This window comes from Quercus lobata, chromosome 2, assembly GCF_001633185.2.
Source record: "Quercus lobata isolate SW786 chromosome 2, ValleyOak3.0 Primary Assembly, whole genome shotgun sequence".
Taxonomy (NCBI): domain Eukaryota; kingdom Viridiplantae; phylum Streptophyta; class Magnoliopsida; order Fagales; family Fagaceae; genus Quercus; species Quercus lobata.
This window is the reverse complement of record NC_044905.1, coordinates 72,582,010-72,702,190: the sequence shown is the minus strand read 5'-3', so window position 1 is coordinate 72,702,190 and position 120,181 is coordinate 72,582,010. Positions and strand designations below refer to the sequence as shown.

Sequence of the window (120,181 nt, the reverse complement as noted above, 5' to 3'; positions counted from 1 at the left end):
ATTTTTATGCATAATTTTAGACCACAAAAACTTTAAATTTAAACATTTGATTGATAATATATCTATTGAATTATATTTTCTTTTTATATTCTTCATACTTGCAAAATTACAGAAAATAAAAAAATCAACAAATATGTTATCAATCAAATGCTTAAATTTAAAGTTTTTGTGGTCTAAAATTATGCATAAAAAATGCATTTACGGATTGAATTGTAAATGACATCCGATTAGCACAAAAATTTGACTTGGGTATTAAGATCATAAAGAACATACAATCTAATGGTTGAATTTTTAAAATATGTAGTCATGTTAATTTTTTTTTTAGTGGAAGTATTTGTTACAACTTATAATCAAGTTTGCAACTAAACTTTGACCTTAAATTTAATTGAGAACTTAAGGTAGTCACTTAAGAGTGAGTGATACTATATATAAATACTGTAAATTTTACCACTGCATAATACTTTTTTTGTGATGATTTACAAAATATTACTTAAACATATTAAGTTTAATTCTTTTAATATGATATAGTCTTAAAAATAAAATTTTAAAAAAAAATGCTGAACTAGTTTTTAAAAAATTGTGTCAAACAAAAATGTCACTGTCACCTTCAAGAATATCTCTCCCTCAGTCTAGCCTGCAGGTTCCTTGCATACTTCTCTTGACATTGATCGACACTTTACGTAGTTCAAATTGCTTATTATTTATACTATTCTTCCGTTCTGGTTGTATCTCTTTCATTTCATCCTCTCCTACAAAACCGCGCGGTGTTCTCAGTGCTACAATGGGCGATGAAGCAACTACAAATGGATATTCTAATAAAACCAGCAACGTAAGCCTCTCTCTCTCTCTCAAGTTTAGAGCTAGCAATAATGGGGTTTTGTCCACACCCAGTAGGACTTAATAGTTATAACTAGCAAATCACATGATATGGAAATAACTAGAATGTATTGGAGAGCTTGCGATCCTGTTTCTCAGTGCTTAAAATTGGGAGGATTTTCCATGAAACTCAACCATCCATACTTTAGTATGCAAAAAGAATGATGTATGTATCATGATGGAAAATTTTCTTTTCTTTCCTCTTAAAGGGTGGGGGTGGATTTTATTTTTTTTTTTTTATTTTTTTTTTTTGAGCTTTGCTTAAGAGTTGTGATCATAAATCACATGCAGGTAGATGAAAATTTGCAGAGACAGAAGGAAATCGACGAATGGCTTCCAATTACATCTTCCAGGAATGCAAAATGGTGGTACTCAGCTTTCCACAACGTCACTGCAATGGTTGGAGCCGGTGTCTTGGGTCTACCATATGCCATGGCGAGACTAGGATGGTATATATGTCTGAAACAAACCCAATATAGTTCATGAGTATCATATTTTAAAACTGCCTCACTACTTTGTATATTCTGATTATGTTACTGTTTGACCAAGTATAGTCTTAACTTACTAAAATGTTTGTAATAGAGTTTTTGTGACATAGAGCTTAAACTGAAAAGCTCTTTAATGTACCAAGTGATTATTTTAATCTCATAAGAGTACTATATTGTGTGTGATATACTGAATTAAATTCTACTTTCGAGATTAATTGTGGACACTTTTTCTTGTCGGTTTAATCTAAGAAGCACAAATGCTTCAAAATCCTTGTCAAACATGCACATGTCGAGAACACTTCTACATGTCCTCAAACAAGTAAAAAAAAATTCACTTCATTAAATCCTTTGAATTTAGGTATGCCTTTTAAGATTATGATATTTGTTATTTATTTGAAAAGGTTAAAATAAAATATGTAATATGCCCAAAAATTAAATAAATAAATATATATGAGTAAAATGCAAAATTGACCCTCTAAGTTTTTTCAGATTTCATTTCAGTCTCCTAACTTTACGTTTGTTTATTTTAGTTCCTTAACTTTGCGTTCTAATTCTTCAAGAATTATTTTGTCGTTGTGTCCCATGTTGTGTTGTATCCGAGTCCGCATTTCTTAGATTTAATCCTAATAGTTGAGTTTTTATTCAAAAATGTATGAGATCTTTATTTTTCTTTTAGCATTTTTATAAATATACTGAAGAATATCACAGCAATCAGGCGGAAATTCTATTACAGTACAATTTCTATATATGCATAGCATTTTATGAACTACTTGCAAGAGAAAATCTTGTTTAATTACGCAACCATTTTTGACAGTGTTTGAAATTAATTAACAAAGGTAGCATTTCTGCTGAGGATACTTGCAATTCAGACTATTAGAGTACTAGTTTCTCAAAAAAAAAAAAAGACTATTAGAGTACTAGTTTCTTTGCTCTGAAAGCAAGCTCTTGATCATTCCACTACCTTTTCATCTTCAATTTCAGGGGTCCTGGAGTAGCCATTCTGATACTCTCATGGGTAATCACTTTATACACTCTGTGGCAAATGATTGAGATGCATGAAATGGTTCCTGGAAAACGGTTTGATAGGTACCATGAGTTAGGTCAACAAGCCTTTGGTGAAAAGCTCGGTCTGTGGATTGTGGTACCTCAACAGCTCATTTGCGAAGTAGGTGTGGACATTTTGTATATGGTCACAGGAGGAACATCACTGAAGAATATTCATGATTTAGCTTGCAAAAAAAACTGCAAATCAATCAAAACCACCTACTTTATCATGATATTTGCTTCAGTTCATTTTGTAATCTCCCACCTCCCAAACTTCAACTCCGTCACGGGAATCTCTTTGGCTGCAGCAGTCATGTCTTTGAGGTAATCTTCAGTGCTCATAATTTAAAACAAAAGCTAGTCTCTGGAGAAATCAGAGAGTACATAAGTTGGTCAGAGGAAGAAAAGTTTGAACATAGTCATTAAAAAGAACTAAGAAAATGTAATGAGTTATATGTTAATTGGCACGCTAATGAGTAATGACTGCTAAATTAGCAATGAAAAAGTATTAACGAGTTATAAAGAGATAACAAAATGCTAAGACGTAAAAGTAAACAAAATAATAACAATAACAAAGAAAACAAACATGCATTTTGGCAGAAGAGAAGTTCTACAGGAGGGCCGTTACATTTCAAACTTACATGTGCTGTTGAAAAAACAACCAGGTTTGATATTGTGGTTGTCGTGCAGTTACTCTACTATTGCCTGGACAGCTTCTGTCCACAAGGGAGTTCAGCAGGGTGTCGATTATAGCTACCCAGACTCAACCACATCAGGAAAAGTCTTAGACTTCTTCAGTGCCTTGGGCACCATAGCTTTTGCATATGCAGGACACAATGTTGTTTTAGAGATCCAAGCAACAATTCCTTCTACACCTGAGAAACCATCTAAGGGGCCTATGTGGAAGGGAGCGGCTCTTGGCTATATTATTGTGGCCTTGTGCTACTTCCCAGTTGCTCTCATTGGATATTACGTGTTTGGCAATACTGTTGAGGGTAACATCCTCACCTCATTACAGAAACCTGCAGGGCTTATCATAGCAGCTAACGCATTTGTCGTCATCCATGTTATTGGCAGCTATCAGGTGTGCTTTCTACTAGCTCTTTTCTATTGACTAGCCACTAAATTGGTTGCTCATCAAGATTTTGCTTTTATTGTGTTAATGTAGATATATGCAATGCCAGTATTTGACATGATAGAATCAGTGTTGGTAAAGAAAATGCATTTTAGACCCACAAGAATACTTCGGTTTACTGCACGAACTGTATATGTTGGTAAGTAAAAACCCCTCCTCATCAGATATTGAGTTCCTAAACATGAAAAAACATCCTCAGATTAGGTTTTATTCTCATAAGGTTTTCTGTCATTCAGCATTCACAATGTTTGTGGCCATTACCTTCCCTTTTTTTGATGGTCTTCTGGGATTCTTTGGAGGATTTGCATTTGCACCTACAACATACTTTGTAAGCCTCATTCGTCCATCTAAAAACAAAAATGAAAAATTATGAATATGAGACTCTTATTCAATGGAATGCCTTTCAATAAAGGATTCATACCAATGCTTACTCTTTCCTGTATCATTCTTCAGATCCCTTGTATCATGTGGCTTGCCATCTACAAACCAAAGATGTTTAGCTTATCTTGGTGTACCAACTGGGTATGTTCAATTCAGATAGCTCCTCCTTGTCTTTGTTGTATTTTGATTTGCTTTAAAGTTCAGAACAAGTACTTATTCAGCTTACTTAATTTTAGATCTGCATTATACTGGGCCTCCTGCTGATGATTCTAGGACCAATTGGAGGGCTAAGAACCATCATACTTGACGCCAAGACCTACAAGTTCTACTCTTAAACCAAGCTCAACACACCAAGAGAAGTCTGCTGCTGTTAAATCATATAAATTATGTCATACACCAATAGAAGTCTGCCACCATTAAATCAAATAAAGTTTGTCATATTATATTCATGTGCGTCATGTAATAACCATTCTCTATATGTTTGTTCTTAGCATCGATGGTACAGATCTATGCATTATTTGTAATATTAGTATAAATACAACAGAATACTTCCCTTGCCCTTACCTAGTGAGAGAGCAGACAATGTTTCTGTAATCACCAGCACCAAGGCAGTAGCTTGCCCAATAAAGGGATTGGGTGGGGATTAAGTAACATGCCCCTACATACGCCAAAAATTTGGACTACCTCCATTTCAATTGAAATAAAGAGGATCCTAGTTCTGCTAGCCCTTGGTCTATAATTAAAATTTAACTTCTTTTAAGTAGATGCAAGTATCTTACCAAAACAAAAAAGATTCACAATTCTAATTAGCTTATTTGTTTGGAAGTTATTCAAGTGATATCCTGATTACAATGGTGATGGGATCCAAAAGAGTTAGATACAGTTCCTTGGGTACCGTATCTAAGTTCTACCAAATTAGTAAAAATGTGAGTGCGCGTGTGTAGGCTATCCTCACGTATTCTAGGTTCATTTGGATTGGAATTTTTATTGTATTTGATGTTAGAGTTTGTTTGATTCATTGGTTTTTGCACATTTTGCTGTTACAAATAGGATGAGATTTGTGGGGGTGAATTTTTGGACTAGTATAGAGGGGACTGATAATCAGTTGTGAATATTGTTGCATGGAAATATAAGTATTGGAAGACAATAGTGTCACTATTTACTATCTTTTATTTGTTATTTCCAGATCCCGCATGGAGGGTACAAAAACCTTACTTATGTTTCAGATTTGCGGTTAACAATACTTAGATTTTGATGTCCCAAGAAAGTTAATACCTTTATATGTTAATTATAAGTCCAGATATTATTGTTGGTAGGTTTATCTCCTACAATTTAGGCAAGCTAACAAAGGAAATAGCTAAGTTAATACTATATTTTATACATTATGCATACACTCCAAATTGACACTTTCCAAACTACTTAAACCAATTGAAGCAATTTTTTTCTTTTAATAAAGTATCAACTTATGGTGTCTAATTCTGATGCCGTACTCCTTATCATCAGACTAAAAAATCAATTAGTTTTTGGTGTAGGTGGAGGGTTGAACCCAAGTCTCTTATTCAACCACAAGAGACTTTACTAGTTGAACTAACTGGAACTCGCAATTAAAACAATTATTCATTCTTCTTAACTCCTCAAAAGTCAAAGAATTCAATAAAAAAGATAAAACTTGTGAACACTTTCATTTCATCCAAAATACCACATCAAAGATACAAAACTAGATTATTGAATATTTCTAGAATCTAGTCATAAACATACATTGATACATTGCTTGAAAAGCAAAAACAAAAACTAATAATTTCCAAATTTTTATTCATTCTTTCTATGTTACTTTCTTTTCCAATTTTCCCGTTCTTTCTCTAAAAAACTCAACCCAAAGATTGAAAATCCACAAAATACTAACAGAAATAGCCATAACAACAACAACAATCCAAGACACCCAAACCCACATTGGGATCACACCGCTGGCCTCACCACTCATGTAGAACACACACATTTTGTACACCAAACACGGCCCCAACACACCCCGCACTATCGAATACAATGCATAAAAGGGAGGGGACAAGAGACCGTACAGTTTCGCGGCGAGAACGACGTCGTCCCTCCTCGCCCTGGCCAGCGTCCACGCGTTCTGGCACGCGCTGGTCAGCTCCGCGAGGACGAGCAGCGCGAGTATGGCGCACGCGCCGTGGGACACGAGGTACCGGCACGTGACGAAGACGAAGAGCGTGGCGAGGTGGTGGCCGATGAAGAGGAGGTCGCCGGGGCAGAAGGCGAGGTAGTGGAAGAGGTCCATGGTGAAGTAGGAAATGCTGAAGTCGAGGACTGAGTTCTCGGGCTCGGTGTTCGGCGCGGCGAACCCGCGGTTCGAGTCGGCGAGTATGGCGGAGGTGGCTAAGAAAACCGCCGGTGTGCCGTGAGCAAAGGAGATAAAGCAGCTGGCGGCTTCGGGTCGGATCTTGGGGCTCCAGTTCCGGAAAACGATGAAGTAGCCGATTAGATAGATCGTGAAGAACATTGGGAAGAATAGGAAGAGGTTTTCCATTTGGAATTTGAAATTACAGGGGAAATGAAAAGGAGTGAGAGAGAGTGTGTTTTTAGGGCTTTCTTTTTTTTTAAAGAGGGAGAGAGGAGAAAGGGACGGTTGGGTTAGTTAGGTTTGGCATGAATTTTTGGAAAACGATAAGAAAAAGAAATCCAAGATTGATTGGATTTTGAAAAAGATAGGAGGTAAACATTTGTCTGTGAAAACAGTTAAAAAGTGAGCGTGAATTGCTGATGATCCAAAAAGGAAATGTTCACAAGCTCAAATTTATTTACCCTGGCCTTGTGTCAGACATCCAAAAGAGACCCAGAAGTCCGTATAGCCAATAGGTAACATTTGGGCTAACCACCTTCTCTTTTTCAGAGAAAAAAAAAAATCTTTAAATATATATATATATATATATAAAAGTTATAACTTATGTTCGTTTTAGTAATGTTATTCTAGTGACGTTGTTTAAGTGTTATAGAAATATGTGTAGATAAAATAGTGTTTGTGTTATTTAAATAACGAAAATTGTTATTTAAACAATACAACCAAACACTCCCTTAAATTACGATACTTTTGACAAGTGGTGGCTTTAGAAATTTTTTCCAGTGTGTTCCTCAACAAGCATAAATTATACAATTTATTAAAAAGAAAATTTTATATATTGACAACAACAACAACAATCAAAAAACACACAAATACAAAAATTTTTATAAAATAAGGCTTGTAGAGTTCAGTTGTGGTTGTTGTTAGTGTTGTTGAACAGAAATAGACAATGATGACTGGGGAGAGTAAGTGAGTTTCTTTTTTCCTTTTAGCCTTTAGGTTTGATTTAGTTTTAGTTTAAATTATTTAATGACTTGTGAATCCGAGAGGCATTAAGGCAGTGAGGATATCTTTTTTAATATTTGTTGAATTAAAAGGTAATTGTGTTGGTGTTGGAGTAGTGATAGTCTTAGTCTGAGATGAGATTGATCTTGTACTGAGTTTTTCTATTGGCATTTGGTTTGAGTCTTGTTAGTGGTTTTATTTTTATTTTTTTTCAGATTTTCGTTCATTTTTATTTTTATTTTTTTGGTTTTTTCCATGGTTTTATAAACCAGTATAGTGAAAAAACCGGAAAATGAACTAGTTATTAGTTTTTTGGTCAGATCGAGATCCGATCGATGGTCAAACCGGTGACGTCATAAATAATATAATTAATAAAATTTTAAATTATATAAATAAAAATATAATAAGTTTATTACTAATAATATGATAGCAAAATGTAAAAACATAATATTTAGTGACACTTTTCGTGTAAATTTAATCAAATTTCCTTAGAATGGATAATCACATGTTTAATTATAATCATAAAAATAAAAAGTTATTTTATATATATAATGAATTAATTGATGTTATATAAAAATTAAGTAACTTTTTTAAGTGTATTAACTTAATTAACTAAAACTACTTTTTTTTTTCTAATCAAAATTATCGGAAAAAGAAAAAAGAAAAGTAATTGTACAATGAAAAAAACTAAATTTTCATGACTTTGACCAATTAGTTGTATAATATATATTATAATGTTTTTGAGGAAAAATAGTACAATGACAGTGTGTCAAGTAAAACAAAAACTAAAAGTAAAGCTGTAGTATAAGCTTAAAAGAATATAAAAGCATGTGATTCTTTTTGCTTGAAAGACCTTAATATATTGTTAAGTTAGTCAAATTATGGACCAAAATTTAATTTTATTGGCCTAAAAAAAATTCAGGGTGTTTCCAAATTTTTTTTAAAGGTTAGATAGATATAAAATTTTAAATTATTATGTAGTCATGGTGATTCTGGGACCACCCTGGCCATAAGGTGGCGCCCCCTGCTTTTGACCTCTATATCAAAACTTAAGTTTCTGGGCTCTTAAGTTAATCGGGTTTACCTTTGGTTGCAAAGTTCATAGTAATGTATATTTGGAATATTGTTTTGAAAAAATTGAGAAGTGATTATTGGAGTGGAAACAAATGTACTTATTGAAGGAATGTAAAATTACTCTTCTTAAATGTACTATTTGTAATTTGTCAAAGTATTTCATGTCATTATTACCTACCGCTGCAAATGTAGCTATTCATATTGAGAAATTACAACGTGATTTTCTATTGATGGGGTTAGGGGAGGAGTTGAGTTGGGAAAAAAGTGTTTGCCTTTGTCATAGTGGTGGATTGGATGTTAGGAAGATTATAGTATTTAATGATGCCTTTTTGGAGTTTGTTGACGCATAAAATCTGTCAATGCATAAAATCTGCCAACGGAGGTGGGCAAAATTTTCTCAATTTAATAAATTTGAAGTGAGTAATAGTACTGGAGTTTAGTTTTGGCTTGGATGTTTGGTGTTGTGATGCTCCTCTTGAGGAGTCACTTCTTAAATAATTTAAAATATATTTCAAAATAATAATTATCAATGTTCATTTAATTATAGTTATACTTGTAAAGTTATCCTAAAAACTCTTTTTTTTTTTTTGAACAAAAAAACTCTATATTAAAATACTATAGTATCACAAGATACTAAGCTTAGTGAAACAACATTATTTTATAGATATTATATAATTCTCTCAACTTTTTCTCGCACCCATTTTCATTATGTAATTATTAAAATCATAACTTTTCCGAACATCTATACCAAACACATCATAGTCTCTTTGTTGTTAAAACATGACAATATATTGATATTGAAATCAAGCTTTCTCGATTATTTTTTTACTTCTTATTAGTCAACAAGAGTTGAACGATATTGAGATGTTGGATGGTTATGACAGTGTAAACACTTCAACCATAATAAAAATCAAATTTTCAGAAGAAACAAAATACCCAAATGAGAAAAATTATCATTATAAATTTAATCTAGCAAAAAATTCACATTAAATAGGACTCTCTCATGGACAAAATTATCATTTCTCAAATGAAATTTAGGAAATTTGTTCAAGAAATATTAAAGTTTAATTCTCATTGGTTGAAGAGTATTCTTGAAATGAACTTGAGCTTATGGAATAAGGGTTTTTTTTTTTTTTTTTCCTTTTCTTTTTTTTGGAGAAGAAGATTAAGGGTTAATTGATTTTAATAATTACTGATGATGTCTGAAATCGTCGGTATGTTATTCGTCCAACGGAGCCAACGTCTTCTTTGGATGCCTTCAAAATAAAAAAGAGAATTTGGTGGAGAAACACCAATGGGGTGTTTTCTTAAAGCCCTCTGATGATAAAGTCATAATCAGCTCCTATATTTTGTATATAGATAGTGTTTTTGTAGTAGTTTTTGACATACCTTAGCAAGTGAGATGGATTGTCCCTTTTATAGGTGATTTGGATAGCTGTTGTGCACATAAATGTCTTCATGTACATAATTGCAGGTAATTATTTCTCTGTGTGTAACGGTCTCTGTCTTAATGGGAGTTTAAGGTCAATGAGTAATGGTCATCATTAACTAGGCTTTATTACTTTTGTAACATATCAGATGATTGGGCTCATCATCTTTAATGATCAGCGGTTACAGAACCTATGGAGGGTTCTGCTCATTTATTGTTGTTTGGACGATACATTTTCTGGTTCATCAGTTGCCCCCTTATTCCAAAATTGTTCGTCTAGAGGAGGACAATTTTATAGGAATACATTGTATTCGTCCATGTTGCTTCAGATTCCGTTCCTTTCTAGGCAATTTTGTTTACGATTGTCGCTAGGAAATTGTCTTTAGATGGCATGATCGTTGCATGTCGCTAGACGATTAATGCATCTGTTTTTTTTGGTGATTGTTGCGTGTCGCTAGGCAATCGTCTTTAGATGGCATGATCGTTGCATGTCACTAGAGGATCAATGCATCTTTCTTTTTTTTTTCTTTTTTTTTTTTTTTTTGCGATTGATGCATGTCGTTGGACAATTGTCTTTTGATGGCATGATCATTGCGTGTCATTGGATGATCAATGCATTTTTTTTTTTTTTTGTGATTGCTGTGTGTCATGGGGCAATTTGTCTTTTGATTTGCGATTGCTACGTTTTGCAAGGTAATTCATCTTTTGATTTTGCAATTGCTGCATTTTGCAGGGCAATTCATCTTTTAATTTGCGATTGTTTCATTTTTGCAGGGCAATTCATCTTTTGATTTGCGATTACTGCATTTTGCATAGCAATTCGTCTTTTGATTTGCGATTGCTATGTTTCACAAGGCAATTTGTCTTTTGATTTTGCAATTGCTGTGTTTCGCAGGGTAGTTTGTCTTTTGATTTGTGATTGCTGCATTTCGCAGGGCAATTAGTCTTTTGATGGCATGATCATTGCGTGTCGCTGGACATCAATGCATTTGTTTTGCAATTGCTGCGTGTCTCTAGGCAATCGTCTTTAGATGGCATGATCGTTGTGTGTCACTAGACGATCAATACATCTTTTGAGAGAGAAATCCTAGGATCACTTCATTTTTTGGAAGAGAAATCTCAAGATCTTGTATTCATGGTATTTTACCCAAGGGAGACCTTTATTCTGTAATGAAATACAAAAAAGGATGATAAAAAAACAGAAAAGTAGGAAAAACAGTAAAACACTTACTAGTTGTTTTTTCTTAGGTGTTCAACATTTCATGGACAAGGCAAATCTATCTCATTCGTGTTTGTTAGGCGATAACTTCCTTCTCATGTGTGGCTTTTCGTGATCTCTTTAGAGGCTAAGACATCCTCTACATTCATGTATTTTTGTGCTTTGAACAATAGGTCGGCCATGGTTGCTAGCGGGTTCTTTGTTATTGAAAACAGGAAATCCTCTGATCTTAGTCTCGCTTGGAAGGCCGTGAGCAACACCTAATCCTTTGCTCGTCCATTTGCAGGACTTCTTTGTTAAATCTTTTCACATACATTCTTAAGGATTCTCTTGCTTTTTGTCTCACATTTAACAAATGCAAAGTGGGCTGTCTATACCTTTGCCCACCAATGAAGTGACGGACGAAACCCTCACCTAGTTTATCAAAACTTCCTATTGTCGAACGGGGAATCTTACTAAACCATACCTTGGCCACTCCCTTTAGAGCAGTTGGAAAAACTTTGCACATTATTTCATTCGGAGTTTTTTGCAAGTTCATTAGACTTTTGAAGGATTCAATATGGTCAAGCGGGTCCTTCAAACCATCAAATGAGTCGAGTTGTGGGAGCCTAAACTTCTACAATAGTGACAAGTCTAGCACATCAGCTTTAAAGGGTGACGCAGTTTGTTTGATCATCCCATCTAGATTCTTCTAACCTTTTCCTTTTATTGCATTATTCAACTCGTCCATCCGTTTCTTCATGTTTTTGAATTCTTCTTCCATCCTGCTTGGACACTCAATTCCATTAGAATGATCTTTCCTTTGGTTGTTCTCGTCTTTATTGCTTTGTTGTTCCCTATTCTCTATTTTGGGTGGGGCATTGTTGCTTCTCTGCCTCAGCTCCTTATTTTGCCTGGTCAGCTCTTCTACACTTGCAACAAGGGTTCGGATTTGCTCTTCCATTTGGTTTGAAGAATCGGGATCCATTGAAAGGACGGAAATTTTTTGCAGCAAGTTAGAGCACTAGTTTTAGATATGTCCTCCCCACAGACGGTGCCAAACTGATGATGCTTGAAATCGTCAGTATGTTATTCGTCCAACGGAGCCAACATCTTCTTTGGATGCCTGCAAAATAAAAGAGAGAATTTGGTGGAGAAACACCAGTGGGGTGTTTTCTTAAAACAATTTAGAATTATCCCCTATATTTTGCATATAGATAGTGTTTTTGTAGTAGTTTTTGACGTATCTTGGCAAGTAAGACGGATTGTCCCTTTTATAGGTGATTTGAATAGCTGTTGTGCACATAAACGTCTTCATGTACATAATTGTAGGTAATTATTTTCATGTGTGTAACAGTCTCTGTTTAATAGGAGTTTAAGATCGATGAGTAACGATCATCATTAACTAGACTTTATTGCTTTTGTAACGTATTAGATGATTGGGCTCATCATCTTTAATGATCAATAGTTACAGAACCTGTTGAAGGTTTTGCTCAGTTATTGTTGTTTGGATGATACATTTTCTGGTTCATCAATTTCTAATTAACACGTGGGTTTTAATATCAAGCACGTAGACAATCATGTGATCTTTGTAAACTCCATTTCAGCTTGATGACTTGTAGAGCTGCCTCAACGAGTTCGAACTTTGAACAACTTGCGAATGACTTCAGTTTAAAAGCCATCAGGAGCTGCTTGATGTATTTGGGGACCTAAGGCGAAACTAACATTGAGGCCTTATATATATATATAACTTAAAGAAAAATTAAATATTACTTAAACTCTATTATCTTGTTTTATATACACAATTATTACTAATTAACATGAACTACATAATTTTTTTTATTTTTTAGAAAATCCATATACACAAAAAATTTGACAAAACTTTTCACACCTATTGATGTGGTAGATTAATAGCAGAAAGTAAAAGAATGATGTTAGTGGTGGATCTTAGTGAGAACTGGTAAACTTTTGTCAACTCAACTATTGTGAAAAATGTTGTGAACTTTTTTATTTTACTTTGTATTGCTCTCTTTTTTATTTTTTGAGAAGTGCTACATTCACAATATTTTTCACAACAAATTGTAGGTGTTAAATTGTTACTTATTCTAATATGAACCCACAACTAGAATTATTTTTTTGCCATCAATAACGGCCTGTAACAATTTGTTAATTAAGAATTTTTGTAAAAATGTTGTGAAAAATATTGTGGACCTAGCATTTTTCTCTCTTTTTTTCTTATCTTTCATTTGATTAAAAAAATTATTTTATTTGTTAGCTAATATTTTGGCTTAATTAATTAAAAAAAAAAAAAACCTATTAGTTAAAATTTGAAGGCATTTTTTTTACTTGGAGCCTTATGCGACAGCATCAACTACATCTATTGTAAGGCTGGCAATGAAAACCACGAGGTCTGCGACACATCATATTTGGTATTAGTCATGAGTCTCGTCACAATTACATACCACAATATAATCAATAGTTACATCATATATGGATAGATTTCAAGGGATTTGTTGCAAGATTGGAGAATGGGACTACAAGTTTTGTTGAAAGTAGAGATTATGTCAACCAAGTCAAAGAAATTTAGAGTAACCCAGCCTTTTCTTTTTCTTTTTTTGAACAAATTGTCCTATCATATATTTTATATCCAAAGGTTTATTAATTAGGCGGAATAATATTGTATCACTATCAATATAGCAAAAATCTATAGTTTTTCACTCTCCACTTCTCCCAAATTTTGCAAGTACTTGTAAATGACACAATTTTTACCATTTTTATTTAGTACAAATTACATTTTTCCATCATAAACTATTATCCTGATCAAACTTAGCTCACTAAATTATCGAAATACATAATTGATTTTCCAAACTTATAACTTTGTTTTAATGCCATCCCTACCATTTGTTTTGGTATTAAGTCTGACAAAAATTATCATTAAATGACTAATTTACTTTTCTACAAAATAGATGGCTGAGGGTAAATTGATATTTCAATACAAGATTTCGTTAAAATTAACAACAAAAAGAGGTTTTTATTTAAAATGGGGAGGGAAGGTCGATCATGTATTTCAATAGTTTAGAAGTTGAAATGTAATTAGGGTGATAGTTTAGAGTGAAAATTTGTAATTTTCCTTTTATTTATTTATTTATTTGTAAGGGTCAAATCTTATATTTCTAATAATATATTTTTGCCATCAATTTTTTTTTTTTTTTTTGTATTTTGAGCAAGTTCCATTATTACAAATCCAACTACGGAGGATTGTGGACTTTTCTTTGAGAAGTGTGCGTCAAGAGATACTCATCCCTATTTTTATTGAAATATTTTAAAACCTATATAATATATTTCACTTATATCTACACAAAAAATTAATTAAAAAGGAGGGTAAGAATTCCGTTGGAGAGAGAAGGAGAATTATTTCGAAACCTTTTGATTGTAGATGGTGCTAGATGAGATGAACTTATAACTAAATAAATCACTACTTCAAATGCTTTGTTGGAAAGGGGTGAGTTTGATACTAACATCAGATTTTGAAAGTGATATTTTCTCGTCTAAAATTTAATTTATTAATATTCATTGCAATAATGCTCGTGGATATTATAATGTAATTAATAGTTTCAAATATAAAGTGTGATCTTTTTCTAAATTAACCAAATTTTTTATTTTCTAAGATGAAATAATCAAAGAATCAATAATTTGCATCGTATTTCAGGGCGCATATATATATATATACACACAAACTAGCCTTATTACACGCGCTTTGCAGGTACAATGAGATTTATTTTATTTTTATATGTTTAGTGTCATAATTTTTCTTTAAAAAAAAATTTAGATAAATTTGTTTGAAAGACATAGATTAGTAGGAAAATGTTATATTTTGTAAGCATTTTAAGTGAAGTTAAAGATATATTTTTATTAGGTTGTCTTTAAGTTTTTTTCCCCCTTAAACCTTATATATATAATTAAGATATATATATTTTTTAAATTATAAATTTAGGGCCTAATTTTGTTTTTCTAGAACAATATAGGGTCTATCACTAAAATTCATTCACTAGCATTTCAAAAAAATGATACACGACCCTCGTACTAAATCAAACGTTTTTTTTTTTTTTTGAGCAATAATCAAACGGTTAAGATTTCGAATTACACATAATCCGTAGGATTTACATTGGGGTCCACAATCCAACGGTGGATATTGCCTTAAGGGTTTCGTAAGAAGAATGTTCGTGGGCTTCAGCAGAAAGACTAGAGACCGAAGTCTCGTACTTCCCTTTCTCAAATAAACACACACACCCGCACACACACACACACACACACCAGTCTCGAAGCTTTATTCAAATAAAAAACTCATTTTTATTTTTTCCCCAAACTATGAATCAAAATTCTTTACTTGAGCCTCTACTTCAAATCCAATCAAATTTCTAGGGCTCTCGCATAACTCTCTCTAAATTCTCAGCAAGCTTTATCATTTTCTAGGGTTTTTGCTTCTTGCTTTGTTTGGCTTACTTGTGCTTAAATTCTTTGATCTACGGCTAGTTCTGGTCCCGAATTCATCGCCGTGGTTTTGTTCGGAGCTCGTTTGGGCGAAATGTTTTGGTAATTGAGGTTGCAAGGAGTTGCGGCGAATAAAACAGCAACAACTATTCGGTAATTTGTTTTGATTAGGGTTTTGGATTTTTTTTTTTTTTTTTTGATTCCTACTGTTTTTTGTTTGTTTTGAGAAGTTGCTTGGTGCTTGAGGTTAGGGTTTTTGTTCAGTTTTGTTGTTGTAGAAAGCTTTGGAGTTGAAATTTTGAGTTTTGGAACTTAAAAAAGAGAGTAAATTTTTACCGTGTTTGCCCTCTTGTTAATTAAATTATCTTGTTTTTGGTTCTCATTAATCTCTGTGATTTGCAACGATTGTGATAAATCAAAGAAATTCATTACTTTATTGTTTATCCTCTGTTTGGTTGCTGAGAAAATGTAGAAATTTATAGAAATGCTTGTAAAATATTTTTTTTTAACAAAATGAAAATTTTGAGTAATATGAGCTGAAGTTGAGTGGAATTTTTTTTAAATGAAAATTTTTGGATCCGTTTTGGCGGGGTTTAAAGTTTTGAAGAATTTAATATATATATTTTTTTCTTACCTACTCTTATCAGCAACAAAACGATGTGTTATTGTCTGCTTGTGGAAGATGGAAGTACAGTATAAGGTTAACTGGACAACTTGAGGTGGTAATTTTACTTCCATGATTAGTATATGCAGAAGTAATTGATTGAACTGTACGTTGGCAGTCACTGTTGTAGGCTGATTGGATAGAAAGAGCAAATATTATTGGTTATTATGGTGGAGAAGAATAATAGATACCCTGGTGGGTACTATGCTAATGCGTTTGGGAGGGCGGGTGAATTAGAGGGTTCTGGTAGCTCAGGGCGAATTGACACAGAAATAACCGCTTCAGAGGATTCAAGTGCCCCAATGAGGAAATGTATTAGTTTAAATTCCAATAATTGTGATGCCTTTGGTGTCCCTACACAAGTCCTTCCCCTGTCAAATATGTTGCCATCTGAAAGAAAGGAAATAATACATAGGTTAAAAATGGAACTTCAACAGATTCGGATACTTCAGAAGAAAGTTGAATCACAAAGGACTAATGCTGTCACTGTGTCATCTTCTAGTGATATTCTTAGCTGTAGTAATGGCCAAGTTGGGCCACGGGCAGAAAGTTTGAAAAAATCATCAACATTGACTTCTGGGCCTGGAAAGAAATTGAATACGGCAAGTCAGAAACAACAAGGATTGAATCGTGGTACTTCTGGAAGGTTTGAGACCACGCCAAGCACTGCAACTGCAAGTGCAATTTTGATGAAACAGTGTGAGGCTCTGTTGAAACGATTGATGTCCCATCAGCATTCATGGGTTTTCAACACCCCTGTTGATGCAGTGAAGTTGAATATTCCGGATTATTACACTGTTATTAAGCATCCTATGGATTTTGGGACAATAAAGAATAAGTTAGCTTCAGGAGCTTACTCCAGCCCATTGGATTTTCATGCTGATGTTAGGCTTACCTTCACCAATGCGATGACCTACAATCCACCTGGAAATGATGTCCACCTCATGGCTGATACTCTTAATAAATATTTTGAAGTGAGATGGAAACCCATTGAGAAAAAACTACCCAAGACTGATGCCCAACTATTAGCAGCAAAATCTGGCCCTTGTGAAGACACGGAAACTGCTAAAAAAGTGACCCCTCCCTCAAAAAAGAGGAAAATCACTTCAATGCCCGTTGAAGTTGTGCAAAAGCCTGTTAAGCATGTAATGACAGCTGAGGAGAGGCGCAGTTTAGGTAGGGAATTGGAGTCTTTGCTTGGAGAAATACCTGTACATATCATTGATTTCTTGAGGGAGCATAGTTCCAATGGAAGGGAATGTGGAGAGGATGAAATTGAGATTGATATTGATGATCTTAGTGATGATACCTTGTTCACCCTGCGGAAGCTTTTAGATGACTATTTGCAAGAGAAACTAAAGAACCATCCAATAGCTGAACCTTGTGAAATAGAGGTATGATACTAGCCTTCCTTCTATTCCAAAGTATTTGATGTTCTTCTATGCCTTCTCTGCTGTATGTTTGACAAACGCATTTTTATATATTCTTTTAAGCAGCTGTTGAATGAATCAGGGCCAAGCAATTCATCAATGCAACCCTGCAAAGGTCACATTCTCCTTCATTTCCCTCATTTGGTTGCATATATAAAATATGATGGGGTTTGAGGGATACCTCAGTGGTTCCAGCACCTCTTATGGTGCTTGGGCACTGAGGTTCGAACCCAACTACTCCCCCCTTCCCCACCCCCGCCAAAAAAATCTATATATATAATTTTTTTTTTTGAACTTCTGAATTGCTCGTCAGTACTTTATATGACTTGTTTCTCTTCCTGTATTGTGCATTAGGGAATGACCCAGGTGATGAAGATGTTGACATTGGTGGAAATGAGCCCCCCATCTCAAGTTACCCTCCTGTGGAGATAGAAAAGGATACAGCCCATAGAAGCAGTAAATGTATCAGTGCAGGCAGCTCTGGTGGTAAGTTGAGTTTGTCTTTCTGTCATCTATCTTGGATAGGTCTTTCTCAAAATTCATCCTTCTGAGAGAGAAATCATTAGGAAATGCAATTGTAGGAGCAACAAATCATAATCCACTTCTGGTCTCATACATCTGAAATGATATTTGAGCCCCTATGTTGATTGAAGAGGACGCATTAAATTTGTTATGGTTATGGGAGACACAGAACATATCTAGAAGTCTTTGTCACAATTAAGCAGTCTTTATCTTGATGCCAAATAGGCTTTTCATTCAAAAGAAAACATCTTGTTGATTTCTCATTGGAATGACATAAACATGGAAATGTTATTAGATCTGAAGGCATTTAGTCTTTACTAAAACAAATTACTTGCCTACTTGGGGATTTTTGCTGTTTTGTTGGGCTCTAAGTAGTTTTTAATTATTTTATACAAGAAATACAATATATGAAATCCCTTGTTTTTCATTTTTGTTTTTTTTTCATGGTGGTTATTGCTGTATTTATTTATGGCTGTATCTTGTGTTGTCTGCAGATTCAGGCTCTGGCGGTTCTTCTGAAAGTGAATCTGATGGTGATAAAGCTTCAAGCCTGGCAAATAAATCAAAGGTATTTGATGGTTCAATCTGTTAATTTTTTTTTTTTTTGGGTGATCCCTATAATTATTTGAATTGGGATACCATTCATATGGGATTTTGACCCCCTGTTAACTAACTACAATGCTCTACTTGCTGCTTTGGGCTCATTTGTGGATGGATTGATGTTCAACCTGCATTCTATGTACTCTGTGTTCTTCAGGTACCAGAAATCTTGGGGTCTGGTGCTCAATTAGATGAAAAGACTAGTGTTGGTGATCCTCTTGAAGTAAATCGTGAGTATATTTTCTTGTTTCCAAAATCCATTTTCATTTTGTATGTGTAAGTTTTGTGTAAAGGAGATAAAAATTGGTACCTATTGCATGAAAAAAAAGAGCTCTTCTTTAAAAATGTAAAAATGTTCCCTACGGTAATTAAAAGAAGAAGAAGAGCAGACCATCTATGTTAAAGTGAATCCTAGGAATACTGTTACAGCTCCCACCCATAGTAGATGAAAGTTTGCAAAATGGTACATATTTTTTAGACAAAATAAAAATATTGGTATTTAAAAAAGGCTAAATTGCAAATTACACTCTCTAACTTTACCCAAAATTCAATTCAAGCCTCTAATTTAACTTGGTGTGAGATAAAGTTGTTTTCCAAAAAAATCCCATGGAAAACAATCTCTAAAAGTAAGCCATAGTTTTTCTGTTGAGCAAAGATAGTTTTCCTTTGACTCATTTTTTTTTATGTTACCAAACATTGAAAAACACGGAAAACTATCTTTACACAAGGTTTTTCATCGAAACAAATAGAGTGTTATTCAATTCAAGCATTCCATTAGTCTCTGTTAAAAAAACACCGCTAGAGGCCCTTAAAAGTACTTTTATTTTTATTTTTATTTAAGAATATGAAATGGAAATAAACAATTATTACTAAAAAGGGGTGTCATTTTGCTTATCAAACACCCTTTTAGCAAAGTTTGCATTGGGTGTGGGCTGTGAGGTCTTCACAAGGAACAACCTAAACCCAGTTGTGAAATTGAAGTGGGTATTAGGTTTGAATCTGAATGTGTGAGAAGTAGAAGGTTTAATTGTGTTTGGTTGGGCATTTGAGCAAGTGGATTTTGGTTTTGAATGGAATAATTGGGAGATCAAGGTGTTTTGGTTGTGGAGGATGGAAAAAGAGAAGAAGATGAGAAATTACGAATATCTGGGCAGCAAACATTTGGACTATAACAGCTAGAACTACAAGAGAAGTGATTTGGCAGATGACGATGATTATATTGGAGCCTGAGAAGACCTATCAGTCTTGCAGAGGAGGAAATTTTTGACATTCTTATCACTATCATGTAGTTAAGTATTACAGTCTTTATTCGTAATGAGTCTCTTAATCTTTCACCTCCTTCACGTTCTACTCTTTCTACCAACTCTATCAAATCTCAACTCTCTCAGGTTTGCCAATCCTAATCACTCTATTATTATTATTCTTTTGTTTTTCCATTTTGTTTCGTTTCTTTCCTTTTTTTTTTATTCTAAAATAATAATAATAATAATAATAATAAAGTAATTTTAAAGGTCTCTAACAATGCTTTTTAACAGAGAGTAATGGAAGGCCTAAATTGAATTAGTTGAAAAGTTAAAGGACTCAAATGAACAAAAGTGAAGTTAGAGGCTTGAATTGAATTCTAGTCAAAGTGAGGGTGTAATTTGCAATTTAGCCTTAAAAAAAAAAAATGCTCTTATGCTATATGTGCTTGGGATTACCACCCCCCCCCCCCCCCAAACCCAAAAAAAAACTCACATCTGATTCTTGATCTTGCGTGCATTTCAAGAAGATTATAATTTGACTTATCGCCAAAAAGAGATTTTTGTGTATTTACTAACTTTTTTTTTCTTTTGTAGGACAATAGCCTTTTTTTTTTTTGGGGGGGGGGGGGGGGACAGTTTAGAACATGATGTAGGCCAAATTGGGGAATTTATTTGTATGTTCTTTTGGGACTTTAGAACTTGACTTAGGACAAATTTGGGAATATATCTGTGTTTTTGTGGAGGGTTTAGGGGTAGGAGTATTTTGTGGATCTGTGGTTTTGAATGGCTGAAGAAAGGGTTATGGGGTTGTGTTAGGAATTAAAATGTGGTTTGATGGCTATTTGGTAGAAGAAAGTATGTGGTTTTGATAGGTAAAAGAATGAGCACATTTGGGGTTGCAACTTGCAAGGAAGGAGGAAAAAATAGAGTTTTATGGTGTCCAAGGGTGATGTGAATGGTACCTGTGAACAGTACCACAGGAAAGAAAAGAAGAGAAGAGAAGAGAAAGGAATAAAAGAATAATAAGGCCAATGCTCCTTGATAGATAAACTCAATCCCTTCTTTGAGCACATTGATCACAAATATATTTAAGGGGTGTTTCTTGTACTAATAATGGAAAAATTCCTAGTTTTAGTAGTTGATTAAAACTTAATAAAATACAAACTTGGACTCGAAAATAAAACCTAAGATAATAAAATACAAACTTGGACTCAAAGAAAATATAACCTAAGATAGTTAAGAGATCTCCTAGAAAATTCTAGACAAATAAATTATACACTTAATTCAAGTTGCTGACAATTTTGCCTCTAAATACAAAATAGATCATAACTTATCAAATAGAAACCCAAATTAAAAGTGTTTTAACCTTAGGAAAGATAAAACTAGAACTCTAAGGTCACACCACTTTTATTTCAATATTACTTCACATGTAAGCCCCATAAAATAATGCTTGAATAGATGAATTTGTAAAGTTGTAACAGTGATGTAGGATCTTTAAGAATTCAGCACTATATTTGATTTCTTGATGAGTTTTGGAAGGCTTTTGTTTTTTAATTTATATATATATATATATATATTTGATTAGAATTGATTTTTAAGGGTTTAGGTTACAAAAGAATTAATCTTGATGGCTGTTTAGGGCTGAAACAAGATAGAACAAAGAGAAGATAAATAAAACAATAGGCAATCACACCTAGGTCTTCCTAAGCAATGACACCCTTAGAGGGTAAAATAAGCTGTTGGAATTTAATTAGAATCAATCTCACTATGAATATTACTGACTACAATAAAGTCTTTATACAGGCTATTGTTAAATCCTTTCTTAGAAGGACTTGGACTCTAAATAACCTATTCCTGGAATGATTAGGAATACTAATAACAAACCAAAAAGGACTTAATAACATTTAAACCAAATAGGAAAATGGCTCAAAACATAAAATAAGACTCGTGGGCTTTTGGTACAGCCAAGGACAATTGCCCTTATTCTAGTAGAACTTAATTAAAACTGATCCAACCAAAAATAAACAATAAAATAAAACTTAATTGAACTTTAGAATGACTAAGCAAGGTCCCAAGAGAGCTCGTTATCATCCGAATCTTCCCAAATTAATGCTTTAGCACTAGAACCAGTTTTCCCTTGCCTCTTATAGGTATTTAAAGTGGGCTGCCACTCATGTTCCCCCTCCCACACACCCCCCAACACACGCTCACACTAATATGCATTCCATGCCCCTATGATGTTCAATCCATGTGTTGGGAGGACTGCTAAAGAGAGCTCATTATCATCTGAAACTTCCCAAATTAATGCTAGAGCACTAGAACCAGTTTTCCCTCACCTCTTATGGGTCTTTAAAGTGGGCTGCCACTTACGTTCCCCATCACACCCCTCTCCCCAAAACACACACACCCCCCCCCCCCCCCCCTCTTTTCCCCCTGCACCCCACCCCCCCACAACAGGCACTCACACATATATGCATTCCATGCCTCTATGATGTTCTATCCATGTGTCGGGAGGACTGCTAGCATTGCAAGAGAAGAAATGGGTATTGAAAGACTTCTGTTCCTATTAAAAGCATTAGAAATTATTTGTCCATTAAAAGCCACTATCAGCATTTGAACTCTTTAAATTTCTCTAAAAGCCTATGAATCGTGATGCACTTTAAGTGTTATATTCAGAACAAGTTCGGCAGAAGGTTAGCAAATGCAGTGTCTGAGGAATGGCCAGGGGGAGAAGAAACTGGCTACAGTTGCTTCCTTTGCATTTCCTGAAACATATATGTTATGTGCTGTATTACTTCTTTAAGAATAAACCTCAGCATCCAAGTCCACTGTGATCGTTTGCAGCTTTACGACTGACCGTTTATTTAATTGCTGGCCACTTTCAATTATTACTGAAACTATCTTATGCGCCCTCAAAGTTGGCATAGGATAATTTAGGTGCTCTTCAAGCTGGACTATGGCTATAAAATTTACATTACTGCTTTTTTATGGTAATACATCACTGCTGTAGTCTGCTAATGCATGGTTTCGTACAGAATCTGTTAGTGGGTTGGATCAAGTGGAACAGAGTTCCCAGCAAAAGCCAAGTTCTGTGGACTCAGATTACTGTCAAGATGGTAAGCCTAAGAGTCGGCAAGGAAACTGTCCTATTAATCCTAGAGTAGCTTCTAACTGATCATCCCTTAAACATTGTAGGGGAAAGTGCTCCAACTAAGAGGCGGCAGGTCTCCCCTCAGAAGCTTTATCGTGCTGCTCTTTTAAAGAACCGATTTGCTGATACAATCATGAAAGCTCGAGAAAAGACACTTACACAGGTTGGTTATGGATTTGGGCTGCTTGAAATTTTACAATATTTGCATCTCTCCATTTTGTGAGTATTACCCTGTCTGGATATGATCGGATACAATTTGATCTTGATCAAATCAGGGTGGGAAGTGGGATCCTGAGGAGAAATTACGACGGGAAAAAGAGGAACTGGAACTGGAACGGAAAGGTTGTGACTTTATGCTTTGAATATGTTCCATGCTTATGTTTATCTGCTTTTGTTTCTGGGGAAGATTAAACTGTGGTATAGAATTCCTCTGTTAGTAAAACATATTTTTAAATCATGGATCCAGAAAGAGCACAATTACAAGCAGAAGCCAAGGCTGCTGAAGACGCTCGAAGGCGAGCGGAAGCAGAAGCTGCTGCTGAGGCCAGACGGAAGAGGGAGCTTGAGAGAGAAGCTGCACGGCAGGCATTGTTGCAGGTAAACAAGAACATTATATCTTGCATGTGTATGTGGCACTATTTCTCCTTGGTTTTTTATTGTAATATACCCTGGTACTCTTGCAGATGGAAAAGACTGTTGAAATCAACGATAATTCTCGGTTTCTTAAAGACTTGGACATGCTTTGTACTGCCCCTGCTGAGCAACTACCAAGTTCTGCAGATGAGACAAGCCCAGATCACTCACAGGATGGCCTGGGTGGTTTCAAGTTTGGGGGCTCAAACGCCCTGGAAAAACTTGGTTTGTTCATGATAGAGGATGAAGAGGAGGAAGTGGACCCACCTAGTAATCCTGTAAATGAGGTAGAGGAGGGAGAAATTGATTAAGATGTACTGCCTTTTTGTATTAGTTAAATGAATTGAGATAAGAATAGCAATGAAGTTCGTTTGTGTTGGTGGATATGCATGCATTTCTCGCTCAATGTGAACTGTGAACCCTCTGGCAATCAACAATACTCATAGATAGTTATGTACAGAGCAACTGGATACGTCTTTTATGTGCAACTTTTATGAGCCAAAAAAGTCTTTCCCATCAGTTCCTTAACCATCTGAAAAGGGGTGGCAAACTGGCAATGACTATCGATTAGTCTTTTCTGCATTAAAATTACTTTCAAATCTTACTTATGGGTTTGGTTTTTTTGTTCATTTCGTCAGTGTACCATTGGACCATTAATACAAACTAAGACATTTCGTTCTTGATTTGGGGGGACACACTCATACGTAGCTGGACTTGGAGACAGTTTTACAGTACTCTTTGATCTTTTAAGTTATGCCAATTGATTCGAGTGACTGTTTGTATATTGCCATTTAAAAACTTCCGAAGAAATGCCTACCTCCTAATCCTCACAATCTACCAGGATGATTACACCATGTTAGCGAGTACTCACAGAATGAGGTAGGAGAGTTTGCCAACAGTGTCAATAAATGAATCCAATTTAAACAAATAATATGTAGATAAGGTCCACTGAAAAATCCTAATTAAAATATCTAACATAAGATCGACTTAAAAAAAATCTGATGGTGTCAATTTGTAAAATTTTTAAACATTGTAATATTAGATTCTGTCCAATTAACCAAGGGTTTGATTTTTTCTCCAAAAAAATAAAGGTGAAACTACAACGTTGGTCCCTTAAGTTTATCTTGTGTGCGTAATTAGTCCCTCAAGTTTCAAGCGAGCACAATTAATCTCTTAAGTTTTAAAATTGAGTTGTATTGGTCCTTTTACTAACAGCCGTTAGTGATATTACTTACGTGGCTAACGGAACAATGACTTGACATTATTTTTAATAACGTGCCTTTTTTTATTAATAAAAATTACAAAATAAATTTAACATAAGAAATTTGCACACCGGTAAAGGGAAGACTGACAGCCACCGGCAACAGCCCAAGACTAAAATCAAAATTAAAAAACTCTATAATTTCTTTTTCCCTTAAAAAGGTCATCACCTCAAAATTCACAAACCCAAAAAACAGTGACAACAAGAAGCCCCAATTCTCATTCTCTTCGTTCCTTTTGTTCTCTACGTATCTCTGTTAAAGCTTCTTCAGATTCCAGCAACTTTTTCGCCGACGATTCATTCGGCTTCTTCTCTATCATCTTCGTCAGATGCTTCTCTCTCCTCTGCGTCCCTTTGAATTTCAGCACCACCGCCATCGCTTTCACCGACAAACCCTTTGCCTCACCCATCCGTACCACTGATACCTTCGGAAAAAACAAAGCCTCCGATCTCAAAGACAACAAGCTTCCTCCTCGTACTGTGTGAGAACAACCATCGACCCCTGTCCCTGCCGCTAAACACGCCATCTTGGTCTTTGATCCTGTTTCTTTCTTATTGTTTCTGTTAAATCATTCTCTCATCCTATCATCTATAAAGAACTGGGGCTTCTTGTTGTTACTGTTTGTTGGGTTTGTGAATTTTGAGGTGATGACCTTTTTAAGGGAAAAAGAAATTATAGAGTTTTTTAATTTTGATTTTAGTCTTGGGCTGTCGCTGGTGGCTGTCAGTCTCCCCCTTTACCGCTGTGCAAATTTCTTACATTAATTTATTTTGTAATTTTTATTAATAAAAAAAAAACCACGTCATTCAAAATAATGCCAAGTCATTGTTCTGTTAACCACGTAAGTAACATCACTAACGCCAGTTAGTAAAAAGACCAATACAATTCAATTTTAAAACTTAAGGGACTAATTGTGCTCACTTGAAACTTGAGGGACCAATTGCACACACAAGGTAAACTTAAGGGACTAACGTTGTAGTTTCGCCAAAAATAAAACTAGGGGTTTGATTAACGGGTGAGACTTTTCTCTATGTAAAAAAGCGCAGGATTGAACACATAGCTGACATTTATCCATTTTAAGACGCATGTCAGTATCTTGTCGTCTCTATTGCTCAAAACCATTATAGGGAAGCCACATTCTTGGTTAACAAATGCCTCAATGCGTTAGTTATTGTAATTGATGTTTTATTTCTTTTAATCACAATTTTCAGTTAAAGAAGTATTTGTTCATTTTCTGTTGTTACTTCCTAATACAATAAGGCCCATCAATTCACTTTTAATGGATGCATTCACCCAACCGTTAAGTCACGTGACAAAAGTCATAAACTAGAAGCTTCCAATTATGAAAAACTTAAGAGTCTGTTAAGATATTGTTTATTGTTAAAAATTGAAAACATTGTAATAAAATAATTTTTAAATGTGTGAATAGTGTCATGGGACCCAGTTTTAATGAAAATTTTGCGGAAAAAAGTACTTGTTGGTCCTATGAACAGTGCACAGAACCTACCATCCAAAAATGCATAATTGGGAAATGCTCAAAACGCACTTTCCAAACGGACACTTAATAGATAGATTATAATTTAGAAAAAAATTGAGAGGCATAAAGCACACAACTTAAGCCTAACAAGTAACAACCGATCACCAATTATTGATTTGGCAACATAAGAATTTAATTATCACGAGGGAATAGTCTGGTACTTTAAAGTGTTTTGGGCACCTAAGTAATTAAAAAAAAAAAAAAGCTAAAGAATCGAGTTCTTTATCGTACAAACTATTTTTGAGTTCTTTATTGTGACCTAAGGACACTTTTTAAAAAAGGGAACGAGTTCAAGGTTTGACTAAGCATCAGTGCAGGGGACTTATGGACATAAGGTTCTTTATATCATCTCGGCATAAAGGGCCTTAATTTTCAATGCAAATCACTAGGCAAATAATTCCATCACAGGTTGCAGTTGCTCGATTGGCTAAAGATAAATTTGCAGAGGATGCAACGTGGTCCAAATATATATATAAATATGTATATATAGTAATATTTAATGTAAGGCTGATATACATTACATTACACGCATGCATGTGAACCACTTAAGGTGACACCATTAAAGCTGTTCAAATCCTCGAAAGGCGAACATATAAAACATTAGCTAAGTGGTGGAAGGAGGAGATGAGGATTCACGCAGATGACTGCCTATAAAGTTTGGACTTTGGAAAGTTGCTGCTTCAGCCCAACTGGGCCATGGGTTGACTATGCTGTGCTGGCTAGCCTCATCTATGAATTTGCATTCCTCAATGCTATTGCTAATCTCTCTCTCTCTCTCTCTCTCCGTTTGCCTCTAATGGCCGTACAAGATGCTAAAAGCCATATGGAATCCTCGAACGGGTCATTACTTAGTTAAACTACAGTGGCTAAATTTCCAAGAGATACTTCAGTAGAGAGAGGGGGTTGGGGACCGTATAGCCATTGCCTTTTTGTCTCTGGTATTCGTTTCAGGTATCGACTCGACTATATATGGTTTCTCATACCACTTTGAACCATTAAAAATAGTATGATCTCTAAATCTAAATTCACTACGATCTTCCTGCATAAAATTGAAGGGTAAATGTAATGAAATGTGTAGACATCATACAAAATAATTTGGAGATTCTATAATGTGAATAATTATTAGGTATTCTTAAAGTAAAACGTATACTCAATGCTAATAAATACATGAAAAAAAAAATTGTATTACTTGACCTACTTTTATTAGTGTGGAATGTCATGTCAGTTATACTAAGGGGTAATTAGAAATTTCCACACAACACCAATTTATTGGATCAAACTTTAATACGTTTCTTGACCTAATTCTATCTTCTTTCTTCTTTTTTCTAGAAACCAAAAATAAAATTTAGATACATAGTTATACATCCCAATAAGTGAAAATATTTGAAATATTAGGCTAGATTGAACACAAAGTATGCCCATAGTGGACCCGATCCAATCAATAATGAAAAATTGCGACTTTTCGTGTAAGGGTATGACTCTTGGTGAAGAGCCACACCTTTTGGCAAAGGATCCAATTGTTAGGAGGGTAGTGACCTTTAATGAAGGTGTGGCTTTGTATCCATAAATATGACACTACACATTGTTGATGAAGTATGAAATTAGTATGCTGTATGTTCTGTACCTGGTGACAAATTGAAGACCTAAATAAGAAAGTCCACGGTATCAGAATATATGTATCGGTGTAGTGCCGGCTAAGGACCCTCCTATGCCTAAGTCAGAATTTTTTTTAGGATCTCCATAAACTCTCAAAAGTATAAGAGTTAGAAAAGTGTTTCATGTACCTTCGATTTGGTGAAGTCTTGCCTTTATATAGAGGGTCTTGAGTGGGTCTGCTTGTTTTGTGCCACTACTCTCATGAAGACGTGTGTGTTTAGTGGGGTGAGTGGGAGTGAATTGCGAGGTACTTAATCTCACATTTTGTAACAGTGGATTTGTGTAATAAACCTAGCGAAAGTGGCTAAAAATTACTAAGTGTTGAATCTTTGATATTGTGGACGATAGCTTATATGGACGCGTCTCTCTATTCGTTTTAGATGATGGTGCGTTTTTATTCTCCATCAATTGTCAACAATCATTTATTAGAATGATAACGTAAAGAACAACGCACAAAATCTCTATCCCTTGTCATCAATCTCTGCTAATGTTTTTTGTTCTTGTAAAACGTTACCATGTGAGTTTCATCAACATTCTATCTGTGAGAGGCAATATGAGAAAATGTAGAATACTTACTGATGGGTCTAGAAAATTCATCAAGGTCATCCACCTTAATGGGCGACTTTGTGTCATTAGTAGACCATCATAGAAAAAGATGCAACTGCTCAAGTACATTTAGCATATTAATGATGATCATTACTTACCAGCCTTAAACTCCCATCAAGACAGAAACCGTTACACACAATGAAATAACCACTTGTAATTATGTAAAGGAATATATTTATGAGCAAAACGGCTATCTCGACTACCTATAAAAGGGACATTCTACCTCACTTGCTAAGGTACATCAAAAACTACTACTAAAAACTACTATCTATATATAAAAAATATGTGCTGATACTAACTAAAGTATCGGAGACTCTCCCATTGGGCACAACTCAGTGGTTTCTTTGATCAATTCTCTTTATCTTACAGGTCGTATAAGATCATCAAAAGCTTTGGAAAATTCATCAGGGTCGTCCACCTCAATGGACGCTTTATGTCATTAGTAGACCATCATGGAAAAAGATGCAACCGCTCAAGCACATTCCACACATTAACGATGATCATTACTTATCGGCCTTAAACTCTCATTAAGAAAGGAACCGTTACACACAATGAAATAACCACCTGTAATTATGTAAAGGAATACATTTATGTGCAAAACGGCTACCTAAACTACCTATAAAAGGGACATTCTACCTCACTTGCTAAGGTACATCAAAAACTACTACTACAAAACTACTATCTATATATAAAATATATGTACTGATACTAATTAAAACATCGGATGCTCTTCCACTGGGCACAACCCAGTGGTTTCTTTGATCAACTCTCTTTATCTTACAAGTCCTACAAGATCATTAAAAGCTCTGAATTGAACGAGTGATCCCACTAACGATTTTTTGTATCATCACTTACAATATCCTACTTTTTGTAGGTTTGATTAATGAAAAGGTACACTTATAATTGCATGCGACTGAAATACTCTTTTATATACGAAGATGCTTAATCTTTCTTTAACAATTAGCATAACCGAGATTATTTTGGAAAATGAGTTCTTTGAATGCAATCAACTATTCTTGAAAAGTACCTCAATCCCTGTACATTAATGAGAATAGTCAACAATATGGTTAATTGAAAATAATTATTGCCTACAAAATGACAATTAAAAATTGATTAGTTGGAAATAATTTTCATCTAAGGAGTGGTTGTCCTCAAATTGTGTGTTGAGAGGACATAAGTTGTAACTCTTCGTGAATAGGTTACAAACTTTGGAAAAAGTTGCTACTTTTAAAAGGATTGAGACCTTGGATTAACTATGCCTCTATAAATAGGACACTACATTATTGTTAGACAAACATTTAGAGTGGTGTTATAGAGAATAATTGTTTAATACATAAAGGAAATATCTCTCTCCTTTATCAATTTCTATGGGTGAATTTAGGTTGTAAATATCGTATAGTTTATTTTTATAACAAACCTTATCATCGTATGAGTCTCATCAATATTTTATTCATGAAAGACAGTATGAGACAATATAAAACACTTACAAATATCCTATTGATTAATGAAAAAGTACAAGATAAAAAGAACGTCTTTGTTTAGAGAGTTTTTTTTTTTTTTTTTGGGGGGGGGGGGGGGGTTCAATCATCAATGTTACCTTCTTCTTCTTTTTTTAAGAAATTGTTCGACGTTACCTACTTACAGCTTTTTTAACCCAAAAAGAAAAAAAAAAAATACTAATTGTTATCCTTCAGCTTTTTGGTACAGGTTCTAATTTGCAGTTGTACAATCAAGGCTAATATTTCCCAGAGATAGAGAGTTTAAAAAAAGAATTATATTCTGCAAATATATCCTATATCTTTTTACTATAAATGAAGATTTCAAATAAAAATGATATTTTTCAATTTCAAATATATAATAACAATTCGAGTTACCAACTCTTTGAAAAAAATAAAAATAAAAATAAATAATTTTTTTTTTCCGTCTAGACAGCTGGCATGGCATGATTTTGTAAGAAACCTTCTTTTTCTTTTAAAAAAATTATTATTTTGTGATTCCAAGAGGGATAAGATCGAATAAATTTTTTTTTTTCTCACTTAAGTGTTCCACTTGCTATTCCATAAACTTCAGAATATCACGTGTCACATTTTTTTTTTTTTTTCTCATTTTAAACTTTAGTTATTTTAAAGGAAATAAAAAAGATCATATAATAAGTTGTAATTGATTGGACACAAAGCAAAATGAGGGAGGATTTTCATTTGATATAAGTACGATTCAGAACCATTCCTTCTAAACCGTGCTTTAGATAACATACGATACCTGTTATGCTACATATTGTCAATATTTTTGTCACTGGATATCCAGTTTCTAATCCGCAACATCTTGAACTGCTTAGAAGTTTAACCACTCCCCATCCTTCATCTTGTTGGACATATGCCTTCTCTCACACAGACTTAGCAACTAAAAGTCGCTTTAATTGGTAAACTTTATTTTTATTGAGGCTTGCGCTTACTCCAAACCAAATCCGGGTTCACGTTTGCCGTTGGAAACAAGTCTTGATGCAATACTTACAATATGTACACTTTCTAGACTCACAGAGTCACAGTACGTGTTCAACTCTTTGACCTTTGTAGTCAAGATCACCTTGTTACATAAATCGAAATGGTTAGAGACAAATATATACGATTGGAAAACTTATAAGGAAATTATTAAAAGTACTACTACCCAACACAGAGAGGAGAGAGTGAGAAGATGAGCACAATTAAGGGATGGGGAAAAAAAAAAAAGGAAGCTTGTTAAAGCTTAAAGTAATGGCACTAAATAACAGTAGGCATTCGCAGTGGTAAGGTGTGGTTTTACGTCCAGTGTTTATTGTTCATCCAATGGGGGAGATCATTTCAATAGAATCCAACTAAAATTGTAATCTGCAGAATAAAGTGAGTCAGCAGGGGGACATTAACGGTGACTATGATACTAAGCATTTGCTTCTTTAATGTTTATATCCTCCTGCAAGAATACCTGATTGTCTACATTAACATTCCATTGTGTTAGTGGTCCATATATAGTCCATACTCTATAATATATAACATCATGTCTGAATATGCTTACAAAATTAGTCTCTATTTCTATCTATTCGATGAGTTATATGTTTATACTTTTTCTGCATACATATTCTTTTACATTATTAATTTTTTTTTCTCTCTTTCTTTGTTGTTCACTCTTGACATTCCACTCTTTCATATGACACTAGATAAAGGAGAGAGAGTGAGGAGCCAATCCCAAATAGTCGGAACATATAAGGCTTAGCTGTTTTTAGATTCCATGTTTTAAGAATACGATATTTTATAATTCAATATAACATTAATGGTCTTGTCCATATATAGGCAAGCAACAATGAATGGTTGTTAATAAAAATGTCCCCAAATACTAAAGTGATAATGGTCGGCTATGCCGAGGAAGGATTTATATTTAATTGAGAAGAATAAAATCAGTCTATTAGATCTTTTATACAGTCAATTAACTGTTCCTTTAGCACAATTTATTTAGCTTTTTGTTGATTGTTTTTTGCAATAGACACTAAGATCACAATTCTTTATATGACCAGGCAACCATGTATGTCTTGTCTCCCAAGCTTAAAATCAACTTCAAGTCTTCAACTTCAACTTGATTTTATTTTTGTTTTATTTTTATTTTTATTTTTTGATAAGTACATTTCGAACCCTAACCTGATCCATAGCTAGGACTGTAATTGAGTCGAATTAATTCAAACTCATTATCAATCTCAATTACTTTTTGAAGTTTGGTTTATTTATTCTTCAAGTAAACTTAGGTTTGTTTAGTGAATATTGCTTGTTTAACTTATTCTTCCATCATATAAAGTAACAAGTAAAACTTGACAAAATTTTTGTCTCTCTCCATCATCATCAATTTCAAAATGATCTAGTTTCTTAAACTCGCCTTTAGTTGTAGTTTTTTGGCATAATGTTTTGTACCTTTGTCCGTGAATACTTGAATTTTCATTTGCACTATCTATTAATCCAAATGCATTACTAAACCCTTAAGCTTGTTCTCTACATATATTCAAATGGACTCATGGGTACTCAAAAAAATAAAAAAAAAGTAAAATAAAATAATCCAAGGGAAATCTTTGTCGTTGAAAGACTTATATATATGTCCTTTTTATTTTTGGTTGCAAAAATAGACAATCTAGCTAATATATATACAGAAACACTCTCTTAAACTTGGCTAATTTAATTCTTCTAAAAAATAATTATGAATCAAGCCTTAAAAGTGGACTTGAGTATGATTTGTTCGCTAAACAAAATAATATAAATAAGCTTGTTCCTTAAACAAACCTAGAGTTATTTATGAACATTTTGGTTTATTTACAATCCTACAATAGTTAGGTGCCACTAAAACCTAAGGTAAAGTCCTTTTGTGAAACTTAAAAGTATTAGAGTTTAATAGGAATAATATTTAAACTTTTTGAAATTATAGTAGTAAAGTTTCACTCAGAATATATTATATTTATAATTTTAATTTACTTAAAGTGAAATACATGGTAAAAGCAGGTTGCACAACTTATAATATATTCACATTAAAAGTCAAATGGCATAAACACGATATAAAGCCAGACTTTTATTATTTTATATATAGCAGTTCTTGCCTCCTCGCTTGTTAATCTACATCCACGATCATGTAATAGTTAGGCACTTGCTGTTTCTTAAAAGTTGATTATTCTGATGAAACTATTATACTCCAGCTATCTCAGTTCAATTCTTTGTCCTGACTTTACTTAGGATATCTCAAATTTTTTCTTTACCCCTAAATCTTCACTGGATTGTCACATTATTATTGCCCAATAATAGTAAAATTTACTCCGTACATACATTTTGGTTTAGTCCTCCTTAACTTAAAAATCTTACATATGGTTCCAAGATTTCACTCCTCGCTATAAATGAGCTTCTGTATTATAGCCCTTTTTCTAAAGTTCTCAACTAGCTAAGAAGTATGAAGTAGGAAAATTACAAGAAGTTAATTACTCTTCCTACAGTTGCTTAGAAAAGGTGCACAATTCTTTCAGGAGAATCAATTAAGTTGCTAGCTTGATACTAAGCACAAATTATCTAGAGTTCAAAAGCTATATACTTGGTGATCATGCACAATGCAGATTAAATGCAACGCATTTTGTATCATTTTCTCTAAACATACGGTCTACGTACATATACCTAATTTTTTTGTGATAATTTACGTATACCTAGTTGAATTTGTACACGTAGTTCAAACAGCGATAATGGGACTTAGTTGAAGGCTTTGAAAGCTCTTTAGTAGTAGTTGTAGACTTGTAGGTATTCTCGTCACTGTTGTGTTTCGTTGTTTTTTGTTTAGTTATTGCTTTATCCACCTTCTGCCAATAAAATAACAGCTAAAGAAGATAAAGGCAAATGCTTTAAATTCTATCTAGGTAAGAGCAAAACCACACGGCTCCCACCATCATTTGTGATGCAATGTAAATGCAATCACTCTCCTTTAAACTAATATTGCTTAGTCACTCCATATATATATACTTAAAGGCATTGATTTCAAGTGTTTGGATAACTAGGATCCGACTTATACACGAACACTATGGGATAAGGACAATAATATTGTTTCAACGCTTATCCATTTTGTGCTCATTTTCTCGTAGGTGTATATATATAAATAATAATGTCACAAAGAACCATATCAATACGTAGGAAAATGCCTAAACATTAATACAAAGCAAGCAATACCTGAGATTTTTGTTTTTTCTATAATCAACGGCCCAAACTGAGGGCAGCTTCAACGTCGAGCCTCCATGCAAATCCTCCACCGTCCATTTTCCACACATCACAAGGCACTATCTGAGAGCACTTATTATCCTTCTTCTCCGTCCCACACGTGTGTTGCAGCTTAACTTGGCACGTAAATGCTTCTGCTTCGTCCAAGTACGGCAACTTCAACTTCAACTTCTCTTTCCCAACCAACCAAACCATTATCATCTTATTATTACTATTATTCTCAGCTGACTGCCTGTCATTTTGCTCCTTTCTCACCAACATCCTCTTAAATGCTCTATTCAACCACATCACCCTATCCAAACCGTCCGACACGAAGCCCGGACACGTGTCCTCCTCCAGATTTCTCATCCTCTCCTCGTCTGTGCTCCCTAGCTGACCCACACCCATGCACGTGTCCGTCACACTCTCCACCGTCACCCACGACTCCACCGCCGCCGTGTGATCCTTCTCATCACCACTACTCACAGACACAGTCACACCCTTATTATCGTCAAACTTATTCAACCACATCGGCAGTTCTGGTGGGTTCCCATTTTCCTCATCATCAAAGTTACACCAAGATCCACTCTCCGGCGATTCATTCCGTTCACTTTTCTCAGGCAAAAGTTGCAGAGTCACCACTCTCTTTTCCAACTCCAACGACCCTTCTTTCTTTTCTTCCTCACCTATCTTTCTCTCTCTCTTGTATCCACTACTGTTACTACTACTACTATTATTCTTCCGAACCCTAACGTACTTTCTCTTCGTTCTTCCTTTTGCAAAAAAAGCGTTCTTGTTATCAATCGATGACCCATCTGAACCGGACCCTCCGGCGGCCGGTTTCGGCGCAATCGGTCGGAATCTAAGCATTACCCGATTCATTATACCTCCTTATCCTACGCACCCCACAATCAACGACAACACCAACACCACCAGCCCTGTCTCTCTCTTTCTCTATCTAACTCTGTGTGTGTCTCTCTCTATCTCTCTTTTTGTTTTGAGAGCTCAGGCGATAATCATAGCGTGTGTACAGTGACCTAGCGTGAAACAACACGTGTCTAGGGCTAACGATAAACAGTGAGAGGAAGTGATTGGTTAAATTTTACAAGGTGGGTCCAGATGAAAAGTACCGGATCCAGCGTAATTGAGCGCTGCGGTCTGGTCCCACATGGGGTAAACCAATGAGAGAAGAGAGAGTGTCCAGCACTGCCGAAAGAAGGGGTACACGTGGTCTGCCTAGGGCCTATTCTGAAGTGGAAAGGCCTTTTCGGTTGGTTCGAGAAAGTGCACACGTGGTTTCCTTTTATTAGCTACGAACAACTCAAATTCGGGTTTTTGAAAATTGTTAGGAACCGTGACCTTTTTTTTTGCACTCGCTTTTGAGGTGTGTGAGATACACATTTTTATAGGACAAATTATACTAGTGTAATGGGATATAAAATATGGTACAATTTTTGTCACAACGTGTCATATAACAAATTATAAGCAGTAGAAATGTAATGGTTTATTACTTATAACTCGTCATATGATTAATTGTGATAGAAAGCATTACCCATTATACGGTCCTTATGGGATCACATCACTTGTTTTTCATTCTACTTAAAAACTCACAATTGTTTAAAATTATCAAGATAATTTAAATATTTTTCTTTAATCTTTATCATAAGTTTACCCATAAATTTTAAATAAATGAAAGTTTTTTAGAGAAAGTGTGGACTATAAAAAAAAATATTATATAGTTTTCATAGCAGATAACGTAACTTGTAGTTTATGAAAAAAAAAAAATTAAACAAAAATTGACTTAAGATTTAGACAATGGAACGTAATAACCATATAATTTCTCGAGATGTAGGTTGTTTGGGAACCAATGGAGACGCGGTGGCGGTGAGTGTGGGCTAAGGTTTATTGGTTAGCGTTGATTGGTGACTGTACAATGAGGACGCGTGGTTGGTCAGATGAGTGGTGCGGATCTGAGAAGAGATTTTATGATGTGGATTGGGGGGTTTCATAAAAAGGATTCATTGGAGCTCAGTGTCAGTGGATTGGATTGGTTTCTTACTTACCAGTAAATTGGATTGGCTCCCTTACCTACTGCCACGTGTTAGCCTTGTTATGATGGACAATGCTACAACGCAACAACTCTCTCTTTTCATAGTCGGTTGAATTAGCAATATTTTAGTGATTCTTATCTGTGTTGATTACTGTTACTGACATAAGTTTTTTTTATTAATTATTTATCCTTAAGTTTTACACGACAACCACCACCCCCATTTACACCACATTTTTATTTACTAATGATTATATATCACATTGTTACAATATTAGTAAGGGTTCGGTTAATGTGCGTCGCACACATTAAACTTTCTATTTTTGAAAATATTTTTTCGAAAATTGAAAAAACTGTCAATATTTTTTCAATTCCCAAGAAATTTTTTTCCAAAAATGGTTAATTATTGTGTGCTCTTAGAGCACACATTAGTAAAATCATATTAGTAAATGTAACAGTAACAAACAACTAATCATAATTTATCACATAGAATAATTGTGTAAGAGTATGCGTGGTATTAGCATTTCTGTATTAACTAATAATAGATAATTGAATTTAAGTTTTAGAAAAGAAATGGGAATCTTCATTTTTTTAACTAGTCAAAAATATATTGATAATGACTTTGTATGTTAAATAATCACGTAAATTATAAATTCATACATAAAAAACTAAAATTTGTATTATATAATGTAATTTGCATGTCATATATCGCTAAGTCTATACAAACGAAACAAATATATTTAAGTTTTGACCCAATGTATTTAAAAAGTTCAATAAATGTTTAATTAGCAACCAAATACCAAAATATTTATCAAAATATATGAAAAATATTTTCTAAGTTCTAAGTTCCAAGTTTGAAATCCAAAATAAGTTAGCAAATGGAAACTAGCTAATTACAATAAAGTGAACATTATCATCAATTTCATCATTTATGTAGACATTATATATTTGTATACTAGAGCTGCAAAAAACATCAAAATACAATTTTACACTCAGCTATTCAAGTTATACCACTCAACAACAATTAAAGAGCATACTCAAAAAAATCAATCAATCAATATACAAATACAAGCGATAAAATTATATATAAAAAAATATTTTAGTAATATTAGAACACAAATTAATATTTGATCAAACAAATTTAACAACGTTATAACTTAAAGGGCAAAAATGACCTCAACCAACATCAAATACTTCATTTAGAAATGATGAAGCATTCCTTTATTTTGATTACAAGTGAACTAGAAACTAAAAAACATTTGTTTAGGTTAATATAATTTTATAAAAATAAAATAAAAAGTCATATCATCACAACATGCAAAAATAAAAACCATTAAAGCTTCATCAAAACAAAAAAATTATCTCATAAAAAAAAACTAAAAATTTATGTTTTTAGTAGGATCAGTAAGATCTCATAAGATCTTATACGATTTTATCATTTTTACAATTCTAATGTAATCCTAAATATTTTGGTGAAGTGGAATCGTAAAATTGTGCGATTTTACTATCTAAATTGCAATTTTAACAGCCATGATTAAGATCTAAATTCTTTGGAATCCAATGCAGAAGTATGGTTGATTTCTTCTCCTTTTTCCGTCAATAAAGTCTATTAGGGTTTTAGTTCCAGTCTCTCCCGACACTTCAAAGATTACAATTTTTCCCTATTGGCCTGGTCAACAAAAGTAATCTAGTCTTCTTTCCAATGCATATTCAAGAACGTAGTAATCAATACTTTTCAGTTATTTGTTTTATAGTAATAGTTTTCTAAATTTTATCTTTTACTTTAAAGTTTTAAAGTTAAAAAGTACGTTACATCAACGGTCATTTGTTTAAAAAGATTCCTACAAAGGTAAACGAATCACATTTTAAGATATTCTGAAGAGGTGTTTGATATATGCATTTAAAAATTAAAAATATATGTTTGAAAGTATATGTGAAAATATGTATAGATAAAAAAGTGTATAGAAATATGTATAATATCAATATATATATATATATATATATATAAGCATAGACCTCATGCAGGAATACATGAAGTTCTGTCAAGTGGTACTCTAATTTTGTATTTAGTATTTTTTTACCTCTTTCATTAACTTTTTTTTACTATTACACAAAAGTTCACATTAACTTATTTTATTATTATCTCATTAATATCTCATTAATTGCCTAATCTTATACCACATCTTTCTCTATTCTTCATGTTTTTTAGCATGCCCACTGTTTTAGTATTTAAAAAAGGGTCATGCTAACGAGTGTCCTTAGGGCACTCATTAATAATCCATTTTAAGAAAGTTTTGATACCACTTTTATGGGAAATAAAAAAAAAGTAATTAATATTTTAACAATTTTTTTTTCATTTCCCATAAAAACTTTCTTTAAATTGATTATTAACCAGTATCCTAAAGGCACTCATTAGCATTTCCCTTTAAAAAAAAAAAAAAAAAATAAAATAAGTAAGGATCAATAGTAATATCTAACCATATAAGGCCCTAGAGAGAGATAGAATGACACAAAAGTGTCGTGGATTGTTAAATAAAATGCACTATTTCACTATATATTACCAAAGTAAAAGACGTTGAAACCACTACGAGTAATTTTTTTATTTATTTTAAAACTAGGGGCTTAAATATGATTTAGGTTTAGGTAATTTGGTTGGATAGTTTTTGTTTTGAGTAAATAAGTAGAGATAATATTTGGTCCGTAATGTAAAACCATATTCTACTATGATTTAATTTTAAATCATCTATAAGATACATGAATACACATTTGCGCATACCATATCTTAGTGTCACACTATCGATGAATGGAAGACGGTCAAAGAGTTGGGCATACATTTATTTCATAGTATGAAATATGTGAATACAACACACATTAGTTGATTTTCATGGTCCCATTACTCTTTTGCATTTATTTTTTGTTTCATGATTCTTAAAAAAATTAATATTACCTTAAGAAGGCTACAAATATACAGTGAAGCTATTAAACTAATTTTTAATATATGAAAATGAATATGTTTCTTTACTCTAATTTAGTTTACTTTTTCTTTATATTATATGTACAATATTATCCAAAACCGTCTTACATAAAATATCACAAAATTATCTATGTATCGTACAAGTAACTTACTAGTTATTTAAAAACTGAAAACGTGTTTTTGAGTGGTACCAACCATTTATAATGCTATTTCATCTGAAACGATGTTTCATAAAGTGTGTGATGAACAGTTAAAAGGAGCCCATATTGTTGTATCATTTAAAGTTTTTCACGTTTGGGAATAGTTCATTTTCTTCATTACTCTTCTGAATGTGTGTCCTATAATAATTTCTAGCACAATTATTTTCTATACTACTCTTGAAAATGTCTGTCCTATATTCTAGCACAGTTTATATGTCACACCTTTTCATGCTGGTAGCTAACCTTCAAAAAGGTTTATAAATGGTTGGTGTCTATTTGAGAATCTTTTGTGCATTTCAAAACTCACATGCATTGACATTGTTGTTTTTTTCATTCTAAAAAGAAAAAAAAGAAAAAAAAGACATTGCTGTTTGTTCACTCAATAGAAGAATAATTTTCTTGCAACCAATTTGATTTATAATGAAAAGGTGACCCATTGGAGTTTTCCTAAAACCCTTACGTGGCCTTTAAAGCAGATACCACCTAATCAATTTTTTCAACCTCAATATCACCTAATGAGGTATGTATATAACCTACCACACATTATTGTTGATGATTTTATGTAAAATTTTCTTTTTTTAGTTTAACAAATTATTCTTCCCCAGCCACAATAAAAGCAACACTAAAGTCTAAAGCCATTCCTTTTTAAACTGATCTGGATACACTCTCCTAGTTATTATTAACACTTTTGTTTTATATTCAATTCCTTTAGAAAACTACCAAGAGAAAATAGTACCTTAAGACCGAGAGAGAGATCACACTTCTCTTTTTATTTGATAATAGTATAGCTTTCTTCACATTTTCAAAGACCCAAACCGAGCGCAGCCTTGACATCTAACCTCCATGAGAACCCACCACGGTCCATTCTCCACACATCACAAGGCACCACCTTTGAACACTTCTTCTGGTTCCGCCACGTGTGCACTAGTCTCACCAACCCTGTAAACGCTTCTTCGTTATTATTATAGGGCAGCAACAGCAACTTCACTTTATTATTCACCACCAACCTCACCAGACAATCACAGTACTCCGGTGACTGACCGTCACAGTACTCCAATTCCTTCGTCACCATCCTCTTGTACGCTTCGTTGACCCACTGTACCCTGTTCAAACCGTCTGATATAAACCCCGGACACGCGTCCCTCTCCAGATTCTTCACTCTCTCTACGTCCGTACTCCCTAACCCACGTACATCCATGCACGTGTCTGCCACGCTCTCCACCGTCACCCACGACTCCACCACCCTCGTCTGACCCATCTCCACCGTCAGATCTGACCCACCACCACCACCACCCTCCACGTTATCAACCACCATCCGATCATTATCAACCTCAACCCCAACTTTCTCAGCCGTAGGATCAACCGGATCTTTCATTTCAGCTTTCTCAGGCAACAATTGCAGCGTCTTCAAAGCCCCATCTTTGCTTTCTTCCTCAGAAACCATTTTCTTATATCCATTCATACTGTTCTTCCGAACCCTAACATACTTTCTCTTCGTCCTTCCTTTCGAAACAACAGAGTTCTTCCTCTCTGTCACCATATAACTCGAACCTGAACCGTCTGTCACCGGTTTCGGTGCGATCGGCCGGAATCTTAGCATTTCTCGGCTCCCCATCATCATCTTATCTCGCTTCCCAGTACTCCCTCGCCCTAGGCTTGCCACGTGCCACTCTTCTCCACCGTCCATCACTTTCTCTCTCTCTGTGGTGTGTATCTTTGTGTCTCTCTCTCTTCTCTCTCTGTGTATTTCGGAGCTGAACTGATAATGATGGCTGCAGTACGGAGAGGGTGGGTTAGGAAACACCACGTGTCTAGGGCAACAACTGAAACAGTAAAGAACACCTGATTGGTTAATTCTATTTTAGCGGTGGGACCCAAATGAAAACAAAAGTGGCGTATCTGGGAAGAGCAATAGGGGACTGTGATTGGTGTGAGAAACTTAGATCCAATCAGAGCTGAGTGAGTGTCCAAAGCACTTTTGGGAAAGAAAGGGGGACACGTGGGCTTACCTAGGTTAAGGCATAACTTCTTTTCCAGTTTAAGTGGAAACACTTTTGGAAAAGGTTTCAGAATGCTAACACGTGGCTGATTGTTACTAGTTCTCAACAGTAAATTCGGTTCCAAACTATTGGATTTAAAATAAATTAAAAATAAAATTAAAATTCTCTCAAATTTGACCTTTGGGGCGTGAGATACACTTCCCTGATATTTGCTTTAACTGGGCTATTTTTATTGGTGGAGTTCATCACTTGTTTGTGCCTGAATGTGGACTTTGTTTCTTGAATGATTGTGTGTAGCTTAAAACTATTTGTTTTTAGATTCTTGAAGTACGAGCGAAAGGTTTTTTGTTCTTAATTTATTGTTATTTCCGGTTTTTCTTTTTGACTTTTGGTTATGCAAGTGCAGTTTTACAAGGATTCTAAACCTTATTCCTCTTATAAGATTGAAAGAATCCGACAAATGTTAGGAGAACACAAAGCTCTTGATAATAAAAGTATTTTTTCCACCATATTTTCCCATATTTTTATTCACATGTAATAGTTACTAATAATTTGTTACTTATTAAGTTATAATTGTTGTAAAACTATTGTAGGCATAACACATTTTTATTACTATAAATGAACTATTGCGAAGAGTTTTATACTTCAATAATATAATCATTTTTATTTTATTATGATAATTGGAATTCTTCTCCTCATTCCTACCTCTTAATTGAAAAACAATTTCTTTCCCCTCATTTTTATAACCATCTAACTAAAAAAAAATAAAAATAAAAACTTGTAATTCATGTAAGAATGAGACCATCTATCATAGTTTATCTTTTTGTTTGTTAATTATAAGAATACTGGGGTTAGGCTAATTGCACTTTGATTTGTTGGTATCCTTACTCTTGGGTGGGTATGTTTTCGAGATTCAAGTTCGGTGTCTGTCTTTTCTTTAGATAGTAAAAGAATAAAAAACAGAAGGGTTAGAATTTAGAAACTTATAATTGCTTAACAAGAAAAAGAAACATATAATTGAATCTCATCTTTTATTGTACTGCCAAATTTCTTTTTCCGCCATTAAGCCATTTGACTTGCCATGTCAATGTCATATGGGAAGATGATCAAGTATTCTCATATAATAGTCTCAATTTATATTATTGCAGGTCTCACAAAAAAAATTTATATTATTGCAGGATAATAGTACTTGGTTATTTTTCCATGACTTTATTATTATTTTTAATTATTTTTTTGTCCAATTAATGGAACTTAGGGCACTTGTTAATGAATCATTTAAAAAAAAAAAAATTAATATTATTTTTATAAAAAATATAAAAAGTTAAAAATTAAATTTTTTTCATAAAATTTTTTTAAAAATACTTTTTAAATCAATATCTTTAAAGTTAAAAATACTTTTTAACTTTTCTCATATTTTTAAACATTTCCTAGATTATTTTGTTGGAGTAGCACAGTTTAGGGGAGCTTGTCAATGAATATAGGAACTAGTGTCAACAATAATGCTTTGATTAACAAATCCATGCCAATTTATTGGTCATCACCATAGGAATTCAACTTTATTCGAACTTCTTTATCAATGATTTTCATTATTGTATATGTTGTGTTGTCAAGTCCAGATTGTACTACTTTCGTAACAAATAGCAACTTGTATATCTCATCTGGTCTCTACACGCAAATATGATATCATTTAATTCAATAATTATTGCAGTAGTTAAAAAATTTAATAATCAGAAAGTCTTTGTACTCTTGCACCGACGGTAAATTGTAAAAAGTTGGATTAATTAGTCTTAGATTCGGATCTTAATAAGTCAAAAGAATGAATTTAAAAAAGAAAAGAAAGAAAAGAGATTGGCCATTTGGTTATTGGAGGGGAAGGGAGACTTAGCCGAATAGAGAGAACCAAAGCATACGGAACTCACTTTTTTTCAATTTTATTTGAGAGTGATATCTGGCTTAGATTGTTTGATATGATGCATGTACCAGCTTTTTTGTTGAATGAGAGCTATCGGTATTTTCAGTTATTTAAATGGAATATTGTAAGACACTGTGGTGGCTCATATTTTCTGGAGCATCCACATCTACTCGTTTCATGCTGTGTGTCTCCATTCTTTCAATTCTGCCAATCTGATAGGCTCGCCCAGCCAAAATAATTAAATCTGATAGGCTCCTATTATTTCGAGGACACTGGGAGATGGGATAGCTTCTTTTGTCCTTTTGGGGTCCTGGCTGAAAAGTCTCTCTCTCCTGATAGGTTTTCCGCCCATTTGATGGTTTACCTAATAGAAAGGCTTATCCCAATTACCACCCATAGCTGATAGGAAATCCTTCTCATTCGTCACTTTTACGTGTTTAAGAGTTGTAAATTCGGATAATGATAAAATTTAATATTAAATTGTGGATTCTGAGTGATGACAAATCCCATTATTACTCAGATGATCCCACATCCCATGCATTCTTAAAAAAAAAATCCACATCATCGCACATCAGATCAGCCTTTCCACCATTTTTGTAAGGAAGAAAGCCCAATATGTGGACTTACTGGCCTGTATATTACGGGGCATACTTGGTCTATCGGGTTTCCAAGGCGATACCCTCAGGCCATAAACAGGGGTTTTTTCCCAGCCCTGATTTAAGGACTAGTAACAATCGCATTGGAGGAGAGATGACACAAATCCGAATTTGATAGCATTTCGAACGTATATCCTAAGGATGGCACTATTCTCATTTTTCACAGTAGCTTGATTTGCTCACCCATTACCATCCTCTCATGAAGTGCCAAAAGTGGTATCCCAATGTGAGTTCCAATTGATAAAGAGGGGTTGGTGCTATTATTAAAGACGCCAAACTCAGTGTGGAATACAGTTCCCTCCATTCAATCAAAAAAACAATATTAATGTGGAATCTCGTTCCCCTCGCATGAATCAGTCACAAATCACAATCACTGTGACTTTACAAAAGGAAATCCAAACCAAACATACTCGTTCCCGAGTGCTGAGGGCCCTCATTAGTCATTACCATAAAAATGAGACAGAACTGCACCTTTTTTTTTTCTCGGAAAGCTCCTGTTAAGTTAGAGTAATGATAATAATGGTAATGTCCCAACTCTTAAGTCTGAACCCGCATGGACAGATACATAAACCCAGCAGACATGAAATCTAAAATGTATGAATTCTTGTAAAACCAGCCAAAACTTTCAAGATTTGAAGCCAGGTATTATTTAACGTTGTAATAGCGTATGATGACCTTATCAACTGACTAAACATCAATCTAGCTAAACACCGATTCATGATGTGAAAAACAGCAGAAACATCACTTGTTTTTGAATGGGGGATATTGTCCATTGCTCCTCGCTTTTCTTATATCACTGATTGCATTGCAAAAATCCCCCAAATAAAATGACAAATTTTAACAAATTTTGAATACTACAATCCACCCTGGATAATTTGGAACTCATACAGAAACTCAAACAAAATTAACAGTCCGTAGACCACAATGGCAGATCATGTATATGGAGTAGCTTATTTTTATCTCAAACTCAAAAAAGGAAGGATCTTCAGGTCACTCCATTAGCAATTTACCAATTGGAGCCAATTTAACATGGCAAGAAAACCTAGATCTGATTAATAATTATTTTCGATTCAAGTTGCCCCCCAAAAGCAAAGGTAGAAAGGAAAACAGATGGAAGCTAATTGACAACATCAAGAACCAGCTTGCGAGACTTGAGAACAGACCACTTCATGCGACGGTAATAAGCAGCTTGTAGTAGCGCCAGTGACAGTACGAATATCCATTTAAATCCCATCTGCATTTGAACATTCAAAATGTCAACATCCAAAATAAAACATAAGTACAGATAGCCATAAACAAAATATAGTGTTTCATATCATGAAAAAACACGATTTAGCAGCACATACCAATTTCCTCTCTTCCATTTCAGGTTCTGCAGCCCATGACAAGAATGACACAACATCTTTCCCCATCTGCACCCCAGCATGAAAGAAGAGTGAGCTTTATTCTCAAGAGAACACGTGATAATGAGCACTTATAGCAAGGAGCTTCTTGTTACTCAAGGGAGATATTTTAAGAGATAGACAAACCTGAGCTTCTGTTGCAGAGGTACCATCCTCATACTCAACAGCACCATCATTAAGCATTTTAGGCATAGCAATTGCTCCCCCAGGAAAATAAGGATTATAGTGCAAGCCCTCCCGAATCTAAAATACAAATACCAGTTAAAATAGCTATGTAGTTAGAAAGTTTTACACTGCAAAAATTCCAATGGACATAAATTTTCATAAATGTTAAATGTGTAGCTAGATGACATACGTGACATATAAGACATCACTCTGCCCATAAGATGTGTATCATCTTTAGGATTAATGCAAATCAGACAACCATATACAGTGAGAAACAAAGCAAACAACCAACAGTGACCATAATCTAGAGGACACAAGGAAAGATAGTGTAAGAAACTAATTCTCCTTTCCATACTGTTACACTCAAATCTGATATGAAGAAGAGAAGCAGAAGATACATCTTGCACCAAAAGAAAGGTACTGCTAGACCACAAAAATGGATCCCTCAAAGGTAGTGCAATGAAGCCTTTTCTTTTCTTTTTGATTTTTGGTTCATTTTTTGCATCTTGCTATTCAAGAGTTCACACTGGATTTTTCAACCAAGATTACAAATATAACATTAATATTTTGTTGACTACTTCAGACACCATTTGTTCATATCTACCATAAAAAAGTGTAGAAGAGAATAAGAATTTACCGAAACACCAGCAGGGGGATCACGGTAACCAGTTAGAAGGGCAAACACATAGTTCTGACCATTGTGACGAGCCTGAAAGGACCAAAGGTAAGAGACTTATGGGATGAATAACATAGATTTTGAACAAGTATTAAGCAAAAGACAGGAGTTACTTTGGTGATAAGACTTAGATCTGGAGGATAGGCCCCTCCATTAGCAAACCTAGCCGCTTGTTCATTTGAATATGGCTGAGGAAAACGATCACTGAGTTTACCAGGGCGTGTAAACATCTCACCCTCGTCGTTAGGCCCATCAACGACTTCAATCTCGGCTGCCATAGCCTTTACCTCCTCTTCCGTATATGCGACACCCACCAAATCACGGTATGATATAAGTGACATAGAATGGCAAGATGCACAGACTTGTTGGTAAACCTGATGACCACGACGAATCCTGCTCGACCAAAATTGGCATCAAAACACAAAACATCACAGCCAGGAAAGTACATTTAATATGAAAAATTAATAACATTATGTAATTACCCACACCAAAAAGACCAAGTTTTAAAAGATTTTCCTAGGTAACTAATTACACTTGTTCCTGTCTTCTGATATGTAAACTAATAAATTGTTTGTGCATACAGAACCTTAAGAATAGCGTTTGTATAATAAATTAGGGGTCCCTGTCATCTGCTTCAAGATCAAGCAATAATATTTAATGATTCATATATTGTTTAGCCCACCAAAAAAAAAAAAAAACTAAAAACTAAACTACTTATCCAAAAAACTAAAAAACTAAAATAAATTAAACTTGCCTAGGCATGGTATGTGCTTCTTCCAAAAGCACTAGAAAAGTGTGCTAGAGGTGTGCTTCAATAAATGAGCTTTTACTTTGGCCAAGCAAAGTGCTTAGACCTTGAGGCTTTGAGCTTTAAGTGCTCGGAAGCGCACTTTTAACAACAGTGGAAAGGCTGAAAAGAATGCCAGCCAAAGTTGAGAGGAATTATCACCATCAATGGCTCACAGAATATAGAACCCTGGTTATGTATGACTAAGAGAAAAAGGTTTCTGGTCCCAAATAATCTAGATATTCATTGAGACACATTGCAAAATTAATAGCATATTGCTAGAGCTAAAAAAACAAAGCCACGGGTTCAATAAGAACTTACGAAGCATGATCATAGGAGCTGAGAATGCCCTGGTGAGGCCAGGGATAATTAGGACAGTCTAAGCCATGTTCAGCCTCATCAGCAGATGCTGCTATCGTTCCAAAACTCAAGAGCCCAGAGATGCCTGCTCCAAGGAGTGCAAGGGCTCTTAGGGACTTTGTGCTGGTAGACCCTGCCTCTTCTTTCTTTGAGATGAGAGATGACAATAAAGGAGGGGCCTGAAAATTAACGTACAGAGAAGTTTTAGCACATAATTCGTAAATTTGTTTTCAAGCATGCAGAGTTGAATTTTATAAGCTGATCATAATCTTTAAAATGCATTTGTACGATGCCACTCTACCCATACAATGTAACAAAAAGACCAAAAGAAGAAGAAATTCTCCTAAGTTATTTAAAAAAAAAAAAAGATTTCATTCTAAGAACCAGGAGATACATATCGAAGAATTAAAAATGAAACCATTTTTTATAACTTTTTGGCCCAAGGGGAGGGAGAATGAGGATTGAAAATTTGAAACTAGTGACCTCCACTTCTTAAGGAGTGGTCCCCAACTGATTGTGCTACCCTTGGGACAAAAATGAAACCTTAATACGAGTAAAAATCAAACAATAAAAAAAAATGCTAGTATTTTTGCTTAAATAGGATAACAAATAGTTTTTTTTTTTTGATAGGTAAGAGAGAGTATATTCAAGAAAATTGCTAGATGCAAATAAGCATCAGCAAAACAAAAGTACAAGAGAGAAGGAACATCAGCAAACAAAAAACAAAGAAAACATAAATTACAAAGAAAGAGAGCTAAGGAAAAGAGGAAGAGAGTCACTAGATGTGAGTCCCCAAGCCTAGCCCAATCAAAAAGGGAACCAGAAAAAAGAGCAAGCATTTGGTCCTCGGACCTATCCAAATCCTCAGGCGTCCTCCGGTTGCGTTCTCTCCAAATACACCACATCAAACATAGCGGAACTAAGTTCCAAATGTAGGATGCATTCTTCCCCAGCCAATTCCACCAACTAAATAGAAGGTCTGACACCGTACGTGAGGGAACCCATGAAATCCCAAAACTCCTAAAGACAAAGCACCACAGCCGATAAGCCTTTCCACAATGTAACAACAAATGATCCACTGTCTCACCACAGCAACAACACATAATGCACTAGTCAACGAAGTCAAAACCCCTAAGCCGCAAGTTATCTCCCGTGAGGATCCGATCCTATACAACTGTCCAAACAAAGAAAGAGACACGTCGGGGTGCCTTAACCTTCCAAATACCTTTCCAAGGAAAAATCACAGAGGAAGAGCCATGTAACTTATGATAATATGAACGGATGGTAAAGTCCCCATTTTTTGTCAACTTCCATTTCAAATGATCACCATCAGTCCCTAAAGGAACCTTGGATGCCAAGAATCAAAAGAACTTGTCCACCACATCTGCCTCCCAATCATTAGGACCCCGAATGAAACAAACATCCCAAGTTCTCCTAACCCCTGCCCCTTGACCTTTCAAAGATGACTCTACAGAAGCCTCTCTGTTTGCAGCAAAATTGTACAATATTGGAAAAGCCAATTGGAGAGGAAGATCTCCACACCACCTGTATTTCCAAAGTTTCACTCTATCACCCACCCCAGTAAAGCTTTATTGAAAGTAGTCAATTTCGTAATACCCAAACCGCCATTAGCAATAGGCATACACACCTTATCCCAACCCAATAGATGTGTCTTAGAGTCTCCCCACAGGAAGTCCCTTTGTAGCTTCTCAATTTTGTTTGCCACATGAGTAGGATAGCAAATAGTGACATTACCATGTAAGCAAAAGTGAACAGATACAGGCTGGTATGAGGGAAAATCCCCTATAATCAGGAACAATATTGAAGTTTCCTTATAAATATATAAACAACATAGTACCCACATGAAGCAAATGAAACTGAATGTAGAATTCACAAAAACCTAGATTTATAGATTTTGTCACCAACGCTAATTTGGGTAATCTGAGCTGCAACTTTAGAAGCTAAAATCAGATAATGCGTGGAGAGAGCATGGGAGGAAGGAGATCAGGGATTGAAGGAAGCTTACTTTTGATCGAGACTGAAGTTTCCTTCTCAGTAACTGGTGGAACACTCCTCCAGCCATTTCAGTCAACGCTTCTGTCAATTAATTCACCCAATAAAATAGCAAAGAGTTACAAGCGCAAAGAAATGAAAAATAAACATAAGCTTTAGATATTAAGAAGCTGCTATCATTGTCAAATTCCATGAAAGAATGAAATTTCTTTTTCTTTTTTTCTTTTTTTTTTCCATAATTGAAAACGACAGGTTATTGATATTTCTACAAGCAGTATTTTATTAAAGACTTGAAATTATTACTCAGAAAATAATAATTTATTAATTAAACAAAGGATAAGATCAATTCAAACATAATTTATTTATTTATTATAGAACAGACAGAATTTAAGTGGTCAAATTTGGGGCCCTTTCCTTGATTGGGTTTAACTGGGAGAGAAGGGGGTGGGGGGAGGGGCAGTAGCAGAAAACAAACATGCAAACCCAATAAAAGTGCAAATCGTTCACCACATTTCCTCATAAGGAGAAACAAACAAAGACAAATAATCTTACTCGAAGTGTTAACAGAAAATGGTGGTCAAAATACAAAGTAACTGAGATATCAAGTATAAGTACGATAGGTCATTGACTCCCTTGGACTAGGTGTACCAATTAATTATAAATTTGAACATATTAAAAACCCCAAAACATGTAAACACACAAACAGCTTGTAGTTTGTGTTTATCACACAACAATGACAACAAACACCAAGAACAACGACAACAGCTACAACCAAAACATGTTATAAAGTTTATCATAACTTGAGACCATGAAAACTCCAACAAGAGAAGGGGAAGAAGATGCGTATCATATATCAGCAACAAGAAAAACTTTGTAACACTCATAGTTCTTCAGCTCACCACAAGGGTATATTTAAATTGAACGCACTAACTCCATGCATTGATCAAAGAAATCATTATTATTATTTTTTTCTCAGGCCAAAGTTGTCATTCTCTCCAAATTTTCATACTTTCACCTATTTAAATACCTCCCAAGTATCGGGAAGTTCCAAGAACCAGATTTCGATCAGTAGCTAATGAAACTTATCATATCACAGGTATTTCCAGACCACGATAGATAACGAAATTATTCTGGCAAGATGAAATGCGAATTAAAATTGTACAACAATTTTCCAAATCAAACCACACCACTCTCCTTCAAGTCGAATCCGAAATGCAATCATTAGAATTACCAAAGAAACCCTCTTGGCATATAGAGCACATATAGGACGCCTAAATACCCAAAGAGCATATACTTCAATCTCTTTTTGACACATACAATTATGATACCTTTCAAAAATCTACCATGCCTAATTGAATCCAGCACCACCAACAAAAAAAAAAAAACATCATGCGTAGTGAGACTGATGCAAAAATGTAAAAACCAAACAAAATCAAAAATCAAAATATCTAACAGTCTAAAACCCTATGTCTTCCAAACATTCAAATCCGTTAAAACAAATCAAACGCGCTAACAACCCTCACAACTCATTTTCTCAACAAAAAAAAAAGTCCAAATCCAGAGTCATTTTTCACAAAGTCAATACGAAGCTGTGAAAAGTGATATATGATAGATTTGAAAAACGTGAAAAATTGAAAGAAGCGAACAGATCGAGAAATGGAGCTTAAGAGTGGAAGACGGAAAGAGAGGAGTTGAAGTGGAAGTGGAGAGGGACTCACTTGTGAGATCGGCGAGGACTAGAGGTCAAAGACGCAGGAGCTCTCTCTCTCTATGTGTGTATCTGCTTTTGGAGATCCAACCAGGCAAGGGATGACCGGATGGGATATAAACACCAACTCTAGCTGCTGCGTTTGAGGAAATGAGGGACAGCCAGCCAAACCCATCGCTACTATTCCTTCTACTATCTTCTCCCACGAGTGTGCGCTTTTTGGGCCTTGGCCCTAGCTTTTGGGGTCAGGCCCATCTTTCATAACTCATGTTATTCTTTACTCCTAATTTTAAATTATCCTTTTTTTGATTGACTAATTTTAAAATATCTATATATGTATTTTTTTTCCCTAATCATTCAAATTTATAACTCATTTGATTCACACCGTACAAATCATTTCTAATTTAATTTTTTCTAAATTACTCAAAGAAGTGAGTTATGGCATAGTTACCTACTTCCCTAGCATCTCAAGTGATTAGGTGTGGATAGGATTCGAACCTGCAATCTTTAGGTCATGAGCCTAATGAATTGACCAATTCTTCTACCCCATTTTTTCCCCTCTCTTTCTTTCACTATTTTCACCTAAGTCCCAGATTTGGTTGCTTGGCTGGGATAGAACTAGTGCTTAGTAAGCGAAGACAACATCCCCTTCTTCGGAACATTCGCAAGAGTTGTCTTATATTAATTAGATTACACATATCTAGTTCGCACCCCCCCCCCAGCCAATCCTTTTTTTTTTTCAATTTAACTTAGTTTTTTCGTAAATCTTTTAAGAAAGATATTGCAATTTTGAGCAAAATTTTCAAACCCGAACCGTTCATTGAACCATAAAAGGGAGATGTTCAAGGTTTTTGAGGTTGAACTAAGGTCAAATTAGGGTCGAACCGTGATGACGTCATAATTAATTTAATAATTAATTAAAACCTAAATATAGATATTAAATTTATAAAACTAGAAAATTGACTAATATATCTATATATGTGAGGGAAATTTAATGAATTTCAAGCATATATTTAATAATTAAATAATAAAGTTAATCAAATAAAATAATAACCATGAAAACATTAAAATTTATGATTAATTTTTGAAGTAAAGTTGAATATCTTTGAAGGATTTTAATTATAATTTTTTTTTATTCCTTGTAAGAGATGGATAATTTAATTAAGTAGAATAAAATTGTGTTAAGTTGTTTTTTTATAAAAAAAAAAAAATTGCTAAGGGGTTGGACCGCACGGTTCTTGCCACCGGTTCGTGTGGTCCAACCCCAGTTTTAGGGGTTCACAGAATTAACTAAAAATCCGGTTCTTTAGGCTTAAAAAATCGGTTTTCATCCCAGTTCCCGGTTTTTACGGTTCGACCTCCCGGTTCGGTCCGGTTTTGAAAACTATGATTTTGAGTTCTCTTCAGTGATGCCAATTGCTTTATTGTTCTTGGCTTTTCAATCGCATGAGCTCTGTTATCATCAGCAGCTCAACTCTTAGTCGCAATAGGCATCACTCGTTGCTCTCAGCCTCTTTCTGTCCATCTTTCTCTTCTCTATCATCATTTCATACTCTTTCTCTCTCACTTTATTACTCTCATCTCATTTCATTCTTGTTTCTCATTTTATCTCTCATTTGTCCCTTTTTTTTTCTTTTTTCTTTTTTTCATTTTGTTAGTAGAAGAAAATTGTAAAATTTGTCGTGTATTTTCGTTTTTTTTTTTTTTTTTTTCATGATGTCAATTTATTTAAGTTCTCTTAATAGATTTGGTACAATTTGATTTTCTTAATAACTATTCTAGAAAAAAATCCTAGAACTACCGTTGATATAATGCACTTAATTTTAAATTTAAACATTTTTAGGAGTATATAATTTAATTAAAACATATGTAAGTGTGAGATTTAATTCATAAATAATGGGTAAAATACAATTTATCCTTTTTTAAGTTAAGATTATATATCTTATTATTTTCTAATTAAACAACTAAAACGAGAACTTGAGAGTTCGATTTGGGACCCTTGATAGGGGTACTTGGGTGTTGAACTCATTAATATAATGTGTGAAGTATACCTGGAGATCCCAAGTTCAATTTACCATAGTATCAGTTCATGAGATTTTCGTAGTGTCTCGTGGATAAGAAGTGGAATAGTATGATCAAAGATTAGAGCATTACTTCCTTCCAACAACAACAACAATCCTTAAATCCAAAATTTTGGGGTTAGCTATAGACCCTCAACATATTAATTAGGACTAGTCACATGTTGGAGCACCACTTCCTTATTTTTTTTAAAATATAACAATCGATTTGGGTACGACTTCAAAATAACAAAGAATTTGTGAGAAAGAGAGTTCAAGTCATCTCCATCAACTTAAAAACAAAAACAGACATTATAAAAAAAATAAATAAAAAAGAAAAAAAATATGAAACAAATAAATCTGTCTTCTCTTCCAAAAATAAATTCTCTAAAATTGTTAATTATAATTGTAAGGACGCGTTTTGATCCACAGCCTAAGAGATTTGGACGGTGGCCCAATAAACCCAAAATAATAAATTTGTTAGAGAGTGGGCTTGTTAATGAACATTCAATGAGTTAAAGTATAGATCACAGTAGGCTAGTTGGTGTAAGAATGAATAAGACAAATAATTTGAAAAGAAAAATACTCCTCGGTCAGGTCCGAGGATGGTATGTTCTTCTATATTTCTCTCAGACTTATACAAATATTCAAGTTCTTCTGCTTGGGAGTTCATAAGGGAAGAGAATGGAATGATCATAAAAGAATGGAAAGGAATTGAATATATTTAAGTAAGGGAAAGGAATGGAAAAGAATGGAATGAAATGGAATTAAGTAACCTTGATTGAATGTTTTAAAATAAAGGAATGGAAAGGAATGAAAATGAATGGAATGTAAGTAATCTTATTTAGGAGCAACATGGAGGGAATGGAATGGAATCATTTTATAACAATATTACTATTAGACCCCTATTTTAAAATAAAGAATTGAATATACAGGGGTATTTTGGGAGTTTTAGTAAAAAAATCATTAAATCTAATTTTATTCCTTCCTATTCCTCCTAATTTCGGGGGAAATGAAAATTTGAGGTTTTAAGGGAATAGAGAGGAATGAGTGTTCCCTCCTATCCATTCTATTCCCTCCTACTTAAACTCCCAAACAAGGGAATGTGCTTTCCATTCCCTCCATTAAAACTCTCAAACAAGGGAAGGGAAGAATATTCTAAAATGATTCTTTTCATTCCTTTCCATTCCATTCCCTCCTCCCAAGCGAAGCCTTAGTTACACAGTAATTTCTTTTCTAGTTTTCTGAAGCCCCTTCTTGTAATGAAATCCTCCTCCCTTTATACCCCCTTTCCTTCTTTCATCTTAGCCGTCCACGTATAGATCAAATTGCTAATCTCTTTGATACTTGTCTCATCAACACTTTCCTGAAGTCTTTGTGGGTAGCTGTGAGGCTAAAAGTCACTGTTCAGATATCTTCTCCACATTAATGCGGCTAGTTGGTTAGGTGCAGAGTATTCAATGCAGTGGTAGCAGCTTTCTTCCCAGTTATTTCTCAATTCTCTGTTGACTCACTTCCCACTGAAGTTTATCCTCCCAAGCACGATTACCCATTGCTCAGTACTTAATGGGTGGTCGGATTTCAGGTTGTCACTCTGTTGGTCAAGGAAGGGTGGCTCCTCAGACAATGTCACCTGTTTATTATGACCAGACCTCTTCCTCAGCCCAATAACTTACTTACCTTCACTAAAACGTATATGTTTTCAGGCTCTTTGACGTCCTCGAGTACGGCTCATGGCCCAATATTCTTATTTGGGCCTTTCATCCCTACAATAATTATATATATATGTATTTTTTTTATTATAAGAATTTTATATATATATATATATATATATTTGTTGATAAAAAATTAACGAGTTTCTCATTTGATCTTTTGCACGATATTTCCTCTTCTTCCCTTTTTTTTTTTGGTGGGCTTGAAGACTTCCTCCTTCTCTACGAGGGACAATCATTAAGGTTGTCTATTTATTTTTTCAATGGCCCTAAAAATTCCTAATCCTGACCCCCACTGGTTTTTTGGTGGTCGTATCTCAACCAATAATTTCAGTGGGTATCACTGAGCCACGGTTCATTTAGGCACAGTCACTTTCAAATCTTAATAGATAATTAATTACTTTGAAAGCTCGAGTTAACAAGTCCTTAATAGTGTGTGTCTTGGTTGACAAATGCCAGCCTCATGTCATGTGTCTGCCATTTCTAAGTTAGAAATTTCTCCTTTCTCAATATATTCAATGCTCCCTTTTATTATTCTGCAAAAAATAAATAGTAAGCAGATTTATCAGAGAAACTAGTCCATTTCCAAATCTTTAATGAGGGAGAGAGAGACTGGTCCATTACATTATTAAGCTGTCTATCAAAATATACAACTATACATATGTCAACCTATAAAAAAAAAAAAACTATACATATGTCAAATCCAAATTCATCAAAAATATATATATATATATATATATATATTCATATATGCAAAGTGAATTGTATAGGACATTTGAGCTAACTAGTCTATTAAAATACATAGTTACTAATTGAGTTAATGGTAAGCCAAAAAAAAATACCATAATTTATAGAATATAAGTGACACTTATATTTTTCATGGTCTAGCCAAATACCCATTAGGCCATTAAAACTTATTATTATCTAAGAAAAATGTTGCCATTGTTTTTTTTTTTTTACTAAATTGTAATTTACACCCTTAAAATTTTGGTGATTTTGATTTAGCCTCCTAAACTTTTGACTTGATCCCCTAATGTTACTTTTTTTTTTTAATTGGGAGCCCTTCCATTCATGACTGTGCTAATGTGATTGTCGTGATACTTAAGCTTGTCATATGTATTTTGTTGATCCAATTAAATCATGTCATGTCATTTTTGTTACTCTATGTCAATTAAATAACTTAAAAATTGAAGAATTAAAATAAAATCTCTAAAAAATTGAAAATTACATAAACAAACTGCAGGGATACTTTTTGCAGCCTAAGCCCAAGATGTATAGGATCTTAGCCTAGTAAGCCCAGTACAATAAATTTGTAGAGAATGGGTCGAAAAACTAGGCCCTAATGAATTTGACAACAGCTAATATGGATTTAAAAGACGATCAAGCAAGAACAAGGAAAATAGAATTAAATGAATCCACTGTTTGAGGAGGTATTTTGTCATACAAATCAATTATAGTTGAGTGCAAGTATAATTCTGATTGCTACAGTATTCTTTCTCTATTTTTTCGATCCCCTCATCATAGGAGGTCTCTTATATTATATATCTCCCTCAGAACCATCTTGATCCTACACTTGTTGATCATTTGAGCTTTCACTTAAGTATCTGTCCTATCGGACACCCTCTTTGGCTTTCTATGAGTTGTGGTTGCCAAGATAGCACTATTTAGGGGTCTTCTCTACATAAATGTGGCTAGAAGAGTAGTTGTAGTGCATTTAATGCGATGGTAGCAGCTTTCCCTTAGATATTTTTGAGTTCTCATCATCCTTGTATGCTTATGACACACGTCCCTATCACTGGAGCTTCCTAGAAGGTCACTTTGATCATTAGGATCTATGTCTGATCTGTGTTTAGCCTATCCGAGGAGATATTCCTCCTCGGACTACCTTCCCCTTCGTATTTTGTTCATTAAGTCTTGAGTCTGAACCATTCATCACCATTCGTTTGTCTTCGGACTTCTTACGCTCTCAGCCAAGGCCCAAGGCCCAAGGCCCAATATATAATTTGGACCCTTAACCCTACAATAGCCCCTCAAAACTCCAGTTTTTTCCTCTCGCCAGAGGAGAAAATTGGGGTTTTGAATTTTTAAGAGTCAATTCTACTTAATCCTTTGATTTACATGCGTGGGAATGCTGTTTCACGCACCCCATGATTGCTACTGACGCTTCAAAGCCCATTAGGTGCCATTAATTGCTCTAGGCGGCGCTTTGTTCCTCAGATCTAACGATGAGGCGCAGATCCAACAGTTGATCTTTCTCTTGAAATTTTGAGCGGGATAACTCCCACTCATTTTCACTCTCTATATAAAGCCTTGAGAGAGATCATTTTCCCCTCATTTACGAATCTTCAAGTTCTCCAGAGATCTCAGGCACTCAAACTCACTAAACTTTCTACACTCCTAAACCTCCTTAACTCTTTTCCTTAAGAAATTTCCAAGGGATTCTTCTAAGGGTTCAGGATTTAAAACACTCACTTGTTTTCGTAAGTATTTATTTCTTCAAACTCTCTTTTACTCCTTGGCCAATCTCCTCGGCCTTCTTTCTTTTTTAGAAAACTTCCTTAGCGTCATTTATGTTTACTAAGATGGGTAGGTTCAAGCACTTAATAGACTCTCCGGTCGGTATGGAGGGTTTTAGGGCCAAATACAATATCCCACAGGGAGTAGGCCTACAATATTGTCCTCGGGACAAAATACTTACAAATAGGGAGAAGGGTGAAGTCGTCATTCTAATGATCACTTTTATAGAAGGAGGAATGACACTTCCCATAGGTAGGATAACCAGAGACTACCTGCTCAATCACAGGTTATGTCCCCACCAGTGCACTCTCAACCTGTTTAGAGTCCTAGGGAGCGTAAATGCTTTGAACGATCAGATGAACTTGGGACTCACATGGCTTGATGTCGTTTACATGTACAAGTGCCATTCCCTTGCTAGCGCGGGGTACTACCTCAAGTCCCGGTCAGATGTTGTTAGATTGATATCCTGCCTTCCTAAGTCCAACAAGGGCTTGAAGGATGACCATCTGATTGCTTCCAGGGAGTGGTATAACGGTCTTCACTGCCTAGTTATTGATCTAACCACCATTTCCTCCTCGGATGTTTTTGCAAATAAAAACCACATCGCTCTAAGATTGAGTTTGGTCAACGCACTAGGTCTCAACAAACTGCTGAGATCTGAGATATTTATAAGTGAAGATGGACAGTTAGGGGCTGCTCACTTAATTTTGGATTACGAGCCTCTGTCTCGTATATTTCAGGACGCAAGCCAGACAATAAGGGCTGGTGACCCTAGACTGAATCGTATAAACGTCTCTAGGCTGGGGTTTCTGGCTCGAAGAGACCTTCTGCCTGTTGAGCTGCCTATTCAACACGTTCCTCATGAAGTAGCCGCTCTGAGAGAAGAGATAGACTTTACACATTTATCCCTCGAGGTCGAGATAGACTAATTCTGCCTTGACGAGGAAAGTGAAGTGCTAGAAAGGCCGGTAAAGCTCTTGAACTCTAAGGCCAATTTTGATAGATTCTCCGCGGCCAATCTTCCAAGACTTGTGGTTGCCCGAATTGACTCTAGTTCAAAAGAAGAAGGAATAGCTTTAAACCTAAGGAGATGCCTGAGGGACCTTATGTCTACCAAGAATAAAGGGGCAACTTCACAAGAAGTCCCTAAGTCCTAAGTTCCTCCAACTTTTCCCCCTCATCCCCCTTCTCTCCCCACTGACCTCGGATTGCATGCAATGAGATATTTAAAGAAGAAAAGGCCAATACAGGAGATTGAGAAAGGGGAGTTGCCCTCTCAAAAGGGCGTGAAACAACAAAAGACTGGCAAGGATCCCAAGGACAAGAGGTCCTCGTCCGTGGACAGCAGAGAGGAACAGAACCTAGTCGAGGTGCATCTACAACAGCATACTTGGTCTCCTCGGCTAGAGGTGGACGGGGCCTTTATTCCTTAGAATGCCTTCATTAGGGAGTACCAAAGAGGTCACTCTGTGCATGTGGCTGAGGCCTTAGAGCAACCACTCCTTTTATCCAATGACATGGATGCTGTGAGGAAGCTGAAGCAGCATAACCTCTTCTTGTCCCTAAAAAGGGACCTTGCTATGGTAAGTTCACAGTCTCTCTCTTTTTACTTATTTTAGTACTAATAGGCTTTCTTGTCTGTTCACATGGGGTTACAATATTGTTTTTGTGTAGATTACCCAGGAGGTCTTTGTGGCCGAGGAATGGGTCAACATGGCTTGGAATGATGTCAAGAATGAGGCCCACCTCCTCATCGCAACTGAAAAGGCCTTGGGGGCCGCAAAGGAGGAGAAGAAGGAGCTGCTCTCCAAGCTGACTGCCTCGGAAAGGGATAGAAAAAGCGCTCTGGCAGGGCTAAAAAATGCTGAGACTCAAGCTGAGGACCAGCGCAAGTTGCTTTATCAATTAGAGATAAAGCTGGCTACTTCCAGGCAACTTGTGCTGGATTTAAGGGCAGAATTGCAAAAGGCCAAAAAGGCAGCTTAGTTGGACAAGGAAGCAGCAGAGGCCGAAAAACAAGCAGCCTACAACCTCGGTGTGGAAGAAACACAAGTCAGACTGACCGAGGAGCTAACCGAGGCATGCAGGGATTACTGTGATGTCACGTGGGCAGAAGCCCTCAACATTGCAGGAGTCCCTACAGACTCGGAGTGGAGACAACCGGGAAAAACATACTACCACCCTGACATTCGTGAAATCCCAGGCGGCCTCCCATTTCGCTCTACCACTACTCTTGAGTCCTTAGAGCAGCCCCTGACTACTCAAGTTTCTCTCCCTCTTCCTGTGGCTTCGAAGGGATCCAGCCAAGCTGATGATCAAGGCTAGGGGGCTGAAAGGGCCAAAGACAAGGGCAAGGGCAAGGAGGAAAAGTCCTCCTTTGAAGCTAAAGACACAGCCAAGGATAAGAAAGCTGTAGCTAAAACAAAGGAAGCAGAGGCCATGACTAAAGAAGCTGATCCTAAGGCCAAGGACGCTCCTACCTCTTAGCCAAGCCAAAAAGAAGACCCTCCTGCTCCCAAGGTCAAGGCTTAGCACTTAGGATTTTCCTGTATTTATTTATTTATTTATTTTTTTTTTTTTTGTAGTGGCATTCTATCACTGAATATAATGTATTCTTCTTATTTAATGAAAATGCTTCTTCTTCTTCTTCTTTTTATTTTTTATTTTATTTATTTATTTTTTTTTATCTCTTGCACTTTTACTTTATATGCTTTAAAGTTGATCACCATCATAAATAGCGTTGAACTGTTGCTACTTTATACTTAATAAAAACAAATAACAATACACTGCTAACAACTTAATCAATTTAACTAAGTACCAGCAATATAGGAGTTTACCACATACTCGCACTGTGAATTGACCTTTCTGCAATGAAGACTAGATCTAATGAAGATAAATAATATGCTTTGTAAAGACAAAAAGGGGCAGATATCCTTCATTCTACCCAACACTTAGATAAACAATTAAGGGCTTCAACTTGCTTAAAGCCGACCATCCAAGGAATTGGATATAGGCTTGAATCTGTTTTGACATTTAGTGAAAAGCAAATAAATGTTATCGAGTTTTAACTTCCCCCAAGTATGTGGTCCAAAGAGCCTAACTTAACTTTGGTTCTGTCCAACACTTATAAAGATGTCATAGAGTGTTAATTTCTCCAAAGCATGTGGTCCGAGGAGTCAGGCATGTCTAAGATTCTGTTTATTCCCTTGTAAATATGCCATTGAGTGTTAATTTTACCAAAGTATATGGTCCGATGGACCTGACATAACTTAGGTTCTATTTAACACTTCCAAAGATGTCATAAAATGTTAATTTCTCCAAAGCATGTGGTTCGAGGAACCTGACATAACTTAGGTTTTGTTTAACACTTATATAAGATGTTATTAAGTGTTAATTTTCCCAAAGTATCTGGTCCGAGGAGCCAGGCATGACTAAGGTTCTATTTAATCACTTATATATGATGTCATTAAGTGTTAATTTTCCTAAAGCATCTGGTCCGAGGAGTCAGGCATGACTAAAGTTCTGTTTAATCACTTATATATATGTCATCAAGTATTAATTTAGCCAAAGCATGTGGTCTGGAGAACCAGGCATGTCTAAGGTTCTGCTTAATACTTGGAAAGAATGAATAAAGGGAAGTACAATGCCTTTATACAACAAATGAACATATTGACAAAGAAAACTTTCATTAATAATAATACATTTTCAGGTTGTTTACATTCCAAGGACGCAATATTACATGTTTATCTAAGTCTTCCAAAAAATATGCTCCTATGCTACCCACCGAGGTGATGCGATATGGTCCTTCCCAATTGGGCCTTAGTTTTTCCCATGCTGGGTTCTTTGCAGTACCCAAAATTTTTCTCAACACCAAGTCACCGTGCACTAATGGTCTCAACTTTACATTGACATCATAATCTTGCTTGAGTTTGTGTTGGTAGTATGCCAATTGAACTATTGCACTTTACCTTATTTCTTCAATAAAGTCTTAGCTCTTTTTTAACAACTCATTATTACTATTCGGATTGAATGAGCTAGTCCTTAATGTTGGGAAACCAGTTTCTAAAGAAATGACAGCCTTGGCTCCATAAGTCATTGAAAAGGGGGTTTCTTCTGTTGACCTGCGAGGTGTAGTTCTATACATCCAGAGGACATGTGACAACTTTTTTACCCATTTTCCCTTCGCATCATCCAGCCTTTTTTTGAGTCTGTTCACTATGACCTTGTTTACAACCTCGACTTGTCCATTTCTTTGGGGATAAGCTGGAGTGGAATACCTGTTTGTAATTCCAAGATCACAACAGTATCTCTTGAAAGATTTGTTGTTGAATTAAAGGCCATTGTCTGAGATGAGGGTACGAGGGACCCCGAATTGTGTGACAATGTTTTTCCAAACAAATTTCTTGGCATCCACGTCTCTGATATTTGCTAAAGGCTCGGCTTCAACCCACTTGGTGAAGTAGTCCATACCGACCAGGAAATATCTCTTGTTTCTTGTCGCCTTGGATAAAGGGCCAACGTTGTCTAAGCCCCATTGAGCAAATGGCCAAGGGTTGGATAGAGGGTTAAGAACTCCTCCTAGTTGATATATATTTGGTGCATATCTTTGACATTGATCACACTTCCTCACATATTCTTGCGCTTCTTTCTTTGGCCACTAATAGCCCTGAGTGATGGTTCTGTGAGACAAAGATCTGCCTCCTGTATGGCTTCCACAAATCCCTTAATGTAATTCCTCAAGGAGTAGCTCTGATACCTCAGGGTGAATGCAGAGTAGAGATGGCCCAAAAAAAGAGCACTTGTACAATTTTTGGTCCTTGGACAGCCAGAAACAAGGCACCTTTCTCCGTACTTTATCAGCTTCTGATTTATCCTTTGGCAAGATGTCCTTTCTCAAAAATAGTATTATGGGATCCATCCAGCTAGGCCCTACTCTGACTTAGTGAACGTAGACCACCTTTCCCTTTATCTCCGTGGGTTTGCACAAGTCTTCTATAAGGATAACCCGAGGTAAACTCTACACTGAGGAAGTTGCAAGCGTGGCTAGGGAATCAACATGTGTGTTTCCATTACTAGGGACGTGCAACAGGCTAAATGATTCAAAATTTGATTGCAAATGCCTAACCTGACTTAAGTACCCTTGCATTCTCTCATCTCTTGCTTCTAACTCGCCCTTCACTTGGCTAACAACCAGTCTTGAGTCCGATAACATCTTTACTGCCTTTACCCCCCATTCTTTGAACCATGGATATTCCTTCCAGCAAATCTACATATTCAACCTCATTATTTGTAGCCGAGAAGCCCAGTCTTAGTGACTTTTCAATGGTGATTTGTTTAGGAGAAACCAGAACTAGCCCCACTTCAGAGTCCCTTTGATTTGCTGCACTATCAACGTATACCTTCCAGAATAAAGGTTCTTGTAGGGAGATTGTGCCAACCAATTTTTCATCCATGTTTTGTGTCACTGCCACTTCTTCTAATGGGGGTTTAGCGAACTCGGCCACTAGGTTCATGAGGACCTGGCCCTTGACAGAGGTACGAGGCATGTACTTGATGTCAAAAGTCCCTAGAATTGTGCCCCATTTAGCAATCCTCCCCGTGTAATCAACACTTCGAAGTATAGCCCTGAGTGGAAGCTAAGTCAGGACAACAACTATGTGTGCTTGGAAGTAATGGGGAAGCTTTCGTGTACCATGCACCACCACCAAAATGGCTTTCTCCAATGGTAGATAGCGAACCTCGGTCTCATGTAGTGGCTTGCTCATATAGTAAATTGGCCATTGTATGCCACTGTCAACTCGTATCAATACCAAACTTACAGCATGAGGGGCCACATCGATATAGGCAAACAGGACCTCATACACCACAGGAATGGACATGATAGGCGGTTGAGATAGATATTTCTTAAGTTGTTGGAAAGCCAAAGCACATTCCTCCATCCACTCAAATCCCTTCCACTTATTCATCAAGAGGAAGAAGGGTTTGTACCTATCCGCTAGCCGTGAAATAAACCGATTCAAGGCAGTAGTCATTCTGATAAGCTTCTGGACCTCTTTCGGATTCTGAGGTGGTTGTAAACTGTTAATGGCTTTGATTTGATCGAGATTGACCTCAATTCCCTTATGAGTTACCATGTAGCCCAAGAACTTGCCTGATCCTACACCAAATGAGCACTTGGAAGCGTTTAGGTGCAACTTGTGTTTCCTCAAAATTTCAAAGATGTCTTCGAGGTCTCCCACATGCTCAGACACCACATTGCTCTTCACCACCATGTTGTCTATATATATCTCAATACTCTTGCCCAACTGTGGTCAAACATTCTCGTTATCATCCTTTGATAGGTAGACCCTACGTTCTTCAAATCGAATGACATCACTTTGTAGTGGTAGTTTCCAATGGGAGTGACAAAAACTATCATTTCCTGATCGTCTAGGGCTAGTGGTATTTGATGGTATCCTTGAAAGGTGTCTAAAAAGCTCATCCGAGGGTGTCCCACTGTTGCATCCACCAACTGATCTATTCGAGGCATAGGGAAGGGATCTTTTGGGTAAGCCTTATTCAGATCTGTGAAGTCCACACACACTTGCTAGTTCCCGTTCTTCTTTTTCACCACTACAGTATTGGCTAGCCATTCTGAGTAGAAAACTTCCTTGATAGTCCCTGCCTGTTTGAGCTTTATCACCTCATCTCTAACAGCATCTGCATGTTCCTTGGATGGGCGTCGAGGTAATTGCTTTTTTGGGGTGATGGATGGGTTAACATTTAAATGATGGCAGATGAAGCTCGAGTCCACCCTCGGTTCTTCGTAAGCATTCCATGTAAACACGTCAACATTATTCCTAAGAAATTCCACTAGCTCTTCCTTTTCCTGTGGAGGTAGCTGAGTTCCGATCAGAAAGAATTTCTCTAGGTCATCACCGACCATAACTGTTTTTAAATCTTCACACTTTGCCTCCTCAACTGGTTTAGTTATAGGCAATGCCAGAGCCTTTGATTGCTATAAGCCCCTTCCAACAGAGGTTGAGGACTCAGCTTCAAGTTAATGTAAGATGGCAGCCACTAGGCATTGCCTGACTGTGGATTGACTCCCCACAATTTCTTCAACGCGACCCTCAGATGGAAATTTCACCTTTTGGTGCAGAGTGGAAAAGATGGCCTCCAGGGCATGAAGCCAGGGTCTAGCTACAATGGCCGTGTAAGGGGAATAGACATCCACTACGATGAAATTTACTTCCACCATTTATGAACTAGCTTGCATGGGTAGTCTTATCATACCCCTCGGAATGACTACTTTCCCATCAAAACTTACCAAAGGGGAATTGTAGGCCGTCAAGTCCTCGGGTCTCAAACTCAGACCCTTGTATAAGTCAGGGTACATAATTTCGGCACCACTGCCTTGATCCACCATTACTAGGGCTGTCCAACCCACCTGGCCACCCGCCCATACCCGACCGGCGTTCACCCGATCCGACTGCTCCGGCGGTCAGCTGTGGGTCCCGAGCTCCAAAACTCGATGCCAGTGGGTCGGTTTCGAGTCCCCTTATTCAAAACCCGTGAAACCTGACCCGCCCAAAGACATCAAATTCTAGCGAATTCTCTAGCGATTCCAACGAGTTTTAGCTTGATTTGGCAGACTTCAGCGACCAAAACAATCAGATCCGGCATAGATACACCAGATCCGGCGATTCTCAGCATGATTTGGGGGAAAAATCATCGGATTTGACGAAATCTTCACCGGATCGGGCTAGATCTCGTCGATTTTGGCCATTTTTCTGTGTTTTCCGTCGGGTTTTGGCCTTACCCGAAACCGATGCCACTTGCCGGCAAATCGACCCGCAAAACACGACCCTCTTAACGGGTCGGTTGCGGGTTGAGAATTTGCCCACCCGATCTCTTACGGGTCGGTTGCGGGTTGGGCACAAACCCGACCCGCCCGACCCATGGACACCCCTAACCATTACCTTCTTTACGTCAAACCCACCAATCCTGAGCGTGACCACCAAAGCATCATCATGGGGCTGTATGGTCCCAATCTTATCCTCATTTGAAAAACTTATTGCTGGTTGAATATCCATTCTAGCCCTCTTCGACTCCAGATTATCATCCTTGGCAGATAGCCGAGCCACAGACATCACTCTAGAGGGACAATAACCGGTCCTCTCGGGAGCAGTAAAAATTAGGGGTGTCAATGTTCGACTCAACCTACGAACACGGCACGAACCCGACATGGGTTTTTTCTGGTTAGGGTTGGGGCTTAATGGGTTTGGGTCATAAACGGGTCGACCCGAAAGTGACACAATAAGAAACGTGTCATAAGCGGGTCAACCTGCATAACCCGCAATAGACACATTTAACACACCAATTTATTTGTGTCAACTCGAAATGACCCACTTAATACAACCCGTTTAACTTGTATAACAAATAAATATTTACTTTATTTTAGATTTGTCAAATACCTTCTATATCCAACATATATTTTAAATTTAAAAAGAAAAGTGAGTAATTACAAAAATTTACAAGGGATATAATTGGAAATTGAAACTTTACAAACCCTAAAACTACTAAAACTTTTTTTTTTTTTTCAGCATAGAACTTGCACAAATGAAATTGGATGAACTTGTGGAAGATGTTATGAATTTGGACATCAACAAAAAATCTATGGATGATAATCGTGGTCATAGTTAGAATTAGTCTACTGTTTGCTCAAATTCATTCAATATTGATACTTAACATTTGGCGAGTTCCAAGGATATTGTATTTTTGTTGAATTATGTTATTTTATTTTTGTTAAACTTTGTGATTTTGAATTTGGTTTGAAGTGTATGCACTTCTTTTGGAGTGTAAAGAACTTATTTCTAAATAAATGTTATATTTTTGTTGAACTATATTATTTCGAATGTGGGTTGAAGACTTATAGTTTATGTACTACTTTTTGGAATGTAAAAAAAATTATTTCTAGATGGGTGTTATATTTAATATTATGAATGTTGAAATGGGTTGTGTTACATTCGTGTCAACCCAACATGACTCGTTTATTAAATGTGTCAAATGGGTTGGGTCAGGTCAACCCGCCTTATTAACAGGTCGGGTTAGAGTTGAAGAATCATGACACGATTATTAAATAGGTCGGGTTAGGGTTGAGCCATTTAGTCGAATACCCTTACCTCGACACGACATGAACCTGACACGCTAACCCAAATTGACACCCCTAGTAAAAATGACATTGATCGTTCCCAGAGGAGGTCTAGAAGAAGCATCTCTCCAGGGATCAGAACCTATCTGGCCCACCTGGCCACTAGAATGGTGCAAAAGCTGCTTCAGCTTTCCTTCTCGGACCAACTGGTCCAAATGGTCCCACAAATTTCTACAGTCCTCCGTGGTGTGTCCCTAGTCCTGATGGTATTGGCAATAAAGACTCTGGTTGTGCCTCATAGGGTTTCCAACCATCTTGTTTGGCCATTTGAAGAACGACTCATTCTTAATCTTTTCCAGAACCTGATGCACTGGTTCTCGGAACACCGCATTAACCACCTGAGTATTAGCAGGCCCTGACTACCTAGCAAAGTCTCTTCGAGGTCGGATGTTGTTGTTGTACTGGTCCGACCTGAAATCCCTCCTTTCCTGAGGGATAACCTTAGCTTTTCCTTTCCCCAGCAGCTGGTCTTCCTCAACCGTTTTGTACTTATTAATCCAGTCCATGAGTTGGTGCACACTGGTGACAAGTTTGCTAGTCAAAGACTTCCTTAAACCGTGTTCGGCTGGGAGGCCGGCCTTGAAGGTGCTGACGGCCATGTCATCAAAGTCACCATCAATCTCGTTGAACATTTTCCAGTATCTATCCGAGTACATCTTCAAAGTTTCCCCTTCTTGTATGGATAAGGACAATAGGGAATCTGTGGGTTAAGGGACCCTAGTACACGTAATAAAACGAGAGCCAAATGCCCGGGTGAGCTCCTTGAAGAAATCTATGGAACTTGCTCTTAGGTCGTCGAACCATCTCATTGCAACAGGTCATAGACTGGATGGGAACACCTTGCACATCAAGGTTTCATCCTTAGAATGTACAGCCATTCTCTGACTGAAATGGCTCACATGCTCCACTGGGTCTGTTCGTCCATTGTAGATGGTGAACGTTGGCTGATGGAAACACCGAGGAAGAGTTGCTCCTTCAATCCTACACGTGAAGGGTGACTTGGAAATTTGGTTCAACGCTTTGCTCATAGCGTCGTTTCTTAGTCCTGTGCGAGTTGGGCTTTTGTACCTGTGCTCACGATGATGTTCCTCTTCATATGAGAAAGACTCACTAGGAGGAGTCCTTGACCTACATCGATAACTACCATCCTTCTCATCATCAGAATAGGAGTCAGACCGGGAGGGAGTTCGTCTTCGTCGTGCATGGCGTAATTCCTTCTTTAGATGGTCAATTTCCCTTTGTATGGCTTTATAGTTCTGCTCCTGAGAGACGTGACTCCCAACTCGAGAGTGACTTTTACTAGTATGTGTGGTGTGTATGCTACCTTCTCGATCTCACTTGCGTTCAAGGATAAGGAAGTTATCTTGTCGTTGGGAACCCATGGATTCTTGTTGACGGGGACCTGATTCTACCATAGCTAAATGTCGCACTCACTATTACACAAGTTCTCCCCACACACGGTGCCAATTGTAAGGACATTTTTTGCAGCCCAAACCCAAGATGTATGAGATCTTGGCCTAGTGAGCCCAGTACAATAAATTTGTAGAGAGTAGGTCGAAGAACTAGACCCTAATGAATTTGACAATGACTAGTATGGATTTAAAAGATGATCAAGGAAGAACAAGGAAAATAGAACTAAATGAATTCACTGTCCAAGGAGGTATTTTTTCATACAAATCAATTACAGTTGGGTACAAGTATAATTCTGATTGCTACAATATTCTTTCTCTATTTTTTCCAATTCCCTCCTCATAGGAGGTCTCTTACATTATATATCTCCCTTAAGACCATCTTGATCCTACACTTGTTGATCATTTGAACCTTCACTTGAGTACCTGTCCCATCGGACACCTTCTTTGGCTTTTTGTGAGTTGTGGTTGCCAAGACAGCATTGTTCAAGGGTCTTCTTCACATAAATGTGGTCAGAAGAATAGCTGTAGTGCATTTAATGTAGTGGTAGCAGCTTTCCCAAAGATATTTTTGAATTCCCATCATCCTTGTACGCTTATGACGCACATCCTTATCACTGGAGCTTCCTGGAAGTTCACTTTGATCATTAGGATCTATGTCTGATCTATGTTTAGCCTATCCAAGGAGATATTCCTCCTCGGATTACCTTCCCTTTCGTATCTTGTTCATTAAGTCTTGAATCTGAACCATTCATCACCATTTGTTCGTCCTCGGACTTCTTACGCTCTTGGCCAAGACCCAAGGCCCAATATATAATTTGGGCTCTTAACCCTACACAAACATTTTCACTTTAAAATTGCGGAGGCCATAGATTATCGATGTGAGGGGGATTGGCATTGGGCTTACTCGATTTGGTTGTTCTTCAAACTTTTTTTTTAGTAATTGAATTATTTGTAATTAATGATGTGTATTCTTTAAATAGCGTCACATGATTTTAGATGTGGATTTAGTGGATTCAAAATGTCGTAATTTCGAGTGAAATTTAATTATGTTGTTTTGAGTTTATTTGATATTTAGCGGACAACTCAACATGGGCATGTAAGAAAGAGCTCTCAATCAAAACAGTAGGCAATACCGGAGGACCGAATCAAAATTTTAAATTTTAGAGTACAAAATTAAACTCATCCCTAATTTTAATGGTCAATTTTTAGTAATGTTATATCTTTTTCCCCTCGATTTTCCCTTAAAAAAAAAAAAAAAAAAACACACCGCGTGAATCCAGCAGATAAAGAAATAAATTCATTGGAAAAAACTAAACTAAACTAAAAAGGAAAAAACCATTAAAAAAAATAAAATTAAAACAGAGTGCCGCAGTAATTTTAACCACCGAAGGAAACCGAAAAACGCAAACAAAAGTCACAAAACCATTGGCGCCCAACTCTTTTTGTTCCTCAAACTTGTGTTCTTCTTCTTCTTCTCCTTATTCAGGCACCTTCTTTTCTCTTTCCCTATATATAAATGGGTTGCTTGGTTTTATGGGATTTTTATGAAAAATGGCCAGGTTTAATCATAAGTACCATTCCTCTTCCACAAAGTTAGTGTTTCTAACATCCTGTGCAGGTCTTTTAGGAGCGGCCCTCATTGCAGATTTTCTTTGGACTTCGTCTTACTCGTCTGCTGGTTCTGCTTACTTGTCTGTTGCATCGAACTGGGCACTCGAGAAATCTGGGATTATAGCTGTACCAAATGCCACTGCCAAAACAGATGACAAGGTAAGCACTTCAACCAAATGTGCCATTTCTCGGATACCCAATTTGTGTTTCCATTCGATGTTACATTTTCATTTACTTTTGATCTAATGGGGTAGCCGGGAAAACCGAGAAAAGGATATGGAAATGAATTTTTTGGATTTTTGTTGTTTTGTTTCCACTCATATGATTTAAAGAAAGAAAGAAAGAAACTTTTACAAACGGATATTTATTCAATCTAGAATGCTTGTATTTTGGGGGATTCCATTTGATCCTATACTCACATGTATTTTGTTTTATTTTTTATTTGGTGGGCTTCAATTGTAGTCACTGTAAATTCATGAGGTATGGTTACAAACCATTTTGTTTAGCACAAGCTCAGTTTTCTTTTTCTTTATTATTCCTTTGATCATTGAGAAAACTGAGCAAAATAAAATAGAATGTGCTAGCGAGGAAGAGTGATTAGATTCAAGTGGAGGGAACAAAAAGAGGGAGAAGAAAACCTAAACTATCACTACTCACTAATAGTAGTAGTAGTAAAAATTGACATGTTAATTAAGGAGGTGATGAAGAATATGATTTTGAATATGATAGAATGGCGGAGAGGAATACATGTGAAACATTCTGATTAGTTTGTTGAGGATCCATAGCAGACTTCGTAGTTTTGGTACTAAGGATTTGTTGTTGTTGTATTGAATATTTGTAAATTGTTTTGGATTTTAGAAATTGAAAAGCTTATCCTATCTTAACTTGTTAGGCTTGCTTATCAAAATCCGAACTTGTTTGACTCTGTTAGGATACTTGTCTCGTTCTGATCATTCACCCCCTTGGTGGATTCCCTTATTTACTATAATGTGGTTTAGTACAATTGAATTCTGAATGGTCTTATATTTTGTAGAGAGAAGATGTTAAAGGTAGAAAAGAACGCACACCTGAGAGATTTTTATCCGCAACTTTTGCTGATTTACCTGCACCTGAATTACAATGGGAGGAGATGCCACCAGCACCAGTACCTCGTCTTGATGGAGCATCCATACAGATTAAAAATCTTTTATATGTGTTTGCAGGATATCGCACACTTGACTATGTGAGAATCTATCAATATCTGAATATTTTGATTGTTCAATATTCAAGTTCAATGCTAGTTTATGCTTCAATAGGACATCATTGACAGGTTGATCCCTTTTGTTTTTGGACTATGATTGTACTTCTTTGACCCTTATTGAGGCATCACCAGAATATATAAAATGTAACTCAGTCAGATATTGGAATGTATTTTAGACAATTTCAAATCATTGATATTGATGATCTTTGCTTATGCCTATGTTTATGTCTTGTAGGTGCACTCTCATGTTGACATATACAATTTCACTAGCAATACATGGGGAGGGAGGTTTGATATGCCCAAAGAGATGGGGCATTCGCATTTAGGAGTGGTAACTGATGGAAGATACATATATGTAGTCTCAGGACAGTATGGCCCCCAATGCAGAGGGCCTACTTCTCATACATTTGTGCTGGACACTGAGACAAAGAAATGGAGGTCCATGCCACCATTACCGGCCCCAAGGTAGGTGAACTGATTAGGATATGTGTTAACTGTGCTATATTTCCTTCTGGAAATGCAATTTTGTTCTTGTTTCGTGTGAACTTCACTTGTTTGTTGCTATGATCTAAAAATAAATTTTCACATGCTAAGTTTCGACTCTGTCTTCTGATTATGTAGCTTTCTTGTATATGCAGTAGGTAACCATGAGTGAAAAATAATAAATGCTCATGTTTGCGTGTCTCTGTTACATGTGATCATGTATATGTATAAGAGTTTCCAGAGACATAATCCGTTTTTTTGCTGTAAGACTATGTTGCTGGTCCATTCTTGTTACTTTGAATTATAAATAGTTTTGTATGCAATAGATAGGATTAACCTAGACAAATTAGAATGTTCATGAACCCTATGAGTTTAGTAAGATGCACACTTGTTGCACTGTGTTAGAAAGTATTTCACTTGAAATTTTATCCTATATTCATCACTCCCTTCTGAACATTCATGCAAATACCACGCAAGTTTTAACTGTGCTTAATCTTGGCATGTTGGATTTCCTCGCTTTATCACCCTGTTGTCAAAAGTTCCCTATTTTCTTACCAAATCTGTGAAAGATATTGCAAATTTTTTGTTGCAACTTTATATCACTCTCTCATAAGTCATAATGCTTAAAAATCCAAAAATTTGGATTATCTCACATTGTTTTCCAACTTTAGCTTCCTTATGCCGTAACAGGTTCTGCAACATTTGTAGTGGGGGGAAAAGCAGTTCCTGGACTAGCTTCTGGATGTGCTAGCATGTGATTGCAATCATGGTAGCAGCAGAAATTGCAATTAGCTTATTGGAATAACTTTATAATGCCCTAGTCTGCCTAATAGTAGTTGGTGAGAAGAGTGACATACCAGGACTAGCATAACCTTAAATAATGGATTTGTAGTTTGAAGAATTACACACTGACCAATATTACTAAATAATTCTCTTCAGTCTCAGCTTGAAACTGGCAATCTATTGAGATGCTAGCAGAGTTCTATGGTGCCTGAATGCATGTAAATCAAGTCATTTGGTTAAGACCTTAACTGAAAAGGGGTTTAACAGGTGGAATTTTCAGGTATTCTCCAGCGACTCAATTATGGAGAGGCAGACTACATGTGATGGGTGGCAGCAAGGAGAATCGCCACACACCTGGGTTGGAGCATTGGAGTATTGCAGTAAAGGATGGCAAAGTGTTGGAGAAACAATGGCGGACTGAAGTACCCATTCCACGTGGGGGACCACATAGGTTTGTTGATTTCCTGGGTTTATGTAATTCTATTGGAATTCTGTTAGGACATCTAAAACATTCATATCATTCAAGTTGCACGTTAGGGAAGAATGCCTTTTTTTTTTTTCCTTTTCTTTTTAAGGTAACAATAATTTATTAAAGGGGTGAGTTAGAAAACAAAAAGAAGCTTTAGACGTTGTACATGTGGGTATTCATGGGACACACCATTTTCGAAGTTGCATGGTATACTTTGCTGACTAAAAAGGTGTGATTTTTTTTTTTTTTTTGGTCTAATTTTTTCTTCAATTTTGTAACAGGGCTTGTGTTGTGGCCAATGATAAACTTTTTATTATTGGTGGTCAAGAGGGTGATTTTATGGCTAAACCTGGGTCGCCAATTTTTAAGTGCTCCCGCAGGCATGAGGTACTATTGTGCTTGGTTTGGTTATCAGTAGTAGGTTGTAATGTTCATGATGCATGCCATTTACATACTACACATGGATAAATTGGTTAGCTGTAGTATTTTAGGATAATGAACAGAAAATATGGCGTTTGTTTGCATAATCTCTGACATGCACTAATTTAAAGAACTTTCCATAGACTATTCTATTTCTTGTTTATTTTTATCTTGATTTTTATATTATTATATTCTTCACTGACTCAGGTAGTTTACGGTGATGTTTATATGCTGGATGATGAAATGAAATGGAAAGTGTTGCCACCTATGCCCAAACCCAACTCCCATATAGAGTGCGCTTGGGTGATTGTCAACAATTCAATTATCATCACTGGAGGTACAACAGAAAAGCATCCAGTGAACAAAAGAATGATCCTGGTTGGGGAAGTGTTCCAATTTCATTTAGACTCACAGGTATGATCTAGTCCCATCATTAGAAGACTCCAAATATTGATATATGCATCATTCTATAGAATCTATCTCTTTTGGAGCCTCCTTGATAAATAAAATATATCTAGTTCAATGAAATGAACCACTCGGGTAATTTTTTTTTTTTGAGAGAGAACTACTCGGGTAATTAGTAATTCATAGGTAGGAGAATTATTTGGTCAAGTAAAACTTATAATAAAATTTGGGGTCAGCAATCAGTTACATGAAGCCTTTGTTGCCGTTAAGATTATCTAGATACTTTTCCTTATGTTAAAATCATCATATTTGTTCACATACTTCCCACCCAAGTCCTTTATGGCCATATTCTTGTTCTTATGGGACCTTTAGTAATTGAACCATTTCCTACTGTTGCAGTTATTGGTCTTTGTTTCACTCGTTAGAACCATCTTGTCCTACTTTTCCTCTTGTTCTCAATTGGTAGCTTCTCATACATGTAGTCGCTTCTTATTCTATCCTTTATTGTGATGTATGATATCATGAACTTCTCTTCTTAAACACGGACTACACTTACAAGAATGCATATATCCAAACAATGGATTTGCCTTTCTTTACATCACCAGTCACATAAGATGGTTGGTGATTGTGAAGAATTGTCAGGAACCGTGGTTTTCACTTATTCTATATCATTTTCTGTAAACATGCCACTACAACTCCTGACAAGAACCAGATCTTGGGTTCGTGGTTACAAATTGCTGTCCTCTAAACATGAAAAACCACAACAGTTTCATGTCAAAGGAAAAAAATACAGAACAGTTGTGGTTTGTCTAACTATTGTGTATGACATTCTTATTGCATATTTGCATTTGTTGGAATACCTTATTTCTAATGGTAACTCACTGTTGAACATTTGAGGATTTATCTTTTTTATTTTTACCAAAAACAGACATGGTCAGTGATTGGAAAGCTTCCTTTCCGTGTGAAAACTGCATTAGCTGGTTTCTGGGATGGATGGTTGTATTTTACATCCGGACAGCGGGACAGAGGGCCAGACAATCCACAGCCGAGGAAGGTCATTGGAGATATGTGGAGAACTAAATTAAGTTTGTGATTACTTTTGTCTCATCAAACAACTTTTAAGCTTATTATAGTTTTCCCATCTTTTTTAGCCAGAGTACTTTTAATCTTTATAGATCCAGGTCATATTGAAACCATGATTATATTTTGACTTCACAATTTTGCCTTATTACCTGTAGCCCGGCCAGATAATTGTTTATGTATAACTTGATTCAAACAATACTATTTAGTGAAAACGCAAACTTTGATTATTTACGCATAACTTAATTCAAACAATAGTATTTAGTGAAACTGCAAACTTCCTCTTCGGCTTTGGCTCTGCATCTGCATTTTAGTGCCGTTGTCACATAATGTAATCCTAAATGATTTTTTTTTAAATTCAATTAAGATATCCAATGTTTCAAATATCTGTTTTCCCGTTTTATGTATAGAATGGCTTTCTTTTTAGTTTTTACTGCTAGTTGGCAACTTGGCAATTTCTTTAGGCCAGTCTAATTAGCGTTTCATCCATTTAATTAAAAAATGCTGTGTTCACCTTTCATCCATTCAATTAAAAAATGCTGTGTGCACAGCTTCCGCCGCATCCATTAAAAAAAAAAGGTACTGAATTGCACAAATTACAGAAAAATAATTGAATTAGATTGGTCATTGGAATTCAGTCTGCATTTACAAAGAAATACCTAAAAATATCTATGCATCCCTAAAGTGAATGTATTCTATTTTTCTTTTCCACTCCTTCACCAAGAGCCAATCCCATGGGCATTTGTCGATATAGTTACAACTTTTGAGGAAAGAAAGACATAGTTACACCTTTTGAGGAACGAAGTTGTGAGAACGAGGGAAGGTTGTTGAATAATATGTCAAGGGACCAATAAAACATGCACTCTCCTGAAGATGCATGATTCACTCTCTTGAACAGCTACTACAGTAGGTGACCATTTAATTTGCAGTCATTGGTTGCACTACACGAAACACAGCTTCTTATACATACCTGCAAATTAAGAAAAGAAAATCCATTAAGGCATAAGAACTGACCGATGAAGGGGCAAATCTTGCCATTTGATCCACTTTATCAGACCAAAGTGAAGGACTTCTAAACAGTTTAGTGTTCCCACTTTCATGTTTGTGCGTTTGATTTAAAGTATGAATCCAGGCCAAGAAAAAACACAATGCCAGTCTATTATTTTATACGTTATCCCATCAAACATATTCCATCCACTAGTTTGCTGATCAAAAATACCAATTACACAGCAGATTTTCTGCTAACATCCTGCAAAATCATTGATTCAGATCATTGTTTGTTCTACTAGTTTGCATCTTCTAAGAGAACCTTCAGTTCACTCCAAAAAATTCATTCTTTGTTCTATTCTAATACAATTTCCAGGAGTCACATAATTAATTTTCCAAATTCTTAAATTCAATAAATTGTATGGAATAGAGTACAATCAACCTTGTACCAATCAAAAAAAAAAAAAGGGGTTCAACAGTAGAATTTTGTTTATGTTTTAAGGTGATTTTGTTAGATCTTGTGTCCTATACACAGATAAATGCTACATATTAACTTGGCTTCACTGCCTATCAGACTCATGAAATTTTAGTCAACTGACCTGGATTATGAACTTCCTTTTGAACTGATATACCCATGTACTGCAAAGAAGTTCCCAAAGTTTGCAAGTATACAAAGGATATTCAATTTCTGTAAAACAATAATATACATATCAACACAAGCGTGATGAACAAGATAGAGGCAACAGACATGCAGAGAGAGAGAGAGAGAGAGAGAGAGAGAGATGCCTTTTATTTCAATAAAGGGGCATAAGGAGCTGGGCATGGAGATACAGTGTCATCTGGTAACTGGTTTATCAAATCAACTGTTGCCTGCAGGCATGCATGAAGCATTTTCTTTTCCAACTTAATAAGCTGAGTAGCAACTCGCTTCTTCGGGTTAAGAGTACTGTCTGCCAACTAATGTAATAGACAAAATATCAACAAAAGTTTTGAAAGAAATAAACTAGGTCTAATCAACATTCAAGTACAAATTTGGAGAAGCCAAGATTACCAAAGACTCATCCTCGCCTAATGTAGTAGGGTAGGCAGCAAGCCGTTTCTTAAAGTAATCAGCAAGTTGGTCCAACACTGCTCGTTCCATACAAGGGCTCACCTACAACATTCAAAAAATTATCACCATAAGAATACATTAACAATAAGATCTATTCTCAGTTACTAAATAATAGCGCACCAATAATCACATGACTCTGAGGATTCAGAAGCACAAAATACCATATTATTGTCCTATGTACTCACGAAAAAACATAGAAAAGATAAGGAACAAGCAGAGGACATTTCTGCCTCATTGAAACACAGCTAGACATGAATCATCAATCTTAAAATGCATATAAATTGGTTTGATCTTTTTGGCATTAGCTGGGCGATGCCACGTAAAGTGTTGGATCTCCTGGCTGGTTGGCGTAATTGGTTTGGTAAATGTTCCTCTGCTGTGTAGAAATTAGCTCCCTAGTGTCTGATGTGGGTTTTGTGGAAGGAGTGGAATTACCGCACTTTTGAGGAAGCAGGAGTCCCAGAAACACAGTTGAATATTTATTTTCTTAGATTACTTTGTAAATGGTCAACTGTCTGGGTCTCAGTGACAGTGGTATTATAACATAGTTCACTGAATTGCTTTCTTTTGCTTGTAAATTTTAGGTTGCAATTCTTTAGGCTATCTTGTGCTTTTTATTATTCACAAGATAGGTTTTTTGCAATAAAATCATTTATTTATCCCCCTCAACCCCACACACATGCACACACACAAAAAGCTCAATATAAATTGGCAGGAACAGCACTGGCAAATGGCCCTCAAAGTTACATGACAATACATGCATTATACCTCAAATCCACCACATGAAAAACATTGAATTCACATCCTAAGCATGCATTTGATAAGACAAACTTACTGGGCAAATAGGACCTTGAGAAGAAATGACAGATTGCATTTCAGAAGGATCTGAAACATAACCCAAACGCAGATAAGGAAGCATATCTGCAACAGCTTCTTTTTCCTTTCCCACATACACCTGCAGAAGGACCACATTGAATTACTCATGGGAAATTCCCAAACATTAGCCTTCACCAACCACCCCCCCCCCCCCCCAACAAAAAAAAATAATCATAACAATAAAAGGAAAAAATATCCAAATAAATTATTATTATTATTATTTTTTTGTCCATACATGAAAAACTTGAACTGATAGTTTTCCATTTCTTTGAGCAACCATTCTTTTCTCCTGGTATTGAGGATCCTCAGTATTTAAAGCAGCCTGGAACATACAGCATATAACATAATCAACAGAGTTGAAGAATAATATAGAAACTGCAAACAGCAAATATCCAGATTTTACCTCAACTATCAAACGATCATAAGAATTATCTTCATCAACAAAACCGTAGTTCAAAAGCAATTTTGAGTTAGGCTGTGGTCCACACCTGCAAATGATACATTAAATTTTTAAAGGAGACACTATAGAGGAAAAGAGCAATTTGTATTTGTGGCCAGTAACTTGATATTAAGTGATAAAAAATCATACCAAACAACAATGGACTCCCCAGCCTTGTATGGACGATCGACCACTAGCTGAACAGCACCATCAACAGCAGTTAACATTGCCTTGCAGTTGCTTCTGTAAGCCAGCAACGGTGGTCCAAGAGGAACCAAAGCAAATCGCCGAGCCAAACTGACTTTCTAGATTTGAAGGAAATAAATTATAAATCTAAATACTCTCAAGGGGGATGAAAGGCTACAATAGCAGCCTATTCTTCATAAGTAAAGGGGTTCCATGAGTGGCTAGATCTGTAGGGCTTTCATAATAGTGACAAAAATAACCCCAAAAGGTTGAAACCTACCTGCAAATGCACAACACAAGACTGAACAGCAACAAATGCTTGCTTGAATATCTCAAATGAAAAGGCCTCAGTAGGAATATCATATGGGTATTGCTGAAAAATGCAAATAAAATTTATCAAAATGAAGTCACATCTTGACACGATCTCTAGACCAAGCGTTGTTTTCTAGTGCCCAATAAATACAGATAGAAGAATATAACCTGAAACAGAGACCCAGCCATAAACCAGACGGTGTCAAGTTCATTGTACTCCCTTTTAATTCCTGCAGCCCTTCCAATAACTTCAGCCTAATTCATCACAACCAGAATACACTAAGCTTTATTAACCATTAAGCATTCTGCCAACTTAACTGAAGCGTAGCATCTTTCATCAAAGGCTAAATGAAGGGCATAAAGTACCTTCATGGGGCTGCCTGTTAGGTAGGCCAGTTCAGCTTCTGACCATAGAAGGGGAGATTCCACTGCAAGCTGTCCTCTCCCTCGTTGACGATCAAGCTCTCTAATGTATGGGTACCAGAAAGACTTCTTCCCTTGCTTCTTCTCATACATCAGATACAATGCCAAGCATGCCAATTCCGACAATTTATTCGTAGTTAATAATTCCGCTGCATGAAGGATCAAGTAGCTGGTACAAGTTAAATTGATGAATGAAGTCATCATTTATGCAAGATGCTAAAAAAGAACGTGAACACCATGATTAACCATGGCACATCCACACCCCTTTGGCTTGAGAGGAACAGATGCATGGACATATCAATACGAAAACTTCTATCCTTCTGAATAAAGCAGCTTCCCTGCCTCCATCCACAAATTAGATTTCATGGACAGGAAGCAAATCCCTCTGCAATCCTCACTCCCATAAGATTCAAAAGATCAACCCAGCATGCTATTCCCATCTTCACCCCACATATAGCCTATTTACCTCAATACACAAGGACATTAATATTTATCATACAACTCTGAAACCAAAGATTCAGAGGTCTATCCTGAGTCACATGCAGCAAACCTACCTACATCAAACGCCATTCATACATAACCACTCATCTCATAACAATTTTTTTTTCTTTTTCAGTAGTGCTGACAACATTTTGAATCAAGAGGAAGTGCCTAAATTGATGAGCTCCACTAAATTGATTCAAGAGGAAGTCTCTTGACTCTCTTGGTATATACTTTTTGCAAATGATATAGTTATAGTTGATGAAATTAGACATGGAATCAATGTCAAGATAGAAATTTGGTGAGACAACTTATAATCTAAAGGCTTTTGGTTAAGTAGGACTAATATAAGTTTAAAAAAAGTAGAAATAAAGATAAAGGGGTGTAAGACTTGATGGCCAAGATATACCATAGAGTGAGAATTTTCAATATCTTGGATCAATAATTCCTAAGATTGAGAGATCGAAGAGGATGTGAATCATAAGATAAGAGTAGGGTGGATGAAATGAAACACATCAAGAGTATTGTGTGAATAACTATTAAGTTTTTATCAGGCTGCTATAAGACAAGCTATGATCTATGGTACTAAATGTTGGGTTGTTAAAAAACAATATATTCACAAAAAGGTGTAGCTTAAAGAAGAATGTTAAGAAGTGATTATACTAGAAAAGATAGGATTCAAAATGAAGAAATTCACTTAAAGTTACAGGTTGACCCTATTGATAGATGAGGGAGGGTAAAAGATTGAAACACCAATAACAAAGATTGAGTTGATTCAAGTTGAGGAGAGTAAAAGGTAGAGGAACACCAAAAATAATAGTAATAGAAGTAGCAAAAAAAGATCATGTCAATTAAGGAAGTAACAATGAGGATGACTTCGAATATAATAGAATAGCATAAAAGAGTACATGTGGCGGCCAACCTTGACTAGTATATTGAAGATCCATAGCTAGTCCTGGCAGCAAGACAAGCCGTACCAGTCAGCCGTATCACTTTGTTCTCAACTGTTCCCACCTCCTGGGCGAGAAAAGCTACCTTTAGCTAGGAGCCTATTTTCCTTCTACCCAGCTCCCCGAAAACGACGTTCGACTTGCATGTGTTAAGCATATAGCTAGCGTTCCTTTTGAGCCAGGATCAAACTCTTCTTTTGAGTATGATTTGGCCCCGCAGTGAGGAACCAATACTATGAGTAGACGTGGTTTGAAATCTATTGTTAAGGCCTTGACACACATAGAGACCCATTTTACATTATCATGCATAGGTGCTTGAAATACTGCTTCTAAATCGCATAGCATTTTGACTAATATATACACAGAAATGTAACTCTGCCATGTCTAAAAGAGCATAAAACCATGCACTTTACTATAAATAACAACAATGCACATTGTTCCTGATAAACTTCAATTCATTAATTAGTCTATACCAACAATGCATACACACCCTCAACTATTTCTAAGTCATAACCATCAAACCAAGATTCCAATTTTAACTCACATTCTTCATCTTTCAAGTCTATAAGGTCTCTAGCTCAATAGGCTCTTAACTCCAACAGTCAGTTAAAATCCAAGATTGGAAACAAGAAGAAGAAGAAGAACAAATGCTCTCATAACAAAAAATTGCACCTTACCAATGGTCTCGTTCCCCAAAACTCTCTCAAGCGTCACGACCAGCGAATTCGGAACAGAGAATGCAACATCACCCACCTGCAATAGCAACAACAACAATATCAGAAAACCAAACCAAACCAAACCCATCAAAGAAAGAGCCACAAATTCCAGACCTGAAGATCTTCACTAGCAGCTACGTAATGTATGGGACTGTGCTTCTCATCGTGGGAGGGCCTTTCCTTGAGCAAAACCTTGCAAGGCGGGAGGCCATTCTCGTGCATCCAAGATTTCAAGTCTTCACCTTCCTCCTCCCCTTTCTTGCTCTCAACTTCCCGATTCTTTGGCTTCCCATCTTTTCCGGCCACCAATGTGTCGGAGCTCGACGCAGAGCATGGATTCCTCCGGCGAATCGAGTGGTAGTTGGATGCGAGGCTAGGGTTCCTCCGAGCTGAGAATGAAACCCTAGAGAGAACCGAGAGAGGACGATTGCCGTGTATTGAAGAACGAAGCGGAGACAAAATGCGATTGCCGTGTATTGAAGTAACTTCCATTAGGTTTAGGGTTTGAGTTCGAAGAATCAGGAATATAAACAGTACTGGGTTTAGGAATGAAGGAGAGGAGAGGAAGAGTGTGCTAACTATGAAGTGAAAACTGAAACTATTTTGAGTTTGATTTTTGGGTTTTTGGTTTTTTATTTTTTTATTTTCTTCTTCTTCTTCTCTATTTTGGGATTAATATTGGTCGCAGATAATAAGTAAGAGGAATGGCATTTTTTTTCATTTGGGATTTTGTGATAGCGGATAAGAATTGAAGAAAAACAAAAATATCTTGGGACCTACAGTTGCAGAAAATGATCCTGATAAAAAGTCAGCATAACTGTCAAATTTGTTTTCTAATTTCTCCCCAAAAAATTTGTCTATAAATAATGCTATTTAAAAAAAATATTTTGTGAAATACCACTATTTTAAATTAAACTTACAAAGTTTACCTTGGAGCTATATTTTCCAAAGTCATTTGGTGGACTTTTATAAATTTGTCTGTTTGTATTATAAACAAGTCTTTTCTTATCAAACAAGAATTTTGGAGTTTGAATTTTGCTTATGCTAAAATTAATTGGTGTTTTGCCTGTATGAGAAAGGTCAATCTTCATAAAGTGGATGATATATATAGAAATTTTATCATATTTTTAGTAATCACATAATGATTTGGAGTAAGATAACTTTGGAACCAAACTTTTTCTTGCAAATAATGTCATCTTGTATGTGTTTGATTGAGACCCTAAAAATAAGTTCAAAATCAAGGAAGCATTTTCAATTGAAAAACATACCCCAGCACGCAAACACTTAAAAAATAAAAAAAATAAAAAAATTCTTTTGACCATTTGGGAGTCTTAATTGGGAAATATACCTCATATTTTGTGTCTACGCAAAAATTTATGTGGAAAAACAATTTATTTAAGCAAAAAGAAGTATTTGGGAGAAAAAATTAAATGGTCGTCAATGTAAGTCAACAACGATCAACCGTTAGCCTATGAGGAGAAAGGATGGAGAGGCAAAAGGAGATAATTTGACCTTTGAACAATTTTTTATGGTTGTTTGTTGCATGGTAGCATTCCCAAAATGTTTTTGGCATTTGAAAACCTTAAAACATTTTCTGCTCTGTTAGACTTTGTTTTTTAGTTGATCAAGGAAAACGTTTTCTATTGAATTGCATTTCTGAGCATCCGTTTACTCAATGCTTGGATGAGTGTAGGACTTCTCTATCCTCATGTAACAAGAGCACGTTTGGGCATGTAAGTAGGAGAATAGCCACACTCCAAAAGAAACTTCAATGGTTGGAAGGGAGGAATAGTGGAGACGTAAATATGGATGAAACTCATGAAGTAAAATTAGAGCTGAACAGGATGCTATCAGTGGAATAGGACGTGGCATCAATGATCGAAATTGTTGGTTGAAGGCAGGAGACCGTAATACTTCTTTCTTTCACACTAAAGCCTTTAATAGATATCAGCGCAATCAGTGGTGGCTCCAAGAATTTTTCTCAGGATGTTCCTTAAGAAGTATAAATTACACAATCTAATAAAAAGAGAAATTCATATATTGACAACAACAACAATAAAAAAAAATACGCAAATACATAAAGTTTACAGTTGTCTTCTACGAATTTTCATATTTTCAATACTACAAACTACATCTCTTTCAATATACACAATCAAGCAATCATTTATCCATTGATCTTCCATTCAATTGCGTAGTTCATTCTTTATATATTTCATTGTTGAAAAACTTCTTTCTATTGTTACATCTCTTTCAAGGAAAACGTTTTCTATTGACTTGCATTTCTGAGCATCCATTTACTCAATGCTTGGATGAGTGCAGGACTTCTCTATCCTTATGTAACAAGAGCACGTTTGGGCATGTAGGTAGGAGAATAGCCACACTCCAGAAGAAACTTCAATGGTTGGAAGGGAGGAATAGTGGAGACGTAAATATGGATGAAACTCATGAAGTAAAATTAGAGCTGAATGGGATGTTATCAGTGGAATAGGACGTGGCATCAACAATCAAAATTGTTGGTTGAAGGCAGGAGACCATAATACTTCTTTCTTTCACACTAAAGCCTTTAATAGACATTAGCGCAATCAGTGGTGGCTCCAAGAATTTTTCTCAGGGTGTTCCTTAAGAAGTATAAATTACACAATCTAATAAAAAGAGAAATTCATATATTGACCAAAAAAAAAAAAAAACGCAAATACATAAAGTTTACAGTTGTCTTCTACGAATTTTTATATTTTCAATACTACAAACTACATCTCTTTCAATATACACAATCAAGCAATCATTCATCCATTGATCTCCCATTCAATTGCGCAGTTCATTCTTTATATATTTAATTGTTGAAAAATTTCTTTCTATTGTTGCAGTAGCGACAAGAATGATCAAAACTAACTTCACAAGCAAATAAACTAATGAATAAGTCTCATGCTTTCCTGTATTTACTAACTTTTCAACAAGTTCACTAACTCTTTGAAGCTCTAAAAACAAGTTATTGCTGCGCATATCAAAAATGTAATTCTGAAGTTGAGAGTCAAGTGCCAAGATATTTGTCCCAAAAAAATCAGATGGATAGAACTTTGCTAGACGTATCAACTTTTCCTTATCAAAAGCCACAAATGAATACTTGGATTCAAGCAAGCCATACAAAGTAGCAAATCGGTATTCGCCTCTAAAAAACGGTTGTTAAGCTCTTGATTCTTGAAGTTCCAAATCTATGACTGTGTAGAATAACTCAACACAATAATGATGTAAATTTGTATTTTGTTGGGTGTTGTGTCGCGGCCTTCCACTAACTACAAATATTTCATCCATGTTCAAAATAGGAATATTATGTGTGATACAAAATGAAGGCACTTCAGTCAATAAAGATATCCATTCATCATCTCTCATTACTTGCAATCGTTGTTTAGACTCTTTAATAAGATCCATAACATTTACTATATCTTGATTTTTTTTTTTTTTTTGCAATGCTATTGACAACTCATTTGTGATACCTAAAATATTTTTCATCAAATGTAGAGCAAAGACAAATTCAAAAGATAAAATTGACCTCATAATAGATCGAGCTTCAACTTTTTAGTCAGAGAGGCCATCTTCTTCAATAATCTTAAGTACATCAATAACAGCAGAGAACATCAAAATCAAGTTGAGAATAGTCCCATAATATGATCCCCTATGTGTATCACCAGGACGTTTAAGATTTGTTTCTTCATTTAAACCTTACTCACTTCTACGTACACCATTCTCTAATTCTTCTTTAATTTTGGCAATTTGTGCATTTCGAAGAGCATCTCGTCTCTTACAAGAGCCTTCAACAACAGTTACTAAATTACTAATTATATAAAAAAATTTAGTAATGTTAATGTGATTTTTAACAACGACAACAAGTGTCAATTGAAGTTGATGAGCAAAACAATGAACATAAAATGCTGACTTATTGTCTTTCAAAATTAAAGTTTTGAGACCATTGATATCACCTTGCATATTACTAGCCTCGTTATAACCTTGCCTACATAGTTTCAATAAACTCAAATTATGTTCACAAAATAAATATTCAATAGCATATTTGAGTGACAAAGTGGTGGTACTGGCTACATGAACAATACCAAGAACCACTCTATAATAATTCCTTTTTTGTTCACATAACGAAGAACAAGGGTCATTTACTCTTTCACTGAGATATCATGTGACTTATCAACTAATATTGAAAAGAACTCATTGTCAAGATCCTTGATGATTGCTTTAGATGTTTCACGTGCAATTGCATTCACAATGTCTTTTTGAATATCATGGTGGGTAAGCTTGCAATTTTTTGGAGCTTTTTGCAACACTTCATTGATAGATTCATTGTGATCCCCTAAAAATTGTAGAAGTTCAAGGAAATTTCTTTTATCACTTGAACCTTGAGATTCATCGTGACCACGAAAAGTTAATCCTCGGCATAAAAGGAATCTTATGCAATCAACTATTGCATTTAATTGAACCCGATATTCAATTTTATCTTGATTTGATTACTTAACAAAAACACTTTGAATGTGTTGCTTTTCCTTTATTAGATCTTCACTCTTCTTGACATCTTGGTTGTGAGCACTATTAACTCCTCCAACATGGGAATTTAACTTTTCTTTCTTATTCCAAAGTTTGAATCCCTTCATTACAAAAGTCTCACATTCTCCTTACTTACCAGCATCTTGCCCAAATGGATAGCAATATAAACAAAATACTGCATTTTTGTCTATACTGTATTCGAACCAGTTTCTATTTACATACCATTCGGATCTAAATCAATGAGGCTGTCTAGAAAAATCTGTTAGAGGGTAATCATGGTTTTGGAAAATAGGTTGACAATGGCCTTTTTGTAAATAATATCTTCTTATTTCATCATGATTTTTAGGATGATAAGATGATATCTTTTCTCGTAGTCCAGGATCTGAAGGAAGATTTTCTAAGTTAAAGTCAACACGAATTCGCGTAGAAGATGAAGATGAATTTTGTACAAGAGATGAATCTTCAGTACGTGGTTTTCTTATCAAATATTTGTCCATAATTCTAGCAAAATAATAAACAATAAATTATAAGTTCATTTGAAATATTAATAAAATTATTAATTATTGTTGTTTAGTTGTTCCATTAATTTGTTTGTCTTTTATAAACTATAATTTGTTGTATTGTTGTTTCATTAATTGTAAAATTATTAATTGTTGTTTAACCTAACATAATTTAATTTGTTTGTCTTTTATAATGTATTGGTTAATAATGTTCTTTATTTGCTTCATTATTTTTCTTTACTAACTACTAGCACGCACCCCACTATGCACTAGCACACACCACATGTGCATTATCCACAGCTCAACCCACTGCTTGCCTAGTGCCTAAGTCCTAACATAATTTAATTTTGTCTTTTATTGGTAAGTTAGGCTAATTTCCTTTGCATGCCTTTACTTCCCCAATTCAAATATCCCACCCCGGCCCCATGGCCCCATCCACCCCCCATTCAACAGACAAGCCTCATAGCCCCCAGTCACAAGAGCCAATCAAATAAATTCACAATACACTAAAAGACAAACTCAGTAACTCACCAACAAATAAAGTCAAAACAGGGGCAAATAAAGTTATAAAGTAAAGCTGTAAAGCTAATTATAGTTCAAAGAGAAAGAGAGAGAAAGAGAGTCTCATTTCAGTATTCAGATAAAGAGAGAGAGAGAGAGACAAAGAGTCTCAGACCACAGCAAACCCATTAACCCAAAGATGTAAGAGAGAAAAAGAGAAAGAAGTAAAGTGTAAAGATGAAATACCTTGAGGGAGTTGGGAGGCTTGAGGGGCAGCACCGTCGGGTAGCACGTCGAGGTGAGGAAGGAATTAAGGCCAAGCATGACCGATCTCCGATCTTCGATGCCTGATGTGCTTTGGAGCTTGAGTTTGAGGCCCGATGTGATGACCGATGTGCTCTGTTGCTCGAGTTTGAGGCGGAGGCACCGTTACGCTGATGTGCTTGGTCTGTTGGTCATTGTCGTTGATGAGGTTTTTTTTCTTTAGGTTAGGTTTCTGATTTCAGTTTTTGCTTTGCCTTTGATGAATCGGTGGACGCATATTGGGTTTTGGTTTTTTTTTTTTTTTTTTTTTTTGGGAATCCGTAGGTTTGTTTTACCATCTGTTGGGTTTGCTTTACCATTTGTTGTTTTTTTATTTAGGCTGGGTTTGCTTTACAGTCTGTTGTTTAGGATTAATGTTGGGCTTTTTTTCCCTGTGTGAGCTTGCTCTGTTACAATTTTTTTTTCCTTCAAATTTTAGTTCAAAAATTTTTTTTGGGCTTTTTTTTTTTTGCTTGAAAGTAGAACAAATAATCCACCAAAATTTAATTTTATTGGCATAAAAAAAATGAGGGTGTTCTTAATTTTTTTTAAAGGGTAAACAAATAAAAAAATTTAAATTATTATATATAATTTTTTTTTTCAGTTCAGGGTGGTCCTGGGACCACCCTGGCCTGAATGTGGCACTGCCACTGAGCACAATTCCATTAGCAAGATCAGGGGCTTGAATGAGGAATGGCAAGAAGATGAAGCAATGATTGGCAGCACCTTTGTGGAGTACTTTGAACAGCTATTTACATCATCTCAACCAACTGTTAGTGATGAACTCCTTCCAATAATACACACCAAAGTAACAAACAGAATGAACTCCACTCTTTTGCAGGAATTTTGAGCTCACGAGGTGGAAAAAGCATTGAAGCATATGCACTTGATGAAAGCACCTGGACCTGACGGTATGCCCTCTCTTTTTTATCAACATTTCTAGCCTATTGTGAATCCCATTGTTATAAAAACTGTCTTGGATTTTCTTAATCATGATATAGCTCCCCCAAAATTTCTTGAGACCCATATTGTACTTATCCCCAAAACAAAGAATCCAAAACATGTGACAGATTATAGACCAATCAATTTATGTAATGTGGCTTACAAGCTTGCATCCAAGACTGTGGCAAACCGGCTAAAGATGGTCTTTCAGGACATAATATGTGAGAATCAGAGTGCATTTGTATCAGAGAGGCTCATCATTGATAATGTGTTAGTGGCACATAAAATAATGAATCACATTAACCGGAAGAAAAAAGGAAAATGTGGGGAGATGGCTCTGAAGCTAGATATGAGCAAGGTTTATGATTGGGATGCCTAAAGCTAATCATGGCTAAGCTGGGATTACATGAAGATTGGACTAGGTTGTTCATGAGATGTGTTTCCTCAGTGACATATGCAGTACGAATTAATGGGCATCCTTGGGGTTAGATTGTTCCAACACGTGGGCTTCGCCAAGGTGATCCATTATCACCATATATATTTCTTATTTGTGCTGAGGGTCTATCAACATTGTTGCACCAAGCAATCCAGAACAAAGCTTTAAGGGGAGTTGTTGCCTCAACTAGGGGCCTATAGATCTCACATTTATTTTTCGCTGATGATAGCTTCATTTTCGGAAGAGCCACAACTAGAGAAAGTGCCGAAATACAAAAGGTGTTACAGGTATATGAGTTGTCTTCTGGTTAACAACTGAACAAGAACAAAACCTCTCTTTTCTTCAACCATAACACGAACAATGGTACGAAGGAGACAATAAAAGCAATGTTTGGTGCACAAGTAATCAGATCCCATGAATCCAATCTTGGTCTGCCATCCCTAATAGGTAAGTCAAAGCAAAATACTTTCGCACACTTGAAACAGCGAGTTGCAAATAAATTAGCAGGATGGAAAGAAAAACTACTCTCCAATGCAGGGAAGGAGGTTTTGATAAAGGTCATTGCTCAAGTTGTTCCATCCTACACAATGTCTTGTTTTAAGCTACCCAACTCTTTGTGTGAGGAGCTAACCGGGATGGTTAGATAGTTTTGGTGGGGTCAAGTGAAAGAAAAAAAGAAAATGGCGTGGATGAGTTAGGACAAGATGTGTTTATCAAATGAGAAAGGAGGGATGGGCTTTCGAGATTTGAAGACTTTCAACCTGGCATTGCTGGCCAAGTAGGGATGGAGACTCCAAACCAATTCCTCATCTTTATTCTACCGAGTCAACAAAGCTAAGTACTTTCCGAGGTGTGATTTTATAAAGGCAGATATTGGTTGTCAACCTTCATATGCATGGAGAAGCCCCATGGCAGCTCAAGACTTGGTCAAACGAGGACTGAGATGGCAAGTGGGGGATGGGGAGCAAATCCAAGTCTGGAAAGACAAATGGCTTCAAAACCCAAGTACATACAAGGTGGTGACTCCGGAAAGTTTTGGCCCTGAGGTAACTTAGGTACGAGACCTAATTGATGGAGGAAGGATGGAATGGAGGGCTGATCTAATCTGCTAGATTTTTATGCCACAGGATGTGGATGAAATTCTAAGCATTCCCCTTAGTGCAAACAAGGCTCGGGATAGACTAGTATGGGTGGAAACCAAAAATGGTAAATTCTCAGTGCAGAGTGGTTATAAAATGGCCCAAGAAGGATTGTGGGGCGAAAGAAGAGTGGAGTCAAAGAAGAGAGGAGTCCTCTGATTAGACAATACTGAGAGATATTTAGAGATGTGTTTGAGAAATGAACACACCAAACAAGCTTAAACACTTTGCGTGGAAGGCTTGAAAGAATATCTTGGCCACCAAGGAGAACTTAAAAAGGAGGAATATCACCAACGATAATGTGTGTGAAGCCTGTGGGAAGCACTCAGAGTCTATATGCCATATTTTCTGGTTTTGTGACCAGACCAAAGAAGTTTGGGAATCAAGCAAGTTGGCATTACCCTTTGAGATCAGGCCCTTATGGGACTTTATAGATGTTGTATGGCATCTACAAAAAAGGAAGGAACAATGCCCAGGATTGTTGGAACACACAATTGCCATATGCTGGGGGATATGGAAAAATAGAAACGAGGTAAAACGTGGAGGCAAGGGCAGAACAGAAAGGGTGATCACTAAAAGCTCCCTATTACTTTTGGAGGAATTCCAAATTGCGAATGAGGGTCCACAAGCCACTAGAGTGAGTACTTCTGAGGTGGTCAAGTGGCTTCCTCCAAGCTCAGGTTGTTATAAAGTGAATGTAAATGGTGTCGTGTTCTCCAAAAGAAAGCAGGTAGGAATTGGTGTGGTGATCCATGACAGTTTGGGAGAGGTGGTTGCTGCCCTAAGCAAGAACATGGCCTTGTCGCTTGGTGCACTGGAGACAGAAGCTAAGGCACTGGAGGAAGGAATTTAGTTTGCAAGCAACATTGGGGTTAGGGACGTGATCTTTAAGAGTGACTCCTTGAACACCTGTAACTCGGTCTAGGGTTTGAGTGAGCCACCATCTTCGGTTCAGAACATCGTTGCTGGAATTCTTCATCAAGTTCAAAGTTTCAGGACTTTTGATTTTACTCACACTAGAAGGCAAGGAAATGTCCCTGCCCATTTACTAGCTCAGCATGCTGCAAATGTTGAGGACTTTAGTGCTTGGCTTGAGGAATGTCCAAGCCAAATTGTGCATGCATGTGTGCATGATATATGTTCTTTGTTGACTCCTGAATAAATGAAAAGTCTTTCTTATAAAAAAAAAAAAAAAAAGCATTAGAATACATGCATACATTGTCGAAATAAACTTTTAACAGAATGCTATGTGATGAGTTATTACTAATAAGTAAAAAAATAATGTCAATAGTGAATTTAGATAAAAACTATTAAGAATATAACACATAAACAATATATAAAAATATTAAAAAATAGTTTGACATAAAATTACTCGCAAAATATCATTTTCTTACATTTGCTTTTTTGGAAATATGAGACACACTTATTCTGGCTAAGGTGGTTTGTCCTTTTAATGAAACTTCATGTTTTGAGCAGAAACTTGTGGAACTTTTTTTTTTTTTTTCCTGAAGACGAGTTCATTTTGGTTCACATATAGTCAAACATTAACATGTATTAATCAGGAGGATGCGTGTAGTAGTTGTCTCTTGGAAACATGGCTAATTATGACACTTCCATCGGTGAGAAATCAAAAATCATACATTCCCTATGTTTTTGTTTTCCTTATTTTAAGTTAGCATGAACATATATATATATTTTTAAATTGTTCACAAATTTCACATGTGCAAGTTCAATTTATGAGTTGTTTTTTAAGACACATTTTTTAAAAACAAAACAAGCAGCAAAGCATGACTTTTTTCGTTTTGTTTGAGAACCAGCAGAACATCAAGTCATAACTTTTTATTTATTTATTTTAATTGTGTGTAAAATTATATGTATTAAGGAGTGTGCCATGATGTTTGTAAGGACTCGATTCGTAACGAACCGTAACAGTGTTGGGTTCGCACGTAGAAAGGCCCAAACAATATCATTTGTAGAGCGTGGGTTTGAAAGGCTAAGCCTTAGTCACCAGGTGGTGGGTTTTTCGTGGTGGTCATGCGTGGTTAAGTTTTCTTCACCCCTGGAACCTTTCTCCTAGAGGTGGGCTAGGAGGCTCTGGTTTTTGGCCATTTTTCCCAGCCTCCTCTTTTGTCGCACCTACCTTTTTATTATATAGTCCGTCTTGGTTGATCCTGGCCCTTCACTTGTAGGTCAGGCAGGAGCTTATTTCTGTATCCATCCCATCAACCGTCCCGTCTTACTGTCTATTAGTTGCATAGATCGAAGTTTACACCATCCAAACGTCTTTTCTCATTAATCAGCTCTGGGTATTGGCAGGTGCATTTACTGAAGAGGGGACGCATTTTCCTTGGTCCAATTTCACACCCTGCTTCCCTGTGGGCCCCATTCCGTTCACATCCCCTTGAGGGGGCTGTTTGGGGATTGCCTCCACCATGATGTTGGTCTTCCCATTGAAGCTCTGAAATGCCGAGGACAGGGTAGTTTCTCAGTCGTTCCCTTTGCTACCCCGGCCATTGATCATTCGTCCTCGGCAAGAGACCTCCTCGGCACGGGCCTTGGGCCCAGATAGAGTTTGGGCTGGATTGCAGACCTCTCGGACCCACAATAGCCCCTCAAAATCCTGCTATCCATTTCCTCGGACGGATAGGAGGGTTTTGATGACATCAGAGATCTGCCAATGCCTATCAATCCTTGTCATCTATCGATTCCCGAGGTTTTTTACCTGCCCAAGGCACGTTCCTAGAGCCGTTGGAAGGTGAAACATGGCCTCATTAAATACGGGCGGCTTTATGCTTCCCACATTCTACGGTATGATGGAAATCGAACGGTGGTGATCTTCTGGTCTTTTTGGGCGGGGAAAAGGCGTGCAGTTACCCTAGAAAGTATAAAAGATTTTTTGGAGATGGATTCGTCTCTTCAGTTCTGTACTTAAGAGTTTTTGTGCGTGTATCCTGGGTTCATCTGAACTTCCGCCCAAATTCAAGTCTATCTCCAGCACATAAAGCCTATCCGAAGTGTAATTCTTCTTTTATGTAAGTTCCCTACCTCCATTAACTCGTGCTTTTTCTTTTCTGAGTTTATTTCTCTTTGGCTCCCTTTCTTTCCCGTCGCGGGTTAGGTTTGTTTTAGCAAATGACAAAGATGACTAAATTGAGATTGAGGAAGTTAGTCGATACTGAAGAGGCGATGAATAAGTTCATCGTTGATTATAGGATTTCCCCCAACGTAAGTCTGGAGCACTGTAAGATGGGGGAATGACACTATAAGAGGGGAACGGGCGCGGTAGTAATTCCCGTCCTCGCCTTTGTTGAGGGAGGCATGAGAATCCCTATGGGGCCAGTGACGAGGGGTTATCTCAGACATTTCCGTCTAGCCCCCACCCAATGTGCTGGCAACGTTTTTAGGATTCTGGGGTGCGTGGACGCTTTGAATGAGAAGATGGGGTTAAGACTGACCCATCATGACGTGAACTGGTGCTATAACCTCCAAAAAATTGAAAGGGAAAACCTACTACATGAGGTCGAGGGACGAAAGGGTTCGGTTGATCCAGTGCCTCCCTGACTCCAACAAGGGACTGAACAAGGATTTCCTTATCGTCTCTGGGGAATGGCACGATGGCGATCCATGCCCCGTAGTAGAAGGAGAACCAGGTGGGGTACTAGGAATGGAAGGGATAACCCTTTACGCCATTCTAATATAACGTTGTTCGATAGCTAACTATACATATATGTTTGTTGTTTGTTTTTTTTTTTGTAGATGAACACGCCTACACACGGCATTTTCACTTAGTCAATCGGGCGGACTTGGAGACCGTTTTACAAGCGGCGGTTTTTGTGAATGACAGAGATGGCCAAGTCCAAGCAGCTCACAAAATACTAGGGTACCCTCCTGTTCAGAAGTCGTTTGGGGACGCAAGGCACGTGATTAGTGCCCGCCGTCCTTGGCTTCCAAAAATTACCGTAGTTGAGACGAGATTTTTAATCTCCCAGGAGCCAGCTATCCCCGAGAACATCCTGCAGGTGGGCCCCTCCTCGTCTCACCCAGTAGCAGAGGACGAAGACGAGCCAGATCAGCCCGAGGAAGGTTTTGGGGTATTTGACCTAGTCTGTCAATCCGAGGACCCTCCCGGTGACATAGGTGACCCAGCCTTGTCCGAGGCGGAATTGTCGTCAATAGGCACTTCTTCTCAAGCCGAGATGGGAGTCAAGAGAATACCCTTGACCCCTCTTCTACAACTCCTCGAGGGCCAACCAGGGAAGGATACACTGGAAACACCACAACCCGATGCTCCTTCTCCACCACCTCGGCCCCTTACAATCCAAACCAGGTCATCCTCCACCAAGTCCCAGTCACAATCCACCCGCCCCGAACCTCCCACTTCCTCCCAACCAGCTTGGCCTCCTCGACCTGAAGGTGCTGATTCCAAGAGAAAGAGGAGCCCCAAGGGCAAGGACATTATGGACGAGGGAAAATCCCAACCTCCTAAGGAGAAGGATGAGACTTCGCGCACAAAACAACTGAAGATCGGACCCCAAGGCAAGGGCAAAGGAACCGAAGTTCAAACTTCTCAAGGCAAGGGAAAGGGAATTGATTCCCAGTCCCTACCGAGTGCCTAGCTTCCTGCCCCAATGCTTCACGGGGGTCCATTATTGGAGACCGCCTCTCTGAGGGACCTTGGAGACGGCGAGGGTGGCTACGTGGTGGATGCATTAGGGAGAACCATGTTACTCCCTAATGACATGGATGAGCTGAGGAGAATGAGGATGCAGGAGGTTTTTCTCAGTACTAAGAGATACTTGGGCATGGTAAGATTTCTTGAAACCTAACACTTTATTAACTTTTGTCACCGGTTTGTCACTCACTACACGCTCATCTTTCTTGACAGGCTCTCCAGGCAACCTATAGGATGAAGGAAGAAGTGCATGACAGGAGTAAGGCGGCCGAGAACGAACGCAAGAAGCGCATAACGGCCTCAAAGACTCTCGAAGCTTCTGAAAAGGAACTTGCCAAAGTCAAGGATGACTTAACAATAATTACCCGCGAGAGGGATAACGTCTCGGCGGGCCTTGCTAGTGCCCAAAAATAGGCCAAGGACCAAACAAACCGTGCACTTGAAGCCGAGGACCAGTTACGAATAGCCAAAGACCTGATCGAGGATTTAAACAAGCAGCTGGCCGCGGCTGTGCATGAAAAGGGAGTGGCAGAATATGCCCGAGATGAAGCCCAAAGGGCAAAGCAGAAGGCCGAGTTTGCCAGGAATAAGGCAGAGGCTGCCAAGAATACGGCCGAAGATGACGGTTACAACATGGGAGTCGCCGAGACCCAAGCCACCCTTAAGGCGCAGATTCCTGGAATGTGTAGGTTTTATTGCTCCTAGGTTTGGGAAGAAGCATTGAAGCAAGCTGGGGTGGATGTTTCATCTGATTTGTGGAAGGCGGAGAGCATATTATACCCAGCGGCCATCCGTGAGGCCACTTCTACCAACTCCGCGGCTACATGTGATCAACCCGAGGAAGAGATCACCCCATCGGAGGACTTACAGGCCAGCGGTTCCTCTAGCAAGGCACCCAAAGAAGGAGAACTTCAGGATGTGATAATGATATCTCAGCATACGGGTCCTGAGGCACTTAAAGAGGTTACTGAGCCCGTGGTTGGCATTCAGGTGTCTAGTATAGAGAAGCCAGCCACACTTGCACAGCCGCCACAGGCCATTCCCCTTGCTGTGGTCCCTCAGAGTACCAGCGCTGGCCCTGTTCAGCCTTCCCCAGAAGGGACCATCCTCCCGGGCATCGAAGCTGATCCTGTTCCTTCCTCTCAGGACGTGACCGACAAAAAAGCAGAAAAGTAGAGATCTTGGCTAGGCTTTTGTATTCATTTTTATTTTAACGATTAACTTGTTTCCTTTTATTTCAAAAACCTCCTAATTTATTGATGATTTGCAAGCATTTGAACATGTATATATGAAATCTTGTTTATCCTTTTTCTTTCTGGTTACATCATTAACTGCCCTCGTTGATACGCAATATTTGTTTATGAATTCTGCGCTGTTTCATTTTATCATGTACGAATGTCTATGCACGCAATACATTTATCATCATGTTCCCCAAACCCTAACTTATTTGCACCCGCAGAGGCTTTAGATTCATTTCTAACCCTCGTTTAATGAAGATATAGGCATCATTTTCGACGTCACGCATAGTAGCTAAGTCTTGCTTAGTGCCCAATTTTCTCATCCAAGTAGTTGGTTTTCCCATAGGCTTGAGTCCGAGGACCATGCAATGCCTTAGTTCTGTCCAAAACCTAGTTTTCCTCATCCAGGTAGTTGGTTTTCCCATAGGCTTGAGTCCGAGGACTATGCAATGCCTTAGTTCTGTCCAAAACCTAGTTTTCCTCATCCAGGTAGTTGGTTTTCCCATAGGCTTGAGTCCGAGGACCATATAATGCCTTGGTTCTGTCCAAAACCTAATTTTCCTCATCCAGGTAGTTGGTTTTCCCATAGGCTTGAGTCCGAGGACCATGCAATGCCTTGGTTCTATCCAAAACCTAGTTTTCCTCATCCAGGTAGTTGGTTTTCCCATAGGCTTGAGTCCGAGGACCATGCAATGCCTTGGTTCTGTCCAAAACCTAGTTTTCCTCATCCAGGTAGTTGGTTTTCCCATAGGCTTGAGTCCGAGGACCATGCAATGCCTTGGTTCTGTCCAAAACCTAGTTTTCCTCATCCAGGTAGTTGGTTTTCCCATAGGCTTGAGTCCGAGGACCATGCAATGCCTTGGTTCTGTCCAAAACCTAGTTGTCCTCATCCAGGTAGTTGGTTTTCCCATAGGCTTGAGTCCGAGGACTATGCAATGCCTTGGTTCTGTCCGAAACCTAGTTTTCCTCATCCAGGTAGTTGGTTTTCCCATAGGCTTGAGTCCGAGGACTATGCAATGCCTTGATTCTGTCCAAAACCTAGTTTTCCCCATCCAGGTAGTTGGTTTTCCCATAGGCTTGAGTCCGTGGACCATGCAATGCCTTGGTTCTGTCCAAAACCTAGTTTTCCTCATCCAGGTAGTTGGTTTTCCCATAGGCTTGAGTCCGAGGACTATGCAATGCCTTGGTTCTGTCCGAAACCTAGTTTTCCTCATCCAGGTAGTTGGTTTTCCCCTAGGCTTGAGTCCGTGGACCATGCAATGCCTTGGTTCTGTCCAAAACCTAGTTTTCCTTTGGCGCTGGACCTTGGCTTTAGGGGAGTTAGCTCCTCGGCCAAGCCCCTAGAATTATCTGCGCGATTAACGCTACCAAGCGTAGCCCCTAGTCAAGAAGCATAGCCCCTAGCAGAACTTTACTCTAAAACTCTATAACCAGTTGTCAAATGACAAGGGAACTCTCTCGACCCACCGCCTATGCCAACACACAAGCCCTTCCCACAGACGGCGCCAATTGTAAGGACTCGATTCGTAACGAACCGTAACAGTGTTGGATTCGCACGTAGAAAGGCCCAAACAATATCATTTGTAGAGCGTGGGTTTGAAAGGCTAAGCCTTAGTCACCAGGAGGTGGGTTTTTCGTGGTGGTTATGCGTGGTTAAGTTTTCTTCACCCCTGGAACCTTTCTCCTAGAGGTGGGCTAGGAGGCTCTGGTTTTTTGCCATTTTTCCCAGCCTCCTCTTTTGTCGCACCTACCTTTTTATTATATAGTCCGTCTTGGTTGATCCTGGCCCTCCACTTGTAGGTCAGGCAGGAGCTTATTTCTGTATCCATCCCATCAACCGTCCCGTCTTACTGTCTATTAGTTGCATGGATCGAAGTTTACACCGTCCAAACATCTTTTCTCATTAATCAGCTCTGGGTATTGGCAGGTGCATTTACTGAAGAGGGGACGCATTTTCCTTGGTCCAATTTCACACCCTGCTTCCCTGTGGGCCCCATTCCGTTCACATCCCCTTGAAGGGGCTGTTTGGGGATTGCCTCCACCATGATGTTGGTCTTCCCATTGAAGCTCTGGAATGCCGAGGACAGGGTAGTTTCTCAGCCGTTCCCTTTGCTACCCCGGCCATTGATCATTCGTCCTCGGCAAGAGACCTCCTCGGCACGGGCCCTGGGCCCAGATAGAGTTTGGGCCGGATTGCAGACCTCTTGGACCCACAATGTTTATCCAATATAATATATAAACAAAATGAAAAAAATTATTTAAAAGAAAAAAAAGAAAAAAATTGCAATTTACTTTATAGTTTAATTAAACAAATATGAATTCTCTTTATACATATAATATATTATATGTAAGAAAAAATATTGTCTTACACTCATTTACATTTATTATTTTTCATAAATATCTATAATTAATGTGAAAGAAGTCTACACATTTTTAAAAACTTTTTTAAAAAAGTCGTAACATATTATTGTTATTATTATTATTTTGGAAAGGAAAAGAATGTTAATATTCAAAGTATAAAAATAAATTTGAAAATATTAATTAAAAATATCGGACGTGAGAGTGTGACAATGTAGGAACAGTTTATTTGGTTGAAATTGAAAACTGTTTGTTGAAAGTGTAAGAAAAAAAACGAATTAAAAATTAACTGAATAGTACAATAGGACCTATGAATAGTACCAAAAAAAAGTTAAAAACTTAAATAAGCTTAAGCTCGCATCGGGTAATTCTACCATAGCCTCTTATAAAAAGGGGTACGATTCCACTAGTAGGCAACTTGTTATATTAGGTTACAAAAATATCACATTTAATGGTACTATTCTCACATTGTGCAATACCAACATCACATGTAACTGTACTTTAATCATATTCGATGGTTCCCTTATTTTTACTTACATTTGATGCTTTCATTGTCACATTAGGCAACAACAACATCACATTTGACGGTACTTTTGTCACATTCGGCGGCACTTTTATTTTTTTTCTCACATTTGACAGTCCATTGTCACATTCGGCAGTACCAACATTACATGTGATTGTACTTTTGTCAGTGGTGGCTCCAAGAATTTTTTCTAAGGTGTTCCTTAAGAAGTATAAATTACACAATCTAATAAAAAGAGAAATTCATATATTGACAACAATAACAATAAAAAAAACACACAAATATATAAAATTTACAATTGCCTTCTACGAGTTTTCATATTTTGAAAGCGTTGCATGATAGTCTCATTATCAATGCTACAAGTTACATCTCTTTCAATATACATAATCAAAAAATCATTCATCCACTGATCTTCCATTCAGCCACTAATCTCCCATTCAATTGCGCAGTTTATTCTTTATATATTTCATTTCTGAAAAACTTCTTTCTATTGTTGCGGTAACAACAGGAAGAGTCAAAACTAACTTCACAAGCAAATAAATTAATGAATAAGTCTCATACTTCCCTGTGTTCACTAACTTTTCAGCAAGTTCACTAACTCCTTGAAGCTCTAAAAACAAGTCATTGCTGCGCATATCAAAAATGTAATTCTGAAATTGAGAGTCAAGTGCCAAGATATCTGTCCCATGAAAATCAGACGGATAGAACTTTATTAGACGTATCAAATTTTCCTTATTAAAAGTCACAAATGAATCACTTGGATTCAAGTAAGTCATACAAAGTAGCAAATTAGTATTTGCCTCTAAAAAACGGTTGTTAAGCTCTTGAAGTTGCATATCTATGACAGTATAGAATAGCTCAACACGATAATGATGTGAATTTGTATTTTGTTGGGTGTTACGTTGTGGCCTCCCACAAACTACAAATATTTCATCCATGTTCAAGATAAGAATATCATGTGTGGTACAAAATGTAAAAACTTCAGTCAATAAAGATATCCATTCATCATCTCTTATCACTTGCAATCGTTGGTTAGACACTTTAACAAGATCCATAGCATTTACTATATCTTGATTATGATTTTTTTTTTTTTTTTTTTTTTTTTTTTTTTTTTTGCAATGCTATTGACAACTCATTTGTGACCCCTAAAATGTTTTTCATCAAGTGTAGAGCAAAGACAAATTCAAAGATAGAATTGACCTTATAATAGATCGAGCTTCAACTTTTTGGTTGGAGAGACCATCTTCTTCAATAATTTCAAGCACATCAACAATAGAAGAGAAAATCAAAATTAAGTTGAGAATAGTCCCACAATATGATCTCTAACATGTATTAGCAGGACGTTTAAAATTTGTCTCTTGATTCAAACCTTGCCCACTTCTACGTACACCATTCTCTAAATCTTCTTTAATTTTGGAAAATTGTGCATCTCAAAGAGCATCTCGTCTCTTCCAAGAGCCTCTAACAACAGTTATTAAATTACTAATCACATAAAAAAATTCAGCAATGTTAATGTGATTTTTAGTAACGGCAACAGGTGCAATTGAAGTTGATGAGCAAAACAATAGACATAAAACGCTGACTTATTCTCTTTCAAAATTAAAGTTTTGAGACCATTAATATCACTTTGCATATTACTAGCCCTGTCATAACCTTGCTCACGTAGTTTCGATAAACTCAAATTATTTTTATAAAGTAAACATTCAATAGCATATTTGAGTGACAAAGCGGTGATACTTGCTACATATACAATACCAAGGAACCGCTTTATAATAATTCTTTTTTTGTTCACATAATGAAGAATGAGGGCCATTTGTTCTTTCATTGAGATATCATGTGACTCATTAACTAATATTGAAAAGAACCCATTGTCAAGATCCTTGATAATGGTCTTGGATGTTTCACGTGCAATTGCATTCACAATGTCTTTTTGAATATCATGGTGGGTAAGTTTGCAATTTTTCAGAACTTTTTGCAACACTTCATTGATAGATTCATTGTGATCCCCCAAAAATTGTAGAAGCTCAAGGAAATTTCCTTTATCACTTGAACCTTAAGATTCATCGTGACCATGAAAGGCTAATCCCCAGCATAAAAGGAATCTTATGCAATCAACTATTGTATTTAATTGAACTTGATATTCAATTTTATCTTGATTTGATTGCTTAACCAAAACACTTTGAATATGTTGCTTTTCCTTCAGTAGATCTTCACTCTTCTTGACAGCTTGGTTATGATCACTATTAACTCCTCCAACATAGGAATTTAACTTCATAAGCTGATTCCAAAGTTTAAATCCCTTCGTTAAAAAAGTATCACCTCCTCTTTGCTTACCAACATCTTGCCCAAATATGTAGCAATAAAAACAAAATACTGCATCCTTGTCTATACTATATTCTAACCACTTTCTGTTTACATACCATTCAAATCTAAATCAACGGGACTTTCCAGAAAAATATGATAGAGGGTAATCATCATGGTGTTGGAAAACAGATTGACAAGGGCCTTTTTGTAAATAATATCTTCTTATTTCATCATGATTATTAGGATGATAAGATGATATCTTTTCTTGTAGCCTAGGATCTAAGGGAAGATTTTCTAAGTTAAAGTCAACACAAATTCGCTTAGAAGATGAAGATGAATCTTGCAAAGGAGATGAATCTTGGGTACGTGGTTTTCTTATCAAATATTTGTCCATAATTCTAGCATAAGAATAAACAATAAACTATAAGTTCATTTGAAATATTAATAAAATTATTAATTATTATTGTTTAGTTGTTTCATTAATTTGTTTGTCTTTTATAAATTATAATTTGTTATATTGTTGTTTCATTAATTATAAAATTATTAATTGTTGTTTAACCTAACATAATTTAATTTGTTTGTTTTTTATTATGTATTGATTAATTATACTGTTTTAATTATTGTTGTTTACCCTAACAATAAATTATATTGCTGTAATTTGTTTGTCATTAATTATACTGCTTTAATTTGATTGTCATTAATTATATCAGCTTTGATTTGTTATATTGTTTAGCCCTATGTGCACATTACACTAAAAGAGCCAGCCATGTGCACATTACACATCTCATGTGCAGCACATTGCACTACTTTAATGATTGTTTACCCGGCCTCATGTGCCCATCTACCCCCACCCACTCAACAAACAAGCACAAGCCTCATGCCTGATGCCCCCAATCACAAGACTACAAGAGCCAACTGCCAATCAAAAAATTTCACAATTACAAATCACAATACACATTACACTAAAAGACAATTAATATCTTACCAACACCAACACCAACACCAACGGATAAGATAAAGCCAAAAAGAAAAGTAAAAAAATAGGTAAAATATTAATAAAGTTAAAGTTTCAGCCAATCACAGTTCAAGAATCAAAAGAATCAGATAAAGACAAAAACATAAAGTTAGTATTAAAGAATAAAGAGAGAGAGACTCTCATTCATATTCATTTCATTTCAGTGATTTCAGATAGAGAGAGAGAGTGAGAGACTGAGAAAGAGTCAGAGAGAAAAAGAGAGAGAATTTAGTAAAATGAAATATCTTGAGGGTCAGGGAGCTCTGGAGCAAGGAGGCCTGAAGGCTGAGGCTGAGGCAGTCATGAGCGATCTCTGATTAGAGGCGAGCGACAATGACAAGCAAGCTACGAGCAACGTGAGAGATCTAATCTGGCGATGTGCTCTGGACTGGACCGATCTCCGATGACGAGCGAGTGACGTGATCGATCTTCGTCTGTTAGCTTGAGCCTGAGGCGCAAGGCGTTGCTCTGTTGACGTTTTTGTCCTTAGGTTTGCTTTAGTGATTTTTGATTTAGGGATTTTTGATTTAGTGATTTGAGGTTTATGATTTAGTGATTTGCTTTGTATTGGGCTTTTTTTTTTTTTTTTTTTTTTTTTTGAGAATCTGTGGGTTTGCTACCTCTGTAATCTGTTGGGCTTGTCATGGGCTTGATGTTAGGTTTGCCGTCTGTTGTTTTTTTTTTGAGAATCCGTGGGCTTGTGCTCATGTTGTTCGTTGTTTTTTTCTTGAGAATCCGTGGGCTTATGCTCAACATAATTTTTTTTTTTTTATTGTCCATGTTGAGCACAAGCCTTGCCGCTTGCTCTATTACATTTTTTTTTTTTCAAATTTTAGTTCAAATTTTTTTTGGGGCTATTTATTTTTTATTTTTTAATTTGAGGGTGTTCCTAATTTTTTTAAGGGTAACCAAATAAAAAAAATTTAACTATTATATATAATTTTTTTTTTCAGGTCAGGGTGTTCTTGGGAACATCCTGAGCTACACGTAGCGCCGCCACTGACTTTTGTCACATTCGGTGGTTCCCTTATTTTTTCTCATATTTGATGGTTTCATTATCACATTAGGTAGTGTCAATATCACAATTGACCATACTTTTCCTACATTCAGTGGTACTTTAATTTTTTTTTTTATCAAATTTGATAGTTCTATAGTCACATTGTGTAGTACCAACATCACATGTGATCGTATTTTTTTCACATTCGATGATTCCTGTATGTACCCAACCTCTGCTTAAAGGATTGGGCCTAGGATTGGGCTCACAAATTACTTATAGAGTGGGCCTAGTGTTTCCTACTAAAGGCAGCTCCACTCCAAGTGACACTATGACACCCCTTAGCCCCAGCTAACACCCTCACTTTCCCCTCTGTGTTGCTCTACCCCTTGGTATTGCTGGCTCTCTCTATCTCTTTTTCCCTCCTTCCTCTTCCACCTCCCTCTCTTCTCATTCCATTCTCTTATTTATAGCATGAGGTGGGTGGGGGCATGATGATTACTTTTTGATCTCATTCGTGTGGATGGGGTCCAATTTGATTATTTCAGATGAGAATATGCTATGTTAGGAATGGTGGTAATGGCATCAGAACTGGTTCTTACCTCCAAAAGATTGTTCGACAGTTATATTCCCCAAGGCAATATCAGGCTGCCGAGAACGAAGGCTGTCCTGAGCAAGCACGTTCTTGATCAAGTTAAAATTGATCGGTAGGGGCTTGCCTCTGATATGTTTAAGACAAGATGGACTCATTATGGTACTTGGGCTCAGCTTGGGCCTTATAGTGTGTTCGGCCCAAAACCAAAGGTCCGATGGGAATGGGGTCATGTGCTGTACCATAAGGCCTAGGCCCTAGGCTCAATGGGCCTAGGACCATTTCCCGTATAGTTCCAATTTTTTTTTTCTAACATTTGATAGTTCCATTATCACATTAGGTAGTACTAATATCACATTTTACCATACTTTTCTCACATTCGATGGTACTTTAATTTTTTTTCTTCATATTTGACAATTCCATCGTCACATTGTGTAGTATCAACATCACATGTGACTGTACTTTTGTTACATTTGATGGTTCCTTTTTATTTATTTTTTATTTTTTACATTTGATGGTTTTAATGTCACATTAGGCAGTAATAATATCACATGTGATTGTACTTTTATCATATTCGATGGTTCCTTTTTTTTTTTTTTCTCGCATTTGATGGTTCCATTGTCACATTAAGCAGTATTAATAACACATTTGACTGTACTTTTCTCACATTCGATGGTATTTTAAATTTTTTTTCCACATTTGATAGTTCTATCGTCACATTGTGTAGTACCAACATTACATGTGACCATACTTTTGTTACATTCGATGGTTCCTTTTTTTTTTTTTTTTTTTTCTCTCACATTTGATGATTTCAATGTCACATTAGGCAATACATACCAACATCACATATGACTGTACTTTTGTCACATTTGATAGTTCTCTTATTTTCTTCTCACATTTGATGGTTCCATTGTCACATTAGGCTGTACCATTATCACATTTGATCGCACTTTTCTCACATTTAGTAGTACATTAATTTTTTTTTCTCACATTTGACAGTTCTATTACCATATTGCGCAGTACCAACATCATATGTGACCATGCTTTTGTCACATTTGATAGTTCCTTTTTTTTTTTTTTTTTTTTTTTCTCTCACATTTGATGGTTCCAATGTCACATTAGGCAGTACCAACATCACATATCACTGTACTTTTGTTACATTCGGTTGTACCCTTATTGTTTTCTCACATTTGACAGTTCTATCGTCACATTGGGCAGCATCAACATCACATGTGGCCATACTTTTGTCACATTTAATGGTTCCATTATCAAATTTTGTAGTACCGACATCACATATGATTGTACTTTTGCTACATTCGGTTGTACCCTTATTTTTTCTCACATTGGACAATTTTATTGTCACATTGGGTAGTACCAACATCACATATAACCGTATTTTTGTCACATTCAATAGCTATTTTATTTTTTATTCACATTTGACAATTCTATCATCACATTAAGCAGTATCAACATCACATATGGGCATAGCCAACCCAACCCAACCCCACCAAATTACCTAATAATCGATGAATATATCTAACAAAATTACTCCTAAAACCTCTAAAATTTTTGAAATACCCTTAAATATAATAAAATTACCAAAACGCATCCTAACACTTAAAAATGAATAAAATAACCCCAAAACTCTCAAAAATTATTGGGATATCTTTAAAACCTAAGAAAATGACCGAAATGACCCTAAAACCTAAAAAATGATTGAAATACCCTCTAAACCTAAAAAATAATAGAAATACCCTTAGAAATTAAAAAAATTGACCCAAATAACAATAAAACCTAAAAAATGACTAAAATGACCTTGTAACTAAGAAAGTGATTGTAATGAACCTAAAAAATGACCGTAATAAACCTTAGACCTAAAAAAATGACTGAAATACCCATAAACCTTAAAAATGACTGAAATGACCCTAAATCCTTTTTAAAAAAAAAAACCTATAAATGACCAAAATACCTCATAAAACTTGAAAATAACCAATGTGGGGCCCAAATGATTTATGTGCCAGGCCCATCTACCCGGGGAGAATCCGAAGGCCCAAGCCGAGGAGGGCTACGGCCCAAGCTCGACAAAATAGCCTATGGATACCGCCGAGGACAGCTCAGTCCTCGGCAGACCCAAAGTCCCCCCCTGAAGGAAGGGTAAAAACGGTATAGGACTGAAACTAGGAAGAAAGATCTAAAATATCCAGGGAAAGCTGCCCTTACTGCCATTCAATGCTCTGAACCTGACAGAGCCGCATTCTTTGGCTTTCACAACCACCCCCAACGACTTTGAATATGGGCTGATGGGACAAGTATCAATCTTGGAAAGGTTGACCCTATACGTGGACGAAGGACAATGAACGCAGGCGAATATAAAAGGAAAAAACAAGTAACCTAAAGGAGGGGTTGGGAAAAGTGGCCAAAAACCAGAGCCTCCCAGCCCACCTCCAGGAGAAAGACTATAGGGGTGAAGGAAAACTTAAAATTGTACGAACACCGCGAAAAACCCACCGCCTGTCAACCAGGGCCTAGCCTTCCAAATCCACGCTCTACAAATGATATTGTTAGGGGCCTTTTTACGTGCGAACTCGACACTGTTACGGACCGCCACGAATCGCGTCCTTACAATTGGCGCCTTCTGTGGGAAAGGCTTGCGTGTTGGTATAGGATGTGGGTCGATAGAGTTTCTTCGTTATTTCTAACCGTTGGTTATAGAGTTCTAGTACAAAGTTCTGCTAGGGGCTACGTTTCTTAACTAGGGGCTTGGCTGAGGAACTAACACCTTTAAAGCCAAGGTCCCCCGTAAAGAGCAAACTAGGTACTTGATAGCGTTAATCGTACGAATAAACTTTAGGGGCTTGGTTGAGGAGCTAACTCCCATAAAGCCAAGATCCCACACAAAGAGAAAACTAGGTTTTGGACAGAACCAAGGCATTGCATGGTCCACGGACTCAAGCCTATGGGGAAACCAACTACCTGGATGAGGAAAACTAGGTTTTGGACAGAACCAAGGCATTGCATAGTCCTCGGACTCAAGCCTATGGTGAAACCAACTACCTGGATGAGGAAAACTAGGTTTTGGACAGAACCAAGGCATTGCATAATCCTCGGACTCTCAATTATGGGGAAACCAACTACCTGGATGAGGAAAACTAGGTTTTGGACAGAACCAAGGCATTGCATGGTCCTCGGACTCAAGCCTATGGGGAAACCAACTACTTGGATGAGGAAAACTAGGTTTTGGACAGAACCAAGGCATTGCATGGTCCACGGACTCAAGCCTATGGGGAAACCAACTACCTGGATGAGGAAAACTAGATTTTGGACAGAACCAAGGCATTGCATGGTCCACGGACTCAAGCCTATGGGGAAACCAACTACTTGGATGAGGGGAAAACTAGGTTTTGGACAGAACCAGGGCATTGCATAGTCCTCGGACTCAAGCCTATGGGGAAACCAACTACCTGGATGAGGAAAACTAGGTTTTGGACAGAACCAAGGCATTGCATAGTCCTCGGACTCAAGCCTATGGGGAAACCAACTACCTGGATGAGGAAAACTAGGTTTTGGACAGAACCAAGGCATTGCATGGTCCTCGGACTCAAACCTATGGGGAAACCAACTACTGGATGAGAAAACCAGAGCCAAGGCATTGCATGGTCCTCGGACTCAAGCCTATGGGGAAACCAACTACCTGGATGAGGAAAACTAGGTTTTGGACAGAGCCAAGGCATTGCGTAGTCCTCGGACTCAAGCCTATGGGGAACCCAACTACCTGGATGAGGAAAACTAAGTTTTGGACAGAACCAAGGCATTGCATAGTCCTCGGACTCAAGCCTATGGGGAAACCAACTACTTGGATGAGGAACCAACTATCTAAAAAATAAAAAATAAAAAAAAAATAACTATGGCACATAAATCTCGAAATCCATCCAAAGAGAACTCCGCGTTAACAGATGGGTTAATACCTTGATTGCGCGGATTCCTCGGTCTACCCTCAGATCCCCAGTATCAAAGGGGTTGATGCGATACGGCGCAACATATTACCCAAAAGCACAACCAAAGCCCCTCGATACTCGGCTACCCTCTCGGACGAATGATTTAGAGTTTATCGTTCTCGGACATCGCTCTAGTATGCATCGCGCAGCACTCAGCGGTTATCCCGGTTAGTTCCAAGAGTTTAATTTATTGATGATTAACCTTGTTATGCTTGATAATATTTGTAAGTTTAAACTAGTATGAATCTGTGTTAAGACATTTTTCTGCCTAGAATGTCATTAAGGGCAAGCTTATATTTAACATTCATGCACAAAGTAGTGGTTACGGAGAAGAAAGATATGTATAGAGAAATAGACACATATTTTATTAAGACAAAGGAACAGTACAGTGTACAGTGAAAAGCCGAAACAAAGCTTATATTGAAGCTAACTACGTAAGTAACGAAAAATACAAGAGAGTGAAGATAAAGCCGTGGAGGTAGCACAGAGGAGAGGTTGGCTGCTGCCTCGAGACCTTATTTCTCCTCAATGCTTCTGCGCGCCCATAACTCAGGCAGCAAAAGAATCCAACTTGGGGCCTGCACCGGTGAAGAAAAGGTGCAGGGAACCTGACCTCAGGCTAACACCATCTACAGGAAAGGTGCAGGGAGCCGGAAGTTGGGGAGCCCCCACAAAAATTTGCCTGCTACAAGGCAGACGGCGCTGATGGCGGAAATTCTTTTTTCTGACATACCAAAAATCTGGCATGACCAGAACCTGCTTCGGATTTTGGCTAAAAGAAGGAGGAATACTATCTTCCTCCTGTCAAGGCGGAGGACTGGCTTGGATCTGTGCCATCCTTGTCCATACCACATCACCTTGAGGATTCGGTGCCTCTGAAGCGGGCGGAGACCTTTCATCCCCATCCACGCCTCAAACATCTTGCTTTGAGGCAGTGGCACTAGAAAGAGAGATCGCGGATATGGAAGAAGTATGGTTCTCAAGGGAACAGGAGAGTTCATGTGCAAGTGAAGTGACCCCCTATCCCATTTATACCCAGAAATAAACCGGTGGCATTTAATTCACGCAGCGTCCCAAGGAACGCTACAGACAAAACGTCTCAGGCTCGATTTCCAACGCCGTCTGCAGCCTTGAGGTTAAAGAAGTCTCGAGAAGGCGCACCTCGAACACTGGGACGCCAAAAAGTACCGCGTGATCAAAGACTATGGAAATACCTCTTAATTTATGGGCCCAGTAAATTCGCGGCCCAGGCCCGTTCAGCATATGGGCCCAGGGACAGAACCAAGGCCTTGCATGGTCCTCGGACTTAAGCCTATGGGGAAACCAAGTACAAAAAAGAAAAAAATCACAAGTTTTGGACAGAACCAAGGCCTTGCATGGTCCTCGGACTCAAGCCTATGGGGAAACCGAGTACAAAAAAGAAAAAAAATCACAAGTTTTAGACAGAACCAAGGCCTTGCATGGTCCTCGGACTCAAGCCTATGGGGAAACCAAGTACAAAAAAGAAAAAAATCACAAGTTTTGGACAGAACCAAGGCCTTGCATGATCCTCGGACTCAAGCCTATGGGGAAACCAAGTACAAAAAAGAAAAAATCACAAGTTTTGGACAGAATCAAGGCCTTGCATGGTCCTCGGACTCAAGCCTATGGGGGAACCAAGTACAAAAACGAAAAAATCACAAGTTTTGGACAGAACCAAGGCCTTGTATGGTCCTCGGACCCAAGCCAATGGGGAAACCAAATACTTGGACAAGGAAAGGTTTGAATTTTGTAAGATGGGTTACTTGATAAAAATGTCAGGTCACTTCACCCACGGCTTAAACACCATAAAGAGGTTAAGACCAGTAAAGTTGTGAGGAAGGTGGTGAAACGCCCCAGCATTAAGTCGCATAAGAAGGCTGTTCATTTGGTGAGTGAGATATCTTCAAATGGTTATTCCTCACACGGCATCAAACCTTCGTTTTACTCCTCGGCTAGCATGGGGTAAGTATTACTTTTCACTGGTCGGCCTTATTGTGCCAAGCGTTTCTATTAAAGTTATGGCGACATCTTTTTATTATCAAGTATTTTGGTCTTAGTCGTCATTGATTTAGATGCTATATTATTGTGCCGAGCAGCGTTTGTAAATTTAAAAAGAAAAGAAAAGAAAAGCCATAGAGACAAAACATGCGAAATAAAGTAACAACAATTTTTATTAATACGAAAAATTATTACAACGTACAAAGAGGGGCTCAAGCGAGCCTATACAAAATGAGAACTGCCTAAGCAACAATTACATCCGTAGTACAGATAAGTAAACTGTCAGGCGTCTTTTAAACTCGTCTTCAAAGTCTCTCCAATCTCTGCCTCAATACTGCTCATATTACGATAAGAACCTTCTTTGAAAAAAAAAATGAATGAAGGAGAAGGAAATAGTAAGGAAGAAATCAATGAAGAAGATGGAGGAGATGAATGAAGAAGATGGAGGAGATGAATGAAGAAGATGGAGGACATGAGTAAAGAAGGAGGAGAAGAAGAGAGAAGAGATGAAAAGAAAGAAAAAGGAGCAAAAGAGGGAGAAGTGAAAGCACCAGGATGGAACTGGTGCTGGGAAGACTAAGAAAGGGAGACGGAGGATAGCATCAGTGAAGGAAGAGAGGAAGAAGTAGGGGCACTTAGTCCCTGCCTCGATCCTGACTCCCAACACACTGGAGTCATACTAGGTATGCTCATAGGAGAGCGGTTGGTATTGATGGTAGGTGTTCTCGACTCAGTCACGCCGAAAGTTGGACGTGACAAACTCCTGCTTCGGATTTTGACTGAAAGAAGGGTGAGGTTGATTTTGAGTCTTCGCCATCCCTGTCCCGATCGAGCTATAATGAGCTTTATTGGAACATGGCGTTTATGGGAGGGGTTTAGCTCTTGCATCACTCGTTGTTATGATAAAGTATACCACGATTTAGTTTGTGAACCAGTGGGTAAAATGAACCCTAGGGGAGGCCAAGTATTTCAAATCTCAGAAAGATGAGAAGGAATTCTTTACGAAAACAATAACCTCCTCCCTTCCTTCTTATACAGAGGGTGGAGCGGGAGACATTCAATAGGTTCAGATCTCCAAAGGAATCTGCCAACACCAACATGCCGGTTCCGTTTCTCCACCCCATCAAAACAAACCGCCGAATTAAAGTAGTCTCGTAAATAGTGGTCATTAAAAGCACGTCTTGGGAAACCCAAACGATAAGAGCGCATCAAGCGTGAAATCAAAAACTGTCTCATAGATCGGCGCATTTCTTGGACAGATGAAGAGCCGCCAGTATTATTAATGGGCCAAATTGATTGAGCCGTAGAAAGAGGTTCGGCATCACCAAAATCCCCCTTTCCAACCAAGAGGTTGGACAGCCGGGTTTTGAGGGGCTATTGTGGGGCCCAAATGATTTATGTGCCAGGCCCATCTACCCGAGGAGAATCCGTAGGCCCAAGCTGAGGAGGGCTACGGCCCAAGCTCGACAAAATAGCCTATGGATACCGCCGAGGACAGCTCAGTCCTCGGCAGACCCAAAGTCCCCCCTGAAGGAAGGGTAAAAACGGTATAGGACTGAAACTAGGAAGAAAGATCTAAAATATCCAGGGAAAGCTGCCCTTACTGCCATTCAATACTCTGAACTTGACAGAGCCGCATTCTTTGGCTTTCACAACCACCCCCAACGACTTTGAATATGGGCTGATGGGACAAGTATCAATCTTGGAAAGGTTGACCCTATACGTGGACGAAGGACAATGAACGCAGGCGAATATAAAAGGAAAAAACAAGTAACCTAAAGGGGGGGTTGGGAAAAGTGGCCAAAAACTAGAGCCTCCCAGCCCACCTCCAGGAGAAAGACTCCAGGGGTGAAGGAAAACTTAAACTTGTACGAACACCGCGAAAAACCCACCGCCTGTCAACCAGGGCCTAGCCTTCCAAACCCACGCTCTACAAATGATATTGTTAGGGGCCTTTTTACGTGCGAACCCGACACTGTTACGGTCCGCCACGAATCGCGTCCTTACAACCAAAATACCCTCGAAACCCTCAACAATTATTGGAATACCCTTTAAACCTTAAAAATGATCAATACACCCTTAGAATCTAAAAAAAAAAAAATCAAAATACGTTTAGAACCCAAAAAATGACCGAATGACCATAAAACCTAAAAAATGAACGAAATCCAATTGACAAGATGTTGACTAAAAATCTATCATTATAGCCAACTAAAAAAATGTCTTGCCAACTATTGATAGCTAAAATGTTCTATATCAACAAAAAGAGAGAACCCAAATGCATGAGTTTATTCACAACATTTAAAATCTCAAATTAAAAAAATTGTTTTGAAGTTCTTAGCTGCTAAAAAGTTCTATATCAAGAGAAATGATAAAGTATCCAAAATATGTGTTGTTTACACAAAATTCAAAAGAACAAACTAGCACTCAAAATTATTTTTTAAAAATCTTTTGCATTTTAATTTTAGTAACATTTTTAATACATACATGTAGTAAACAAAGAAGCCATTGGTTGACTTCCTCATATTTTGCAACATAAGCTTTGGAGCCTCAACAAATTTCCACATCACCGATATTATTTAGTTATTTATTTAAGTTTTATTTAAAAAAAAAAAAACCTAACTCTTTTCTTTTCGAGAACATGATTTGCCTCTCTCCCTCTTTCATTTTCTCATAGCTCAAATGCAGAGCCTTCACCTCCCACCTCTCTCCCTAACGTAGAGCCCTTCACCTCTCACCTCTCTCTTCATGTTAGTCACCTCAAACCCTTCTCTCTCCATTGTTTTCATAAGCAGTACTTTGTGGACAAATTATCATAAACAAGATTCACATTGCAAATCCTTCCATTCATAAGTAGATTTGAATTTATTTTCAATTAAAAAATTACTATATTACATAGAAATATTCATTACATACATGAAAGCTATTGCATATCCTTGCACCTCTCATAAACAATGAACACTAAACTATCAATGCATAATCTTTACATCATTAACATTAAACACTTAGCCAAGCAAGATACAATTTTGAGTACACTTTGTACTTTTGAAAGTATAACCATCTCAAAGGATTGTTGTCCTTGCTCAATTGATTGGCATTTCTCCCATGTTGATGCTTAGGCTAGTAAACTTTGGCCATTTGAACGTATAACGATCACATGGAGTACATTGGTTGCATTTCTTCCAAGTCTTTTCTACCATCTTTCTTTACAACTCTAGTTATTTTGGAGAATACAAATCTTACAATTCCAATTGAATGTCAAGGTACAACTTGTAATACACATGATCTCATAAATTTGTTTTAGAAAAATTAGAACTACAAGGAAAAGTTCATTAGAAATACATACCAATTATGTTCATTAGAAATAAAAAGAGAGAAGTTCATTAGAAATTATTTTAATCTTTGAACCAAAGGGTCTTGAAAATATATCTTTCAACAAACGTTCGAATCATTTCAGCTTGGACCCTGGTAGTGGTAAGGAATCAGGATATTCTATTCTATCCCAGGTGTGAGTCATTTTCCCACTTTCCCAAGCATATAACAATTGATGATACTTGAAAATTAGTAGGTTGGATTGCTTCGGACTATGGTGATGGCTATGAATCCTGAAAAGAAAAGAAAGAACTATCAAAGGTGACCAATGTGACCCGACCAAGAACCCTCCAACGGTTAAGTCAGTTTTCTCTCTAGAACACAAGGATGGAAAATAGTGAATGGTTGGAACTTACTTTTTGGTAGATGGGACCTGCTCGTTTTATAAAGAGTTTGACATGGGTCTACTTGTTTGGGATCTATCACCATCGTGGGTGATGTTGGTGGTTATGAAGAAAATGGGATATGTGGAATGAAGTGTATGGAATTCCTTCCACGTACCAAGCAACGTGTCATGTTTTGCTTATGTAGAACCTTTGGAGAATTTCTGGTAGAATTTACCAAGTACAATTTGATCGTCCATGAGTATAGTCGTCTATAACATGGTCATCAATGAACAAGTTTTTTTTGGCGGATCCCATTATTCTTAATGGTCTTGTTCATGCATTCTATCATTCTTGTGGTTTTCCTTGGGTGTGATCAATATGTGGACAACAACCAAGGGCAGGATATACTTAGTTGATCCCCATCAACAATAATAAAGGAATTGTTCTTAAAAGATAGCATTCATCCATAGTTCTTCAGACTACACATGTTCATGTTCTTATGGGCTCCACCTTATTCTATTTCATGTTCTCTTGGTTACAACTTCCCAAATTGGCAATACAAATTATAGAGGCCTACTTGGTCTTGATTTAGCTAACAATATATAATGTGAAAATTTTAATTTTGAGACCATGAAATATTTGAAGCAATAGTAGAGCTCTAGGCACATTAAATATTATTAGCACTACAAACTATTAGGACAAACATAATCAACCATAATCCATGATCATTGAGAAACCCACCACAATGGTCCTACAACCATAACTAGTGAACAACAAATTGGTGAAAGGAGCATCTTGGTGGTTAGAATTCTCATTAAAACAGAGTAGGAGGAGGAAATGAATAACAGAGCAGAGGTTAACTACACAAGGATCAGCTACACTCCAACAAAAGGATTAGAATGGTGATTTATTGTTTTCAATTAAAGATGAAATGACTTGGAAAAAAAAAAAACTATTCAAGCATAATGAGTGGCCTATGACTTTCAAAAATTCCTTGATCTAATACTTAAATTCCACCACCCAAATGAAGAAGAAAATTTAAATTTATTTGCTTCTTTCGGAAACCTAAGCCAAGAAATGCATGACAGGCCGACAAACTAAATAAAATCACACTAGCAAAAACATTATCCTTCAATTTTAAGGATTAGAATATTAAATCAAAAGAGCAAAAAGGTTGAAATACAGAATGACAAGATTGATGATTTCAAGTCCTAACAAGTTGTGCTAAGTGCAAGTAAAAGGCAGTAGAAAAAGGGAACAGTATGAACATGCCAAGTAATGCTGTAATTAGTTTAAACCATGCAAATGCAGCTTGAAATACACACAATACAAACATGCCGTTTCTTTCACAAAATGACTTTCAAATTTTTAGTGTCATAATTACCAAGCGAACCAACAATAAGGGAAAGAAAGTATACATACAAATTTGTGCTCGAGAGAACCAAATTGAACTAGAAAAACCAACTTTGCAGCAACATGATAAGCAGTGCTGGAATCATTTTTTTTTTTGAGTAATCAGTTCAGACTTGCAAAATTCAGCCTGAAATACACAAAATACAAGAATCAGCTAGCCAACAATAAGGGAAACACAAATTTACATATTTGAGAAAAAGTTCTTCCCTATAATTCAAATGATTGCTGGAAAGGTTAATGAAAGCAAGAGGAAAAGAGAACTTATTGCCAAATCAGCTCCACTAATTAAGCTACCCAACACAAGGGAAAAAAATCCAACTTCTTGTGATCAATAAGTAGTATTACTAGATTAAGGGTCTGTTTGAAATCCGCTTATTTTGCTGAAACTGAAAACTTTTTATTGAAAGTACTGTAGATAAAGGTAAAAGTTAGTTAGAATAGTACTATGAGACTCATGAATAGTATCAAAAAGTGCAGCGAGACTCATGAATATTAGCAAAAATAAGTTGAATGGTAAAATAAGTTGACAAAAATAAGTGTTGCCAAATGCACACTAAAATCCAAATTGGATATAGGATTGCCAGGACTAGATGACCCATCACTAAAAGAAAGAGAATAACAATGGAAACAAGACACTATGATTGAAAAACAATAACAAAATCAAATTAACCTTAAAAAGTTCACCATAAGTGAATCGCATTACATCAAACCTATGCATATAAATAAAATCTAGATTGACAATACACACACTTACATAGCCTAAACTTCAATTAATAGAAAACAAATTGAAATGTCTTACCAATCCCTTAAAAGCAGCCATCCATATCACCGGCCATAAAAAAGAAATTAAAAATAAAATAAAACAACATATAGAAAACTAAAACTATATCATTAAATACCACTGCGCACCCTTGGTGTGGTGGTTACTTCATAAGTATAAGTGCTTGTAGGGTACGGAGGACAAGGGCCGGAGTTCAGATCTTTAGGAGGGAGTTTCACACACATATACACTTAGATTAGGTTAGAGTAGAAATTATATCTTGTATAAAAAGAAAAAAGAAAAAAAAGAAATTGTATCATTAAATACCCACATCTTCAAAATTTAATATATCAAACATATACCTTTGAATGATATGCACCTCTTTATTGTGATTAAACTTTAAATCAAATATTTGACATATCTTTTTAAAACCCATTGGAGAGCAATGATATGATGTCAACATTGATCATTTGAAATTAGGGTTTTATTTTGATCCTTACCTTCATTTGTGAGTAAATCACAATGCATAAAGAAGATTAATGTAAAAATAGATTTAGTGATTTAGCCAAGAACATGACCGATGAAGAGGTGGCTAGAGTGAAGAACCCGCTTGAGATGTGACTTACGAGAGAGAAAAGAATCAAGCGTTTTTTTTTTTTTTTTTTTTTTGGTTTTATATGTTAACCTGATCGACTGGTAACTGATATTCTATTAAAATTATATAGATGGTTCAAATTAAAACAAGTAAAATCTAGTTGTTAGGATTTATGTGAGTACTGTAACTACCAAAAAAAGAGGGGTACAAATGAAATGAGTAATACTATGAACACATAAAAATAAAAATGTACAATTTTGTGCTATAACTTATCACTTGGCGAGTTGTGATTGGTGAATATGTGATAGTGGATCATGTGGAGCTACACTTTCACCATTCATAACTTACCACAAGGCGAGTTGTGCACAAAATTGCATATTTTTTTTATGTGCATTAGAGCATTTACATTGGTGGTGCTAAAAATAGCAATACTTGAAAAGCATGATGCAATGGTGGTGCCATAGCTAAAATTTTTTAGCTTCTTGCTACAATGCATAGCCATTTATGGTTGTGCATTGTAGCAAGAAGCTAAAAAAAAAAAATATTAAACTTTTCTCTCTTCTATCATTAAAAAAATATTTTCTCTTTTTCTTTCTTCCTCTCTCTCCTGCTTCTCTCCTTTCTTCTTTTTTTCCTTCTCATTTTTTTTTTTCTCTCTAGCGCCTCCCTCATCTCCTCTCTGCTTTGCCGATGCCAACTAGCTCGTTGATCCATCTCGCCAACCCACGAACCCATCTACCCAAACTCATCTCACCGATCCATAGACCCATCCCGCTGAGACCCCATCTCCCCAGACCCATCTCGTCGAGACCCCATCTCCTAAGCCCCATCGCGGATTTGTTACCCAAGCCCCATCGTCGCTGAGTTTGTGCTAGATTTGTGTTTGTGTGCTGGGTTTCTGCCGAGTTTGTGTTGGGTTTGTGTTTGTGTGCTAAGTTTGTGCTAATTTAGGGGTGCTGATTTAGGGTTGCTAGGTGCTGAGTTTCACACTTGTAGTGGAGGTGGTGCCTGAAGATAGTGATGAAGATAGTAAAGAATAGAGAAAAAATAATAAAAAAATAATTGTTTAATGTAATATGTGGGGCCCAAATGATTTATGTGCCAGGCCCATCTACCCGGGGAGAATCCGAAGGCCGAAGCCGAGGAGGGCTACGGCCCAAGCTCGACAAAATAGCCTATGGATACCGTCGAGGACAGCTCAGTCCTCGGCAGACCCAAAGTCCCCCCTGAAGGAAGGGTAAAAACGGTATAGGACTGAAACTAGGAAGAAAGATCTAAAATATCCAGGGAAAGCTGCCCTTACTGCCATTCAATGCTCTGAACCTGACAGAGCCGCATTCTTTGTTTTTTACAACCACCCCCAACGACTTTGAATATGGGCTGATGGGACAAGTATCAATCTTGGAAAGGTTGACCCTATACGTGGACGAAGGATAATGAACGCAGGCGAATATAAAAGGAAAAAACAAGTAACCTAAAGGGGGGGGTTGGGAAAAGTGGCCAAAAACCAGAGCCTCCCAACCCACCTCCAAGAGAAAGACTCCAGGGGTGAAGGAAAACTTAAACTTGTACGAACACCGTGAAAAACCCACCGCCTGTCAACCAGGACCTAGTCTTCCAAACCCACGCTCTACAAATGATATTGTTAGGGGCCTTTTTACGTGCGAACCCGACACTGTTACGGTCCGCCACGAATCGCGTCCTTACAATTGGCGCCGTCTGTGGGAAAGGCTTGCGTGTTGGCATAGGATGTGGGTCGATAGAATTTCTTCGTTATTTCTAACCGTTGGTTATAGAGTTCTAGTACAAAGTTCTGCTAGGGGCTACGTTTCTTAACTAGGGGCTTGGCTGAGGAACTAACACCTTTAAAGCCAAGGTCCCCCGTAAAGAGCAAACTAGGTACTTGATAGCGTTAATCGTACGGATAAACTTTAGGGGCTTGGTTGAGGAGCTAACTCCCATAAAGCCAAGATCCCACACAAAGAGAAAACTAGGTTTTGGACAGAACCAGGGCATTGCATGGTCCACAGACTCAAGCCTATGGGGAAACCAACTACCTGGATGAGGAAAACTAGGTTTTGGACAGAACCAAGGCATTGCATAGTCCACGGACTCAAGCTATGGGAAACCAACTACCTGGATGAGGGAAAACTAGGTTTTGGACAGAACCAAGGCATTGCATAGTCCATTGGACTCAAGCCTATGGGGAAACCAACTACCTGGATGAGGAAAACTAGGTTTTGGACAGAACCAAGCATTGCATAGTCCTCGGACTCAAGCCTATGGGGAAACCAACTACCTGGATGAGGAAAACTAGGTTTTGGATAGAACCAGGCATTGCATAGTCCTCGGACTCAAGCCTAGGGGAAACCAACTGCCTGGATGAGGAAAACTAGGTTTTGGACAGAACCAAGGGCATTGCATGGTCCACAGACTCAAGCCTATGGGGAAACCAACTACCTGGATGAGGAAAACTAGGTTTTGGACGAACCAAGGCATTGCATAGTCCTCGGACTCAAGCCTATGGGGAAACCAACTACTTGGATGAGGAAAACTAGGTTTTGGACAGAACCAAGGCATTGCATAGTCCTCGGACTCAAGCCTATAGGGAAACCAACTACTTGGATGAGGAAAACTAGGTTTTGGACAGAACCAAGGCATTGCATAGTCCTCGGACTCAAGCCTATGGGGAAACCAACTACTTGGATGAGGAAAACTAGGTTTTGGACAGAACCAAGGCATTGCATAGTCCTCGGACTCAAGCCTATGGGGAACACTACATGAGGAAAACTAGTTTTGGACAGAACCAAGGCATTGCATAGTCTTCGGACTCAAGCCTATGGGGAAACCAACTACCTGGATGAGGAAAACTAGGTTTTGGACAGAATCAAGGCATTGCATAGTCCTCGGACTCAAGCCTATGGGGAAACCAACTACTTAGATGAGGAAAACTAGGTTTTGGACAGAGCCAAGGCATTGCGTAGTCCTCGGACTCAAGCCTATGGGGAACCCAACTACCTGGATGAGGAAAACTAAGTTTTGGACAGAACCAAGGCATTGCATAGTCCTCGGACTCAAGCCTATGGGGAAACCAACTACTTGGATGAGGAACCAACTATCTAAAAAATAAAAAATAAAAAAAAAATAACTATGGCACATAAATCTCGAAATCCATCCAAAGAGAACTCCGCGTTAACAGATGGGTTAATACCTTGATTGCGCGGATTCCTCGGTCTACCCTCAGATCCCCAGTATCAAAGGGGTTGATGCGATACGGCGCAACATATTACCCAAAAGCACAACCAAAGCCCCTCGATACTCGGCTACCCTCTCGGACGAATGATTTAGAGTTTATCGTTCTCGGACATCGCTCTAGTATGCATCGCGCAGCACTCAGCGGTTATCCCGGTTAGTTCCAAGAGTTTAATTTATTGATGATTAACCTTGTTATGCTTGATAATATTTGTAAGTTTAAACTAGTATGAATCTGTGTTAAGACATTTTTCTGCCTAGAATGTCATTAAGGGCAAGCTTATATTTAACATTCATGCACAAAGTAGTGGTTACGGAGAAGAAAGATATGTATAGAGAAATAGACACATATTTTATTAAGACAAAGAAACCATACAGTGTACAGTGAAAAGCCGAAACAAAGCTTATATTGAAGCTAACTACGTAAGTAACGAAAAATACAAGAGAGTGAAGATAAAGCCGTGGAGGTAGCACAGAGGAGAGGTTGGCTGCTGCCTCGAGACCTTATTTCTCCTCAATGCTTCTGCGCGCTCATAACTCAGGCAGCAAAAGAATCCAACTTGGGGCCTGCACCGGTGAAGAAAAGGTGCAGGGAACCTGACCTCAGGCTAACACCATCTACAGGAAAGGTGCAGGGAGCCGGAAGTTGGGGAGCCCCCACAAAAATTTGCCTGCTACAAGGCAGACGGCGCTGATGGCGGAAATTCCTTTTTCTGACATACCAAAAATCTGGCATGACCAGAACCTGCTTCGGATTTTGGCTAAAAGAAGGAGGAATACTATCTTCCTCCTGTCAAGGCGGAGGACTGGCTTGGATCTGTGCCATCCTTGTCCATACCACATCACCTTGAGGATTCGGTGCCTCTGAAGCGGGCGGAGACCTTTCATCCCCATCCACGCCTCAAACATCTTGCTTTGAGGCAGTGGCACTAGAAAGAGAGATTGCGGATATGGAAAAAGTATGGTTTTCAAGGGAACAGGAGAGTTCATGTGCAAGTGAAGTGACCCCCTATCCCATTTATACCCAGAAATAAATCGGTGGCATTTAATTCACGCAGCGTCCTATGGAACGCTATAGACAAAACGTCTCAGGCTCGATTTCCAACG

The 120,181-nt window shown here is 37.0% G+C and overlaps 8 protein-coding genes across 9 annotated transcripts; 3 read left to right on the top strand and 5 right to left on the bottom strand.

Annotated features, from left to right (window-relative positions):
- Positions 1–716: 716 nt before the first annotated feature.
- On the top strand, positions 717–4,487 carry LOC115976500 (lysine histidine transporter 1-like). 2 transcript variants are annotated; one of them, XM_031097805.1, is made up of 8 exons: positions 718–829; positions 1,168–1,325; positions 2,346–2,732; positions 3,099–3,492; positions 3,577–3,682; positions 3,780–3,871; positions 3,997–4,065; positions 4,161–4,487. In XM_031097805.1, the coding sequence occupies exons 1-8, from the start codon at positions 782–784 to the stop codon at positions 4,257–4,259; spliced, it is 1,353 nt and encodes a 450-aa protein (XP_030953665.1). In that variant the 5' UTR covers positions 718–781; the 3' UTR covers positions 4,260–4,487. The 2 variants fall into 2 exon arrangements, with proteins under 2 accessions (XP_030953664.1, XP_030953665.1); XM_031097804.1 differs by having other exon boundaries at positions 717–829; positions 3,997–4,487.
- A 1,093-nt stretch (positions 4,488–5,580) lies between these two features.
- On the bottom strand, positions 5,581–6,705 carry LOC115976501 (TLC domain-containing protein At5g14285). The gene has a single exon (XM_031097806.1). The coding sequence runs from the start codon at positions 6,467–6,469 to the stop codon at positions 5,747–5,749; it is 723 nt and encodes a 240-aa protein (XP_030953666.1). The 5' UTR covers positions 6,470–6,705; the 3' UTR covers positions 5,581–5,746.
- Positions 6,706–15,235: 8,530 nt separating this feature from the next.
- LOC115976499 (transcription factor GTE8-like) lies at positions 15,236–24,180 on the top strand. Its single transcript, XM_031097802.1, has 11 exons — positions 15,236–15,630; positions 16,125–17,535; positions 17,638–17,686; positions 17,926–18,057; positions 18,588–18,661; positions 18,851–18,923; positions 22,973–23,053; positions 23,133–23,251; positions 23,364–23,430; positions 23,555–23,685; positions 23,772–24,180. Exons 2-11 carry the CDS (start codon positions 16,309–16,311, stop codon positions 24,030–24,032), a joined length of 2,214 nt encoding a protein of 737 aa, XP_030953662.1. The 5' UTR covers positions 15,236–15,630; positions 16,125–16,308; the 3' UTR covers positions 24,033–24,180.
- Positions 24,181–30,953: 6,773 nt separating this feature from the next.
- Positions 30,954–35,701, bottom strand: LOC115976498. Its single transcript, XM_031097801.1, has 2 exons — positions 34,494–35,701; positions 30,954–31,365 (listed from the first exon to the last, which is right to left on the bottom strand). The coding sequence occupies exon 1, from the start codon at positions 35,400–35,402 to the stop codon at positions 34,518–34,520; it is 885 nt and encodes a 294-aa protein (XP_030953661.1). The 5' UTR covers positions 35,403–35,701; the 3' UTR covers positions 30,954–31,365; positions 34,494–34,517.
- A 4,519-nt stretch (positions 35,702–40,220) lies between these two features.
- Positions 40,221–42,127, bottom strand: LOC115978236. Its single transcript, XM_031100258.1, has one exon. It carries the CDS (start codon positions 41,426–41,428, stop codon positions 40,544–40,546), a length of 885 nt encoding a protein of 294 aa, XP_030956118.1. The 5' UTR covers positions 41,429–42,127; the 3' UTR covers positions 40,221–40,543.
- A 2,805-nt stretch (positions 42,128–44,932) lies between these two features.
- Positions 44,933–51,595, bottom strand: LOC115976497 (cytochrome c1-2, heme protein, mitochondrial). The gene is made up of 8 exons (XM_031097800.1): positions 51,432–51,595; positions 49,727–49,797; positions 47,662–47,879; positions 46,667–46,946; positions 46,515–46,586; positions 45,839–45,955; positions 45,656–45,721; positions 44,933–45,543 (listed from the first exon to the last, which is right to left on the bottom strand). Exons 2-8 carry the CDS (start codon positions 49,781–49,783, stop codon positions 45,427–45,429), a joined length of 927 nt encoding a protein of 308 aa, XP_030953660.1. The 5' UTR covers positions 49,784–49,797; positions 51,432–51,595; the 3' UTR covers positions 44,933–45,426.
- Positions 51,596–69,684: 18,089 nt separating this feature from the next.
- On the top strand, positions 69,685–74,937 carry LOC115976495 (kelch repeat-containing protein At3g27220-like). Its single transcript, XM_031097799.1, has 7 exons — positions 69,685–70,082; positions 70,957–71,145; positions 71,399–71,628; positions 72,710–72,880; positions 73,180–73,285; positions 73,526–73,732; positions 74,652–74,937. The coding sequence occupies exons 1-7, from the start codon at positions 69,864–69,866 to the stop codon at positions 74,814–74,816; spliced, it is 1,287 nt and encodes a 428-aa protein (XP_030953659.1). The 5' UTR covers positions 69,685–69,863; the 3' UTR covers positions 74,817–74,937.
- A 462-nt stretch (positions 74,938–75,399) lies between these two features.
- LOC115976494 (actin-histidine N-methyltransferase) lies at positions 75,400–82,022 on the bottom strand. The gene is made up of 13 exons (XM_031097798.1): positions 81,398–82,022; positions 81,245–81,320; positions 79,081–79,286; positions 78,883–78,969; positions 78,683–78,775; positions 78,367–78,521; positions 78,181–78,265; positions 78,013–78,099; positions 77,737–77,856; positions 76,842–76,943; positions 76,577–76,747; positions 76,390–76,478; positions 75,400–75,773 (listed from the first exon to the last, which is right to left on the bottom strand). Exons 1-11 carry the CDS (start codon positions 81,773–81,775, stop codon positions 76,580–76,582), a joined length of 1,557 nt encoding a protein of 518 aa, XP_030953658.1. The 5' UTR covers positions 81,776–82,022; the 3' UTR covers positions 75,400–75,773; positions 76,390–76,478; positions 76,577–76,579.
- Between the last annotated feature and the right edge of the window lie 38,159 nt (positions 82,023–120,181).

Coding starts and splice junctions, on each gene's coding strand:
- LOC115976494 (XM_031097798.1), bottom strand. CDS start 81,775: ATGGAAGTTACTTCAATACACGGCAATCGCATTTTGTCTCCGCTTCGT. Junction 79,287..81,244: donor TTTGGGGAACGAGACCATTG/GTAAGGTGCAAT, acceptor TCCTTCATGCAG/CGGAATTATTAACTACGAAT. Junction 76,748..76,841: donor TAGGCGAGGATGAGTCTTTG/GTAATCTTGGCT, acceptor CTATTACATTAG/TTGGCAGACAGTACTCTTAA.
- LOC115976497 (XM_031097800.1), bottom strand. CDS start 49,783: ATGGCTGGAGGAGTGTTCCACCAGTTACTGAGAAGGAAACTTCAGTCT. Junction 46,947..47,661: donor AGCTCCTATGATCATGCTTC/GTAAGTTCTTAT, acceptor TTGGTCGAGCAG/GATTCGTCGTGGTCATCAGG. Junction 45,544..45,655: donor AAATGGAAGAGAGGAAATTG/GTATGTGCTGCT, acceptor GTTCAAATGCAG/ATGGGATTTAAATGGATATT.
- LOC115976495 (XM_031097799.1), top strand. CDS start 69,864: ATGGCCAGGTTTAATCATAAGTACCATTCCTCTTCCACAAAGTTAGTG. Junction 72,881..73,179: donor CCACGTGGGGGACCACATAG/GTTTGTTGATTT, acceptor ATTTTGTAACAG/GGCTTGTGTTGTGGCCAATG. Junction 73,286..73,525: donor AGTGCTCCCGCAGGCATGAG/GTACTATTGTGC, acceptor TCACTGACTCAG/GTAGTTTACGGTGATGTTTA.
- LOC115976501 (XM_031097806.1), bottom strand. CDS start 6,469: ATGGAAAACCTCTTCCTATTCTTCCCAATGTTCTTCACGATCTATCTA.
- LOC115976500 (XM_031097804.1), top strand. CDS start 782: ATGGGCGATGAAGCAACTACAAATGGATATTCTAATAAAACCAGCAAC. Junction 830..1,167: donor ATTCTAATAAAACCAGCAAC/GTAAGCCTCTCT, acceptor AATCACATGCAG/GTAGATGAAAATTTGCAGAG. Junction 2,733..3,098: donor GCAGCAGTCATGTCTTTGAG/GTAATCTTCAGT, acceptor GTTGTCGTGCAG/TTACTCTACTATTGCCTGGA.
- LOC115978236 (XM_031100258.1), bottom strand. CDS start 41,428: ATGGACGGTGGAGAAGAGTGGCACGTGGCAAGCCTAGGGCGAGGGAGT.
- LOC115976499 (XM_031097802.1), top strand. CDS start 16,309: ATGGTGGAGAAGAATAATAGATACCCTGGTGGGTACTATGCTAATGCG. Junction 18,058..18,587: donor CAGTGCAGGCAGCTCTGGTG/GTAAGTTGAGTT, acceptor TGTTGTCTGCAG/ATTCAGGCTCTGGCGGTTCT. Junction 23,252..23,363: donor GAGAAAAGACACTTACACAG/GTTGGTTATGGA, acceptor TGATCAAATCAG/GGTGGGAAGTGGGATCCTGA.
- LOC115976498 (XM_031097801.1), bottom strand. CDS start 35,402: ATGAATCGGGTAATGCTTAGATTCCGACCGATTGCGCCGAAACCGGCC.